The 144,179-nt window shown below is 29.8% G+C and overlaps 2 protein-coding genes across 5 annotated transcripts in view; both read left to right on the top strand.

Moving 5' to 3' along the window:
* LOC142323500 (NADP-dependent malic enzyme-like) overlaps positions 1–9,442 on the top strand; it is a 267,327-nt gene extending 257,885 nt beyond the window's left edge. For 2 of the 3 annotated variants that reach the window (XM_075363280.1, XM_075363361.1), the window contains one exon: positions 8,991–9,442. In XM_075363280.1, coding sequence (XP_075219395.1) covers positions 8,991–9,121 — 131 coding nt within the window. In that variant the 3' untranslated portion in view covers positions 9,122–9,442. Of the gene's footprint in view, positions 1–880; positions 1,006–8,990 lie in introns of all 3 variants that reach the window. The other variant, XM_075363446.1, reaches the window with a different exon arrangement.
* Positions 9,443–25,329: 15,887 nt separating this feature from the next.
* Positions 25,330–136,782, top strand: Nt5c (5' nucleotidase C). 2 transcript variants are annotated; one of them, XM_075363048.1, is made up of 10 exons: positions 25,330–25,536; positions 43,994–44,169; positions 44,921–45,148; positions 68,735–68,782; positions 102,344–102,478; positions 105,291–105,448; positions 113,819–114,005; positions 126,446–126,586; positions 130,180–130,331; positions 133,728–136,782. In XM_075363048.1, exons 1-10 carry the CDS (start codon positions 25,365–25,367, stop codon positions 133,930–133,932), a joined length of 1,602 nt encoding a protein of 533 aa, XP_075219163.1. In that variant the 5' UTR covers positions 25,330–25,364; the 3' UTR covers positions 133,933–136,782. The 2 variants fall into 2 exon arrangements, with proteins under 2 accessions (XP_075219163.1, XP_075219255.1); XM_075363140.1 differs by lacking the exon at positions 68,735–68,782.
* The last annotated feature ends 7,397 nt before the right edge of the window (positions 136,783–144,179 follow it).

The raw sequence follows: 144,179 nt of genomic DNA, 5'->3' as shown, positions 1-144,179 counted from the left end.
ACACCAATAGCCTTTGACTGGGGGCAGCTGCATTATATCACCAAAAAGGAGCACATTAACACCACTGAATAACTTATTGTTATTAATTAGACACACAAAAATTATGAAATAATTATTTAAAAAAAAAATGAAGCCAACATCAAAATGCGCTAAAAAGTAAGAAATAATTTCATCTAAATATTTAATGAATTCCTTAGACACTTTTTTGATTCAGCACCAAAATACATCATATTTATTTGGTAATTGAATGGAACGGTAGATGGCATATATAAAAAACCATAATAATCGCAAACAGAAAAGCAGTTGAGGCACATAAATATGAATTCCATTAATGTAATATCAGTTATATGAAGTATATGTATGTAGTATTATAGAACAAATTTATATTATATCTAGAAATTAGTTTTGTAGAAGCAGGACAGATTTAAAAAAGTATCTAAGGAATTAAGTATTTGGAAAAAATTTTTTCTTACTTTTTAACAATTTTGATTTTGGTTACTTTTTTAAATAATTATTTACTTTATTCTTTCAGCGTAGCAGGTTTGGTGTTATACGCATAGAAGTACTAGTTATTCTTAATATTTTTCTATATACATTTTCTGGTTATCTTTTGGAATCTATACAGTATTCTTGGTTTCAAAATGAAATTTAAGATTTTTTAAATCTAATATTGGGGACTATTTGGTCATATTTAGTGTACCAGATATTGAAACTACATGAGTTATTGCTAAATATTTATAAATACATTAATTTCATTGCTTTTGTTAATTATGCGTAGGCGATTTAATTGATTTTTCATAATATAAAAAATGGGTTACTGCATTGCTATCATTATTATACATTGACATTATAATTTTGTGTGTGTAATATACTTTTTCAGGATCATTAGCATCAGTATATCCTGAACCAGAAGATAAAGAAGCTTTTATCAGAGCTCAACTTTATGACTTTAATTATCAACAAACAATATCCCGCATGTACTCATGGCCAAAATTATAAAAGAAGGTGTAGTTTGCTGTTTGGGTCTTATAAATGCATGATATACATACTTTTTGTTTTGTGTGTTTTATACTGAAAATAAAGTTTTGTTTTGTAAATAAATTTTTAAGAGTAATTTTCTAGTATGTATGCAAAATGTTTTGAGTAAAATTATAGTACAAAATAAAATCTAGAAAAAAAATCTATTTTAAAGTGGTTTTATCACCTATTTTTTTTAAGTTTCTTCAGTGTAACTTTGATTGATATTTGGTAATTGATTTATAATCATTGTATTTTTATGTATTTAAGTATGATTCATATTAAGTAACATGTTGAGCTTATTACACAAATTTTCATTCATATAGATGTTAGTTAATATGGCTTCTGCCTCTTTGAATTACTTTATTTTTTACATTTGTAGTTACCCCTATTTTTATGTATTTAAGTATGATTCATATTAAGTAACATGTTGAGCTTATTACACAAATTTTCATTCATATAGATGTTAGTTAATATGGCTTCTGCCTCTTTGAATTACTTTATTTTTTACATTTGTAGTTACCCCCCACCACCCAGAGACAAACACACAATTAAGCATAAACTCAGTTCTGGTGGTTGCCTTTGCCTCAAACTACCTCAGAAGGACGCAAGACTCCTTGTTGGATGTCATCTCTTCCTTGGATCTTCTAGCTTTTTTTATGTCAATAAAAGCTGTTTTCATAAAATTCTCCACGTGTGTCCTACACTATTATTTTTATAATTCTGTGAATATTTTTATTTTCTGTACTTAACTTTTAACACATGTTTTTTACATTTTCCATAGAACTTAAGGGGAAAGATAAAAAAATTTTTTTTTTTTAATTTGGTACCATTGCATTGTGGCATCTTTCCTGTGTAATTTCATATAATTATTTTCTTTGTTCATTAGAAATATAATATAATTAGTGTTGAAAATTTGAATCTGGTAACCATGTTTTGAGCTAATAGCTAAATAACACATTACATAAATATATTATTTTGTTATGTATACCAGAACATAGCTCTTTTCTGCTTCATAAGTCTCTATATATACTAGAACGCAGGCAGCTTTTTATAATTTAGACTGTTAGAACACAGCTGGTTTTGTTATTGATTATTATGAACGTCTGTTTTTATTTTTATTTAGTTGCTAGTCTGTTTAAATATTTTGTCATCAATAATGCCTACACAAAAAACATCGTATAAATGTAAAAGAACCTTTCACGGCAGTAAATTTACGAGGAAACAAAGATTACCTACAAATCCTGAATCTGTCCTGGCAGTTCAGATATAACTTTACTGTGAAAACCAAGCCAGTTCCTCTAAAACAGCCAAACAGTTAGTCAAAAAATGTTTTATTTGATAAATAACAATTTTAATTCTTCAGAAGTAGGTAATTTAATATTATATAAGTATTTTAAGTGATAAAAACCTTGTTGACTGTAAATTTTGAGGTGGTGAAGATCCAGCCAGATTATGGGGCAGGACAGTTTTAAAAGTCAGTAAAACTTAGATTTCTGCAAATTCAATTTTAATACAAAAGTATACTTTTCTCAAAAATTATTAAATATAGAAACTTGATTTTTTGTGAGTGTTGTTCCTTACTGTATTGTTGACTTCTGGAACTAGAATTATTCTTGTCCATTTTGTTTGTGGCTGAAATGTGACAAAAAAACAGAATTGAACTCCCTCTGTGCATCTTCCAAACTATCATTGGTTTTGTAAAACATTTTTTATGGAAAAAGCATGCTGTTGACCGTTCCATTGCTCCATGACAACTGAGTGGCAAGTTTGCATTTGCATAAAGTAGTGCTGTCACTTTGAATTCAAAAGTTCCTTTTTTTGTGTTACCTCTTGTATTTTCTCTTTGTTGTATGCTTGCATTCAGAGTTCAAAAGAGAGCTTCTTCTTGAAGCTCTACCACTTGGATCATTGATTTGCCCCTAGAAGGCCAATTTATATCTCTGAATGCAGCCATAAATTGTTAGCTGGGCTACCATTTATGGCTGAGCTTTTGCAGAACTTTTCAAACATCATTTAAATAGTCGTTCTTAACACATATTCTAAAGATTCCCCCTATCAACAGTTCTCATAATTAACTTATCTGTATTCAAAAAAACAATGAATTTGTTGTTATCACTTCTCTGATGAAACTTGTAAAACCTTTGATTTTCCCCATTAATACTACTGCTTTGTCAGTGTAATAAGAGATGCAGTTTTCCCTGGAAATATTTTGTTCAACAAAGTAATTATTAACACACATTTGCCCGTAGTAGTAGTTTAAGTTCTTGGCAAAATAAAAATTGTTTAATAATACCTAAATTATATTCGAACCTAATAGTACTTATTAATTGTCATTTACCACTTGTGTCAGTACTTTCATCCAACTGTAAACTCAGTATCCCCCACTAATTTACTGCTCATATTAATTTCATTGTCATGAAACATTTCTTTTATTCTGCAGCTAATGGTATTATTGGATAAAGGAATATTGGATATTTCTTCTTCCAAAGTGTTACCAAGCATTATTTCACAATGCTTTTTGTGGGTAGTATTTCCTTAACTATATTATGAGATTTTTTCTGTTGGGCTTTCAACTCAGCATTGCATATGAAGTATGCAACGTTTTATCAGAGATGGAATTGTGCACCAGAAATGGAAATCTCCATGCCATGTAAAACCATTCTGCAAGTATTCATCACTGTATGTACGAAGCGCAGCTCACTTTACAGAATCCTAAAGAACTGAATCATTTCCTTTCACATTACTCGAACTAGCACTGCCATGATTATTATCAAAGGTCCAGAACATGATTCAGCTCATCTTTTTTGAATGAGAAATCTATCCATGATAAAACTGATATAAAAATACTTTCATAAAATAGTTGTACTACTACCTGCTTGTGTCACATATAAACTGAAACTGGCCAATACGTTTTGATGACTAATTTTAAACGACTGTTTTGGAAATACAGAGTGTTTAGACTTAAACACTCAGTATTTCCAAGTTTTTTTCAACAGAAAATTCCCCCTCAGTCTTGAAAAATCCCTATTCTGAGGGATAAATCTCTCAATGTGACAACACTGAAAATTTAGTTATTCAAAGTATGAAGAGTATCACTTAAAATTTATTGGCAAGAAGACAAAAATTAAACTCAGCATTGTTGCAAGGGTTGACAGGTACAGTCTGTCTCAAAATAAATGTTACTATATTAAAGGTTTCATGTTGAGTATAAATTATGTTGAATAGAGACTTTCTTAATGGCATAAAATTTATTTTTAAATCCTAAAAATTTGTGACTCATCCAATGGGATCTGAGTGACACACCAATCTGTTGCAACATACCAGTTAGGAATCACTGCAGTAAAGAGTGTACAGTTTTCTATTAAAAACATTGTGATGAGGGGAAGAGCATGTTGTTGTGCACTTGTCCGTCTAATGAGAAAGTTGGCTTGTGAGATTTTGTCTGAATGGCATGAAGTTTGTTCTGGGTACTAGTCTGCACCACTAATTTATTTTGTTATATTAAGTTATATTTTGTTATATTTGTTGTTTAAGTTATACGGATGTAGGAGATCAACACCTCCAGTTGAGTATTAATACTTTTTCTGAATTACCTCTGTTAAGATAGTTCAGTAAAATTTGTGTCATTAAACTCTGAAACTTTTACTTTTCTAAAATTTTACAATAAAAAAATTGAAATATCTACATTGAAAATAAAGACAAACTATGATTTCATTAAAATGTTTGTAAAAATTATCACAATTTAAAAATAGTTTATTATTGCCTGAGAAACACAAGCAAACCCCTTTGATTATGTACCTTCACAAAAAATAAAGTGATCGCTTAGGTAAGTTTTTGACTGAAAACCTAATACGACTTACCAAAAAAATAATTGATCTTCATTGTAACCATTATTAATAAAAAATTTACTTAAATGACTAAAATGAAAAAAACAACAAAAAATATGGATGGTAAGTAAAAGTAAGATTATGGATGGGGAATTGGTTGGAATCTTATGATAATGAATGAGTAAGCATTGATTTTATTCTTGGTGGTTTCCTGATCACATTCTTTTCCAATGCAACTGAAGATGCAACTTTTCCAAAACTGAACTGTTTTCATGCAATGAAAACTGTTCAAAAATGTATGTATAAAATTGTTTTGTAACAGCAGTTGATAATAACAAAACTTACCTCATTTTATTTGTAAATACAATTGTAAAAGTAGTTCATCGTCAATTCACAGATGCTTATCTTGTAATTGAATTAGTTTAAAAAGTGCATTTATAAATTTGTAATCTATGTAGTAATGTGCATACATTCATGCGCGCGCATATACATTTTGACAAAAATCTATTTAATGGACATTTTATTCAGTTTATTTCTGGAAGAAGCGTATTTTATTTAATTAATATTCCAGTAGTATACAATTTGATATAGTCATCTGCTATGCTTGCTGTAAATATACTGCCTCTTATTAAAATAACAAAACATTTACATAATAAATGAATTAGGTATTTTACCTCAATTCATTTATAGCATTGCATGAATACTTTTATCAATTATTTTTATTGTAGTATTGTACATATATTTTTCTTTGTTTTTGTGTTATATTTTGCATGATTCTTTTATATATATATTTTTTTTTTTTCAATAAAATAAATATTTTATTAATTTTTTTATAAATACTTTTTTTCTTAACATAATAATTTGACAGAGATCCGTATTTCATCACAATCTTTCTGAAGATTTAAATTAAAAACAGTTTAAATATTAAACATTTTTTTAAATATTGATATAAAAAATTGTATGACTGTGATCAAGATTGTAAACATTTCCCAATATTTTAAATATTTTTAGTTAAGCAAAGATCAGTGGACGTATAAAAGATAGAGAAAAGCGTAAAGCAAAGATTAATCTTTACTAATAATAATTATATATTCTGCCTTCAGGATGTAATTTGTTGAACTGTATTTATGTATTTGAAATCTGAGATTATTATCCTAAATAAGTGTAGAGAATAACTGTTAATAATGGGCAATATTTTGCAATATCCATCTAATCATTTGGCATTTAACCAAATGAAATACCTTATTTTCTTAACTTCATTAATAAAAGTCATGCAAGTCCGATAAAAAAATTGTCAGATTTTTTTGTTAACAGAGATACCACTGATTGGTATGGAATGGAGTTGGTTGAATTGGAGGAAATAGGATTTTTGTATAAAAAAATGTTACCTTAAATGCGACTAACAGTTTTAAGAAGAAAGGAATTCATCAATGAATACTTTACTTCATATATTATTACATTGTTTGGTGTGTGTATTACTATCTGCCCTACTATGAAAAGTAAAAGTAATTCTTCAAGTTAAGAATGAAATGGTGCAGTATAGCCCAGTAAATCGCTGTTGTGGTAGAATGCCTACTGTTAAATCTCTTTAAAAAGAAATAATATATATATATATTTCTATTATATTAATGTCTATTAATATAATATTATTATATAATATATAATATAATATTATGTTTAATAATATATATATATATATATATATATATATATATATATATGTTAGAGCACTTAATTCACTTAATTTGTAACTCTTTCATTTTTTATAGTAGTACCATCAAATTGTTATTACTAGTACTACATAGCTTATAAATGATTTGCTAATAAATTTTCATCATACACTGCAGTAAAAAAAACATAGACCATTATCTTTGCATACATACATTTTATATATATATATACATACACAAACGGACCAAAACGCAGTAATATGGTAAGTTAAACTTAGCGTATTAATTTCTAATAATTGATCTTCACGGTATTCCGCATCTTCAGTTGGGATAATATAATACATTCCAGTGCTGGACATCAAAATTTAAATATAAATTAATAATACAATTCAAAATTACAAAATCAAAAGCAATTTTGAATAAAAATGACAAGTATTATAATAATATGTTTTGATGTAGTTATAGTATTTAATTTCAACTGCAGATATATACCACAAAACTCAATTAATGGAAATTAATAATGGTCAGTTTTAACTGATCAAATTACTGTGTTTTGGTGGTATATATTTCATATAATATTACATTTTATTAACACAGTGGTCATTATGTTATCCATCATTATTATAACACACATACACATTCTTACTTCTTCATAATGCTATTGGATTCCCATAGGAGCTTTAGAATCCTGCTGAATCTTTGTAAACCCAGTAAAATCTGACAAAAACACAGTTACATTAGAAAAATTAAAAGTAAAATTAGATTTGGTTAAGCACATTATGTCCATTAAGATGAATAATACCTGTGCGAAAGACTACATAGAGTATACTACCAAAGATATTCTGACTTCTGATGAATACTATATTCATATACAATAATCTCAGTATTTGTTATGGTGTACTGTGATGGCTAATTAGTTATACCAGTAATTTATTATGTAAAATACTTAATGAAAAAATGTAAGTAAAATAAAATGCACTGAGAAAAATAAAACAACTGAAGGCTTATTTATTGTACCGGTATAAAGTTAATGAATTATTATTATTATTATTATTATGCTTTTACGGCCAACATGGGACCACTTAAATCAATTTTAGTTGGATCTTTTCTGAGAAAAGCGTGTTATTTTACTCTTACAAGCTGAAGTATTTCTTCATCCGTTCAGATCTTGCTTTCTTTTCTTCATCCGTAAACACCCTCTTCGTTGTATTTTGTCGTTTGTCTGTCTTTTGTTTAAATCTAATGTTTTTGTCTTTTAGCTTTGTAATTTTTCCAGTTTTATTCTGTAGGTCAGTCAGGAAAATTCCAAATTCTTTCATATCTTCTCTAATTTCTTTGATCCATCCTACTTCTAGCTTTTGGAACCAGAGCTTTTCAATTATATTTCTTGACAGTCTTGTTTCCTTGTGTCCTTATGAGATGACCAAAGAAAGAGATTCTTTTTTTCCGCATAGTATCAGTAACAGGCTCTATTTCTCGATACACCACCTCATTTGGCACAATCCACCATCGGCCTTCTTTTTGGTGTTTTTTATTGATACACGTTCCGACAATTCTCCTCTCTATTTTCAGAATTTTTTCAATTCGGTTTTTCTGAGTGATTTTGAAAAGGGTCTCGCTTCCGTAGGTGACTTCTGGCTGTACTACAGTTTTATAATGTTTAAGTTTTGTTTTAGTCGAAAGGCATTTTTTGTTATATGTTGACCGAGTTAATTTTTGGGATTTAATCATTTTATTTGTCCTGTTTTGCCATGTCACTTTTTCATTTAAATTATAATTATTATTTCCCCTAGATATTTAGATTGTTTTACTATTTTAATTTTATGATTGTTTACCGTAATGTGCTCTATTACCAGAGGATCTATGGCCATCAGTTCAGTTTTTTTGAAAGAGATATGAAGCCCTATCTTTTGTGCTAGGTTTTGAAGGCTCATGATTTGTGTTTTGGCTTCTTGAATATTATTTGCTAAAAGAGCGAGGTTATCTGCAAATCCTAGGCAATTTAGTGTGATGGAGTTTTTCTTAGTACCCATTTTTATATTTTTGGGATTTATTTCATACCATTTTCTCATGACAAATTCGAGGGCGCAGTTAAAAAGGAGTGGTGAGAGGCCGTCTCCTTGCCTCAACCCAGTTTTTATGAGAGAGTTCACCTCTGAATTTCACTCTGGACTGGGTATTGGTTAAAGTTAATTTTATCATGTTTATGAGTTTAGGGTGAAGGCCCAGGTTTCTCAGAATATTCAGCATGGATGGTCGGTGTATACAATCATTGGCCCTTTTATAGTCGATGAAGGTGATTATTAGTTGTTTTTTCCGTCTTTTATATAAGTCCAAAGTTAATGAATATAATATTAAATATTATTAATTGTTATTGTTATTGTTATGCCGATTAATGATACTTTTATTATCATTATATATATGATTATTTTTATTATAATATTTGTATTAATTATTTTTGTTCATTCAACAGGCACAGCATCTATTTATCCTAAACCAGTCAGCATAGAGAAATTTATTAATGCATCTGTGTATGATTATCATTACACAGATCCAGTTTTGCCAAAGACATATAGTTGGCCAAAATCAGCAGTAAAAAATTAATATCAACATTGTACAAATAAAAGGTTATTTATAATTTGAAATATGGTTGATGTCTTAATTATATATATGGCTTAATATTACAAAACTGAAAGAAATTTGTAAAATATGTAACAATGTGATAACTGAGAATATCAAAAATATGTAATACAAATACATCATCATCATCATAACATCACTACATAGTAGTAATGTTCATTCATATCTATTCAGTGTTTTTTTTCTTATTTGAATTAGGGTTTGAGGTTAGAGAAAAATAGTAAAGTCCATTTATTTATTCTTTTTTATAAACATGATGTTGAAAATAAATAATTTTATCCTGTGCGTATTTTTCTGATTATTAGGACCTTATTCCTTGTGTATAAATACAAATGTTATATTAATATAACATTAATATAATAGAAATACATTTTTATATTTCTATTACAAGAATCATATATGACCTTCAAAGCAAAAATAATTTTTCAAAAATCATACAAAGCGACAATTAATGATTAAAATTTTTCATGAAATCTCATTAATAAAAGTAAATGCGAGTCTGATAAATAGTCAATTATTTTTTTGGTTAAAAGAGATAATCACTAATTAAAAAGTTGGTTGGATTGGGGGAAATAGGATTTTTGCAAAAAAATCTACAAGACTAATTATTAAATCTAATAAATTGTAGAATACTAATTTCCAGTAATTGAAAATGCAGCCTATATTAGTAGATCTGAAATGTGAGAACCTTTATCATTTTGAATTTATTTTTTATAATTTTTCACATAATTATTTTAATAAAAAATATTGAAAATCTGAATATAACATTGCAATGTAGCTGTGTGATATGTATTATCTACAATTTTATACATATAGTCATAGCAATTAAATCCTAAATCTGTTACAGATTTCCCCCATTACAGTTGTATTTTAGAAATTAATTAGGAAACTAGTTTAGTGAAATTTACCAATTTTTCTGGATTAAGCCTAAATTTATTTTATTCCCTTTACTTCATTGTCAATATTGTTTTTTATCTGTAAAAAAGTAATAGGAATGTTGCATTTATATTTATAAGCAGAGACCATAAAAATGGGATCGAATAAAATGGAAATGGTCAAGCGAATGAAAGCTCCTTTAAGATAAATTGTTTTCTGTTTTATAATAAAAGATGTCTTTATAATTTACTGAGAAAGAAAACTATGAATAAAAGCTTCTAAGATGAATTTTCTATAAATAATTTTATGATCTGCTTCAGGTTAAAATGTGTACATAATTATGCTTGATTCCAAGGCTCTGAGATCTGTAAACAGTTTGTAAAATTCAAACTTTATTTTTGTTTATTACGTTGAGGTAATATTTTGTTTTATAGTTAGGACATCTATGTTTTTTTTTTTTTTAAAGTGGTGTAATGTTTTTACTTTCCATTTTTCTAAAAAGACTAAATATTACATTGTTATGAGCTAGTGAAAATCTGCAAAATGTTATTAGATGTAATGTTATAAACTCCATATTTACTTCTTATAATAATTAGATGTTTAAAGATTACAATTTTAGTTTAATACATCCACAGCCAACATTTATATTTTGTAAAAATATTGTATTTACGTTTAGAAAATTAGCAGTTTTAAATTAATCTTTTATAAAAGGTTAAATTACATTTTTTCATTTAATGAAATACATTATTTTTGTTTGATTTCCTTTATTAGCCTGTTATATTCTATTATTCTTGATTTCTAGCCAAATGTTATTGATATTGTTCTATTTCTGAAAATTAAAATTAAAGGCATTTAATGATGCAATACATTTTGTAGAGAATTACTCAATTTGACAAATGAAATAGGAAATTTTGAATTAGATAAATATTTTAATTCTAAAATACTAATTTATGTAATAATAGGTAAATTACAAATTATTCACATACTTTGAATAAAATGACGTGCTCATGTTGGTACTGCTGAATGGAATGTAAAATAGTTGAAAACTGTAAAAGAATAATAATTTGGGATTTCTCTAAAGTAATGATTGTAATCACTGGAAAGGTCTTATTAAATTTGATGTGTTAGTAGAGTCTGTTGAAGTATTTTACTATTAGATATAAGGGAAACACTGAGAGAATTATTGCAACAGTGCTTTCTTCAAAGTAAGGTGAATGGTTACTTTGAATTGTATGAGAGATATCTCAAGTAAAGACTGCTGGAAATTTCTCTCCTTAAGGTTGGTGAACCTGTGTTGTTTGTGGTCACGCTAGTAATGTATTTTGCATTACTTTAGTTATTATTTTATAAAATGAATAGGAAAATCTATGTTACTGCCGACTGTGAAATACGTGGTCATTCATTTTTTAAACCATCAACATGTTAAGCTGGCTGAAATTCATAGGCATTTGGTTGCTGTGTAAGGTGATAATGTAATGAATGAGACAAGCGTCTGAAAGTGTTGTGAAAAGTTTAGAAATAACAGAATTAATATGCATGATGAACATTCAGGGAGGCCCTCAATCACCAAGGACTTGTTGAAACGCGTCGAATCAGAAAAGATCATCACTCAGCAATTTCCAACCTTGCCCTTCTTTTTCCTGTTGTTTCATGAGATGTTATCAGTCGCATTGTTCATGATTGTTTAGGCTTCAGAAAGATTTGTACATGTTGGGTGCTGTACATCTTAACAGAACATCACAAAAAATCCGAATGGAATCTGCTTTGGAATTTTTGATGCGCTACACAGAAAAAGATAATGAGTTGCTTAATTCAGTTATTACTGGCAATGAAATGTGGATTTCGTATTACATGCCAGAGAGAAAACGGCAGTAAAGTGTCATCCTCAATTACCAACAACCAGACCAAGAAAGGTCAAGCCACAGCCATTTGGATGCAAACTGATGGCCACAGTCATTTGGATGTAAACTGATGGTCACAGTCTTTTGGGATTAGTTTGGCATATTGCAGATTGATTTCATGCCATGTGGAACAACTATAAATGCAAAAGTCTACTGTGAAACTACGTAAGTTATGGCGTGCCATTCAAAATCGACGACGTAGGCAGCTGACCTACAGCAACATCCAGCTGCACGATAATGCACATCCACATGTTGCAGGTATGACGTGATTTACTGATAATATTTGGATGGGAAATTTACGATCATTCACCATATAGTCTGGACTTAGCTCCTTCTGATTACCATTTGTTTGGGAAATTGAAAGAATTTTTGAGTGTTAAGCAGTTTGTGGGTGACGATGAACTTAAAAATGGTGTTATTCAGTAGCTAAATGGACTGGCGACAGAAGGAATATGAGGGTACATTGAAGCTGGGTATTGCTACAATAAATGTCTTGATTCATGTGGTGATTATATAGAGAAATAGTACAAGGTATGTAGTTAAAGAAATAAAAAAATATTTATAAAGTGTTTTACAATAAAACAGTCCTTACTTTAGAGATAACCTCTCGTAATTATACTGGCGATGACTGCAATTTATTTAAAAGTGGAAACTGTTCAAAAATAATTAAACTTATTATTTAAATGTTATCTATCTTTTTCACAGTACTCAAATATTTTACAACAGATTAATAATTTGTATCCAATCTATTAACACTCTCCTGTTTGTTAGGAAATTCAATTTTAATCCTAATTAGAGTGAGAACTGGGATCATCTTTCAGAATCTTTTTAGCATCAACAGTTATTAGCATATGGACAATTACTTTAATAAAAATTGAAAATGCAAAGAAAGTATCTGTTGAATGATAAAAATTTGTAATTTTTGAATAATTTATTTTTAGGTGATCAATGAGGCTACTACATTGACAGTGTTGGTGATAGTTTGTTAAGGGTAGGGGAAATGGGAAACCATTGTTTTTTGGATATATCAAAAAAATGTTGGGGGAGTTAAGTTTAAAATTCCTGTAATTAGTTTTTTGTTGGTTGCAATACAACAAAAATTGACTAAATGTCATAGTTTTATATTATATAGACTAGTACTATACTAATAGTATTGTAGTAGTAGTAGTAGTAGTAGTATACGACTATTATAGCATAAGTTAAATTATAGTATTATACTATATAGATAAAGATGCTACAATTTTCTGGTGATATAGTTATTCTAGTTGAAAATAAAAATGATTTAGAAGAAACAGTGAATGCCATGGATGAAATCCTATGCAAGAACTACTGCATGAAAACAAACAGGAACAAAATGAAAGTAATGAAATGTAGCAGAAATAATGTAGATGGACCACTAAATATAAAAATGGGAAGAGAAAATATTATGGAGGTGGAAGAAATTTGTTATTTGGGAAGTAGAATTACTAAAGATGGATGAAGCAGGAGTGATATAAAGTGCCAAGTACCACAGGTGAAATGAGATTTTAGTCAGAAATATAATTTGCTTACATCAAAAATTAATTTAAACATCAGGAAAACATTTTTGAAAGTATATGTTTGGGAGTGTAGCTTTATGTGGAAGTGAAACTTGGATGATAGGAGTACCTGAGAAAAAAAGATTAAAAGCTTTTGAAATGTGGAGCTATAAGAGAATGTTAAAAATTAGATGGGTGGATAAAGTGACAAATGAAGAGATGTTGTGGCAAATTGATGAAGAAAAGAAGCATTTGTAAAAATGTAGTTAAAAAAGAGACAGACTTATAGGCCACATCTTAAGGCATCCTGGAATAGTCACTTTGATGTTGAGGAACAGGTGAAGGTAAAAATTGTGCAGGCAAGCAACATTTGGAATATGCAAAACAAATTGTTAGGGATATAGTATGTTGGAGGTATACAGACATGAAACAACTGGCACTAGATAGGGAATCTTGGAGATTCAGTCAAATGACTGAAGACAAAAAAAAAAAGTTTATATTACAGTTACACAGTTGTTATATACTTATAAAAATTACAGCTACACAGCATTAAGATAGCCAGTTTCTAAGTTTTAATTTTCATTAAGTAAATTAAAAGAGTATTAATATTTCGACGCACGCGCGTAAGCACACTTATAGCAAACAAACAAGACACACGCACATTTTATACCAAGCGATTTCTATTAACAGAAAAATACTTCTATGTTAGAAAATGAACTGAAATTAAATATTGTATGACTTATCGATAATTGTGTACTACTTTACTAAAAATATTGCACAATATTTACCAGTTATAAAATATTGTTATAGAAAAATTGCTCTAGTTAAAATTCCTCTTCTCAAAGGTTTCATTTAGTAAGGGAAACAGCAAAAACTAAAGTTATTGATATCTTATCCCTATACAAAACTAGCAACTGGTCAAATCTTCAGTCTAGTAAAACCTTTTTAAGCTTTTTAAACAGGTTAAAAAATAATAGGCAAAAATTATGTAATTTCTTTATTTTCAAGAATTTTAACATGACTGTGGGAAGCCACCTAAGTAAAATCATTTACAGAAAATGTACCCTTGCTCATTGCTAGTAGAATAGTTAAAGTTTGAGTACTGTCGTTGATGCACCGTCATAAATGATGGACTAAGGTGGATAGCATAAATCAATAAAATAATACACCTCTATTTTGTGAAAACAACCAATTATTAAAGCACAAATATAAACTATTTAGTAGAGGAAACTGTCTATAAAGTGGAAGAGGTTCTCAATTCAGCCTTAGAAAGTGAATTTTTTCCTGGTGGTACCATGTAAATATCATCAAAATCAGTTTATAATTTTTTTCTTAGAAATTAACTAATGCTTAATTGCATTAGAAGACCAATGGAAAAATAATGGACAAAAAATGAACGTTTTTGTTTCAATAGAACATACATTTCTCTTACAAGCCACTTTTTTGTAGTCCTGGTCATATTTCAGCTTCGAAAAAGATAGAAAAATAAAAAGAGTGACATAAAACCTTTAAAGAAAATTGAACAGACTCCAAAAAAAATTAAATTTTAAAAACAAATCGCACTGAAAAGAAAAAACTTTCCACTGTGCTTTCAGTAGAATTTTTAAAATGTATTGCATATCGGTGTCAAATTTTAAATAAGTTATGTGTACACAAGATACAGATTATAAAGTTACGAATGCAAAAGATATGTTTACAAAATCTGTTTGGGGCCAAATTTAAAAAATAAGTTTCAAAAACTGTACTGAGGAAGTACAGGAAAAATTACTTCTACTTTTCAGTGCAATTTATTTTATTTTTTTGGACTTTGTTAAAAAAAACAAGTTTTTATTTATTTGTGAATATGGACTGGACATTTTATAGCATATGAAAAATGTTGTGTCTGACTGATATTTAAACCTGAGATGGGACCTTCCGAATAAAAGGTTGATTATTATTATTATAATGAAGAACATTTTAATGCATTATTTTATATATACGTTAGTATTTTTATATACTAACCAAGAATATGAAATATATTTTTTAATTCTGGGAAATGGTAAAATATTCTTTAACCCATGTAATCAATACAAAATAGAAAAAAAAGATAAAACATTTTTAGCACATTTAATCCTTTTAAATTACAAGTAGTGCAAGAACAGAGATCTCGCTGTCAAATTTTTATTTTTGGTAGCATTTGAAAAAAATAATTGTTTTCAAGAACCCAGGACACTTAAGATGAATTAAAAGAAAACATTGAAGACAGCATCTTTTAACATCAGTGCAACAATTATAAGGTAGGTTACACTGAACATATGAAGAAATGTTTGGATCAACACTAAAGGTAAACATTTATTGTAAGTAGAAAAAAAATTAAAAATATGAACTGCTTAGTTCCCTGTTATCATATAATTAAATTACTATTTCAGTAAATAAATGGTTTGTTTTTTCATGTGGGTTGAGTGACTTTATAAACGTGGAATAATGTAAAATATTGATCTTTTAATTGTGTTTAATTAAAAATGATATAAACAAAGGTAAAGCTTTTTTTAACAATATTTAAATAGTAATTGAGCACCAATCACAATATTTCAAAATTAAATTTATTGATATTTCAGATAACAGTATTTAAAGTTTTGCAACATTATAATGCTTTCTTAAATACATTCAATCTAAACAGTTTTTTCATGTAAGAAAAATTGCAACAGTATTTTTTTCCTTCCTTCAAGTCTCTCCTGATAAGGAAAAATGAGAAGAAATTTTTAAGATTATTTGGTGATCATAAACAAGGAAAGACTTATAAACACGAATGGTCTAAGAAGTAAAAATACCTAAACCCGAAGAGCAAATTTAACAAGTAAGTTGTAATAAAGCAAGCAGAAATAGATTTGATTAAAAAAATTAAAATAAAAATAGCACCAAAAAGAAAACCACCGAATTAGTACTATTATATAAAATGTAGTAGGATTTAAACAAGAATGTGTTAGGCAAACGAGGAGAGACTGTAAAGAGAGAAACAAGACATCAGTTTAATTAAAAACCTTTTTTTAAAAAAAAAACCACAAGCTAAAGAAAATTTGTTAATTGTAAAATCAGAATGATTCAAGTAAGTAAAAACAAAGAGGAAATTGAAAAAGTGAAGTACTAAAAGCAAACAGAAAAAAATTTATTTAAAAAAAGGGATCAAAAAGAAACCAACTAATATTACAGTAATATAAAATCAGGTATTCATAAATTAAAGTTTAAGTAAAAAAACAAAAATAGTAGGACAGCAGAGGGGTGTAATTAAGCGTAGTCAGGAGGTGAGTACTCCCCTGATAATTTTCTTGAATTTTTGTATAGAAATTTTTTATATCAAGATATTTTATTTTTAAATACTATATAAAAAATATTTTTATAACTTAAATATATTTTTTTGTTAAATTTACATAATCAATTTTTTTCTTATTTTTATATTACATAATGTTGCTAGTAATTGAACCACGAAAACAGAACATCCTTTCCCTATGTGTGAGATTATCCAAATTGATTGGGATTGATTAAGAATATAAATGTTGAAAACATTAATTCTTATTAAATTTTAACTAGTGCAGAAGAAAGTATTCTAAAATCATTGGGTACCTTGTGCAACCTCCACTGCCTTTCTGAAAAGAAAAAAGTTATACTAGATTCAAACACATACCCAATCCAGGAAGTTTAGTAAATTTCAAGAAAAAAATGTTATCTGCTGAGAAAATCTCTTGGGAAAATATATAGCTAAACTGTTAATTGGATAATTCTCACCTTTGAAATCTGAAGGAGGGTAAAACCTTTAATGGAGAGAGAGTATATATACCAGTCACTAAAATAGCCTGAGTTGAAGAGGTTTTGAAAATCAAAAGATAATTCAGAGGCTCTTGCCAAACAATAAGTTACTTTATCACTGTAGTGCTCCTTCAGTGTAACGGAATTCAATTACCCTATGACTAAAGCTGATGGTACTTCACTTGGTCCAGGTGAATTTCTGCATGCTTAATTAAGAATTTATTTTGCACACAATAAAATACGATCTTCATTGTTTACAATAACATTTTTTCTGTGTTACATAGCAATAGTTTTGGCCCTTCCAAAGAGTAAAATATGAAAAAGTAAGCAAACATCTAACAGTAAGTAAAAGTCCTCTTTTACCTATTGAGCATAAAAGTAAGCTTGGTGGCATACACACTAACAACCTCCTTGTGTATAAGTTTTCTGCTCTCAATATGTGACACACTGTATGATGTATTTCTCAGTAATTTGTTAACTTGACACGAGTATATAAATGCAGAGTGATACACCTGTGAATGACGTATAAAAATTTATATAAAAACAGAATAAATAGGTAGCAGGAATTCTATGTAGACCACTTAAGATGGAATATGGAGTTGAATATGTAATTTTACTATGTATCAGTTGCACAATGAAAGTGTAGCAAAGAACTACCAATAAATACAGAAGTATTTGCTTTATGCCAGGTACTAAGGTAGATGCTCGCAATTACAGGCTGACAATAAATTGCAATTGCTGTACTTTTTCCTTGGGTTATAGACCAAACAGGAGAGCAATGTGTTCTCCTGGTCACTGCAGTCCACCAAATTCTGCAGTGACCAGAAGTGAACTCCTGGTCACTGCAGAATTCCAAAGAATGAAGTTAGGTAGTTACAAATGGTGCATTAAAAATTTGGTCTTAACTTCGGTAATAATTTTTTCCCAACTCATCTTTTTCTACAATAACATAAAAATCACAAAAAAACAGCAAATGAGAATAAATGTTTTAGAACCTACAAAATGAAAACTAAAGTTTAAAAAAATCATAAATATCTTATATTTATCTTAGTATGTGCAAAAAAATTGTAATATGTATTAAAATCAAACACTTATGAGTTACTTACACAAACTGATGCTAAAACAATCTTTACAAAATAGATTTCACTAAATCTCCATAAATTCATTTTAAAGTAAAAACAAAACAAAAAAAAAACAGGGTACTAGCAATAAGGTAGAAGCTATAAATGTACATGCAGTTAGAATTTTATAACACATAATGTAAGTAGGTTATGTAAATTTTAATTTTTGTAAAAAAAATTTAAAATAGATTCATATTAAGACATTTCAAAACTTACGATAATCTCAAAGAAAAATAGCCATTACATTTATTACATAAACAAACTTTGAAGAAAAAAAAGAAGTAGAACGAGTAAGCATTCATTACATAGCACAATAAATGGATAATACAGTTATGTGTTATTCAACAATTTTCGTTTGGAATATCTAATAGTTAAATTGAAACTAACAAAACTATTAATAAAATAAACCAAATTATAAAGTTTAAAGACTAACATTTTAATTACTAACAGGTAGACATTAAAATCTTAAATTTGCTTTATTAATAGGTAAATATTAAATTGCTTTAAAAGATATATGAGGTGTATGAGAAAAGTAATGAGATAGGTAACACTGCCAGTGATCTGGTAACAATGTGTGTACCGGTCTGTTCATCCCTTACACATGTTCAGTACGAGTTTCAACTCCATTCAGCCACTTTATTTTTGACAGCGTCATCAGTGAAGTTGTGTTTTTGTTGTGCATTATGAAAATGGAGCATCAGAATTTAGAGCAACGTTGTGCAATCAAGTTTTATGTTAAACTTGAGGAATTCACGAGTGTGACCTTTGAAAAGTTGAACCAGGCCTATGGGGAAGATTGCTTATCAAGAGCACAAGTTTTCTGCTGGTATAAATCATTTTTGGAAGGCTGAGAACACGTTGTAGATCAACCTAACTCAGGTAGACCTTCAATTTCAAAATCTGACAAAAATGTTGAGCGTGTGAGGGTTCTTGTGAAATCAGACCGTCGTTTAACAATAAGGATGATGGTGAACAGTTAGATTTAAGCACTTTCACCGTACATTAAATTTTGAAAGATGATTTGGACATGCAAAAGGTTTGTGCGAAATTGGTGCCAAAAAACTTCACAACAGAACAAAAGGACAATCGAAGAAATGTGTGCGTTGATCCTCTTGCGAGGATTGACAATGACCAAGAATTCTTCAATCATATGATCACAGATGATGAATCCTGAATATTTGAGTAGGATCCTGATACAAAGTGAAGAATGGCACATTCCGTCATCTCCTCGACCGAAAAAATGTCGAATGAGCAAATCAAAGATCAAAACCATGCTGATTTGCTTTTTTGACAGTAGGGTTATCGTGCATAAAGAATTTGTTCCTCCAGGACAAACTGTCAAGCAAGTGTTTTACAAAGGTGTCCTTGAAAGGCTCAGGAAAAGAGTGATTCGCGTGAGACATTGCAGACAAGTGGATGTTTCCTCATGACAATGCCCTACGGCCATTTTCATCAGGGAATTTTTGACCTCAAAACGCATTCCTACGGTTCCTCAACCTTCCTATTCACCTGATTTGAGCCCTTGTGACTTTTTCTCCTTTTCCCGAAATTGAAACATGTCTTAAAAGGATGTCATTTTGGAACTCTGGAGAACATTCAAAAGACTGTGACCGACCAGTTAAAAGCCCTACCAGTTGAAGCCTTCCAGCGCTGCTACCAGGAGTAGGAACAACGACTCCGCCAGTGTATAGCTGCCTAAGGGAATTACTTTGAAGGGATAATAATTGTTGTTTGAGAAAAATAAAAACTTTAGTAAGTAAAAAATCAGTCTCATTACTTTTCTCACACACATCGTATAATGAGAATTACAAACACCCAAATATATTCCCCTAACTTACCACAGTAGAGAGACTGACAAACCCAAAAACTTATATGAAAATAGTTTCAAATGACTACTGACTCAGTATGCATTTTGTGAAGAAAAGAAAATGACAGGAACAAAATATTCAATAAGTTTTGTACAAAACATTTTTCTGAATTTTGAGAATGAGCAAAATCTTAGATGGAATATTATCAACACAAATAGTTACAAAAATATAATTTACTGGGTATTGCTAACCACATTTTGGATGGTCTTTACAAGAAACAATCTTCATCAAAGGATTACAGAGGGAAGGGAAATATAGAAGAAAGAAGGATTTGAACATTTATAAATATTTGGAAAAGAAGACGCTATATGGTAATGTAGATAGCTCAGGGCCAAGAAAAATGAAGGATTTTTAGTTGAAACCTGTCTAAAATATCAAATTTGCAAATAAAGTAAAAAGTTAAGACATTAATATAAAACCTATCTCTTCATCTATGATAATCAACAGAACAATAATGTATGATTTCTAACTTCAAATTGGAAAATCTAATTACAATGCTGCCACCACAGTCCATCAATATTGTCACAAGATTAGAATACAAAACCTTTCCATATAAATTCTCAGATGAGATAATTCATGAATCATAATATGAATTTTGAGAATTCATATAGTAAGTATAATTCACCTCCAGTTATACTAAAATACAATATACTGCGATTAGCATTATAATAAACAGTTTACTATTCATGTAAATTACATTTTTTCAGATAAACTGAAACAAATTTAAAAATTGGTACTGTAAAAATTATTAACAAAAAATATGTTTTTATTAAAAGCAGAACTAAAAAAGGAAAGATATTTTTACCTGCAAAAAATTAATTCAATTAAATTCAATTTCACAGTTTGAACACAAGGATGAATCTAAATTGCATAGAACTGGTTTAAAAAAATTGTTTAACCAGGACCGTTAAGAACAAGATAAGATATTTCTAAAACCAGACAGGAAGAAATAAATCACATTTAGAGACTGTGATACTAATCATTACTGTCACTACTCTTTCGATAATTAAAGTAAAATATAGCTATAGTATCATTAACAAATTTTGTTAATGTTAAACTGCTTTTTTCTCTCAAATTTATTTAGGTTTGAATGCAACTATTCTGCTGATAATTTTTTTTCTCTTCTGTTATCCAGGTTAAAATAAATATCAGTTTATGTTATGGAAAAGGAATAATTTCCCTGAATAAATGGAACTTGTAACAAATCACTTAATTTCAATAATTTTTTGGTATTTTATGTTCGTTTCATAATAAATTCTATTACTTTCTCGGTTATAGTGATGCACTACTGCTACAATGGAAAAGTTAATAGATCGGTCAAAAGAAAAATCTTAAAAAAATGGAGGGTTTAAGTTTTGTGCCTTAGAGACTTTAAAAAAAATTTTGAACAAAAAAATATATATTTCAATAAATTTCAGTTTTTTGTATAATTAAATTTTGTAATTTTAAATTATAATTTAAATTTTATAATTTTTTATATATTTCAATAAGCTTTTGCACATAATTTAAAAAAAAAAATTATTCCAATACTTCCATGTCCAAAATGTTTGTGCATATGTACGTATATGTATATATCATACATATATATGTTGACTTATTTGGTCGTATAACCAAACGTATAAAAGAAAATCAGCCTACAGGGTTTAGAACTCTAGACCCTGTAGGCTGATTTTCTTCAAATTTATTAAAATACATACTGTCTTGATGGGAAAGAAAGTACATTTTTGCAAAAATTGGAAAAAGGGGTTAGGGTGTTTAGGCCAAAATAAAATTTCAAATCTTTACTGTGTCACTTCAGCAAAAACGTTTCTTACAAAATTGAAGTTTTTTTTATGAAGATCAAGAATTACCAAAAATTTTTATTTAATTTCACCCCTTCCCCAAAAAGTGACTTATGTTTTCTTTTTTAGCTTCATCTTGCTTCATAAAAGGAGTTAATGAGAGTTTGAAGGCCTACAAAGTAGGCCTTCAAATCACTAAAATGTTTTTGCCCAAACCACTTCAATGGTTTGTACTAATGAAAAATATTTTTTTAATTTTTAAAACTTGATTTTAAATTTAAATCCATCTTGCAATTTACCCTTTGCATTTAAAATATAGAAATCTTAATTTTTTGATAGCCCTTGTTGTTTAATATTTCTTAAAAAAAAAAATTAGCCAACATTTTTATCCCCTTTTTTAGAAAAGTACAGTTTTGTTTATTTAGCATTATGCTAAATCTGTATTTCTTAATTTAAAAAAAAATCCTTTTTTAAATGTATTATGACCACTTAAGGATTATTTTCTTAAAAATTAATTTTACCAAATGCTACCCCTCAAGTATGGGAGCTACCAAAATGGCAAAAAAGATTTTTTTCATTCCAAATCTTTTGCCCAAAATTTTTTAAACAATAGTCACTAAAGAAATTTAATACCCCTGTTTAGTTTCATGTCCTTATTAAAGAGGACATGAAAGGAGGAGAATTAAGGAGGATGTCATGTCCTTCTTACCATTTTCTGATAAATAAACTCTTTTCTTACTTGTGTAACTGTGCAAATTTGTTATTCTAGTTGAGTTCAATAGCTGTTTTATATTATATATTTTTTCTTTCTAATATTATTTATTATTAATCTAACAAAATCTATAAAGGAGGTAACTTAAAATGTGAAACTAAATATAAATACTTAATTATAATACTCTTTAAACATTAATATTGTACATGTACACCATTTTAAAATTAACAATGTGAGTAATTTACTAATGATATAACACAATTAGATACAACACCTCTCTTGATGGAGAGCTACCAAATTTTTAAAGAATCAAAATAACATTTTTAATTTTGATTTTATTTAAAATCAATTTTGAAAATGTTTTTCAAAAATTAATTTTTTTCAAACTTGGCCGCCATAGCCAGGAAAATTAATTCATTACTGGTTTTTTGGCTGTTTTTCATGAAATACATTACTATACGTTTTAAATATATCAGCTATTTTGTATGGGTTCATTGTTGATAACAACAATGACAATGTTGATAATAACAATTTATTACTGGAAGCAACTTTAACACTACGGATTAAGAATTGAACAATTCAACTACATGAGGTTTATGTGTAAATTATGATTTCAGATTTTATAATCTTGTTAAAACGAGTGTTTTATAATTACTGAAAAATAAATTTGTAATTCTATTACAATTTCTATGATACAGTTATGTTCGTAACTATTCAATTCTATAAAAAGTCAGGTTAATCTACATTTAAAAAAATTCTTTTAAAATAATCCACTACTGCTGTGAATAATTAAAAACAATGTAACCACCACATCAGGAAATTCATTAATAACGTTATGCTGCTCATAAGTCATGTACTGGCTCATCATTTTCTTACAAGAATTAATGTACATTGGTTGCAGTAGGGTAAAATTTTATATCACATTTTTATTTACCAATATTAATTCATCTTTGAATAATTTTCATTTTATCTATACCTCTTTTTACCCAATTTATTAAAATGAACAAACAAAATTTTTAATTTTTTAAAATAAAATTCCTGATTGAAACAGTTTTTGAGTAGGTGTGACCTAGGAACAGGAGAATAGGAAACTTGGATAAATTAAATGCAACAATTCTACATATGAAATCATTTACTTACTTATTTAATTTCTATGAAATGGCAATGTTTCTGTTTTTAGATTATTTACAAAAAATGTTAAACTTTGGGCAGAGAAATAGTATTTTCTTCAGCATTAGGAATATTATTGACATGATTGGCAAAGGTAAAGCTCCTTCAGAAGCTCATAAAACTATTTTATACCTGTTTGAAATTAGTTACAATACATACAATAAATGATTTTTTTTCAACTGCTAATTTAGAATTCTGTAATCCTGTTAAGTAATTTTCCTGTGATTGTATTATCTCCAAGGAGTTGTAATAGTGAATGAAGTGATAGTTTTAACATCATTTATAAATCTGAAGGTACTCTGTTTTAATTATTCTAATCTTCAATTCTTTATGGATTTGAGTTTCAAAAGAAGAAATTTTAACTTTATTTAGAAGTTAGTAAACCAATTCTTATAATTATAATTGAGGAAAGGAAATTTTATTTAGAAAGTAATAGTTGTTATTAAACTAAAGGTAACAAAAGATTAAGAGGCTAAATAATTACCAATAATTATTTTTTATTTGTATAGTTGCCGTGAAAAATAAGCAACTTGTCAGGAACACAGGGCAAAACTTGAATTTTTTTTGGCAATCAAAAGTTAATAAGGTTGAATAATAAGGCCATTACGTTTTTTTGCTAATATTTGAAATAGGCTTTTGCTTTTAATTTGTGGACTCGTTTTTCAAGCACGAGTTCTAGTTTTTTTTTAAATTTTTCTCCGTTTAAGCCGTTCATCGAAATGCAGCGAGAGGTCGAACATTCCTAATTCTAAGGTATTACAAAGACAATATTAAAATTATTTGTAAGTACATGTAAGAGTACGAAGCCTTTACTTTCAGATTTATATTTGTTATCTGGACATTATAATGTCACATCTTGTTTATATTTAATTCAGAATAGAGATACACGCGATTGGCTGATTTACTATGACAATAATGACTCGACAGCTTTAAAAGTCTAGACATATGCTAGTTGTATTATACAGTAAACGATTGAATTGACAAAAAGTGAAGTATGCAGTTATGAAACCAAATAACTCACTTAAACTTCGTTATTTACAAAAATTATCAATAGTACGCCAAACTTCGTTAATGCGGCTTCATAATTATATTTAATTTAAACAGGTATACCAATAGAAAAATTAAAAAAAGATGTAATAAAAAGAGGATGAGACAATAAATATAGAATTTATATATTATCAATAGCGTAGCAATGTTATGCTATTTAATTTATTCTCATTCTGTAAATTGATGTAGAAATAATACTATAATTTAATTTATTTTTTAGTATGTCGTAAAAATTCATTTAAAATGTACGGATACTTTTGAAATATTAAAATAAGAAATTAAAAAAAAATATTTAGAACGTAGTTAGTGATTTTGTTAGTGACTTTTATTGTGTAAAAAGTTTTGTATTTGCAAAGAGTTCAAGTTTATGTCATTCAGTTTTTTTTGTCACGTGACTCAAGTGGCAACACTGTTATTTAGTGTGTTAGAAAATGAATACGAAGTTCTTGTCAAGGTTATGTGGTAAAACCAATTTCTGTAATTTTTTACTAAATACACAATATAACAGTAAATTAAAATGTTTAGAACGTTTATTAAAAACTGCGCCTACAGTAAAAGAGAGCCCTCACGAAGCATACGTAAGGACAAAGAAAAAATGCGAATGTAAGTCTTAATTTCGTTATTGTGTTAGATTTTATTACATAATAAATTTTTGTTTACAGTATATTATTGAGCTTACATCAATGCGACTGTTATTTTTACCAATTCTCTTGTATTTTATGTTCTTGAACTGTTTTGATTAATCTTTTGAGTTTCTCATTTAATTTACATTTGTCTAACTATTTATGATAACACTTCAGTATTTCTCGTTTATATATTTTTTTTTTTGTATGCTGTGTGTAAAAAAGTACGGATGTGGATATAAGTATTTAATTTTTTTATTATGTGTCGCTGGCAATCTATAATATTACCTATATTACTAAATTATAAGGTTGGCAGATTTTAATTTATAATCTGCGTTTGATAATTACAGGGATTTAAAAATTTGTAATTCGAAGTTAATTTATATTATTATTCTTTCTTTAAGGCAGTCTTCTAAAGTACATGTTTAACTGGAAACTGACAACCATTTGTTGAACAATTGCAGACAATTTTGTTGAACATATTTTGATGCTATTTTGAAATTAACTTATGGAATACAAAATTTGACATAAATCAAAATTATTGAAAATTGTGTATATTACACATGAATATTGGCTTATATACATACAGTAGCATACACATTAATTCAAACACTGGTAATTTTTTGTTTATTTCTTTGTTATGGCTACACCGCTTGACCTCATGCATTCTTTAAGTTGTCTGTGTAATATGGGATTATTGTTCTTTAGTTATTTAGGAATTTCCATGTTGTAAGTAGTGTTTTAGGAAAGTTTATTCCATTTTTTATTACAAAATCATATTTTTTCTTCTGTCTCTTGAATATATAATAATGCACATAACTGTAAGAAAGCAATTGAAAATTGTTTCCCTTTCTGAGCATACCAGTATGACACAACAGAAGTAACTTGTGAATGTGGTGCTGGACAAGGGACAGTGAATGCTATTTTAAACAGTTAAAAGAAACTGGTTCCTTTTCACCTCAAAAGGAAAGGAAAACGTGGTCATAAAAGAAAAACTACTGCACAGGATTGGTTATTAGTGAAAAAAAACAAACTTTGTACAAAAATTATCTGCTATGGACTTAAATTGAGAATTAGCTGCCAGTGGAACAAATTTACATGTGACAACTCGTAGACACACTTTTTGTAGTGGGGCAGAAAGCTTGTCGAGCTGCTAAAAAGCAGCTTTTAATAACAGCAATCTGTAAAAAAAAAAAAGAAGGCTCTTGTGGGTCAAAGCACATGCTAACTGGACCAAAGAAGACTGGAGAAATGTTATGCCTTCTGACAAATCAGATTTTTTATGTTTAGGAGCAAAGGGTTCCATACATTAGAAAAGTATCAGATGAAAATACATCACCGGTTATTATTTAAGAATCAATTAAACATTCCCAGAAAAAAAAATTTAATAGTTGTTAACACATTTGAAAGTCCTTGTTCATTACTTCCAGCAGTTGGTGTTGAAAGGTTATGGATATATCAAGACTCTTGAAAGAAAGGCTTGTGACACAACTTCAAAAAAAAATTCCCACAAGATAACAGGAGTGTTTCAACAAGATTTGGTGCCATACAATACTGCCTAAAAAGTGAAAAAACTTTTCAAAGAACAAAACATTAAGGTACTCCCATGACCAAGCAGATCCTCAGACTTAAATACAATCAAAAATTTGGGCAATCGTCAAAAACCAACTCTCAAAAATGAATTATACTACAAAAATTGACCTCATTACAGCAATAATTTAAGTATGGTTTTACGATGAAGAAATTAGAGAATGTATACTTATTGAATTGATTTAAATCATGTGTGTGAAGTGATAAGAATAAAGTAAGACATATTAATTACTAGTTATTCACAAATTGTACAAGTATGTTTTTTTTCTAAGTAGTTTTTATTAAATATAACATCTGTGTTCAGATTGTGCATTCTATGTATTTGTATATGCTTATGTACATATGCATGTACAGGAGTAATTTTCTGTTATTATTATTATTGTTTCTTAATTATAAATTTGAATACAAAAGCTGTGAAATCTGTTGTGGCATTATATTAATAAATTTAAAAAAATATGGTTATACCAGCTTTTTCCTTGCCATCTAAGATGGTTTTTCAAATTTTATGCTAGAATACATCTACCTCTAATGTATAATATTGATATTTTCAAGGTTGAAAAGTTTCTAACGTTAGATGTTTTAATTTTTGTGTACTAACATTTTGTTGAATCTTTCAAAAATTTTTGATGCTTGCATTGTGGGAAAGTTATCCTTTTGCTGAAGTTTTCTCTAATCACATTAAGAGCACTATGTTTGACTCTGACCTGTGTTTTTTTTTTATTGTACTTAACTTCAATTGCCTTAAATAACATTTCTACATGGAGGACTAGGTCCAGTTTACATATTTATGCTAACCAGATCTAAAAGTCTTACAGGCTTTGACAACCATAAAATTTTAGTGGTTTATTTGCACTTAACTAAATAAAAAAAATGTTGAATTACTTGGCCAAAAATATTAGAAAAATAATATGAATTTAAGTCTTTCTCTGTGGTTATTATGGATGGAGTGATGTATGATGTATGTTTAGGTGCAAATGCTACAACCAATCAAATCATGATCCCACCCTAGGTGTGGGAAAATGAAGAGTGTTTTAGTGTGAGTGAGTAATTTTATGATTTTGCATAACTTTCATTTCATTGAGATGAATATTCATGCTAGTTGTATTCAATCCTTTGATACGAGGGATTGGGTGTAGTGATGAATATTATCAGTTTAATAATATTGGTTTCTCTTGTACAAATATTATAAAAGTTGTATGTCTATACAGCTTCATTGAATTATTATTCTTTAAATATTATTAAAGAGATTATTAATTTTATTATTTTTACTGAGCAAAATGCGTTACTAATCAGCCATTACCTGAATGCAATTTTAAGAGTACTATACTGTTAAGGTATAATAAAGTGTTATTCATTATTTTTCCTTTTTTATTAATTTGCTGTTAGGTGTAAATATGTATATACTGCCGGTGGAAAAGTTGCTGTGATCTAAAAATTTTCTAGACTGGTTTAATTACATTTATGTATGTTATGATTACATCATCTGTTTTATTAGACGTTACTGATTAAATTATTATTCTTATAGTCTTAGATTGATGCTATATGCCCCCTTAAGATTGATTATTCTAAACTAAGTAAAATTTATGCCTATTAAATTACATATATACATTTTTTGCTGCACTCCATTTAAACTTATTTCATTTGAAAATGAGATATAATACTCCAATTCTTTAATAAAGTGGACAGTTACACAATTGCTGAATATTAGTTTTTATTAACATCAAATACTTAGACAATTATTAATTCAACAATCTTACATGAAATATTAGGATAGAGTAAAAGTCCCTTTATTACTCGTTTAGATTACTGGTGTGTTGTATAAATAAAAGTTAACAATAATTAAACTATTCTATCTAGTTAACTCCTGTATACTGGTTACAAATTTTAATTTCGACCCTACAGTGTAAAATATTCAGTTTTTATTATTGGATTATTTGGTGAATAATCAAAAATGAAAGAGAAACAATCATACACAAAAAAAAAAGATAACATGAAGAAATATATCCCAAAAAAACAACAAGAAGATGAATATGAAGAGGAAGAAAATGTTAAAACCAAAGAAAGAATAAAATGATTGAGTGAAGATGATAAATATAAATAGGAAGAAAAGGTTAAGACCAAGGAAAGAATAAAGAGATTAAGAGAGGATGATAAATATAAAGAGAGAAAATTGAAAACTACAGAACATGTACATAAATTAAGATCAGAAAAATTATATTAAACCAAAGAGCCATTAAATGATTGGCAATGAAAAAAACAAATAAACAAAATGATAATCAACTCTGACTTAGGGAGAATATTGTCTGACAATATCAGAGGAGTAATGAACTAAAAGATAAGAATTTTTTGCAATGTATTACAGATCAGCCATGTATGCCTCAGTGTATATGTTGGTCTTGTGAGGGTTTTTTTTTTCAGTCGCTCTGTAGTTAACTTTAATGTAGTTAAAATTAAACAGAAATTTCAGAATAATTAAATAAAATTAAACAGAAATTAAACTAGAAAATCCAAAAAATATGATTCTAAATTATAATTTTCAATTAATATTAAATAATCAAAAGAACAATCATTAAAGTTTCACCAAATCTATTACATACGCAAATTTGTAATAATCCTATTAAATTACATACACACATTTTTAAAAGTACATAAAATTTTATTTCACTAATAACTTATTATTTTCATATTTTTTTTATTGTTATTGTTGGATAATTATTTATTGTAAATTTTTTTTTATAATCATGTATTAATAATTAATAAATCAATATATTTAAATTAAAAAGAAAAGTTAAAAAAATAATTAAACAAAATTAAAGTAAAGTAAAATTAAAAAAAAGTAAATTAATTAAAAAAAAGGAGATGAAGTCTGATTTGAACCAATGTGCCTTCCCCACTCCTAAGATGCAAATATTTCATTAATTAAAATTTCATGTGACTATAATTGGAACCAATGAAGATAAGTAACACTTATGATATATTGTTAAAAAGCTTCCAATAAGGGTTATTACTGCAGTTAAGAAAGAGTCCAAAATCCAAATTGTTTTAGATTTATGGCTTTTTTGAACATTTTTGGTTGTCGATTACAATCAAAAGGGGAGGTGCGCAACTAGATGTTACAACGGTCCTATATCAAAAATTTCAACATACTACAGCTAATTGTTTTTTAATTATGCGAGATACATACATACATGCATACAGATGTCATGCCAAAACTAGTCAAAATGGATTCAGGGATGGTCAAAATGGATATTTCCATTGAAATCTGAAAACCGAAATTTTTTGCAATCACAATACTTCCTTGTATGAATACAAGGAAGTAAAAAATGGAATAATTGATAGGCAATTTATTAAAAAAAATATTATATTTCTACAATTTTGATCCAGTAAGCTACAACACTAACATTTTTGGAAGCAAAACAACTTTGGCTACTACATTTTGCAGAATGAAAATATAGGTTGTGTTTACTGGACCTAATAAAAAAAATGTGTTATTGAGAAGCTGTTAGAGGGTTCTTAGTCTAAGGATCACCATTTTATATATTGACTGTAGATTTCTTCTTCTGTTAAAAAAAAAAAAAAAAGGTAATTTACAAAATGTGTTGAGAGTTTGAATACAGGTTAAATACAGAAATGTGTTGAGAGTTAAAGGTTAAATACAGAAGGTTTATCCAATTATCAAAGATAATGGCAAAAACTTAAAACCGAGTTTAGTCATAATGTATGACTTGTAGAATTTTATGTTGTGTGTTAATGAAACTTTGAACTTGAATTCTAAAGTCACCTTGCTGGCAAGTAAACAGTTGATCCTGAATTTGATTCTTGGCAGTTGCCCAAAAGAACTGACCCAATGAAATGTAGAAGTAGCCAAAGTTGTTTTGCTTCCAAAAATGTTAGTGTTGTAGCTTACTGGATCAAAATTGTAGAAATATAATATTTTAAGTATTAAATTAAATATTAGATTACTCTTTTTGAGTGTATTTGTATAAAATTAATTTTGAACTGCAATTGTTGTGCTATATTTTTGTGAAAACTGTATTTTAAATTATATTTTGAAAAAATTATTAATTTCAAAAGGCTAACAGTCAATTTTGTTTATAATATATAAAATAAACTGAATTTATATGTGACAAATAATAATAGTAGTAGAGATGCAAATTGTCTGGATATGAAGCCATACTGCGTCTTGAGCACAGTTTTTCTTTTCATGGTGATTAATTAAAAAAACAAGCTATAAAGAAGGATTGTTTAGTTATTTTGTATTTATAAAGCTTTTAGTTTATTTTTATTTGTATTTGTCTTAATTATGTTTCATTTATTCTTGACTTATTTTTATATTTCTTTCATCAGACAACTCTAAAACAGACTTCAAATATTTTATTTTAAAATTATAAAGCGACTAAATTTTTTTTAATATTGGGTCATTGTACCATAGAAATATGCTTGTAACTGTGTTTGTGAACTATGTTTGCAAGACCTTGTTTTTATCTTACTTTCTTCTTATAACAGAAGAATAAATATACGTAATTTATTAATCATGAAGACTTTTTGATTTTGAGTTCAGTTAATTAAATTAACAAAAGATAATGGTTAAGAAATTAGGAAAGTTTTATCAGTTTCTTGAGTTTTCGTTAATTTGATTATAAGGATAACACCAGGAATTATTTTATGTTGTAAAAATTCAATCCTATGATATGATGAGAGCAAAAATATGAAAAAAATATTGTCATATTGTCTAAGACAGTGTAATTTTTTGTAGATGATAAATTTACCACATTAACTAAAAGTTCATGAATTGAAAAATGGAATAAAAGTTGTGTGTTGTATGAAAAATGGTAAGGCCTTACCATTTTCCACATACCAATGTACAGAAAAATGTGATTTTTTAAGTGAAAGTGTTAGTACCATTACACCACTGAAATCAATATTTTGTTTATAAAACTTTCTACTTCAGTTATGTGGAAAAATTTACACAAAGAGGCCGTCAGAGGCACTTCATCAAAATCAGGCCCTTTGGTAGTTAGGCATGAACATTAAACAAAACATTGGCTGAATTATAAATCTCTTCTTTTTCTTTTTAAATTCATTTAAAGTAAAGATTGATGGATTAAAAAACGTTTAGTACAATTGCAAACAAATTATTTTCAATTCTTAAAAAAAATACAATTAAAGAAATTGATGTTATATAAAGTTATTTGTGAAAAGAAAATGAAAAATAATACCTGGTTATTTCAGTTCAATGGTTTTAGTTTGAAAATCTTTGGGTATAGGTTATTTGTAAAATTTGTTTTATTTGTTGTGGGTTGAAAGTATAGTTTTTATCATATTTTTAAATTTTGTGCAACTTTAGTTGACATTGAAATGACAAAGTCATTTCGGCATATGATTTGATTTTAACTCATGATAAAAATTTGCTAATTTTCGGTAATGTTAGAGAATTAAAAAAAATCTTAGTCTTCTTTTAGCATGCACCCTTATTCCTGTGTTAAAGATTTTTGGTATCATTGAAGAAATACATAACTTTCTGGTTGTTGCAATGATTTTTGTCTTCTTTAGAGCACTTCCACTAGCTCTTTTACTCATTGTTTTGACTACTCTTTCATTTCTGATTTGTATTGATGAGTCCATGTTACATAGACAGTTAGGAATTTGCACAGATCTGTATAGATTATATTTAAACAATGCTTAGAAGTGCCCTTGTTACTATGTTTTTATTGTTTATGAGCAAAGACACCCATTTTGCTCTTAACTTTCTCTCATGTAAATATGTTAATGTAAGATGTTATGTACACATTCACTTAGGTACAGAAAGTCAAAATCTTGAAATATCTTCCTTTACATCTTGGATTTTTTTTTAATGATTTCTGATGTGATTTCATTGACTGATCTCATTGGATGTCTAGTTTGTGGTTCTTGTTTTGAGCCAAAAACATTATTGAGCTCTTTGATATGTTGAGTTGTTAATCTTTCAAAAGCAAACATTTTATCTTATCAATGCTTCTTTTTACATAAAAAAATATCAAATGTGTTTACTTTTTTGTTGTTGATTTTGAAAGAGTTAAGTAAAACAGTATTTGGAATTTTGCAACTGCAGGAAAGTTTAACTACATATTCAGTTAAATGAATACAGTCTTACAGTTTCATGTAATCATCAATTACTTTCAATACTAGGAAATTATTAAATAACCCTCATAAATATAACTTAAATTATGTTTTAATATGTGTATATATATATATATATATATAAAGTTATCTTAGCTAGAATGTACTATAGATGAAAACATGTAGCCTGAAGGAGATAATATTGAAATATCACTCAAAGTTTTTTTACATATATTTATATCAGATATAATAAATTTTATTCTTGTTTTAGTTTTACTTACAGTTAATAATATAGTAATTGCTACTGTATTTTTGAAGTGTTATCTTGTATTAGACCAACTTAAGTTATTATGCTGTTCAATGAATTTAAGAATCTACTTATTATTATACTGCTTAGATAGTGGTTAATTTTTTATGTCTGTTGAATTATAACTTCAATACTTTAATAATCTAAATGAGTTTGCTTTATTGCCTTAATAGAAGAATCATTGTAAATAGATGTGCAATTTACTATATTGCTGTACTTGTTCTTTCATCTGCCAGACATGTCTGTGCAGTTGTATAATGGTCTGAAGGAGTTTATATAACAGAGTAGAGTTTATAGTTAATTATTACTACTCTCTAATGATCCATATTTATTAATACTATTCTAATAATCATTGGATTATTTGTTTGTTAATGGATGCAATTTCTTGTAAACGTGCCAGAAATTCCAGAATTTCAAATTGTCATAATTTAATTTTTGAAAAAATATCTATGTATGGTTATTTTTATGTGTGTGCGTGTGCACGCGCGAGTGAACTCAACCCATGTTAGAATGCATTGATTATAGTTTTATCATTTCATTTTAAGATATTATTTAATAGCAGTTTGATGTTCATTAAAAAATGGTTAATCCTATTTCAAAGAAATGTGCAGGATTCTATTGTCACTGAGATTTAAACTTGTTTGATGATTCCTAGGGAAAAATGATTTTGCACAATTTTTTCACTTACTGTTTGTCAAAATATTATTTTGATTAAAGTTTACAATGAAAAACATCATACCAACAATTATATATTACATTTTCTTTTACCTAATAGTATAGTAAACATAGTTAAAAAAAGGTTTGATGAAAAATAATTAACAGCCATTGATGTTATTTGAAATGCTTATTTATACTCACCTGTAGAGTCTGGAAAGTACTAGTGAATAAAGTGATTTGTAGATTTTTAAGGATACAAATTGGGGTACTATTATTCTCCACTCCATGTTATATTTTAGCAATACTTAATTATAAATGTGTATGAATGTTATTTAACATTTTAATATATTTAAAAAATATATTACAACTTATTTTCTCCCCAAAAAGTTGCTTATTAAATTAATAAACTCAACATGACAAAGTTATTATCAAAATAAAAAATAAACTATTTTAAAGAAAGACTGGTGTGTTTTGTGTAGTTTGCTAACTCTGGTCAATTTTGGAGATGCAGTAAAAATAGAAAAAAACAAATTGAAATGAAACAGTTTCTCTAAAACTTTTGTCATATTTTTTGGTTAGTTCTTTTCTTAGACTGTAGTTAAAGAAATTAGTTGGGGATAAGTTAGTCATGAAACACTAGCATTAAGCAACTCTATGAAGGAAGCTGTAAAAATGAATAAAACTTAAAAAATCTCTATACTATAATTTTTCGTTGTAAAGAGAAACAAGATTGCAGTGAATTTCATCATCTTTGCAGATGGGTCTTGTAATTTTTTTTTTTGGGGGGAAAAAATTGGAAGTTTTTGAAATATTTTCAATAAAAAGTTTATCCTTTTCTCAGATCACCTATTCACTAGGACTCTTCAGAATCTTTATAAGTGAGAAGGCTAAATATAACATGCAAAAATTCTTTTATTTTCTTAATTATTTAGATATTTACACAGTGACTGCTTTTACTGTTGTGCAGCTTTCCATCTGTCAACTTCTGTTATAGGTTCGTTTCTTGTACATTTGGTAAAACAAGAAACCTGTTAGTAGCAAGATCAGATATCACTATTAACACTTTTAAATAAAATACCTTACTTTGTAAGTCGATAAAAAAATAAGATGTATTTGTATTGTTGTAAACAACAATTGTTGTTTACAACAATCCCTTCATTTTCATCTAGTAAAAAAAAATTGAAATTATAGATATAAGGTTTTTTTTTAAAAAGGCAATATTTTTTAATCAAGGCTACCACTGGACTAACTATGATAATGTACTGAAAATCTACATGAAAGTTTTTGCTTATTATAATTAGAAATGGACTGATTATAAGCCATTTCCTTTTACCTTATGCCACTAAACACTAGAGTCTTTCTGGTTTCTCTATCCATCCTCTCTATGTAAACTTCCATTTTGTCCTCAGTACTTCCCTCAATTGCATGCGTATTAATTTAGCTTCCACACCCATTTTCAGTAGAACACTTTTATTTGCATGACATGACCACATTGACCTAATGTCCTCATTCTGCTTTTTGTTTCCTTCAACAGAGATCTTTGTTTTAGCTGAGTCCACATTAAGGCATTTTTTAAAGTCTTTCCAAGTTTTTCTTCTATAAGATATTTCATCTTGGTTCCCATGAAATGGCCCTTGTATTTATTCAGTAAAAGGATACTTGAGTCCTTGATAGTAATGTCTACACAAAAACAGAATTAAAGCCCTCGTCTTAATCTATTTGACTTTTTTTTTTCCTTTTAACTTCAATACTCTAATGATAATGATGGCTTTGCTTTCTAAACGCTACTGTTAACTTCATTTTTCATCTGTTAAATAACAGATATGGGAATATCATTTTTCCCATCATAAATAATTATCCAATTCAAATATTCAAACCATCCCACTTTATGTTTAGCATTTCAGTCTGATCAGTTTGTGTTCTTAAAATACATTATTTTTTGAACCTACTCCAGAAGGCATTACCCCATTCCATCGCTGGATTCTGCAACTCTCCTCAAATGCCACCTGAGCCAAATCATCAGCATAATTCAGCCCTGCATATGTGGTCCTCATTTTCCAATTCTCAGTTTTGCTTCTTTTTGTTCTTAGGTTGCACTGCATAATATCATCCATTATATGATATTACTAATCCTGTTTATTCTTCTATTTGTATTGAGTTTGAGATGTTTTCTCACCTATCCTGATTTTTCCTTCAGATTATGATTTACTCTTAGTCTTTCTAATAATTTTCTTAGTTGATCCTATTTTCTCTTCTCTGTTGCTCTTACCCTTTCCTTTATTTATTTGTCATCAGACATAGCAAATGCAACATAGCCATATCCCAGAAGGTGATGTATAATTCTCTTCATCTGTATTTATATTATTTTGTTGCTTGCCTCAGTATTTATATACGATCCACTATTTGCTTGTGTCTTGAATATAATTGTTCATCGTTTGTGTGATCTTCAATTACACTTCTCAAATTTCTCTCTATGATTGTATTATAGAATTTCATAACTATTAATGACAAACATACTACTCTTTTCTCTCAGTGATGGAGCAGCTTTTTTTAGTGAGAACATGATAAATTCTCTCCCAATCCTTTGATATTTTTTCATAACTGAAATTTTTCTGAAAGATTTTCACATCCTACTATAAACAAATTCCCCTCAAAATTTTTAATAAATTTCAGATAAATCTCATCATCTCCAGGTGTCATCCTCACTTTCATATTCCTGATTAGCTCGTTTACATCTTCCATGTTCACCTCACGGTAACTGATTGTCAGTGAACCTAGCTCTTAATTGATACTCCTCTACTTTAAAGATTCCAACATGGTAATCCCTTTTGGGCGAAGTCTGTGTCTTTCTCATTCATTATTGCCCATTCTTATCTGAACAAATTTTTACTCATTTTCCAGATTTACCCTTGGTTCTTGATCGTGTGCCAAAACTTCTTTGACTTGCCTCTATACTTCTTCTATTTTATATCTAAGGTTCTCATAAGAATTGCATTTTTTTTTCTTATACTACATGCTCATCAAAGAAATACAATTTTTTTTGGTTATTTATTTGTTATAATTTTTCAATCTGTATCTTATACGCTTCTTCCATGCTTTCTTTTTGAGCTTCAAACATAGCTTAACCTCTTCAATCCATCAATTTGTTCTTTTTGTTTCAGATTTTCAAGCTTAATTCTTCTGTCGGCTATCTCTGCTGAACAATCAGGCTCTTTCAGGGTTGCCTGTTGTTCATTTCTCTTATTACTATCAATATCAGATACTCGTTTACTTATCTTTTGATTCACTCTGCTCATTTTTCCTCTTTGGAAACATGTTAACCTTTATTTTAACATAGTTTTTTTCTGGCATCACTTGAGATTCACTGAATTTCATATTCATTATCAACAACCTGTGCTTTGTAGACAGCTCAGCACTTGTGAAACCTGGTATGTACATGATGAACTATCATGGAGTTTAAATTACATTAGTTACTGTATTTGTCACTTCTCCCTGGAGCTTCAAATGTAATTTTATGGATGTCTTACATGAACAAAATAACAGTTTCCTTTGTAAGAGATTATTGTATATATAAAAATGTATCATTCTTTAAAATCTTCATAGTTTTCTTGTAGTGTAGATATTTCCTTATACTATCTTGTCTCACTACAGATTTGCATCTTACACAAGCATTTAATCCCCCACATCACAATGTGACTGACATACTCTTCTGCTTCCTTAGCCCCATTTTTGTAATTAGTCATAACATCTCTCCCTCTCACTTTCTTCAGTGTTCTCTATTGGGGCCTAAATTTTTATAAGTGATAATGTCTTCCAGCTCTAAATCCTAAAATTCTTTCCAGTTTACTGCTTTGTTACTTACCAGAAAAAATTAAGCGATTCATTTGCCCTACCCCCATCACCCCACCACTGAATGAATACAGCAGTGCATAGCCTCAGTATAATTTCTTCTTTGTCTTTGTAATCCTCAGCAAATCAACCTAAATTTTTTCATCTATTAAGTGTTTTACCATTCTTTCCTTACTGGAGATATATTTCTTAATGTCATTATGTCTTTATTTTGGCCAGCTGTGGTTTTATTTATTATCTTATCCGGCTGCCATCTTGGAATTTCTCTGAATAGTTTTATTTCATTACATGGACTGTTTGTCCTTACAATAGCATATCTAAGCGAAGGGGTTGATGTGATTATAAAATATAGTCCTTTTGCACTTTAAAAAGGTGCATTGAGAATATAACCACTTTTTTCCCTTCAACCTGTATTAGATTTTCTTAATGGGATTTTGTTCTCAAGTGGAATAAACAAAAATCTGTTTATTTATTTTCAATTTAATTAATTTTTTGTCAAAAGTTTTTTTTTTTACAATTATATTGCTTTAAAATTCATAAAGTAAAGTTAAGTGGATAATTAATAAATCACTGAATTGGCTTACGTAGAAGTAATTTAAGAAAGCTGATTTTTATCTATCTTTTTTATGTAGGCTTCTTTTTGTATTAGTCTTTAGCTGAGGACAGCTTTCTACCATTGAATAATGGACAAATCTAATTATATTTGAAAAGATGTGTGTGGAAAACTATTTGATGCACCTTTAATCTTGTGATATCAAATTGAAGAGCAAATATTTCTGTTTAATTTAATTAAAACACTTTTAAACAAATATTTTCATTCAAATTCTTCAAAAGTAAATTTTTCACTTATTCTAAGTTTATTTTTTCAAATTAAATTTTTACAGTAATGTAAGCACATGTAAAGACTTAAAATATAATTATATTAAAAAAAAAAGATTTAGTTAATATTAAATATATTTATTGTGTAAATTATTTTTCCACCTGAACATAACTGTAAATTACTAGATCCTGTGTTAGAAAAATGTGGTTTTTAGCTATTACGCACACTGAATTATTACAGATCTAATTAATTTGATAATATTTAGCAAAGCTGAGTAACAAGTAAAAAACATCACAGTTAAATTCCACAAAAATGTGAGGATGAGCATCAGCACCTTTTGGATTCTCAAAGAAGATACTACTAGTAAATGTGTATAATGCTTCCATGGAATCCAATGATAATTAAAACAAAATAGAAATCTTTTTCATTGGTTCTAAATATAGTACATTGAGTACACAGAAACGATGTTACCTAACCAAAATTAACCTAATGCTCACTTCGCTTGCTAAACTTGTCTAATTAATATTAATTATACAAACTACATACAATTTATATGTCATTTATAATAGTTTATTATTTAAAAGAAATTAGGCGGGATGATGCTATTTTAGACCTCATAACAATGGTAGATCGCATACTAAAGTAGCACCATTTAAAAATAAATGTTAGACTTATTTAATATAATGTTTAGAAAAAGAAATGTTTAAAAGGCATTAAAATACAATTTTAATGTGTCACAATTATCTTTTTTTTAATTTGTTAAAATTACAAATTCTTAATTTTAGTTTTATCATATAACTGAAATTGCTTTTGCTATTTCATCTGGCCGATTTTTTCAGAGGAATAAAATTAAGGAAGTGATTTTTATTTATGTATTAGATAGAATATTTTATAGATGCAGACTGTGGATCTATCCTTACAAAGTTCATTAATGTCTGCCCAATAAAAATTGTAACATCTTGAAGTTTGAGTACTGGTCGCTGTAGGGGGGGGGGGTATGTAAAAATAAAGTGTTCTGTAATATTAGTTCTATAATGTGGACTGCTAACTTCTTATATCACGTAAACTTTTGTGTTATTCCACATAATGTGCAAGGTATTGCTTGATCAGGATTTCCATATTCTTGTTATAGTGGACTAATCCAGAAGTGTTTTATTATAAAATTACTAACTTCTATAATTAATCACAAGTAATAAGCTAATTAGTACAGTAAAAATGGACAATTAATAAGAAATTAATTATGGAGCCATTGCCTTTTTTGTAAGAATGTGTAGATTTACTCATTAAGATTCTTTAGTCTTATTCATATGCATCTATAGTGTTGCAGAGGGTAAAGAGGATAAAATGTTTATTTTGGCAAATGTTAGAAAATGATCTGATTTTACTGAAAAGTGTTATTTGACCTTTAATGTTTATGAAATTCCCTGATATTTGGCTTGTTTGTATGTTTTACTCTTTATGATAAAAAATAACAATAGTTACGACATTAGGTTTTTAATTTTTTTTGTGTTCCCCTTGCAAAACATGTTTCATATGTTTTTTGCAATTGATTTTATATAACTAAGGATCTAAGAAAAACAATTCAATTAAATTTTCAGAGAGATTGTTTTTGTACAGTTTGGATTTTTTTCTTTATTATACTTGAAAATTGTGCGTTATGGGCGATAAATGAAAAAATCAATATTTCTGAAAGATTTTTTTTCTGAGTGACTCGTGTAGCAAGTAATTAAACAAATATCTGTCATTAGATTTTTAATTAAAATTATGTTGTTGCACTTTTTATTTTTTTATTTTATATTGTATAAGAAAGAAATAAGTTTTAAAGGAAGGAAATTTTTTTAATAAGTTAAAATTTTTAATGTTTAAAAAAGTATTTAAAATTACTAAAACATTGTTTAGGAATGCTAATTTTTTTACATGTGGCTGTTGTAATTTAGGCAGTTAGAATACCTACACTGTAAGCTTACAGGAATGTATGAAATGCATTATTTAATATATCTGAAAGACCAGCTTAACTGTCTCACTTGGAGAAGGGTAAAAAAATCCAAAACTTGATAATTATAATTTCAGATATTTTTTATCCTAAAGGGTGAATAAAATCCAAGAGAATTTCATGAGTTTTAAAGAAGGATCTGGCAACTTTTTTTGTTAAAGTTTTTGAGATAAATGTGAAAAAACCAATCTGCTCTTTTTTACTCCCTCCCAACATTATCCTATTGAAATAAAACTGGAATGTTAATGCAATTGCCCTTACTGTTTCGTTGTTTTACCCTCTTTTTTGGTTTGCTTTTGCTAAAAAATGCCTTTCAGTATTTTAAATGGCTCATTATTATTTAGCATTCATTTGGAATTTAAAAAGTAAACTTATAAAGTAAATTTAACTTATAAAAAAGCATCAATAAAGTTTTAAAGTAATATTTTTTTTACATCTGAAGTGTGATCTTAATTAATCGATAATAGAGTTGATTGGGGCATGAAGTGATAGCATTAGTTTAAGTGGGATTAAAGAAAATTATTTGTATAATATGCTTTGTACTTGTTTATGGTGCTTTTTTATTAATTATCACTTGAGGATTAATCTTAAGTGTTTTAACATTATTAGTTTATTGCATCATTTATGGTTCATTTATTAATCAAATTTATATAACAATTGCAATTAATTTTATCTTGACCTTTTAATGGCAAGTGGCTGTGAATTTATTTTATGATATGCTGAATTTAACTACTTGTTTTATGACATAAACTGAGATTGCTTATTTCGCTTCTTTTTTAAAGAGATTTATGGTTAGTTATCTTCTACTTGGAAAAAAATACAAAATTTCATTGTTATGTAATCATTAAACATCTACTGCTGTAAGAACTCTAAAAACATGGTTATTACATTTTGTTGTAAATATAATTATCTTTTTCAATGCTATTCAGAGTTAATTATTACTTTCAGAATGTCATTAATGAAGTCGTGCAAATAGAATTTAGTTTGTTTTCTTCTTTTTTTGCTGTTTTACGGCTTTATCATTTATGATCATTGTATGTTAAAAATTGACAGTGACCTTATTGTAATAGATTTATGTTACAAATAACATAGATATACAAATGTGTGTTAATTATTATTTCTTTACATTCATTACTAGCAACTGAAATCTGATATTACTACCTAATTTTACGTGGGAGATGGCTATGCACTACTTAATAAATTATTTACTTGAAAAAATCTTAAAATGAAATACACTTTTTATTAACTTTTATTATGTGCAAAAGGGATCATTAGAAAATTGTTAGGTGGGAGAATCCCATCTAAATAGTTTACATTAAAGGATGGGATATATTTCAATTATGAATTGTAATTAACTTCCCATTTAATTATTTTTAGTGATACCACTGATATGTTATGAACAAAAAATGTATGGCTTTGGAATTTCTGGAACAAAGTTCTATTTGTTAATTTTTTTCTAAAGATAGAACAATTTTTGAACGGTACTCTTTGTTCTTTGTTGGATATTTCGATACATGTGGGCAAACAGAGTATGCTTTTCCTGTGATATGCTGATTACATTTTTAATTTTGATCCGGTTGCTCGATTTACAAGCAGTACTATTACTATACTAATACTATTAACAGTAGTAAGGAGATTTTTTTTTTAAGTAGGCCCGTTATATGTGTAGCACTAGGCTTTAATTGCTCAGTAGTAACATTCTTCTCTTGCTTAAATGTGTTAGTATCCAATTTTATTAGTATATTCTTTAGTACTAGATTGTGCTTTTTTTTTTTATTCTTACGTATATGACCAGACTTATTTTTTTTTCTGAAGAAAGATTTAAATCTGGCCAGCGAGTGATAATTTGAAAGTTTCTTTGTAAATAAAGAGCATTGCCCTTGGTCAGTAATAACTTTACCTTTGTAGAATTGTTATAAAATTTTTAATTCAGTGCTCTGTCTTTATACATAATTGATGATTACATTTTGCTATGCAGGTGAGCTATCTTAATCTGTCTACAAAAAGAAAGTAGATATTCTTTAAAAATAAGTTTGTTTTCCGAGAAAGTTATAAAATGCAAGATTATATAATTAATGAATGAAAGATTTTATAATATTAAAATATGAATTGTTATAAAGAGATTCTGTTAGCATTAGTCTGAATAAATTTTTTATTATTATTTAGATTGGAGGCCCCAAAGCAGAATACTGCACATTCATGATCAGTTATTTTCAAAAGTAGTATTCTTTTGTAGTTAGTTATTTTAATAGTAAAATAATGAGATTATTGAATTTGTATATTAATTTTCTTTTATTATGATTGGTTTTTGTATATTATGTGTAGTGTGATGAAGTACAGTAATTTAATTTATGAAGGTGATGAAATACAGTTTAACTCTAAAAAAAATGACATTAAGAACATGGGAGGAGTGTCTTCCCTGAAGATTTTTCAATAGCTTTTATTCAAGCTTCTTCATCAGTATTGTTGTAGGTGACAATATTTTTTGTTATCTGAATGTCATGATACTCTTTTTATACACAGTCATTTTTTTATATTTGGTTGTGTTGCATTTGTTCATTTATTATATTATTTTTGGTACATTGGCAAGTTAAGTTATTTAGGTTATGATCAATTTGAATGTAGTTAAAGTATTTCCTAGCTAAGTGACTAAGAGTTTGGTAAGTAATATGAAGAAATATGTATATTTGTCTAAATAATTATAAAAAATAAAGAAGATAAAATTATTACTAAGTAAACTCTGTTGTAAATTGCTGTGTAGGTCATACTCCTAATGCAAGCAATGCTAAGTAGAATAGGTTCATCATTGTGTAGTTATATAACTGTTTGTAAAACCAGTTTTGCTAAACCTAACAGGGGCTTTATCTACCAAGATCACCATTGGTGTTGTCTAGCGGATACTACATTTTAATTATATATTTACATTTTTATTAACTGGATAGTAGTATTTTAATCTATGACTATTGCGTTACATATATCAGCAACAAAGAAATATTTTGTTAAAAGGTTTTGATTGCAGAAAATGTTTTACATTTGAAGTATTAATGGATCATGTAATTTTCAGCTTATTATGATATATAAAATTCTATTTTGTATTTACCATATTTTTTGTTGTTTTCCAGCCAAGAAATTACCTCGTGATGTAAATGAAAGAGGAGTTTTTGCTTGTAATGAATTGGATCTTGAGGAGGTCAATGTCTACGGATTTGATTATGATTACACTCTGGCTCTTTATAAACCATCCATGGATTTTTTATTGTACAATCTAGGTCGTGATAATCTTATTCATAAATACAAGGTACATTTTTTAACAAGTAAATTTTTTTTTTCTATTCATGTATGAGAGTGATGAAAAACCTTAAAAAAAACACATACAGTTAAAACTTAAACTTAGTTTGTTAAACTTTAAAAAACATGGCATTAAGAACATGGGAGTGTTTTCTCAGAAGACTCTTCAGTAGCTTTTAATCAATCTTCTTTATCAATATTGTTGCAGGTGAAGTATTTATGTTATCTGAATTTCATCATGTTAATTCTTTCATATACAGTCATTTTTTATATTTGATTCTGTTGAATTTGTTCATTTATTATATTATTTTTACCTAGCTTAGTATAATTTTAAGTTGCATTTTGTTTAAATGTCTTAGTTTACAATTTTCTGGTACTGTGCCAAATATTTGCACATTCCAGATAATTTCTTTATATATGTGTTCTGTTAATGTGATTTCATTTGGAAAGGTTGATTATGTTATAATGATTGTCTAATTTGTGATTGAATTGAAATCTTTTAGCTGTAAACATAGTATTTTGTATTTCAGTGTGCTCACTGAGAGTGCACTAATACAGAAAATCACTAAGTGATTATGTGCTAATCATTTACTGTTTATTCCATGATCATAATGTGTTTAGACTTTGCTCTTAATCTAAAGTGATTTTATGTGCACACAATTTAATTGTATAATAAATTCTTCTAATGAATAAATTTAATGTAATGTAACCTCTTTCATTGATGTTTCATTTTTTATTTTATATTACTCATTTGTTAACAGTATCCTCGTGGTATAGCAGAATTGGAGTATAAGCCTGGTTTTGCAGTTCGAGGATTACATTATGATATAGAAAAAGGTCTTTTAATGAAAATAGATTCATTTTTACAAATACAGTTAGGTACTGTGTATAGAGGTTTAACTCCGGTATCTGATGAAGAAGTACTAACTTTATACAAAAATAAAATTATTCCATTAGCTTTGGTTGAGACTCATGGAAAGAACTCACAGGTAATCTGATTTACTTTTATTATTGTGTTTAACCTTTTCATTTTTTAGTACTAAATTATTTATAAAATATAATTATATAATATACCCAGCAAAGGAAATGTAGCTGTTACATAAAATTATATTCTAAAATAAAAAGGAGTTGTTTAAATTGTAAGATTTGTGGTATACATAAAAGTGTTATTTTACATGTATAAGAACTGTTTGAATATGGTTAAGCTTTGGATTATAATATTTAGTGCAATTAAAGTGCAGTAGTGATAGTTTTGTACACACTTATCTCATCTAATCTCATTGCATAAATTGAAATTGAATGAAAGTTCTAACGCTTTAAAATTAAAATCAGCACATATTTTGATTAATTGTATCGAATATTTTTTTAAAGATTGTTTTATATTTGAGAATACATTTTAAGGCAACCTTCAATGTTGACTTTCAATCCAATATTAATTTTCTGTGTTCTGGTGTTTGACTTTTCTCTTATGTAATAACATTTGACAAAATTTGTTTTCTTCCTGCCCTCAAATTTGTACAATCTTTCATTTAACCCTCCTTCTTTTCATATAATGTAATCATTTGATTTTCATTGTTTACTTCTAATCACAGTACCTCATTCATTTTCCTTTATTAAATTTGGTTTCACCAACTCTCTGCCACACCAGCATTTTTGTTATCTTAAGTCAGTTTTTCCTCTTATCTGTCATGATATCTACTTATTACAATTTTATTTAGAATGATTTGGCTTTTTTATGTGTGCTTTTATTGTTTCTTTTTACCCTTTTTAACATGTATTACATTTTTAAAATTTTCCCATTTTTCAAATTGTTCATAATTTTTAGGTACTTTTTGTTAATTGGTATTTTCAACTCAAGTTATTAAATTAAGTAATTAAATAAAAAAATTATTTCTGAAAAGAAAAAATTCTGAATTTATTTCTGCCACATTTTGCTATTGTTTACTTTCTGTGTAAAATCCCAAAAGTATCACCACCCATTAGTTGCTGTCTTTCATTTTGATGAATTAGCTTGCTTTTTATTTTTGGATGAATTTAAGATCCTTAGTAAGGTACTGTATCTTTTCCTGGTCTGTAGAATAGCACATGGTCTGTATAAGCAAGACCAAGGACCTTACCTTATTGACTATGAGTAGGCCATCTAATTATTCTTATTTTTTGGTCTAAACATGTCCTCTAAATTTGCGTAGTTTTTTTATTTGATGTTATTTAGAAATAAGCGATTTGTAGCGCAACTTTTTTTTTTATAGAATTTGGATATAAGAATGCTACTCACAGGTAACACACATTACATGTTTTTTTATGAAGATTTTACTTTATTAAGGAAGGAGCCTGTACGTGACAAAACTTAGCACGTGAAGGGAAGTGTCTGTTGCTGGTTATGGTACTCTTCCGCAATCATAACTTTGTATACTTCCAGTCAAGTAGTTATGCACTGGTCCATTTACAGTAGTCCTAGAGTAATCTCAAGTTCAACAATAGGCATTCTAAAAGCTCTGTAGATACCCAAACACATCAATTAACCTCTGCAAATTTAGAGGCCTCTTTCATAATGTTTTCTTACTCCATAATAAAACAGCAAATTAATTCTCAGCTTCATCACAACTTCTGTAGCATTTGACACAAAAGTGTTTTAATCTTCAGTTTTTATCTAGGAGTCATTAATAGTTTTGAAAATCATTAGTTACTGAATTTTTTATAATTCATGAAATTCATGGCATATCAGTTTTCATGCCAAGATCAGAGCCACTAAACTTTTCAGTAATAATACTGAAGCACCTGTTGCTGTTTGTGCCATTTCTTTAGTTGCCCAAAGAGTAAATAGATGAATGTTCCAGGAGTTACCCGTCCAGGGTAACCTTAAATGTTCATCCTCGCCAAATGCTAAAGTCAAAAATCATTGCCATCAATCCTGAGTTTTTCCACTCCCTTCGTAATTATCTTTCTATTAAAACACTTAAAGAAATTGATGGTAACTGTCTTTCTTAATTTGAATAAAATCTGTAAGATTTAACAGAATAGAGATTTTTTATTATGTATTGTTATCCTTATATTGATCATATGTATAAATTTAATGTCTTTATTGAAAAATATTATCTGTAGTATTACATTTGCTTTAATGGATTTTTAGATGCAGTTTTAGTATGTTTTAACCGGTTATAAGTGCTTTTTGGGTGTTGGAGTAATGTAATGGTTAAGAGATTGCCTTTTTATGAAGAAGGCAACAGATGGCGTTGATGAAGTCCCAGTTAAACGGTGATATTAGTGATGTATTGGCTGTGACTTCCATCTTCTACGTGTGGGTTCTAATTAACAATACAACTTGACATGAAAACATTTGGGTGTAATGATTGTTACACACTATACTATCTCTTCACAATCTAGGAGCATAACTTCTGGTTGCTCATGATAGATTATTATATAGATAGATAGATAGATATAGATAGATAGATTATATAGATTTACTCACTCGCACATTTAATGTTTAAAATTTTTTCCTGTTTACTTAGTTTTCTTTATGAAATTATCTCAAAGATTGTTCTCTTAGATGATTCCTGTGACTTTTTTATAAAATATAGAAATTTTCATTTAAATTATGTGGACTGAAATATTATTACCATACATCCATTCATGTATTGTCATTGACGCAGTAAAATGATTGGTTTTTATTCATTTGTACTCTAAGAATTAAGAGCAGTAAGGACTGACCAGTGAGTTTCCAGCATGAAGAAAATTTTAATGTGTTGGAAGGATTTGCTAATTTGTTATTGTTAGATTATTTGTGGGATTTTTTAAGGAATCACCGGTTCTATTCAGTATTTTTAGCCTTCAGTATACTGCAGTAAATCCCTGAAATCTGAGTTCAATATGCTTCAAGACTTATCAAGGATTATAGAAAACTTCATCTAACTGTGCATAAAACATACAGGATGTATTGTCAAATCCCAGTAAGTTAAAGTTGAAAGGAAAAAAACTTTCTTTTAATAAAAAATTATTGTTAATAAGGTTTACAATACTGTACAGAAATACAAAATTCTTCTAAAGGTCTACTTCCTAATGAAATGAGTTGCACATACATTGTAAGGGAAGCATATCAATATATTTTAGAACATCATTTCTCAACCTGGAGGTTGAGATGATATGAAAGGGGAGTCGCAAAATTAGCCTACAACTTTATATGTAAACAATAATGAATTCATTTTATGTGGAAAAAAATAATTTATTACAAATATTTTACTTATATTTATAAGTACACATATAAAGAAAATAAGTTAGACGGGGTTATGTTTATTACTCATTTAAAAGTTTCTCTATATGTGGATCATAATTTTCTCTTGAAATTGTTTTCAAGAGAAAAAAGTTGATTCCTATATTTAATTTTTAGTGCAGCCATAGATAAAAACCCTTTTTTTGCAGAGGTAAGACATTGTGAAAGGTATTCATATTTTCAATGCTTCTGTGACTAAATTTCCATATTCGCTTCGATGAACAAGCCAAAATGTATGTAAATCTTCAGATGTGAATTGTAATTATAATGTTTAATCAGCAGACATTTTAATGAGCTGGTTGTGAATCCCAGTTGATAATTTAGCAGCTGCAACAACATTTTCACTAAATGGATTCAGTACTACCCACTTCTTTGAGAAATCAAATTTTATTTTCCAGGAAATACTCTGCCAACTGAATTTCTAGTTCACACAAATACATCTTCTTCCTATTGAAAGAGTGGTGAATAATAGTTCTTTATATACAAATTTTACTCATTATAATCAGAAATGAGTGGAAACATATCAGAGTTTTTGTTTTAAAGACGAATAATTCGGATATCAAGCTTCTTAGTGTAAGCATGAATTTTGTCATCATTAATAAAATGATTTTATGATGTCCTTTGTAAATTCACATTCAAATCATTTAAACATGAAAATACATCAGCTGTGTAAGCCAACAGCAACATATACTCATTATTCTGTAAAAACATTGAGAATGGCGTTTGTGTGTCCTAATAAATATTATTTATTTATCTTGTAATTACAATAATTGGATTAACACTTTTCCTTACAATAAACATCTGACTTCTGTATGGAAAAGAAGAGATTCTTTCTTATTGCCAATTCGATTGCATAGTGTAGCCAACAGCCTATTCTGTAATGGTCGACTTTTAATAAAATTAACTAATAATCATTTTTATAGCTTTACAAAGAATGTGTATGAAATTTTCCAACATATTTTTTATGGTAAGAGCATGTCTGTGAAAAAAGCAGAGTGTGTCCATTCTGCCCTTGGTATAAGATAATCTTTTAATTTTTTCAGAAATTCACTGTTCTTTCTTGTTATATCATTTTTGCACCATCACTACATACGGAAATACATTTTTTCTAATCTATGTTGTAGTTTTTGGTAGCTTCATAAAAAATGTCAACAAGATATTGTCCTGTTACATGACCAGGAATTGATCTGCATAACAACTTATTTTCTTTGCTTGATCTTTCTCTATCACATTCATGTCTGATAAAACATAAAACAGAAATGATTGCCACATCTGTTGATTAACCAAATTGAATACAAAAAAATTCTTTTGAACTCATTTGCTGAATTATCTGATCGCGAGCATTGGCAACCATGTCATCTATTCATCTTGATACTATGTCATTAGAAGGTGGAATTTTTTTCAATATTTTTGCATCTTCTATGCCTATTAAAATGGTGACAATTGCAGCAGGCAATTTGGGGTTTTCTCTATGGGATTTGGACATCTTACTCTAAATGCTATGAGATAAGATGTACTTCAAGTGTACTTTTATCAGTGTGGCTTGATTTACAAATAGAAGCTCATTGATTTCTTAAAGTATGTAATTTTTTTTTTTTAAATTCCAAGGGTTTGCTTTTATGATTCAGGTGTTTAGTTTCCAGGTGTCAAATTGATTTTGATGGTTTCATGCTTTCATCAGAGAGGATTTGAAACCAAACAACACATTGTGGCTTTCTATCCGATTAGGTAAAATCATAATTTAAATAACTGTCATTGCACAATCTTGCCTTTTTACCAATTGATTCACTGGCTGTAGATGGTTTACTTAGTTTTTTCACAAATTTATCTATTTTGCATAAGAATCTTAATTGGGAAAAAAAACAGTTACACCATTTGATGGCAAATTAAGAAACCAAAATTTCAATTATTATTATTTTCAATGAAACATGCTTTAAAAAACTTAAAAGTTAACAAATGCACGCTTCACATTTAAAATTAAACTACCGTTCTACAATCCCTTACACCTTTTTTCTATTGCTGAGAGCATGGCGTGTTTAAACGTATCATGTGCATGTTTGAACATGATGCTCTCACAGCGAACATTATGCAAGCAAGACCAAATTACATGGAGCACATAAACATTAAGTTGGAACCTGTAAATTACTCAGTTTGTACACTTCATATATGCATGTTCATACCTGTTACTATCAATGTAACTAAATAGTTTTAACTTGGTTTTATTGGGTTGTGGTTGGGGGTCATGAAGTATTCATTATATATATATTTTTTTACTTTTTGAGGATCATGGAGCTAAAAAGGTTGAGAATCACTATTCTAGAGAAAAGCAGACAATGAGTTGACTAAATATACACTGTTTCTTCTTTGAAAAGTTCTGTTTCTGTTCAGAGAAACTAAGGAAACAAGGAAAACAGGCAGAGTAAATTGAGTACTTAAGAAGTTATGAGGGATTTCCTTGCTAGTTTAACTATAATTTGCCAATCCTGTTGGAATGTATATGATATTATTATGTTATGGCTCAAAAGACTTGAGTTAGTTATTCTTTTTTTTTTTTATTTAATGATGTGAAAGGAAACTGAAAAGAAAATTTGAATCGACTAGGTTTATGGTTATCAAGGTTGGTCCAAGCCATTTTATGATTAAATAAATACCTGTGGTAAAGTCTGATAAAGAACCACAAAAAAGAAAAAAATTACAATCATGATATTTTTGTTGTGGTTTTTAGTGGTATAGTTATAAAATCCACTTGACTTCTTATAATTCATCCATAAACTTATACATATTTTTGGAAAAAACATTTGTAAACAGGTTTAAAATGCACTTAAAATGAATTTCTGTACATTTCCTAAACAAAAATAACTAATTTATTAAGTATAAACAAATTACTTTATTCAAAAATAAGTTTTATGTAAGTAAAGACTGTTAGATTATTGTAAATAAATAAAGATATAAAAGTTTATTTTTACTATATTAATTAAAATAAAATGAAATTAGAGAAAAAACATACCATTATAAAGTTGATAAATTATGATGCTAATGATTGGTGCATGTTTTGGTGGATTCACATCATCAGAAATGTAATTTTAAAATTCGTATTGAATATTAAAAATATAAAAGAGAATATTGTTTCTCTTTGGTTACATTTAATCCTACGTATAATCACTTTTATTTTCAATTATATTATGTATTCTGTTACTTTATATCCATTATTTTTAGTCAAATATTTTAAAGTATTATTAAAACATTTACTTATTTGGTTAGTAATTACTTGATTGTAAGTTAGTATGATGTATTGTTTAAGTTCTGTATCATTTTAAAGGCTATTATTAAAAGTTATACAGTGCATTGCTTTATGCTGTGATTTTATTTTAATTTTAACCTTATAAATTCTATTAATTTCCTTACTAGTATTAATCATTTGCTTGAGGTATATGTTTCATTGTTTTAATTTTCTGGGTTGTCTTTTGTTTCTTCATTAAATGCTCTCAATATTATAAAGTAATGTAAACAGTATTAATTGAAAATGAGCTTGTGCTCATTTAGATTTAAACAGAAATAACATTTTACGAGAACTGATTTTTTTGAAAGACAGTTTTAATTCTGATTACTACTGTCATCTATAGTGATAGATTATTTTATTAAAGAATAACATTCTGTTTAATTTATCTGACTAAAGAGAAACACTAATCTCTTTTATACTTCGTGTTGAAATTACACCCCTGATAATTATGAAGCCATTGAAAATATATTGACATAATATTAGTGTATTAAAAAAAGGTATGTTTTTATATCATTTTATTTTAACATTTACACTTTAAATTTGGTAAAACAATCTGGTAAGAAACACTATGATTTAAAAAATTGGAACATTACAGATGAAAATACAAATTAGCTTTCAGCATAAGATGAAAGTATGTTCATAGTGTTGTTAAGTTTGTTGTAATACTTAATTTGCTTCAAAAGCACCAGTTGTCAAATCTGCTTATCATCATTACCTTCTTATTGACTGTCTTATTTAAAAATTCCATCAAACAATGGTGCACTTGTTTATTATTATCATGGATGCAGTGTTTATTTCCATAACTGTGCATAAATAAACTTAAAAAAAAAAATCATGTAAAATATATCCCAAAAAATGAATAACCTTTTTGAGTTATCAAGAGTTGAGACTAAATTGAAAATTAATCAATTTTAACATATGAAACTATGTTTGTCTTCAATATTTTATTTTATATTTTTCAGCTGTAATAAATTATAAAAATTGGGGTTGTATTATTAATCTATTTTTATTGAATGTTTTGCTAAATTTATACATATTTAAAAACTTTTTAGGTAAGACCAAAGTATGATCAATTGATAGTATTCATTTGCTAAATCTCTAGAATTATTGAAAGTTATTGATCATAAGTGATCAGTATTAAGATTGTTATAGTATTAAATTATAATTAGTAAAGTCTCAGGTCGACCATTCCTGTGATATGTGGTTAATTTAAACCCAACCACTAAAGAATACCGTTAAGCCACTATCTGGTATTTAAATCCGTATAAAATTAACTGCCTTTACTATTGCATAGTTAGCAATTACTTTCCCATGCAGCTGAAGACAGTTTGAAGTCAAGCTGGACCAGTTATTTTAATACTAATGGTTCCTCATTTCAGCTGGCTATTGTTCTGATATTGGGGTCTCTTAGTAACATCAATTCAGAGCTATAACAAGCTGTAGGTGCATAAACAGAAGATACAACACTGCTTACAAACGCAAAATTAGTAAAGATGGGCAAGATATTCATTTATTTAAAAACTAGAAACTTCTTTATTTAAGATTTTCAACTGATGAAACCATAATTTTTTGTAATATTTTAAATTAGTATATTTTTTATATTTTATTATATCTACTTTGTTTTGATTTATTTATGTTTAAAAAAAAAGTTATTATTAATATTTTATTTGTATGATGGCTCTCTTTAATTTGTATATCTTTTTAATGTTATGAATATTTTTTCTTGTTTTGACTCAGGAATTTGCATTACTGTATGAAAGAAAGTTAAAGTAGATGTTCTCAGAATTCAAGTAACTCAAACTTATCAAAAGTAATTTTTATTAATGGGTGTATACTTCACATACGAAGAGTCGTGAGACTACTTGAAACCATTGAAGTTGTCTTGTGTTTTTCAAGATAAAATGAATTTTAAAAAAAAACTGTTAAAGAGGAGATTTAAATATAATATAATTCCAGTTTCAGTTAATGAAGAAGTCTGGGGACCTTGGTTAAGCTGGTGGACAGTAGAATTTAAACTTTTGATGTCATTTTGTTTTTTCTGGTCCCGTTCGAACAGAATTCTTTAAATCATAATAGATAGAATATCTTAGAATTTGAATGTTAGAGATATAGGATTGAAAGATAGATAGTTCTGAACCTATAACACTTATAAGTTTGAGTTTGTTTTTTTTACCTGCCTTTGGTAGAAGGTAGAACACATTAGAAAAGGGGACAGTTTGTGTAATGTTTTATTTTTTTAAATTTGTTTAAGAAAGATAGAGGCTTACTGTTGGAAGCAAGAGGTTTCAGACTCTTTAAAACTATTATTTTTTTTTACTTATTCTTAAAAATAGAAAGCATTTTGAAAAAAAAAAACTATTTTTATTAATCGGAGAATACCACAAAGTTACTGAACCACCCAGGAGTAAAGGGAATATACATACTATTAATATACTATATATATACATACTATTTTGAACTCAGAACCCCAGAAGTAGAGCAATTTTAAATAAATAATAGAATATTGCACCATTTAAATTTTATTGATTTAATAATTTTTAATGCCTTATATGATTAAAATAAAAAGAAATGAATTGATAGAAGCTTATTATCTTAGTCTGTTCTAATAAGTGATATTCTTCTGTATTTGTACTTTGTGTACTTGAATTCTGTGAACATGCTTTTATATTACCATAAATATTCAGTATAATGCATGCATATTTTATTTTCATTTTTATTATTTTTTTATTTTTTGTTTTTCTTCTTTTATAATGGCGAATGGTGGCCTGATTATCGCTGTACACATAATGTTCTTGAATATAATGTAAACGCACACAAATATTTACTATCTTTTTCTTATCTTTTGTATTTCTCACTTTCATCTCTGTTGCACTGTTATGCATCTACAGAAACAGGTAACTATCAGTTTAAAAAATTATTATTTTTATGTTATTAGTATTTTGATATGGTTGTTGCTCAATTAGCATGTTAGAAATTTGTTCTATGTTTATTTGAATTTTATGTACTTTTTACTGAGTGAAACTAACCCGAGTGGAATTTACCAAACATGTTGTTTTTCTTAATTTGATTGTATTTTTTTTTATATAAAAATTAGAAATTTGAACTAGAATGCAGTATTATAATTATGATGTTGAAAAACTCTCAGGGATTGTTGAAAATCAAATTTTTGTTAATAATCAAATTTCATTAATAATCTATAATTGTTTAAAACAAAACTTGTTCATGTCTTCTAATTCATAAATACAATTAGTAATAAAATAACCCACTGTATACTAAATAATATGTAAAAATGGTATATTTATCTGACTGGGTGAAATAAATTTTAGGTTTGTGTAAAACATATCTGAAAAAATTCATTGTGATAACCAGAAGTATTTCTTTAAAAGATACCACTGTTACTAAAATCAGCAAAACCATGGACAATTTTATGGGTTTTAAATTCTCATTTTACAACATATGTTACAGAGCTTAAATATCTCATACACAAAAAATGGGCCTAGAAACCATATTTTCCTAGTTTATTGTTTATCTGTATCTGTAAAACAACTTGTCCTGACTGATTGATTCAATGCCCAGCAAAAACTACTGAAGATAAATTGAAAATTTGTATACTTGTTCTTCTACAGTGTAAGTGCACATTAAGGAAGGTCTTTTTGAAATTCTGAGTTTAAAGGGTTAAAATTGATTTTGAATTTTTTTGAAACCTGTCTATTTTTTAATTTCTTGGTAACAAATGGAGATATTTGAGTGTGTGATTTTCATGTAAATATCTAAAAACCAAATTCTAGATTTTTTGAAATGGGTGAAGAAAGGTAAAAAAAAATTGAAGAATGATTACGAATTTTCCCCATTTCTGACTATACTAAACAAGATAATCACTAGATTGGGGCTTTCAAATACTCATCAGATAAATATTTAAAAGCTGTTTTCGGGGTTTTTTAAATTCAAATTTTTTAAAGGGTGTGCAATGTTTTTATAGTGTGACTACTCAACCAACACAGCCTCTGTTACTATATATCTGACATAATTGGCTGCACTTACCTCTAATTACTTGACTAAAAAACATAATTAAAAGTAATTAAACAATTTAAAAAAAAAGAAAGTACAGTCATGTTGTGGTATTTGTCGGGTAATGCTAAGAACCACGCAAAATAGATTTTTACCCGTACAAAATACGGTTAACCAATAATGAATAGATAAGAGAATAATGGAGGCCAACTGTTTTGAAACCCACATTCTTAAATTACTCAAAAGTTTTGGGTCCTGTACTGACCAAACTGTTGTGAAGAAATTACAATACACTGATATTTTTTATAAAATTGAACAGGCTTCAATTTTTATTTATCATTATTATTCTCACAAGTATGAGTTTAATGAATACATCGGAGTCGAAGGAGCAGACCCCTCTGGTTTGACAGGAAGGTCAAACAAAGCAAGCCAATGACCGGCTAAATATCCCCTGACCATGATGGGAAACACAAATAACCATATAGAGTGGGCGAAATCTTGATGGATATGTTAGTACAGATGTGTATATATTTTTTTTAAAGTGAAAAAAATTTCTTAACGATGCTTAAATGAGTTCTTATTAAAGTAATGTAATGAACAATAAACATCCTTTAATTTTTTTATGTGTAACGTACTATAAAATCTGAAACAGATTGCCGCTTTTCATTATACAGATTTTAAATAATATGGACATATTACCTCTTCATAATATTAATGTGTTAAACTTATGCTATAATTATAAAAGAATGATTTATCTCCTGATATTATAGCGACAGTTATTTGTAACTGCTTTTTTGGTTAGAGGTGAAGAGTGTCTATGATCTACCTGCCTTCATCATACCAGTTCCATTCGGATAATGTGTAGATCAATATATTTTTTATGATACAAAAATATATTAAAATAAATAATTACTGTTGTAATAATATTAATAACATGGTGTTAAGAATTATAAAATTACTGTTGAATATTCTTACAACCACTTAACTCATCACCCTAATTAAATATCAAAAATTTAATTAATATTCAAAAAAAAAGAAAAAGTTCAAATGAACCTCTTTATCACCATAAGTGTGAAGAGGTCACCTTCCTTCCATCAACCTATTGTAAAATCTTGATACCATTTCTGTCTCATTCATATGGTAGTGGGTTTGAATCCCTGTCAGGCTCTATAGATTAGCTCTAATTCCATACTACATTGAAATACAAAAGCTGTCTTGGTACTAAAGTGAATTATGCAATTTAAAACTATAAATAAAATATTTTGTTTGGAATAAAAATTTTTTTTATATTCTCTACAATAAAATAACAGCATAAGACACTGAAGCTGTAATCATAACTTTATTTGAGACGTGAGCAAACTTATTATTTTATTTGCTCACTCATGATTAATGTGACCGCACACTTAAGATAGCCTATTTATCTACTTGTAATTTCAATAGAATGAAAATGTAATTAGTTGTATTCTGATTGATGAATGTTTATTCAGTTCATTGAAATTCATATGTAGATTGTAACAGGATTGCACTCTTATCTACTTCTATGTCTTTCTTCGGGAATACTGCACTTCATATGTATTTATTAGCCAGGTAAGGGTTAAGCTTTACCTAAGTTGCCTGTATGTTTTTTTGCTGTATCTATTTAATGTAACAATTTTTTGAATGACTGCTTCTTGTTCACTTTATTACAGTTATTTATTTCTTTATTCAATTGAAATTTCTTAACATTTTATAATTTAATTATGTAGTAATAATGCATATAATAACTTCTTTTGTGAACAATTTAAAAAAAAAATATTTTTTAACTTTCTAATTGTATTTCCTTATTTAAAAAATAATGCAAGTTTCACTCAGAAGCGTACTGCATGTTAAAATTTCTCATTAGAAAAATATTGTAGAATGCATTTAAATGAGATATGCTGCTTGATATGTGAATCATCACACTGCAATAAAAATCATAGTTATTATTATTATTTTATTAATTGCATTTTATCATTCTAATTTCTTTTCTTTGTTAGGTTCTTTAAATTCACAACCACCACAGTGGGTGTTGAATGGAACATTTAAATTTTTTCCGTTGTTTCATGAGATATTTGACATTCTTGTTTTTCTTTCTCCTCTCGTGAGGTTTTTCAAATTCTTTCATTTTTTTCTGTTTCTCGATGGGGCTGTCATAAAGTTACTAATAAGCACTGATTGTTATAAAAGTAGAAAATATTCCGGTTTATTTATTGCTAACCAGTATTGGCTGGCAGTTTAAGACACTAAGTATTATTATCACCTTTATGTTAATAATTTTGAAGTTGATTTAATAGTTTAATGAAGGAACCAAATCATTAATTTTTATTTTATGTTACATTTTATTAAGATATTCATGTATAATAATTGTATGAATAATTTTTAAAATTTAAACTTATCAGTATTGAGACAAGGTTTTTCGTCATTAGAACTACTTTTTGCAGAATTATAAAGAAATGATTATGTAACATATAAATTGTATTAATTGTACACTGAATTAAACAATTAAATCAAGTTTTTAAGTTTCATTTAAAAAATTATTTGTAAGCTTGAGAAATCAAACTTTGTGTGACAAAGATATAAATTAAAGTTTTAGTATTCTTGGATTTGTTTCCTTATTTTGAACATATTTCTTCTTCCATGGTGACATTGATTTGCTTGGCATTTCTCTTGCCACCACCCCATTTGGTCGCCTTAAAACATAAGACCGAATGTCTGAACCACAAATGGCTACTGAGCCGAAACAGTTTAGCTACCATTGTCCTAAATAGCTGCTAGAGCATACCTAACAGTGTGAGTGGACTAAGCGCGGTGTCATACACCACCGGCTTACATGCCCCAACCTTTCACTTGTCATATATTTACTAAAATGGGTAGGCACACTTCATCAACTACTAAAAGTATATATAACATCCATAAATTAAAATTTACTTCGTCTAGACAGCAATTCGCTGCCACGCCTAGGTTGCTGAATGCCAGCAAGAACCTGTGAATGCTATATTAAAGCGCTTAGAGCCTTAATTGGCTGGTGGTCAGTCATATATCTCTAGGTTAGCTTGCCACAGCAGTGCAGTAGGAGTCTTTCCCTTAAGTAAACTACAGATGTCGATTGAAGTTGCAAAGCAACTGCATCAAGGAACTCCCACACGGTCTGACAGTGCATGTAGACAGTGACTCTTTGGGGCTTCCTTCCTCCTCAGCTGCCTGACCACCTTGGTTTCCTGAAGGAAATCCTCAACAGACATATCCAATATAGGATTTTGCCCGTGCACGGCCCTGAGGATTTCGGGCTCCTCTACCCTTGTCATATCATATATCAATATCTGTGGCCACTGCTCGGTCAGCAACTGAGCTTTCAGCCCGTTCCTTGTCAGAACATCGGCATCCAGTAGCTACTTTGTCTGCCGCTCACTTATGACTTTTAAGATGACACCGTGGTCCCTTGTTTTAGTGACCTGGGAGACTTGAATTCTTTTTCTCCATGGGTCCAGGACCTTCTTCAGGGTTAGCTCTGTCGCTAATGACGAAGTCCTCGGATCAGGTTTTAGTGGAACCACCTTAATGGTAGCTCGCTTAATTTTAGTTGCCAGCACCTGAACGCAGCGGTGAACTAATCCGCTTAGGCGCAGACATGGCAGTTACTGTGGTGAAGGAGACAGGTTTTTAACCTTCTTCACCCGTTTAATAAACTTGTGGAGCTCACCCAGACCCTCACTCATCACTAGCTTGAAACCCCTGACTCCCTCCACAACCTGGTCTACCTTGCTGGACAGTTGTAAAATGACAGAGTCCAAGGCAAGGTTGGCACCTTGGAGTCACATTTTAACGCCAGATCTGAGACAACAATGCACATTGACTCAAGTAGGAGTCGACAAGCTGCCGAATCTCCAAGGACCACTCTTGATTCCTTTTTGTGGAAATTTTGGTTCAACCGCATCTCCTCTATCCGCCCTAAACCCTCGGACCCGAACTTCATTTGCTTCTCAGCAGGCTTACCTTACACCACCATCCTCCAATTCCCTTGACTTTGTTGAGAACCGCCCTTCAGGCTTACCCATCCTTGCCATTCACTCCTTGTGCAGTTCCAGTCGCAGCCTTCCCCATACAACTTGTGACAGAGATTTTGGTCAGATTTTTTGTGCAATGCGCTTCACAAGGGCACAGCACCTTCCCTGCGGAAACCTCTGAGACCTCCTTTGCGGAGAACTGGGGCTGGAAGGGGTCAATCACCACAAAGTCCTTGGCAAAACCAACCAAGTCCTTCAAGCAATCTCCCCTGGATTGCTCCATTGCAGCTTAAGCAAGTAACACTATGGCTGGGATTCCAGGCATTATGTCCACAGCTTGAAAGAAACTAACACCTAACTCAAGGCAAGGTGAGCGTTTAACAATTTCTTTTGTGAGCAAGGCCACTTGTTCTCACGTAACCTCACTCGAAACGTCGAAAGCTAAAAGCTCCTAAGTCAGACCACTGGCGAGGTCGAAGCAAAATCGCTTCCCAAACCTGCCAGATGATCCAGAAAGTTTATTGGCCTCATTAAGTACGAATTGGCGACACTGACACACAAAGAAAATGTCCTTATTTAGCTGACGGTGGCCCTCCTGCAACACACTACACTACTGTTCTGTGAAACACTTTGCAGCAACGCAGGTTGACTAACTGCCACCGATCATTGTACAGCCCCAATGACCTGTATCTAGAACATTGTCCTTGCAGAAAAAATGGCTATCGGTTAGGCAAATTGCAAGTTTACAGTACGGGACCAGAGGCTGAAAAGTGATATGAATTTTCTGAGTCAGCCAAACAGTTGTGTAACTAAAATAAGGCAAAAAATCTTGAATTAATCAAAATATTTTAATTAAGGCAATAGAAAATCCACAGGTAGTACAAGAGAAAAAAAAATTATTTGCAATTTTATGGTTCTGCATTTTATAGTCAATTGAGTTATCTTTTTAATCAACTTTAATGAAAGAATGAAGTTTTGAATTCAATCTGTTTTTAAATTCAGTTGTATATACATTCAAGCCTTTACACTAGATGGACTGACTTGATTCATTTTTTTAATTTTGTAGAGTAAATCTCTCTGGTAATTTAATAATTAAAAAAAAAAAAAATTAAATTAAAAGTTGCATTGACTAGCTAAATCGATATGAAAATATTTTTTGAACTTCTGATATTATTGGTTTATTGTAACATAATGATATACTTATGATGTTCGTAGTACTTGCTTGAAAAATTCAAGAAATTTAGTTGGTAAATTTTGGGTAAAAAATAATATATTTTCTAGTATTTGAAAGAGCCTTAGCTCTTTCTTAGTAGTGTTTGTGTAGTTTTATTTGTTTTTTTTTTTAAATGCACAGAAAAATAATACATATCCCTGCTTTTCAGGGAACCTTAGATTGAGCTTGTTTAGAATCAATCTCTTTAACTCTACATTCCTTTTCCTATTTTAACATGATGTACGTTTTTCTTGTGTTTCTTACGAGTAATTTTTTTTCATATGATTAGCATTGTTTATAGATACTGACATTTTAAATTAAAATAAAAACAAAAAAACTTTAAAAAATGAAACAATCTTAAAAAGTTGCTCTTAAAACTAAACAATAATACAGTTTCAGTTTTTTTAGGGTGTCAATTTTTTTTTTAATTTGTGCCAAATTATGGATTAGTAATGTCCAATGACTTCTTTTCATGAAGTGTTTTTAAGCTATGACCATTTCTAATCTGTTTTGCCACCATATTCATGAGTTACCAACGTGACTTGTTTTTAAAGAATTTAAAAAAAATAAAAAATCTTCCAAAGCAGTTCGCAGACCTTAGACCAATTAAAGACAAAGATTTCTACTGCAATACACACAGTTATGGTAGGTTTAAAAATACCAAAACAGATTTGGAAAAAACCAATCTTAAAACTAGCATTGATGTATTTTTTTTATTAATTGAGATTAATTAGTGTGTTTTTTCATCCAAAAATCATCATCAGCATTGAAACAAAGGTTATACAAAAACAAACACAACAAAAACCTAAACTCAGATAAAGAAAAACCGGTATCACAATAATTAATAATAGTTGTTTTCCAAAAAAAAAGCTGAACATTTTAGTTACAAAACACGTTTGATAAAATAATGTTTTCTGAGATATAAAAGGTTAAACATATATATCATCACCATTTTGAAAAAATTCATGAATGTGTTTGCACTATAATTTTTTTATTTATGAGAGAAAGTTTGTTTAAACATAGAAATATTAAAAGTAACAAGTAAGGATTGTCAAACTACAGAATTATATGCAATTTAAAAATCAATAAAGACTGCTACATACTTACTTGCTGTAGTATAGCTTGTACTTCACGGATAATACAAGGTCTGTAAATAAAGTAGACTAGTCTTTGTTTTGGCAGCCAAAGTGGCAACACTGTGAAGTTACTAGTAAACATATGGTTATAGGAACAGTTGATTTATACTAGGTATTAATATTTTTATTCTATTGTTTCCACAAACATGTAAACAAACTTTTCGTGAAATGAGTTTTTGTTGTGCGTCACAAAAATGAGTCATACTAATTATGAGCAATATTGTGAAATCAAATTTTGTGTTGCACTCTGTAAGAGTGCTACTGAAACTTTTTCAAAATTGAAAATGGCACATGGAGATGACTCTCTGTTGTGAGCCTGTTAAAAACCTAAGTTTTTAGGTGGTTTAAAGCATTTTCAGATGGCTTTGAATCAGTTGTGGACAAGCCATGCTGTGGAAGACTGTTAACGTCAAAAAGTGACGACAATGTTGAGCGAATCAGTGACTTGATACAGTATGACTGGCGACTATGAGAATGATTGTAGAACAATTGAATTTGATCCATACCACAGTCCATCAAATTTCAACAAACAAATTGGACATGAAAAAAGTTTGTACAAAATTTGTTCCAAAAAACCTCACTGTTGAACAGAAAAACAACAGTGTGGAAGTGTGCCGCGATCTTCTAGGGCAAATTGAAACTGATCCTGATTTTCTAAAAAATGTTATTACTGGTATGAATCTTGGATATTTGAGTACGACCCAGAAACAAAACTCTAAGGAATGGCACACTCCAAACTCACCATATCCCAAAAAAGCAAAAATTAGCAAATAAAAACCATGCTAATTTGTTTCTTTGATAGTAATGGCATTGTCCATAAGGAGTTCTTGCCTACAGGACAGTGTGTAAATCAATATGTTTACCAAGAAATTCTTGAAAGAATTTCAAAAAAAGTTGCCCATTAGAGACCAGCCATCAAAGACAACTAGATGCTGCATCATGACAATGCACCTTGTCACACTGCACTCTCAATTAATGAGTTTTTGACAAAGAAAAACATTCCTGTAGTTCTCAACTACCTTATTCATCTGACTTGAGTCCTTGCAACTTTTTCCTGTTTCCGACATTAAAAAACACCTCAAAGGACACCATTTTGGAACAATAGAAAACATTTTTAAAAAATGTAACCAACCATCTGAAGAATATTCCAGTTTCTGAGTTCCAACACTGCTATGAAGAGTGGGAAAACCATTTGAAGCGTTGTGTGGCTTCCCAAGGGAACTATTTCGAAGGTGATAGAATCCATATGTAATTGTATTTAAATAAAAAGTTTTTCTGAACCAGTCTCACTGTTTTATTTACAGACCTCGTGAAGTTTAACAGAAATAATTTGTTCTGAATAAGATTAGGACTTTTTAAATCCACTTTATGTTCTCTTAATTTTTTTCAATTTTGGGTTTAATTCGGTTTGGTAGTGCTTTAGATAATATTTTGTATGCAAAAAGTAACAAGTATATTCCATGGTAGTTGTTTACATCTTTTTTGGGGAAAGGATAAATCAAAGCTGATCTTTTTTTTGGTTTCCCATATCTTCTGGAATAATTTTTTAAATTTTGGATTATTTCTTCTGGAGTATATTTTAAAAGATTGTACAATCTTTTCCAGATTCTTCATGTTTTTAATGATTTATTTAATTTCATTTTGTTTTAGTGGTAGGGAATCTAAAACTTCTTTTGGATGATTTGTTTTAATCCTTTTGTTTGGAGGCCTGCAATTTAATAATTTCTCATAGTACTTTGCCATAAGTTCAGAGGTCTTTTTTTTATTGTGGATTAATTTTCCATTTTCATTTTTAAAACATACACTTTGAACTTTGTAACTTTTTTGGATTTTTAATGTTTGGTAGAACTCTTAATTATTGTTTCTATTGAACTTGTTTAGATTTTGTTTAGTTGCTGCTTCTTGAAATCTCTTTTTGTTTTCCTTAAACCTAGGAATTTTTTTCTTGTTTGAAGTTCTCAAAATCGTTGGGATTTTTGGTAGAATTCCATTTTTCCTAATTTCACATCTTTCAAGAAGAGTTTCTTTTGGAGCCTTTGTTTCATTGATGTTTCTTTTTTGGGGCTATTGGGCTACTGGATTGTTTTTCTGCTACTGTTTTTGATTATTTGAGATATTTTTGTTCTGATAAGGGATTTAAACATTTTAATTTGTTGTTGGTGTTTTTCTTGAATTTTTTTAAATTTAGTTTTAATTCTTTTTTTTTGTGAGTTGCTTCTTTTCTGTTTGGGGTAAATTTTACTTTACTAAATAAATTTTACTTTATTAAATAACAATCTGAATTTATTTTCAGTCAATTTTTGATATTTATGAGAGATGGTAGCATAATCTATTTAAAATTCTTCAAGTTTTAAAATTGGGTCTGCATATCCATATCTCTTTTTGGTTTGTAGGACATTTCTTAAAATGTGTGGACATCAATTTTAGGTTACAATGTTCAAAGAGTTTAATCCTCCTCCATTTTTTAATTGCTTGTTTTGTAGGCTGGATATTCTCTGAAAATTTATGTAATAAATTTTTTTCAAATTAGATGTGATGCTTATGTAAAATATTCTATCAGATTATCTGAAAGTATCAATCAGCATTCCTAAATTGGAACATTACCGTATTTGTAATAGTAAAAAATAAGTTGACTAACTTGAGTAAAGGGGATAAAAAATTTAGAGAAGAAACGTAAGTAAAGAGTTTGAAAAAATATGTAAGGTAGGCTGCGCATTCTGAAGGTTGAGAAAAACTGCAATATATTAAAATTTAATCTGATCTAATATAAAAAAAGAAATACATTCAATACTAAAAATATTATTAATTATTCTTAAAGAATACATGAAAAAATGGTTTTAGTAAAAGCGGAAATTAGTCTGCAAATTGGTTAAAGTAATATGTGGTATCTTTTTTATTATTTTCAAGTAGTTATTTTTACAGTAACAGGATTTTAGGAGTTTAACAGGATTTTATTGAATTGAAACAAATTATATGCTTAAACACACAATCAATTTTCAACCAAGCATCTACTTTGTACAAATAAAACTAGTTCTTGGCAAGTGTCTGGGCAGAGAGATTTCACTAAATTAATAAAGAAAATTTCTAAAATTGTTAATAATAATAATGTTTTTAGACACTCAAAACAGATGGAGGTAGGTACATAAAACTTTCATGTACCTACCTATCTTGCACTGATTTATACAGACTTCAAGGTTAAAAAATATACTTCAAAAGAAATCTATAAACAAATTATTGATGTTAAGATAATACTGGCCATCCACTATCAAACATTTATACATTTGAGGATATATTTGACTGCTTTCATCACTCATATTATAAATAAAAACAGATATTATAAACTACTATAACTATTATAAAAACATTCTATAAAAACAGGTTTATTATTTAATGTTATTTATAATCTAGCCAGTCAACATCAAATATATTTTTTAAATAAATCTAGTTTCTGTAGATTAAGTACTTCACTATGGTTTATTTATTTATTTTTTTGGTTTGAGGTGAATTTTCTTCATTTTGTTTGAATAAATTTTCTTATAATGTAATTTTACAGGGCCAGTTGGCCAACTTCAGTATTGTGGGTAGTAATAGTTCTTAATATCACAAGTTAGGTTCTTCAACGTCATCTATTCCAGCACTGCTCTTCATTGATATTATATACTTTTTGTGAACAGCGTGAAATTCCATCTACTAACTATTGACTATATTTTTCTTAACTGAGCTTTCATCGTCTGTTTGATCTATTTCTCTTACTTTGACTCCAAGCTCGGAGATTGGTCACTCCTTTCCCAGTAGGAGTACTATCTAACTTTCCACAACACTTAGATAATCAGTAGACCACCTTGACCACAGCTGTTGACACATTTGTTGTAAACATCATCATCTAATAAGCCATCAGTAAGCCAGTTGGTGGACAGATTTGATAGATTGAACTCAAGAAAACTGACTACAGGACTGTCAATAAGGAAATGGCTGGCAGTTAAATATGAAGGATGTTTTGGATTTTCAGACAGAGTGCAAATAGGTCTAGAATTTATAATGCTTTTATTTGGGTCAGCAACATGTTAAACTCCTCAAATGTTAGGTTCACATTACCAAAGATGTCTTTAAATGGTGTTTCATAGTTTTGACATCTGCTTCCCACAACTCTCTGAAATGAGGGAATGATATGATGTTTATAGGTGTAATATTTATAATTTTGACCAAGTAGAAAATTTTATAAGAACTTTGTCTGGTAGATTGAGTTAATTATCTTATTGAAGGACATTCTTCTGGAACATTTTGAACTTAAAATCACCGAAATTGTGGCCATGATTTTGAATCTTTTAAAAGCCATATTGGTTTCTTCTAAAGCCATACCTCCAGATGCTCTGACTCAAGTACCTTACAGGTGTACCATGAGATTTGAGATCAGTTGAATTATCTTCAGTAGGAACATAGTCCATACTGCATTTTCCATCTTTTTTTGAATTTATGATTCTCAATTTGCAATAAAAACCTTCCATTTGTTTGGTGGAAGTGGTTTTCATGCATGACAAATATTAGAATTGATTTATAAAAAGAACACTGTCAATATTTATGTTAAGGATTTTGGGAACTGTCATTTGTACAGGTTTAATGAGAAATACCATTTCAGATCAAGTCTTGATAAAATACCAGTTTTGATTGATGCCATTCAAGATTCTGAAGAAAGTAGTTGAACTAAAACTTGTCCTGATTTATTGACTGAATGTAGATATACGCATTGTCCATAGGCCTTCTTTGAGGTGTCACAAAACCAATGCATTTGAAAGTTAATGGGCTTCTTAATATTTTTTTTTTCAAATTTCCTTAAAAAAAAAGGAAGTAATATCAGTTTTTCCCATGTTGCTATCAGTGATGTAGATGTCCTATCATACCATTCATGTCATGTCTTCCCTATAATTGCTGCAGAAATATTCTATACGAGATAACTTTTGGGCTTATAAGCCCTAACAGTTCAAACATTGATGGCACTTGTCATTTTTTAACAGAATTCAATCTATTTAAATCATTTCAAGCTATTTGAAATGCATCAGGTATGGGTGATCACACAAAATTTTTAATGCCATAAGAAAAAGAGTTTTTCTTATGTAATTATAAAGAAATAGGTTTTTAACAAGATTAGGTGTTCTGAGCAGTTTGATGAGTACTTTCTAAGTTCAAAACTAACAGATTTCAATACTGTTATTCAATCAACTTGGATATTGAGTATTGTATATGTCACTGGCGCCTGATAATAAATTGTCTACATAAAAATCTCACTTCAAGATTTCAGGTGCCAGTGGAAACCTTTCATATTTATATTAAGCCAATTTTTGTAGACATCTACAAATGTCCTATTTATAGTTATTTAATGGGGCATCTGCATAACTGTAAATAGGACCAGTGTGGTTCCATATGTTGCGGTTGTAAGTTCATAATGTATCAAATCGGTCGGGTTTTCTCCATAAAGTTTTAGTATTTACATTCTTCTGGATATACTTAAATTTGATGATAAATCTTTGCTATATCTTCTGTAAAAACTACTGGGTGTGTCCTGAATCCAACCATTTCGAGTAAAGGTTTTGCTGAACTGTGTCATATGCTGAAGTATCTGAAATAATTTTTGCAAATCAATTGAAAAATTACTCCAAGCTGGTAGTACTACTACTTCCTCTTATTACAGCACAGCCTGGAAGAAAATACTGTATTATATAATTGTAAAACCCTTGTATTATATAATTGCAAGTTTACTTGTTCCATTTGACCAAGTGTCTTGTATAACGAATTCTGATTATTCCTGATAAAATCTTGATTTCTTTGAAATCATCTTTCAAGTTTTATAAATGTGTGGCAGGTTGATCAAATGAATCTCCTTACTTAAAATATTTGGCTTTGATAGAAGCCTGACTAGAAATCATTCAGGTTCATCTCTAAATGTAGTCTTCAAAAAATGTTTTTCATAATCTTCTTCCTTTGTCACTGGAATCTCTTGTAATTCTCAACATTTAGTTAATTCTTACTGAAAATGATTTTAACAATTTCACTTTATGTTTCATCTTCTAATTTTAATTTTGTCTTATATAAGTATACATTCATATTTCCTAAAAAATCTGGTAATACTTTGTATCAAACCCTTTGTACTAAACGGAGTATTTTCATTGCATCCATCAATAAAAGTTTGAGCTTATGTTAGTTGTGTTTTACATAGACCCCGCTGTTTAATCAGATCTTGCAGCCTTGTCTTAAGACTCATTATTGTACGACTAAATAATTTTAACAACATTAACATTAAGGACTGTGAATAAAGAAGAATACAAGAGTGCTCTTATGACACGTAAGAGTGCATATGAACATAAGAATGTTCATATAGTGTAGTTAGTTGTAGGCTAGTTAACTATGTTGACAAGGTAAGATATTATCATTGATATCGTGTGTTAAAAAATTTTCAATTTGTTTTTTGTTCTGTTGTAAATTTATATGTGATGATATAATTTAGTGGAATCTTAATTACTTATTCCCATTATTTATATTTATTTTTAAAATTATTAATAATTTTTAAATCATTATTTTTTGTAAAATATTTGTTTCAATTTTTTTTTACTCAGTATTAACATTAATAATTTAATTCTGTCTACTGCTCATGTAGGGTCAGCTTCCAATTCGCCCTAGAGTTTCAAGAATTTTTTTAAATGTAGTAAGTAATTTCAATCAGTTCTTTTCATTAAGTTGTGCTTAAGATGAAAGTAGCCATAGTTATAATTTAATTTTGTGAATTAGACTTCACTTTAAATGTTGAGTCACATTTTTTACTAATTAAATCATTATATGTTATTTAGTAATATATTAATTTAATCATAATATAAAAATGTTTAATATTGAATTTACTTTCTTTAAATAATTTATTTCAATTTTAAATAACAGTAAGTAATATTAACATTTTAATAAATTTTATTATCTAATTAATTTGGTATTGGTTATGTTAGTTTACAAAAATGCTGAATAGTAGTCTCTTTTGTCTTTGTTTTTTTTAATTATGTTTACTTGTGTGAAGATGCATACATGATTACACAAGCACATATGCACCCCAACTCCACACCACATTGTTGTTAGAAAAGATGCCAGAAATTAATGAGTACATCATATTTTCAAAATGAATTACTTAACAATAGTGTGGCTAATTAAAGAAATTCTAGAGTTTGAGCTGTTACAATTTTGTAACCAAGAAATCTGTTCTTTATATTGTAACCTGAGTTTTTGTTGTATTGTTGATAACTTTGTTAAATAGCAAGAAACATATTTAAAGATTAGTACAGTCTTTGTATGTTTTTTCTTTATGCAATTTCTGAATTCAATAATTTTGGCAAAACAATCCACTGAGTTGGTCTAGTGGTGAACTCATCATTGCAAATCAGCTGATTTCAAAGTCTGTAGTTCTAAGGTTCAAATTTGAACTTTTATACAAATTTGAATACTAGATTGTAGGTAAGAACACAGATGTGTTCTTTAGTGGTTGGGTTTCAATTAACCATACATCTCAGGAACGGTCGAACTGAGACTGTACAAGACTACACTTCATCTACATTCATACATATCATTCTCATTGATCCTCTGAAGTAATACTTTACAGTGGTTCCAGAAAAAAGAAAAAAGAAAAAGATCTGTAAAACAAATAGTTAAATTATGTAAAATTTAAACTTTATCTTAACCATCATAAAATTTCAGGTTGTTTCTGAGATTATTTTGGCAACAGAGGCCCTTAAAAAAAGACATCTCAGCCTACAACCTACAGAGAAAGAAATAGGAGAATACCAGGGAGGTTTCAGACTGGAGGAGCTGTCCAGATCAGGTCATGAGTCTCAAGCTAACAATGGATTAAAACAGAAAAAGAAGTAGAGACATGATGATAATATTTGCACATTTCAAGAAATCATACGATTTCATCCGCAGAGAATCCCTACTAAAAATTCTAAGACACCTTAGACTACATCCAAAATTAATAAACTTGATAAAACTGATCCTCACAAACAATAAGGCAGAAGTAAAATTCAGAGGTGAACTCTCAGAACCATTTAAGATCAAAAGACGACTGTGCCAATGCAATGGACTCTCATCACTACTATTCAACTGTGCTCTGGAAATGGTAATGAGGAAATGGCTCAAAAAATGCCCTCCAAAAATAAAAATAGGCCATAAAATCAAAACTGACTGCCTTTATTTTGCTGATAACTTGAGACTGCTAGCAATCGATGTCAACGAAGCTAAAACACAGATATTAGAACTTCAAAACATTGTAAATAAAACTGGCCTCAAAATATCATTTGAAAAGACAGTAATTATGCCCCAAAAACCAATACAATTAAAAAAAGTAAACATAAACGGTAATAAAGTCAAAAGAGTAATCCAATTTAAATACCTCTAGAAATAATAACAAACAACCTGAATGAAAAAACCTCAATCCAAATATGAACAACAAACTAACTAAAGCACAAATATTAACCTAGTATACCAAAAGTAAAAAAAATCTATCCATAAACATAAAAATAAGATAAAACACAGTTATAAAACTGGAAGCCATATATGCAGCAGAAACACTCTTCCACCTGCATGAACAATTAAAGACTGGCAGACTCCAGAAAATCAAACAAAGAATTGGAAGAACCGGCATAAAAAAAGAAACATGAGAGACTGGCAGTGGTGGATCTTGCTCATAAAGTGATGTACTAAGAGTTAGAGCCCTCACTGATACCATGCATAAGAGGAGACTAGGATTCTTTGGACATATTTTGAGGGTGTAAGATTCGAGTCTTTTGAAATAGCTGGTATAGTACAATCTCTACTCGAAATACACAAAGGCAAGATGCAGATGGATCAAAGAAATAAGAGAAGATCTGAAGGAAATTAGACTTCAGAATCCAAAGAGAAGTTAAGATTAATGAAAAAAATCAAGGACAAAATCACTTGCTTCACTCACAAGAAAGAAACTTGCAACATACACTTTCAACACTAGAAAGGGCACGGAGATCGGAACGCATGAAAAAGTACTGGGAGAACTGCAAGGCCCAAAGAACAGTCCCTTCAAAGAGATTTGGATAATGGACTGATTAAAGTGATGTTATGCATCATAAAAGATGGTGAAAAAAAAAAAAAATTTTATTGTAGAAATTCAAGTATGTGGTTGTACGTAAAATTAAATTATTTATTAAAATTGTACAGCTCTATTAAATTTTCATTTATGTTGTGAGTGTTTGTATATTAATCAAATACACTACACACAGCAAAAGGTGGAGCCTACGTATCACTAAAATATAAAACCTAAAACTACACAAACAATCAGTGGTCTTACTGTAATATTGAACTGTCTTGAAAAATAAATAATTTTGTTTTTAGAGACCACATAGTTTAATATAGTTAAATTTTTTTTAGTAGTTCCTATTAATCCTCTGTACTGTTTAATTATATTTAAATTTATGAATAAACTAAGTAATGTAGAAGAATATTGAGGTAAAGCATATCCTGTTAATTCTTTATCCTTTATTATCCTTTTTATTCTTAATTTTTCATGAAAGAAAGTACAGAGTGCAGGATCCTACAAAAGTACTTTCATGAAAAATTAAGGTAAGATATGTCTTATCTCAATATATATGTTGTTACTCCTATTTGTGCAACACAAACATAAAGAGTTTTAGTAAAAGTCCTATTTAACTAAAATGGTCAAGATACATAAAATTATTTTACTGTATTTCCAATAAAATCTTTTAAAAAATATGGTTAGTGGATATGTAAAAGCAGATCCTATTATTTTCACCGGGTAGTGATAGTAGCTTCTGCATGAGAAGGCTACTTGACAGAGTAGCAAGCAGTTGACAGAAAGTTTTTAAATTAATTTTTATTAATTTTATGCTTTGCTTTTAATTTATGAGTCCTGTCAAATTCATGAGTAGTAATTTTCTTGAATTTCTGTCGTAAAATTATTTACTACTGTTAAAAAATAATTTCAGTTTTGGTAGTTAATAGAAATTGCCATTCTTATGTAACACACATTGTTACATAATGTTACATAATTATTTTAACAAAATAATCACTGAAGCGACCTGAGGTTGTTAAGGTTAAAGATTAAAGTCCATGTTTTAACATAAGTTAATGACATATTTTGCAGTTTTAGAAGTTAAAGACCTTGAGAAAAAAGTATAAAAATTATATTCTTGCTGTTTAAACAAATTAAAAATTGTTTTAGTCTATTTTCTTTTTTTTCATTTTTTTTTTTTTTTTAGATTTGGCTATAAGATTGTTATAGCTCAAACTCTTGGTATCTTTTCTCATTAGTCAAACTAAAAGTGGGGTTTTTGTGAAAATATTAAATAGTTGAGAGATGTCTAAAACAGTATTCATGCTTCTTGCTTTGAGCCTGAATTTATAAACTATTTAGTGCTGCTTATGTTAAAATACAATTGGTATTCTAATAAGAATACTAAACATCTTTTTTGTATTGTAATTTGCAATTGTGTTTTATATAACCTTGTTTGTTCATTTAAATTATGGATTTTCCATTATGAAATTTTGGGTTTCTACTGTTTTGTGTTATATTTATACACTGAGAAAGCTGCTTACACACTTGTAAAAGATGTGATAGGATAGTTTTAAGAATGGGCTTGTAGTTACAAAATGGCAGTACTTCAGGCTATTATGATAGATCTTCAAAGTAAACCCCTTTCTTACTGAACACACCAACTCTGTGTTTCCACTTTTAGAAGCATTCCTGGAAATGTTCTTTTGAGTGTTAAGAACACCGCTCCATGTTTATCTGGATTCCTTCAATTGAGTCAAATTGAATTCCCTTTCAGCGCAAATTTCAGGAAACAGGTAGAAGTCGGCAGGAGCTAAATCAGTGGAATAGGGGGTGGTGGAAGCACAGGAATTCACAATATGGCCAAAAATTCCATGATTGACAACACACTACGAGCCCATTGCATTGTTGTGGTGGAGGATCCAGTTCTTCTGCACATTTTTACACAGGTGATGAATGACGCTTTTGTAGTGTTCCTGGTTGACTGTCTGCTCCCTAGGGCAAATTTTTGTTGCATGATTACTTATAGAATTGAAGAAAACCATCAATATTGTCTTCACATTTGACTGACTTTGTCACACTATTTTTGGTTGTGGCAAACTTGGACCATTCCACTTCAATGATTATGCCTTTGTTTCTGGATCATACCCAGAAACCCATGATTTTCACCTGTAATTACACTATTTAACAAATCTGGGTCAATTTAGTCTGATTAATCAATTCATGGGACACTTAAATCGGTGTTGGTTTTGCCGGTTAACAATTTTGGAATGAATTTCACAGACACTCGACAACACCTGTTCAAATTTTCAGTTAAAATTAACTGAATCACATAGAAATTTAAATTCACTTGAGATAAGTGAAATATGAAACTGAATTCATAAGTCTCCAAAGCTGATTTCCCAGTTTTCAAACTCATTGTTCCACTTCATCAATGTTGTGAAATCAGTAATCTGCTGAGAACCAAAAACACATCTTCACTCATCAGGATGCAACTCTGTACTGAACATAGATGACGCAGTGATCTATTTAGGATGTTTCAAGGATAAAACAAGCTTCCTCTTCCACATCCACTTGCAAACCTAGCCCCCCCCTCCTATGGAGCAGTGGCAAGACCGGTCAAAAAACTTTTCAATCACAACTAGCACTTGACATTGAAGGTTGTAAAATAGAAGTCATAGTTGCTATGCAAAAAATTTCTTTTCACTTATTTTTCCAATTTTTGATCAAATTTGAGGGAATAATTTTCTGTAGTTATAATAATATGTAGAGAAAACAAATGAATATGTATTATGTGTACATGCACAAATGTATCTCACCTTAGCACAAAAAAATTGTAACTCCATCATGTGCCATCATTGTGATCTAGTGAATCACATATGACCACACATGATCTCATATGTTACCACATACGAAGTAATTTAAAAAGTAAAGTGAAATTAAAAAAAACACTATTTTCATTTGGACTTGGATAAATGAAATACGCTTATTTTTCATATAAATCCCATCCTTCTTACATGTAGTTCATCCATCTTAACAAGCTTTTAAATTCCTTACTGAAGACATTTTTCAGTGTGGTATCGTAGCCAGTTTTGTACTGTAACAACCTCTTCGTAGGAATGAAAAGTATTCTCTCGCAGCTGTCCTTTCAGTGGACTATAAAGATAAAATTCACGAAGTCAGGTGAGGATTATTCAGTGAGTGGTCAAGTTATTCAAAACCAAGATCTTGAAGTCAAAGGTTTATTTTGTTGGCTAGATGAAGTTGAGTAATTATCATGAAGTAAAATCATACCTTCTCATAGAGAATGCTACCTTTTTTTAAAGTTATCAATCCATTTGTTGATTTTGCTTCAATTCAAACTACTTTCTCCATTTTGCTGCTAAATTTTATAAATAATTTGCTGCTTTCATCCCTTCTGAATTAAGAAAATGTAACACTGTATTTGAATTTCTTCTTTGATGCAATCAGGCAGAGGAATAATTATTTTAAACACAACAAATTTTAAATTTCAAAATTCAAATTTACAATTTAAATTTCAAATTTTAAATTCAATTTTAGCCACAAACAGCTAACAATAAAACAGTACTTTTCCAATAACTGATGATATCATCACTGAAGAAAAGTCAGTGGTAAGATATACGAATGGTAAGGAAATAAAAATATGTCTTTAGTTTTGACTTTCCCTTGTATATACACATATCACCACAAAAATGAAATTATTAAAATTCATTAAAATTAATTTTTTCCACTTACTGCATTTGCTTTATATCTGTTGTTACTCTTTCATTGATATATTTGATTCATCAGATTAGAACTCCAGATAAGTATTCTTGGGAAGTATGATATTATATTATATGCTTAATACAAAAACTGTTGTGAAATTGGAAAAAAATTCTGTAGTAAGCTTTCTTTTTTGAATTTTAAATCATTGCTCTTTTTAATTTTCTTTATTCAATATTATAAATAGCTGATAATTGATGCTAACAAATATTGTCAGAGATTTGATGCTAATACTCATATTATAAATGAATAAACTTTCATCTTATTATTAAAGCAGACAACATGCATCTCAGTATTGAGAAAATGTCCTCTCCTATATTTATATATGACTATGAATCAAGTTCTTATGAATAAATTAAAAGAATAAATGCTCCAGTATGAACTATATCTGGATGAATTTATGCCTGTTTATCCCCCAGTTTATTTAGTTATTACTTGTGATGATGATCACCATACGTATTTTGTTAATTTTCTCTTTGTATGTATAAATATTTAAGTAAATTACACTTGCTACTTTTTTTCTTTGGTGTTCACTGCCTTTGCAGAGATCTATTTCAATTTAAATTTTTTTATGTATAATTAATTTAAAACATGCAGTAAAATATTGAAATTATAAAGAAATATGTTTACAATCTCTGTCACTGATATCAAATGAACTGTTCTGCTACTGTCACAGTCTGTTGGTAGATAAAGGAAGTCATCTTAATAATGAGAATCATGGTTTCAGCTGGTGAATATGATGTGGCATTACCGTATTGTGGATAACAATACCTACCATCAAGATCAGACTCCAAAAGGCCAATAAATTTATTTATTTCTTAATAAACATCCTTATTTGCAGTGTTGTTAAAAAAATTAATTCAACAGTTTTCTTTGGAGAAATGACATACCATTTCAAACATGAAGTTTTTATTATGTAAAGAAGATTCTTGTAAATGTGTAGCTTTACACTCCCTCTGTGCAGTAATTACGTAAGTTACTTTAAAAGAATCAAACTTCATCACTGATATAAACATTATTATTTACGTCTTCTTTTAATAAATTATTGAAATCGCAATATTTAATCAGTTTAGTTGTAAACTAAAGTTCTCGAATAACACTGGTGTAATATGGTTGTTAAAGTATCATAAAATTAATAATGGTAATTTCCCAGGCTGCTTCTAAGAGGTTCATTTTTTAATTCTGGGTTGCATGCTTTTTGGGTCAACTATTATCAAATGTATTTTTAAAAATATTTAAAAACAACAAATAGATTTACTATAATTACATTTATTAATTTTATTTAAATTCTATTTTATTAACTTAAATAAGATATTGCCTTTTACACATATATAGAAGAAGAAGGTCTGCCTGTATATTTGTTTGTTTTGTAAATATCTTGACACCAGTGCCACCTAGCAGGTATAGTTTTGCAAAACATTTTCTTTTCATGTAACTAATATATCTGCTGAATATGAGCCAAATTGGACCAAAAATACAATTTTTCAAAATATCTCTACCGCAGTGCCACTTAGCAGGTCCAAACTAATTCAGAAACCTTCACAGGCGTTCACATAACTCAACAAAGTTTCATCGCAATAGAATAAATGATATAGTAATGCATATGGGACAAACGTTCATTTATATATATATATATATATATATATATATATATATATATATATAGAGGATTATTGCATGAAAAGTGCAGTTCACACACACTCACATATAATATTAAGTAACTGTAAATATTTTAATTTAGTAGCTTGGTTGGTATTTAAGCATCTCATGGAACATTTTTATCATTGGGGAAAGATATTAGAAAGTAATGATGTAACTGAACAACTTATAAATTGTTTTATAGTACCTATGACAGTTATACTAAATTGAAGTAAATGCTTCAGTATGATGTATCTTCTGACTTAATTTATGCCTGTTTTTCCTCCTAGTTTATTTAGTTATTACTTGTGGTGGTCACCATAGCGGGCATACAAATTTTGTTAGTTTGTCCTTTTGCATGTTTTATTGTAATTCTGGTGGATAGATCAATGTGAATGGAGTTTTTACCAAATGATTTTTTTTTCTTGGAGAATGTTTTTGAATATTTTAGTTTTCAAATCGATTGTTTTGTAATATAATTATTCAAAAATATTTGTAGTCTATGTAGCCATTCCCATTGTACTAAAATGTAGCAATTCCTATCAGAAGTCATTTGATTTTTTTTATTCTCCATTTTTCATCATTGTTTTATTTACTTTTTCTGTAGCTTTTTAACAATTAATTTACAGAATGTTTAAAATATTTCTATTCTGTTCTTAGTCTATAACTTTTTTAATCCTAACTTTATTATTAATCTACTCAGAAGTAGTGAATTTATTCACCACAGAAGTTTATAAAGAACCTTATAAGGGGGGTAGGAATTTACAAATGGAAATTTATAGCGTATGAAAAATGTCATGCTTAACTGGAATTTGAAACTGGGATGTGCAGATAAAAGACTGAGACTCTACCACGGAGATCGGCAGATTTATACTTTTACAAGCATGAAATTATGACATATGTTATCAATGAAGTTTTTATTTTAAAGTTTGGGTTAAAAGTTAATGAATGCCATCCTGCCAATTTACTGTTAGATCTTAGCCTAACAAATGTACTTCTAGTTGTGTTGATGATGTTTAGTTGATTTATTCTTTTTGTTTTGCAGTGAATATATTATTATTATGTTATGAAATGAAGATTACATAAGGAAGATTAATATAGGTAGCACTTGCATATATAATATGCATGTTGGTGAATACCTTTTTACATTTAAAAAAAAAAAAAATTAATAATTGAGCTTAAAACTAAACACTTTCTGGAAAAAAGTGTTGAAAATAGTTTTATTTTCAATGCTTATTCATTTGCGTTTGGCTATGTTCTATAAGGAAATCTATTTATCCATTCTGGCCATTGTAGGTCTGCATATGCTAGTATACACTATCTCCTTCCTGTTCTTTTAACACAATATTTGCTTTTAGTTAGATTTAGTTTTCTATTCTTGACTTACTCTGAAGTTGTTCCATATATAGCTTTTAGTGTTGCATGTGTGTGTGTGCGCGCGTGCATGCAAATGCATTTGGAGTTTCAAAAATTTGACACATTGAATAGTTAGTTCATAGTAATAACAAAATAAAAGAAATTATAAAACATAACTTTTTAATTAATATTCACTCTGGTTACAGTTCTGTAATTTGGAAAATGAGAAAAATTGTTTAACCTCATTAAGTGCAATAACAACAAGTACATTATCTGAAAAATTTGCAGTTCAGAAATTCTGAACTGAACTTTTATATATCGGTTTTTGGGATCGCTACATATAACTTTAATGTTAAACATTTTAAATTCAGAATAGCCAATCCAGTAGGGTAATTGAATTAAAAAAAAGTTTTAATTTCTGGTATTTTTTAAGTAATAACAAACTTATGCCCAAATATAATTTTATGTTATTTATGTACATGTATCCCTTATTACATATATTTTATTAAAAAATGCCAAGTCTAGAATTTTTCCACATGTTAATAAGGGTGAGTCTAGGTACAGGCGTTTACTGGAATTTAGATTTTTACAAACCTGGTGATGATCCCCTTCTGGACCCAATTAGTTGGATTTTATGGGGGTATATGATAAACAGTTTCTTCACAATGTGGCTTCATTTTTTTAATTTAATGTATTATGATATCTTGAAAGAATATCAAAAGGGTTAAATGAGGGGAAGAAAAGTGTGTCACCAAACCCTTACACACATCAGAAAGAAATAAGCCTCTAAACTGGAAGGATGCTTTAAGATTTTATATATATATTTTTAATATTTTTTCATTCGATGTTTAGTAACTGTTTGATAGTGTATTCAAACAAAATCTTTTTTTTATCGTAGTTATACTTACCAAAGGTTGACTACACACTGATCCCAATTGACTTTTATAAGTATACTCTTCTCCTCTTATTTTCTTAAAATGATGAATAAAATGTCTTATAAGATTTACAGATAAGTTTTTTAATTGCTTAAGATATAAAAATGAAAAAGAAAGATGTTTCCAGTTAAATCTTGACAAAGTATAAATGGACAGATTGGCCATTTGTTACAAATTGCAATAGGTTTTTCTCTTCAGCTTTTTATATCTATTTTATTTTTCCTCTGAAAGTTAAGACTATTATTTTTTTTGTAAACTTAACTTCTATACATTTCTCAAATATATGTTGCAAAAAACTAAATTTTTATACTGTTCTTAAAAACAATGATTTAATTCGTTGGTCTAGTTAATACAATAGTTTAATTCGTTGGTCAGTGCAATATTTGGTTGCACTGAAATAAAATAAAAAAAGTTTTATTAATTTAATAAATGATAGTAATTTTGGTTGATATGGAATGTTTTCCTTGGGATCGTTATTATGTAATGTCAGTATGAAATAAAAATTGTTCACTTTTTTACGGTTAGTTGATTGTAATTCTTTATGTTATTGATTATAAAATTGGCCTAATCACTTTGTTGTATATAATATTTACTATACTTATTAGAAATATTCAGTGGTTTTCAAACATATTTATTACTTATTTCCAAATTTTATTTCTGTAAATATACTGATAGCATATAGCCAACACATGAATACATAGCTGTCTCCTTCTATTTTCTAGCGTTTTAAATTTTATGTCAACATGTTCATACATGTATCTCAATGTGTAATGAAGGTAACAAACTTCATCAGTAATGGAATTTCTGGGTCATACGTAGAATACTAGAGGACAAGTCTGCTTATGTAAAGAGTGATATGTGTCCTTTTAGTAGGATTTATTTTTATATGCCATCAGTAAACATTCTTTGAGTTTGGAAACATGGACATGGGGATTTAATGAAACATCATTTGGCTTTTTGGAACAAGAGAATACTACAGTGTCATCAGCATAAGAAGCTAGAAGTATTTTCAAAATCATCTTGAATGTTAGAAGTGAATATATTGTTTAGAAGGGGTGCTAGGATAGATTCTTGAGAAACATCTGCCAGGATAAGAAAGGCTTCAGGCTGGGCAGCACCTTGGGACACTGAGAAGGAATGATTGCAAAATTAGGTAATAAGCAGATTGTAAAAATTTGAACTTGTAAAAAAGGCCATTTATCCTCAATCCTATCAAAGGCCTAAATAATGTCTAGAAAAATTCTGGCAGGAGTAGTATTTCTTTTCAGAGTAGTGACAAGAAAATCAACATAATAATGTTGGTGATCAGTGGAATACTCAGAACAGAAGCCAAGTTGGTGGTTTGTGAGAATATCTTTGTTATGAATTTATGCAAAAAGTTTGAAGAAAAACTTATTAAAAAATTTTGAAGCCTAGAGGAGGAGGCTTACAGGTATGAAGAAGGGTTTTTTGGTTAGCTGGCATTTCTCCCACCACCACCACTACCCCATTCGGTCGCCCTAGAGCATAGACCAAATGTCCGTGCCAAGAAACGGCTACTGTGCCTCTGAAACGGTATTGCGACCTCGTTCCTAAATGCTCCTAATGAGCTATCTAACTGCGTGAGCGGATTAAGCAGGCTGCCGTGCAGCACCCGTTTAAGTGTCCCAACCGCTCACTTGTCAACATTAAAACTAGATCGGGGAGGCGCATCCCTTGTTACAAATTTAAAACTATCATAGTTAATATAATAAAAGACGGCAATTTAGGCCGTCACGCCTCGGTCGCTGTCAGCCAGTCGTTGTTTCAAGAAAGGATTCCTACAGCAGAGCTTTAGGAGTCATTATTACATTATACAACCCTTAAAGTTAACGATGACGGTTGAACATAGCAACCTCATCGAGGAACTTCCACACGGTCCGACAATGCGGCTCTCGCCACACTGACTCGCCGTTTGTGAGCGGCCAAGTTTCCCCCTGACCTCTAAGTTCCAGGGTGGCTCGATCTCTGGCCCCCACAAGAGCGGGGCAGTCGAACAACATATGCACGTTCGACTGGACCACCCCGCAGACACACAACTCATCAGCCACTAGGTGAAACCGAAACAGATATTGGTTCAGATTCACATGGTTGGTGAGCACCCGGGCACCCGACGCCCTTAAAAACGAACTCGATGCATTCCATCCCCCCAGATCCTGTATAAAACTGTACAAGGATCTTCCCTTAGCCGTGGTGTGCCATTCAAGCTGCCATATCTCCATCGCGAGGCTCCATAGCCTCTTCCGCAGACGGGAGATGGGCAACTGTACGAATTTTTGTTCCGGTGTATTGTGATCACCGTTCCGCTCCGGTTCGAATCCGCACCCCAAATGCCTCGGCCTCCCGACCTCTTCGCAACTTCCACATGACTGCTCGAACTTTCACCACTAAATCGATTGGGAGAGCCTTTCCCAATATGGTAGTATCCTCGTAGGAGGTTGTTTTAAATACACCATTGCATACTATCATGGCTCTGCGCTGGGCTCTCCTTAAATTTTGAAGCTGTGCTCTATTTCTTTCCAACCTATGCGCCCAAACTGGCGCCGCGTATGCGATCATACTTTCGAAAACGCCTCGGTACACCAAGTACATTTGGCGGCCCGACAGCCCGTAATCCTTCCGACCAATCCTCCTAAGCTTGTGCATGACAGAGACAGCGTCCGCCGCAACTTGCTTAATATGGTTACTAAAAAGCAACTTATCAAACAAAACACCTAGGTACTTATGAACCCTTACTCGGCTGATTACACAGCCTTTATATTTAATACGGGGGCTTCGACTGCATGATAATTTGTCTGCACCCTTCAGAAGCATGAACTTCGTCTTGTGCACAGAAATGTTTAAATTTTGAATGTCCATCCAGCCCTCGGCGGTTGACAAAGCCGCCTACGCCCTACTTTCTAGCTGCGGTCGTGAATTACCACGAACCAAAAGGAGACAGTCATCGGCGAAAGCCTGGGCCATGACTCCTTCTGGGAATGTCAACCCCAGAAATCCGTCAAACCACTAGGTTCCACAGCACGGGACCGAGAACGGAACCCTGCAGGCTTCCCCTGGTGACGGACTTTTCCACAACTAGGTGCGCATCCTTAAACAGAGCCGTACGGTTAGACAAGTAGTCTCTTACCACGGCCTGCAGGGCCTCGGTGACATTGCGGCGTTCCAAAGCATAGAGGACAGAATTCCAACACAAGGAAGGAAATGCTGCCTCTATATCAATAAAAATAGCCAAAACATATTTGCAGTTGGCGCTTTCCACCTCGGCAAGAGCATTTAAGATGCAATTTCGGTGCCAACCCCTTTCATGAAACCATATTGGCCTCGATTTAGAAAACAGCTTATATCGATGTTTCCCTCGAGCTGTTCCACAACCAGCCTTTCAAGCAACTTGCCGAGAACCGGCAAGAGGCTGATGGGTCGATAACTGCCGACCTCACCAGGATCCTTTCCAGGTTTCAGGAGTACCCTCACCAAAGCCACCTTCCAGCAATCCGGAAAGCAGTCCCAGCTTAGGCATACCGTGAAAAGTCTGCCAAGCGGCACTCTTATGACAGGCAATAGATTGTGAAAAATATCCGGGTCAAGTTGGTCAATCGTCGATTTCCGCTTCACCCTCCGAAGCATCTGGAGAGTATCCAGGAACGCCTGGTAAGTCGCCACAGATGTTACAGAGTGGTCACGACCACCTAACCCGCACCGTACACTGGACAACACGTGCAATGGCTTCGGCCTGTAACACGTCTTTGCGAGCTGCCAAGGATCGCGCTGCAACTCGCGCATGGAGGCTTTCCAAAACTTGAGTTTGCCTTCTTTGATGGCGTGAACATATTCGTTACGGGCACGCCGGTAGATCCGTAGATGCTCAGCGCGCACGTGGTTGACGATGGTCCCCGTTAGGGGGCAGCGCTGCTGACCAACGGGTTGGTCTAGGGGTGAACGCGTCTTCCCAAATCAGCCGATTTGGAAGTCGAGAGTTCCAGCGTTCAAGTCCTAGTAAAGCCAGTTAATTTTACACGGATTTGAATACTAGATCGTGGATACCGGTGTTCTTTGGTGGTTGGGTTTCAATTAACCACACATCTCAGGAATGGTCGAACTGAGAATGTACAAGACTACACTTCATTTACACTCATACATATCATCTTCATTCATCCTCTGAAGAATTATCTAAACGGTAGTTACCGGAGGCTAAACAGGAATAAGAAAGAAAAAGAAAAGAAAGGGGGCAGCGCTGGTACCTTATCCGCGCGGATATCACTCTTGCACGCAGCACACTTAGGTCAGAGGACCACCATTTCTTGCCGGGCCTCCGTCTGCGTTCCACAGATGACCCCCGGAAAATGGGATCATGACGGCTCCAGGCATGAAGAAGGGTTATTAAAGGTGGCTTTTCAGGCTTAAGAATCGTTTTTTATAACTGAGAAATTCCATTAAATTGGTATTTTGGTCTCATAAAGGATAGCATTAAATATGTAATGTTAGCAGAATAATGCTTTTTTTGGAAGCTTTTGTAGAATCTGTTGCAATGAGATGTATTCTCCAAACCTTTTTTTGGAATATGTAAAATATGGATCCGGACTTCTAAAGATAAAGTAAAGATAAAAATAACTTTGTAAAGGTAAGATGGTATTTAGCACATGAATAAATAATCAGTAATTAACTGATTATTAGTAATAATAAAAGCAATAGGGATTACATCTGGGAGACTAATAGGCGTAAGAATATCATGATGGGGGGCAGTAAACTTTAGAAAGGTGTAAGGCAAATTCAGAAGCTTTATATGAATCTGAAACCACCCACAAAGCTTCCACACAGTAAAAAGTGCAAGAAGTAGAATGATATTTAGGCAGGTTTTTTTTTTCATCCTAGGGACTTGTCATTAGTTCTTAAGGAGAATATTGATATGAGTTTTAAAATTTTTAATTTGATGTCTTTTGCACTTGGTTTTATTAGCAGTTTATCTCAATAATTGTCATGTCTTACATGCCTTCCTCCTTTCACAACTGAGCAGCCTGAAGAAATTTTAGAAGTTGCAACCAAGCAGAGCAGGTTGTTTGTTGAATAGACATGGTAAAATGTTCACCTGCAGCATCTATATCAGCAAGTGATTTTAAAGAAGGTTTAAAGTAATGCTATTATAAATGTTACTTGTGAAGGCATTTCAGTCAATTCAGTCTCATTTTTAGTTAAAGATGACTTTAGAGGAACATGAATGGATGCAGAAGAAAGAATGAGCAGTAATCAAGTTTGATGTGAGGATGATTCATCAATGAGTTCAATAGAAGTTAAAGTGTTGGCATAGGAAGAGAAATAAAAGCATCATTATTAAAATTCGCTGAATTAAATAAACTCATCCATAGGATTATTTAATTGAGAACCCAATTGAAATGATTAGCATTGAAATCTTCTTTTACAAATTTAGAATTAAAAGGGAGAAAAAACAGTGTTAAAAATTTGAGAAGGCAGAGAAAAAAATGAGAAGGGCAACAAGCTGATGCTAATGTAATTGAAAAAGAAAAACAGAGCTGTACAGTAATGGCATGTAATGTTGATCAAGAGGTAGTAGATGTTGATGTAAACAAGAAATGATTGTGATAGCTATGGCATCAAAGTATCCGAACAATAAATTATGAAGTTGTATAGGAAAAACCTATGTTGTGGAGTCAGATGGATTTTGCAGAGAAGAGGTAGTTAGGTAGGTAGATAGTTTAAAATGAATTCAAATTGGTCTTTATGAATGAAGACTGCACTTGTATTCCAGTGATGAAGACTACACTAGTATTACTGTGAAGAATCAATAAGAAATGAGGTAGAAATTGATTATGGCTAAAAGTGGCATTATTATTTATTTATTATTGTTTAGGAAATTTGAAATAACATGAGACAGTGCGTTAGTTGTAGGAGTAAGCAGGAGATATTTTTCTCTTCTTTAAAGCAAATGAATGATGAGTTGATGAAGTTTGAAATGAGGTTTTTACAAAATTATTACCATCATTAGTTAAGGTAGCCCTAACTTAAGATATAGAGTATTGTAAAGATATTAAGAGATAAGAGTATTGAGAGTACTGTAAATACTATCAATAGAGTATTGTTAATTCTATCAATATATTCATTATTATTATTGTCTGTGTATGATCAGGGAGCGTTCAGTATTGTTGCATTAATATTACTAAATGAACCTAAAGATTGCAAAGGTGGAAACGATCTGTTATTACATACTGGTGTTGTACAACCAATCTTGGGAGATTGTTGGCAGTAATTGATCTGTATGTATAGTATTTTCGCTATCTTTGAAGATTCTTATACCCTCTCCATCCACAATAGTTAGCTGCAAGGAAAAGGTTTAAAGTACATACAATTTTTTTGTTAATACAAACCAAATATAGATAGATAGTGGGGGTATAATAATGTTGAAACAACAAATTAGGTTATTGGTCTCATAAAGAGACCTCTTTATGGTCTCATAAAGAGTGGCATAAAGTGATTCAGAATTATTTTGACTTTTGGACTACTGCATTAAAAGGAAAAGGAGAACCTGTGCACAAACATTTTACAGGTTCTTAAAAGAATATTTCTGATTAGGGTAGAACTGTTTCTTCTACCCATTGTAGCATACGCTTAGAATTGTCTATTTAAGTTTCAGTTTTATTTAATTAAAGTTTAATTATAATATTAAAGATTTTTCATTAATATAATGTACTTACAGTAATGAAAACCCTTAATCGTTTATTGTAATAACATTATTGTATTGTAGTTATCGTAACACAAAAATTCAAACTCGGATTTTCTTTAAATTTCTTCAAATTAGAATAGACTTATGGAAATTTGCTTCATTCTATGAGTTGCAAAAGGAAATAGATTAATTAATTAATGGGACATAAGTAAAATTTTTGATGAAATAAATATAATAGTGTCCACTAATACTACACTTTTGAGTGTTATCAGTTTGGGTAACTGATTATTAGTAACAATGACTAATTATCCTTGCCAAAATAGTTAAGGAAAGTCTTTTTATCCCTGTAAAAATTTTTCATCCTATAAAAAAGTTCAGTGAAAATGTTGAAAAATTGAGAAAGAAATTAAGATTAAGAGAGCATTTAGCCAACACTGATTTGGGGTTGAGTTGGAAGTTTTAGTGACTTACTGTTCAAAGAAGCAGGACTGACCACATCAATAGAATCGATAATCAAATTATTGCGACAAAAAACATGGTGGCAGATAAAAAATTTAGATGGTAGAGCATTTTTTTAAAACTACTGCAAATATCTTTTCTGGCTATCTATAATTACACAATAAATATTGTTAGAATGTAAACAAATTATTGTTCGTAGTTTTTCTACCATTTCTTTTGTTATTTCATGTATTAAGAGTTTAATATTCTTGGTTTCATTCTCCTCAAATTATCAATCCGAAACACTTACTGGTAAAATTTTTATCTCAAAAAAGTTGAAGGAAAGACTATACTTCTTTAAATTCCTTTGTCAGCAATATAGTGCAGTTTCTTGAACATAAAATTATAATTAGGAAGCTTTTCCATCATCCTCTTCAAAATATTATGAACTGATGTTGCTTTAAAAAATTTACTTTACTAAATTTATTGAAAATTACCTAGTTTTGTATGTGTTCATATGTAGTACTTTGATCTCATTTAAGATGATGACTGATGTAGTACTGATTGTGAGTTTAGACATGAAGTAGACTAATGGTATTATGCAAATCCAATGGATAAATATTTTGAAACACACGTTATTAATTTTTTCTACACATTTTCAACATGAATTACAGCAAAATAAGTTTTTTCTTAGTTTCATAATAGTAGATATTTCTGCTTGACATGCTTATAGCAGGTTAAATCCAAATATTTTTATGTTTAATACTTGAAAATATGTAACATTGTTATATAACTTACACTGGCTGCATGTGTAGTGCTGTAATTACAGTCGACAAAATCTCATAAGAATAACATAATCTCTTGATAAAATGGCAGTTTAAACATTTTATTTGTCTTGCTTCTTAAAAAACTTTGCTCTTTAAATATATATTTAAGCAAATAATCCTGTTCAATATAAATTTACCTATTTTTAAATGGAATGCATTTTTTTATACAAAAGTTTGTTTGATTTTGGTTATTTTTTTAGATGGTATATTGTGGCAATGTTGGAATGCAATGCTGTCTGCAATGAAAGTATGCTTCTTGCATTTGGAGGTGACTCTTTCTTCTTTTATGTGTCTTATTTTACATATTGTATATAATATTTTTAAATGCATGACACTTGTGTTGTACTACCTTTCATTTATACCTTAATAATATGCTTTGTGAATCACTCTACATCTTTGCTTTGCTTTTATTGTTTTTATGTACTGTAGAAATTTGATTATTTCTTATTTTGAGCTGAAGGAATAACAAATTGTAAAGTAAAATTAAAGCGCAAAAAGTAATTTTGAAATTGACCTATTAGAGTAATCATTTTTCATTACAGTTAATAAATTTTTACTGAACTTTATTAAATTTTTGTATTATAAATCTTTTGTTTTTAAATAAGTTCACAAATTTTTCTCAATATTTTTTAATTACTAGATTAAATATTGGTTTTTTTTTAAACAGTAAGTTTATAGATGTTGACTTCTTTCTGTTTTGATATTACTGAAGTATGTAACATATCCTTTATAGTATATGTAAACTGCTTCTTTAATGGGAATTTCTTATCATTATTATTCTTCTTATAGTTACATATATCATGGTTTGTCAGCTTTGGTTATCTTAATGTTATAGAATTCATTACTCAAATTACATACCCAAAGATCATACCCAAAAAAATTATCATACCCAAAGATAGTTAGGTCAACATAAGAACTATCATATATTCTATTATCGTGATTAAATTTTAATTATTTTTGTTTTTTCCATATTCTCTATGAAATTCCCTATTACCAAATTTGTTTCACGTTTTCAACACCATAACCATAAATAGTTATTTACTGACATTGTTTAGAAATATTCATACCGATGCCCTTAATTTTTGAATACCATATAATATAATGTTCATTTGTAATGTTTTTATACAAACATTGCTCTATCTAAAGGAAGAGCTTAGTTCTCTTATTGAAAAACTGCAAATGCACATGCTTTGATTGGGTTTTTACTGGGTTCCGTTTAACCCCTTTTGATCTAATCACCTATAAAGTTTTTATTTTGTGACATCTAAATGTTTGTCATGTTTCTAATTAAGCAATTTTTTTATCATTCTAGATATCAAGGGATTTTATAAGTTTATAAACTAGTAAGTTTAATTTTTCAGTCTTCTTTAGAAACTGGGAAATTTTATATTTTTTCATTAATCAATTTTTAATTAGATGATTATTTTATAGCTGTTAGAAAATGTTCAAAAAACTAATCACACAACTAGAAATAACTATCAAAATGACGACCCAAACTAAGTCATAGAATAAATAAAACTCTTATTTGTACTCTGAAAAACACTGTAAACAATATCATATTAAACTTTACGTAACAAAATTAAAGGCATTTTAATCTAATACATTGTGTGTTATACATAAGCAACATTGGACTGTAGCCCTTTAGTTCTGACATAGGACAACTTTAGTTATAAAAAGGTTTGACAAGCACTAATTGACAGTCAGTTAATGAATGCCTCGCCTATTACATCTGAATTATAATGTTTTAAGATAATATTTTGCTCACTGATGTAATTCCATTCATATTACCTATAACAAGCTCATTTTTACATATATTAACATATTTTTTGAGGTAGTAGATTACAAAATGATGAATTATTGGGTGACAATTTACTGATTTTGTATTGTATATTTTGTGCTTTTTATTGTTTGAAGAGATGAATTATTCGTAGAATGCTTATGAACTAGTAAGTGAGAAAAATAAGGTTGGGTAAGATAAAATTCATAATTATCTATCAAAAGTATTTCATTCATTCACCTTGTAAGCAGTATAATTCCTTTTCAGTGTTTCTTTATGGATAAGAAAATAGTTATTGCTAATTCACTTAACATTCAGTGTCTGGGTTAATAGCAATAAATAGATCACAATACATTACCAATAAAATAAAAAATACTTATAAAACTGGTACTGTTTGGGATGGTAATCAGCTGTCTTCATTTTCATTTTGCGAATTTATCATGTTTAGAAGTTTCTAATACATTGTAATTAAAGTTATTATTGTAAGGCTGCTAGTGTTTATTACTGTTAACATTTAATATATTTGTACGGTTAATTATTGTGTTTAATTTATCAAACGGTAATAAATGTTTCTATTTGTTAATAATTTAGTTAGAGTCTATTGGTAATATATGGATTATTCTGATTTAATTTTTGTAGTTGAATCTCGTGTTTAGGAATTTAACAATACAGTTAAATGTAACTGTGTTAGGTTAAATGTGATTTTATATTTATTCTAAAGATTGCTTGTAAAAATATTAGTATTATTTGTAATATTTTAAATAATTACTGATATTATAATGCTGATACTCGTGAATTAACAGAGAATTACTCTGTTAACTTTTCCAAATTTTATGCAGTGGCTGGTGGATTCAAATGCGCAGCCTTAACATCCTTGGCCAAATACCTTGCTGACTTAGCTGTTAATGTTATTTTGGTGTATTCTGTTTATCAATATAACATTTAACTGACAGTTCAGATACTACAGGTATTAAAGTTTTGTACTGCATAAAACAGCATTGCAGGATTTCATTTAATTGCTTTACTTTCATGATTTTACTGTTACTGATTGACATCACTTACAATGATATCAAATAATTAAGCTATGTTTAATTTAATCTATTATGCATTACTGTTGTAGCAGAATTTAATCTACTTCTTTGTCCGTATTTTTGAGTGAATATTTTCTAAAATGAAAGTTTGGGATTTGCTATCCACTGAGGAGGAAGTGGCCATTGTATTACTCTAGCAACCTCTAACTCCAGAATTTTGTCTACATTTTCATAGTGGAAATAGATGAAACCATGTTTACAAATCAGAAAAATAACATTGCTAGTATTATTCTACAGCTGTAAATGTTCATTATAATTTACAGATAGATGAAATAGTTCCTCTTACAAATTACTCCCATCAGATCTCTTGGCACAATAACTATGTTCTCAAAATATCAATAAACAGGAAGAATTATTATTTATTCAATTGATGACAAGTGTACTGTACCACTGCACTCGCATCATTAGAGTTCCAACATTTCAAATTCAATATTAACTATAACTCTGGGAGCAGTCCACGTATGCAAAAATTGAAAGGTTGCAAGTAAGTACAAAACATAGCAAAACAAACAGCACTAAGGTACAGCAAGCTACAATGTGGATTTGTATTATTACTGTCTATATACGAAGTCTCAATGATAGGACCATGTTATTGACTTTCATAGAAATCCCTAGTGTTATGAAAAAATTGTCTACTGTCAAAACACTGTCAGTCATAGTTTGTAAGTTGTATAATATGTACATATACCCACAGGTTATCCCACAAAGAAACAAACTTTCTGGTCTTGTTCTACTATTGAAAATAATGAAGAAAGTTCATTTAAACATAGATCTGGAAACGCTTTCTTTTCAAGTTGACTAGCGAAAGATTTTTCCCAGATTTCAGCTCTTCTATTAAAACGAATCCCAACTGTAATATTTGGAACCTAAATTAAGGAGTATAAGGTAACTTATACTCCTGGGAAATAGGATAAAACAGGTCCCAGAACTGTAGTTTTTGCAGTTTTTAAGATATTCAATGTAAAATACAAAATTTGGTATCAAAAAACAAGTTTCTTTTTAGGTCTGCAGTGCTAATAGCTTAGTTAAATGACCAATAAATGTGGAAGATTTAGTAAAAAAAACTTTTAGGGAATTTAATTCTGAGAAATTTATGTAAATACAGCCAATTAAAAGTAAATAAAAATTGTTTAAAAACTTTTTTTTTATTGAAGTAAGACAGACAGATAGACAGAAAATTCTATTATTCTTTCTGTACCTAATAAACATTATTCTTAATACAGCAAAACAAAAAAATATAGAATTTTTTTGAGTAGGACCAGGACAGTCATGAATGTTTCTAAATTTTAACTATGATTGTTAAACTTTGACTTTAATGCATTAATTTTAACTCCTGATGGTGGCTTCCAAGTAAGCTGAAAGATCTAGAGAACGTATCAACATGCTGATAAGGTGGATTATATTAATTGTAATTTATTTAAATAAGAATTGCATTTTATTTTCTCAATGGCTTCTGGAGATTATTTATTTATACTACATGCAAGCCAAGCATATACTCATATTTTACTATCAATTAGGCATTCGTGTTAAAATGTTTAATTTGTAAGTTTAGTCAGATCCCCACGATTCAGATCTATTTCCTTACAGAGAGTAAAAAACTCTTTAGCTCTTTTTGTAGTATATTTAAGTTAAATTATTTTATATTAAAAACTAAATTATTTTTGTAATTTTTCTTAGGTATTTTAAAGTTTTCAAAAATGAAAGGTTTTTTTATTAATAAAATATCTAGTTCTATAATAATAATAATAATAATAAAAGTACCTGTCTGATGTTTATTATAGGGTTTGAATTATTAATTTTTAGTTCATGTAGAAATTTTTCATTCATTAAATCTTGAATCAGATGTAAAGGTTTCCATATCCACAATACTTTTGTTCAAATAAATTGTACTATTCACAAACTCCTAACTGTAAAATACTGTTTTAGGCTAAATATAAGAGTTGCTTATGGAAAGGATTTATATATACCAATTGTATTATAAAATATTAGTAATTTTATAATGTATTGTATTTTATCTGTTGTAATATAATTATGTTTAGTTTTGGAACATTTAGAATAGCTTATATGATCTTGTACAGTAATGATGATTTTCACCAATTCGTAAATGATGAGAATTAAGATATTATTTTATTTAAAGGCTGCTCAAAGATATGATAAAGTTACATGTAATTTTAGCATAATCTAATAAATGAAAACATTATAGATCCAAATTGGAAATTGAGCCTTGGACCCGCTGTTAAAAAGTTGTATAGAGATTCAAATTGTAGAAAAGTTATGTTTAATCCATCTGTAATTCTTTCCATTGGTTATTGTTACCTTTTTTTTTTTGCAAATTTAATTTTATTTATGTGATATGTATCTATCTGGTTTTCAAGTTCAGCTATTTTTTATTTGCTTATAAAGTTAATGCTTTTTGTATATCATGCAATTCTGTATTATATAGTAATACATGTTATAACTTGTAATGAGTTAGGGGTTTGTGTGAATTACAGTAAAAACCCACAATGTAGTAATGTATTGTTGATTCAGATATAAAGTTTCATTGAAGTATGGTTCCCTAACAGAATATATTAAATTATGTTTACTTATTATTTAATGTTATTTCAAAACAATCATTTACAAATATCTTTTATATTTGTTTTAACATTCTGAAAATTTTGAAGTACAGTTCTTTATTTATGCAGTTGAAGTAAAAACTGTATTATTTTCTGTCTTAAAGAACTGAATCCTGATCATTATTGTTACAATACAAGTTTTACTTATAAATCTGACCTACAATTAATTAGATTTTGGTTTTGTTGCAGTTTAGTCATCTAGGGTACAGACTTTCATCGAATTATATGGTGAATACTGCTGTAATAGTTGCAGTTTTTGAAAAATTGAAATTCTTTTGTATCAGTGCATTTATTGTTAGTTCTGTCTTGCATATAGTAACACAGCTGTTTTTATGTTTATGCTTATTTTATTAGTCAAATAAAAATTTTTGCATAGTGTAAATGAATGTAGAAACATTTAAAAGTTGATATCATTAATAAAATAAAAGAAAAAATCTAGTTAGTTTAATTTGAGAATTTATTATACCTGAAACTGGTACATTATTAATTTGGAAAAAAGAAAGAATATATTCATTTTCAAACTTTGTGTAAGTTTTGGCTCTGATAAAAAGAAGATATAACTTCAATATAGTAACAAGATTACCATTTGTTTACGAAGAGAATTCATCTACATGTGTTAAAATGACTGTAGAATTTATGAGACTGCCTACATTTAATTTAATTTAATGAGACTATTTTAATTTTATGAGACTGTCTAGATTTATGAGATCTACCTACAGATTAAAATAAGAGAATAATTGTTAAAGAAAGCAGCAGCAAATAAGTGTGAGATCTACTGCAATATTAACATCTTGTGTTTCAGAAATACTAGTATTGTTTTCAGATGAATAGAGTGCAAATAAATTAGTTTGCTAGAATGAAAAGTTTACTAGATGAAGACCAGTTCAGTTTCAGAATAAGTTAGCATTGATAATAATAAAAGATGAAAAAAGGAAATCCTGATTCGGAAGGGAGTAAGGCTAGGGTGCATTTGTCTTCTCTATTTGTCAGCTAGTATATAAGAGTAAGAATGAAGAGGTACTGAAGTATAAATTATGTAAGAGCAGATTAACTATTGAGAGAGAGAAAAAATAAAAATGTTAAAGACTGGCCAGTGATGTTATTCCTCTGGTAAAAGCAAAAATGGAATTTTTAATGGCCGGTACATACGGTTATTAGAAAAATTCAGTTTGGAAGTAAATAAAAATAAAATTAATGAAATGAAATTAATGAAATGTGGTAGAAAGAAGGATAGGGAATTAAATATTAACATAAGAAAAGAATGTGTACCAGTGGTTTGAGAACGTTGTTATTTAAGTAGTAAAGTTACAAAGGTTGGATAAGTTAGTAGAGATCAAAAGCAGCAGACTGTCGTGAGCAAGGACAGCTTTCATCTAGAAAAGAAATTTGCAAATGTCAAATATATCTAATAATTATGAAGATATTCTGAAAAACTGTTTGTCTAGATTAGTGTCTTATTGCATTGAAACATGGACAATAGGAAAAGCAGAGGAAAGATGTCTTTGAAATAATTTTACTGGAAGATATTAAAAATTATTTGAGTTGATGAAGGTCAAAAAAAAGAGATTGTAAGACAATTGGGAGAGGAGAGAAGTTTGTAGCAGAATCTGAGACAAATTGAGTTTTCAGGTGGGATTAAGACATCTAGGTTTAGTTAATTAAGTTTTGTTTATATAAATCAGATATCACAGAAAAAAAAGAATTTTATAATAGTATGAGACCAAACAAGTAATTGAGATTAAATAAAATATCTTATTTTTTCATGTTGAATTTATATTATCATCAGGATGTAGAATCCTAGTATAAAGAATATAATTAATCTCCTTTTTACTTCCTTGTACTAAGTAAAGGAAGTATTGTGATTGTGAAAAATTTCAGATTTCAATGGAAATATCCATTTTGACCATCCCTGAATCCATTTTGACTAGTTTTGGTGTGATGTCTGTACGCACATATGTATGTATCTCACATAACTCAAAAACGATTATCCGTAAAATGTTGAAGTTTTGGATTTAGGACTGTTGTAACATGCAGTCGCGCATCTTCCCTTTTGATTGCAATGAACTGGACCAAAAGTGTCCAAAAAAGCCCAAAATCCAAAAAATTAGGATTTTGAACTTTTTCTTAACTGCAGTAATCAGCTCTCATTGAGAACTTTTCAATGATAAAATTTTAATTAATGAATTATTTGGGTTATTCAAGGGGAAGGTACATTGGTTTAAATTCGACTTCATTTCCTTTTTTTTCATTTAAATATATTGATTTATTAATAATCAATTATTAACCTGATTGTAAAGAAATGTTTTTGTAATTTAATAGTTGTACAAGGAAGTCATGTGGGGTGCTCACATCAGATTTTTTGTATTGTTCTGAATGGTTTCTTTTTTCAAAAGAAAAAAATTAACAGTAAGAATGATTTACTGCATCTGGGATTGATTGACACAACAGAAGAAAATTAAACTCATTTCATTATTGTATGAACAAATTTTTGGACTGATCTGAAATTTATTCCAAAATTTTAATTATTTAGAGATCTAGTATGAAGAGAATTACAGATGAAACACTGAATAGTCTGCTAATTTTGATGAACCTTTACTGCATTATAAATTACTTTGACAAAGTCATTAGCTGTCATGTGTGCCCAAAATAAATCTATTGCAGAGACGTTCAAAGATAGGAGGAACCACATTATTACCGTGACCTATAACAAAGTGGAGAAATGAACTGAAATTATTGCAAATTTTATATATGTGATGTAAAGTGCTTCAATAATATTCTATATTTTCATATTATGGTTTAAAAAATTATTTGTTTTCTCAATTTAAAGTACGTAAGAAATCTCTACTACTTCCAGTAAGTTCTGCCCAAAGATATTTTATTATGTAAAGAAAGAGAAGTAATAGTCTTATTTCTGCTACAAATGACTGACCATTAGGTTAGAATATTATGGATTTTTTTAGTGTATTATGGCCATTGTGTTTTTTTAGATCAGGGTATTGTTGAGGAATTTAAAAGTAATTCCTGTAGGTATTATTAAATATTGTGTTAAATTAGTAATTATCATTTCCAAACTGATTAAAAACTACCTTCTTAAGGTATTTGACTTATTTTACTTGATTGACATGAATTCTGGTGATTTAAAAGTTGTTGGTTCCAATGAGCATGAAACAAAATTGTACAAGAAGAAAAGAAAATTGTGTTATATTTTTACAATAATAGGCGATTCGGTGGTAGGAGAAGGGGAAAATTTTAAGGGATCACAATAAAATGATACATACAATTTGTGAAGTTAGAGATTGCATATATAATATTGATGGAATTGTAGGGCTTCATTTAAACGTGTTAAAAATAGGTAACCAAAAGCATACAGATTTTTTAAAAACAAAATTAATTAGCAATGTACTTATAATTTTAAAGCTATACTTTTTATAAACTTGTGTATATGTTAGGTACAATAACCAAAATCGTTGACTGTGAGGCACAAATTACCCCAAGATAATGATAGTGGTGTTCCATTCTTACACTTTACGGTGTTTAGAATATGATAATTGTGTGAATTTTCTTCACAAATGTTGGATGCATTTTACAATCAGTTTTAGAAATATTCTGGGTTGTCTACAATATGATTATTTATTATTTATCCACCTAATAAATCTCTCAGCAGTGTTATATAGTGGGTTTTATTGTATATTAGACTAGTATTAATTAATTAAATGCATTTCATAGAAGATAATAAGATGCATAACTTATATTTTTAATTTTGCAGGCTTCCGAACTGGATTTGGTAAGAAATTGTTTGTAAAATATGTTTTCATGGTTAAATTTTATATTTTTACTTAATATGAATTAGGTTATTTCATAATTCACTATGAAATGTTTGGACACTTTTTTCTCTTCTATTTTCATTACTTATTCGTGAAATTATATTTATTGATTGTTAGTTTTATGAATTTAGTGCAGTAACTATGAATAAAATAAAATATATTCAATTTTCCTCCATTCTAATGTGTGTAATACAGTTTTTCTGATAGTAAATATAGGTTAAAATAAAAAAAAAATTGTTATAGTCAGGTAAACTTAATTTTTTCAGACAATAGATTTTTATTAAACCTACTTACAGTTCTCATAAAATCTGTTCTATGCTGTTAAAAATAATGAAGTTTTAATACATTTGAAGATGGATGAAGAAATTTTTGTATATATAATTTTAGTATAAATTGCATTGGAATAATGAATTAATCATGGTATTACAATTTACTGTATTTTGCTACTAATACTTACTCTGTGTGCATAATTGTTTTTGTATTATTAATGACTAACAATTTAATATCGGTACTTTTTTATATTTATGTTGGGGAATTAACAACTTTAGATCAAAATAATGTTTTCTTCCTTTATAGTATTTGTTTCAATGTAAAAAAGAAGGCATTTTACAATTTGAACCTATGTATTTAATACACTGATTTTGATAATGCTTTTTCCAATTGCAGTGAAAGTTCCTTTGTGCAGGTCTTGTACTTCCTTTTTCTCCCATGAACTTAAACCAAGGATGAGGATAATTGTTGAATGTTCTTACAATAGAGAACTTGCACAAAAAGATTTAATAAATCAAATTTTATTTATTAATATTTAATAATAAAGAAAATTTGACTCATAAATATAAGGCTAGCTAAATAGGTTGTAGTCTAACATTGCCTGGAAGCTGGTCGTAAAATAAGTTAATTGAAAATCCATATTTTAAAAATTACCCTTGATAAATTAAATAACTGGGAAACTTACTTTATAAACAGTGATAAGACTTCATGGTTGAATAATGACGGCAACCAATATTTAATTGTTATACAATTTTTAATTTATTAAAAATTTTATTGTGTAAGTTGGCTAATCTTTATTGTCATGATCTTTTTCTCAACTACCTACAGGGAAAATAGGCAGATTTTCAAAGGTAGATAATGGTGAAGTAAGTTAAGTTTTTCCATTTATTTTTTTGTAAATTAGCTGATGTTCCTGTGAGTGAATTTCAATGGAAGATTTGAAAGTGAAACATATTTCTGAAAAATTTGTTCCTCATTGTTGATAGAAGATTGAAAAAAATTGTTTTTCCTAGTTTGAGGAAACAAGATGAAATGATTTATTTTTATTAAGGTTGTGATTGGAAGTAAAATTTGATGCTATAGTTACAAGTAGAAACAAAACAAACATAAAGCGAAATTCATAGAAGGCCAGGAAAATTTGATTCATGTTGATTTGTATTTTTGATGTTAATGGAATTGTGTACAAAATAAAATATTCCTCCTGGAAAAACTGTGAATCAACAGTTGTATTTGGAGATGTTGAAAAGGTTATGTGGTAGTGTGCAAATAAAACTGTTAAACTTAGAAGTAGTGGTGATTGGATTCTTCACTACATCCTTACTAATATCCAAGTATGCATATGTTTTGGCAAAAAAAAAGACAGTTCATGTTCCCTTCAATGTGCAATATGATTTTTTATGTTACTTTGTATGATAGGGAAATATTCTGCTTAATCAAGAAAGCAAAAAGAAAACACACTAGAAATGATGAGCAATAACATTGATGATTTCCAAACATTTTTGTTGCAGTAAGAATAATGTATTGAGTTAACAATAGATTGCACTATGGCAAGCTGAATAAAAACTAATCATTTTTATTTTGAGTATTTATAGTTTTCACATAATGTTATTAAAAGTAATAAAACAGTGTTTTAAAACATATTTATTTCATATGACATTGTTTATACATGAACTATTTATTATAATGGCAAAGAATGGAATATTTCTTCTTATAAGTTCTTATTGACAACTCTCATAATAATAGCTCGTTATAAAGAAATAATTATTGTTATTATGATTGGATATTAAATAAATACAAAATAACAATTACAAATTAAGTTGTAATATTCAAAATTAAAATTGTTTTCAAAACTCATATATCAATAGCAGTATATTAGCTTTCGTTCCTACATAAACTTTTTTTTTTGTTTTTTATCTTCTACTAATCTCCATAAAAGTATAATATAAAAAATTGTTTTTTACAATATAATTCTTCCATAATCTAAGTATCTCCCTCTATGAATCATGAGACCTTGCCATTGGAACTTGAGTGCTCAGTGATACAGAGTAGCTGGACTGCAGGTGCAACCATATCGGAGAGGTATCTGTTAAAAGTCAGAATAAGGAATGATTCCTGAAAGAGGGCAGCAGCTCTTTCAGTAGTTTTTAAGAGCGTAGGCAAGGATGACTTAAATGTCCATATCAACATCACTCAATCCTCTGAGTACTGCGCAGATGAAAGCAATGGGAAACTACAGGTGCTTTTTTTAAAAAAAATGTAGCTCTGCATTTTCATATAGCAATGATGGAGGCGCCTTCCTTGGTAAAATATTCAAGAGGTAAAACCAGTCCCCCGTTTGGATCTCCGGGTGGGGACTGCTAAGGAAGGGGTCACCAGAAAATTAAAAAATAACATTCTTCAAGTCAGAGCGTGGAATGTTAGAAGTCAAAAAAAGGTTGGTAGGTTAGAAAATTTAGGATAGGATAAATGTAGTAGGAATTAACAAGGTTTGGTGGGAAGAGGAAAACTACTTTTGGTCAGGTGATTTTCCTAATTAACTTAGCTTCAAATAATGGGCAGGCAGGAGTAGGTTTCATAATGAACAAGAAGATAGGGAGGAGAGTAGAGTATTTCAAAATGCATAGCAATAGAATCGTTGTAAAAGGATAAAATCGAAACCTAAATCGACAACGATTGTTAACATCTATATGTCTACCATGATGATGATGATGATGATGATGATGAGGTAGAGTGTGTGTACAAAGAAATTGACGAAGTAATTTAAAAGGAGATGAAAATTTATTAATAGTTGGAGATTGGAATGCAAACATTGGAAAAGAAAGGAAGGAAATATAGTGGGTGAATACGGGCTAGGGAAAAGGAATAAAAGAGGTGACCGACTTGAAAAGTATTGCACAAAATATAATTTAGTAATTGCCAACACCCAGTTTAAGAATCATAATAGAAGAATATACAACAGAAAAAGCCAGGCCGATACTGCAAGCTATCAGATAGATCAGATTAATAGTAGAAGGAAGATGAAGAAAAAACAAACCAACATACTTGGCATTTATAGACCTAGAAAAGGCATTCGATAACGTAGACTGGAATAAAATGTTCAGCATTTTAAAAAAATTAGGGTTCAAATACAGAGATAGAAGAACAATTGCTAACATTTACAGGAACCAAACAGTAACAGTAACAATTGAAGAACATAAGAAAGAAGCTGTAATAAGAAAGGGAGTCCGACAAGGATGTTTCCTATCCCCGTTACTTTTAAATCTTTACATAGAACTAGCAGTTAATGCTACTTCCAAAAATCCTTTGGAAGTATATATTTGGAGCGTCACCTTATATGGAAGTGAAACTTGAACGATCAGAGTACCTGAGAAGAAAAGATTACAAAGAACAGTTCAGATCCGGAGAAACAGTACAAGGTGAAAAGATAAAGATGCTATAATTTGCTGATGATATAGTAATACTAGCTGAGAGTAAAAAGGATTTAAAAGAAACAATGAACAGGGCATAGATGAAGTCCTATGCAAGAGGACTAATAAACAAGAACAAAACGAAAGTAATGAAATGTAGCAGAAATAATGAAGATTCACCACTGAATGTGAAAACAGGAAGAGAAAAGATTATGGAGGTAGAAGAATTTTTTGTTATTTGGGAAGTAGAATTACTAAAGATGGACGAGCAGGAGCGATATAAAATGCCGAATAGCACAGGTGAAATGAGCTATGAAACTATTTTATATAAATTGCTGTATATAAAACTTGAACGATCGGAGTACCTGTTAGAAGCTTTTGAGATTAGAAGTTTTTGAAATGTGGTGCTGTAGGAGAATGTTAAAAATCAGATGGGTGGGTAAAGTGACAAATTAAGAAAGAAGCATTTGGTAGTTAAAAGAAGAAACAGACTTTTAAGCCACATATTAAGGCATCCTGGAAGTTGCTTTAATATTAGAGGGTCAGGTAGAAGGAAAAAATTGGATGTAGGGGGTACCGAAAGGAAATGACTAGCACTAGGTAGGGAATCTTGGGGAGCTGCATCGAACCAGTCAAATGACATAGATCTAAATATACAGGTGGTCCATAAGTAACAGACCATACTTTATAACATGCCGTAACTTCTAGCAGTGTGGGCATGAAAAGAAGACAGATAATTTATTTGATTTGGATTTCAGTTGTGACGATACCAACACTTGAGCAGCCTATTCAGTACTGTGCCAGTTGCATCAAAGTGTGTGTTTAAACATGCATACTCTGGTCCGCATATGGCGATGAACTTCCTGTTCCTGCATGTTGTCGGTTACAAGCATAAAAAAAAGTTGCACTTTTATGTTAATGGGGATTCAAACTGTGGTCTACTACTTATGGGCCACTCTGTAATTTAAATGTGTATGTTTCACACACTTTCTAAATTGAATTTATCACATGTTTTGTGTATAAAAATCATATAACAGTTAATATCTATAAAAATCATATAACATTTAATATCTATAAAAGTCACATTCTGTTGGTATTATTTTGTGATTTATCATGGAATTCACATACTGCCAGTGCAGTACATTTAGTCATTTGCATCTATGGCTCTTTGCCATAGATTGATTTCTCCTTTTCCTGCTGTGATGTGAATATTAAATGCTTTTTAAGCATTCTCTGATGTATTTCTATTTCTGCTCAATTTTCAAAAAAGTATTGTCAGTAGTAGTGACTGAATTGCATTTTAGTTCATTCATTACTTTGTATGATTAAAATATTTGAATGTATTTGTTTTATTTTCTATTGTAAATTTAAGAACAGTTTTTTCTTGGTATATTTTCTATAAAAATCATTAATAAAATTTTAAAATGATTTTTATAGTCTGAAACATTTCGGGATTCTTTTACTTGTAAACAATAGTCTTGTCTCAATTGAATGATATAACTGTTACCTCAGTAGCAATCATCCATCTGGTTGTTCACCTTATGGAAAAAATATATTTTATATACTGTAGTCATAGTTGATAGTAGTCACATATAATGTGAAACTAACTAGCCTAAAAATATAAAGTACAAATAAATATACAAAAATGTAAGTAGCCCTCGAATTACAATTTCAGCTTATTATTTTGCTCCCAGTTTAAATTAAACTGAGGTGTAATTGTAAAAATGATTCATGGAAAGAAAATATGCAGTTTCTGGACATATTTAAAGATGAGTATGAATGGATGGAGATACATTCATGTAAAACTGTCAGAGCCAAATCCAATTATAGAAGCAATGCTTCTACATCTAATGTAACACAAGAAGAATCAGGTGAAGAGATTTGCAAAGAAATTCTAGTGGTAAGAACAAATATGATTTTACAAACTCTCCAGTAATATTTCCTATTGACAGCTGGAGATTTTCATAGATATAGATATGAGAGATTATTAATGAATTCCTAACAAAGGCACCAGACAATACACAAGGTAAATTAAAAAAAAAATAGCTGCAATATATTATCCTGTTTACGTTTTTAATAATTTACAGCCAACAATTACAACTTTACATTAATTCAACTTTTGGATTTGTCTGTTTGTTAATGTGTGATAAATTCCAAATTCTGACTTCCCATTTTGGTTATTTTTCTGATTTTTATTGTTATCTAAAATTGTTGAAGTGTAAAAATCTTTACTTAAAATTTGTTTAATTTAGATTAAACAAAAAAAATCTAATCTTAAAATTAGATTAATTTTAAACTGAGTTTTTATGAGTTTTTCCCTGCTTATGTTTTTAAACAAAATATATAAGGATTTCTTTAATCACGTAATATTTAAGAAAGCAGTGTACTAATTTAACAAGAAAATTAGTTCAATTTCTTTGTTGAAAGTTAATAGATCTATTTATTTTAGATTTACTTTAATTTTATACTAGTGTTAATATGTTTTTTCTCCCAGTATTTATGTTGTTTCAGTAACTTGATTTTTTAAATTTGTTTTCAGTATTTTACATCCAAAATGGTTCAGCTAGCAGATTTATTTTCTGTACCTGAAATGAGTTTATTGTGTAATGTTGCTGAATATTTTGAACAACATCACATTGATTATCATCCTGAAATTTTATTCAGGGATGTCAAGGTAAAAATTATTTTAAGTCGAATATTTTATCATATCATTCATTTGAAGTACTAATTTTTAAAGCTATAGTATGTGGTAATTGTAGGATTGATATTAAAAGAAGGTTCTGGGTTCAAATCCCAGAAAATTTGTATTTTTCACTTATCATAGAATTCATTTCCCATGATCATCTTTTTAATTGTAACTGTGGTAATACCTGTGCTTAATTGAATAACAATAAAAAAGTTTATAAATACAGTTTATAAAGTTTATAATACAGAGCGTTTTCCGTATTTATATATATATATATATATATATATATATATATATATATATATATATATATATATATATATAAAAATATTTTCATTTTTACTTCCTTGTACGAAGTAAAGGAATTATTGTGATTTCAATAGAAATAGCTATTTTGACCATCCCTGAATCCATTTTGATCCGTTTTGACTAGTTTTGACATGACATATGTTTGTATATGTGTATGTCTCTCACATAACTCAAAAACGATTAGCTATAGGATGTTGAAATTTTTGATTTAGGACTTGTAACATCTATTAGTTGTGCACCTCTCCTTTTGATTGCAATCGACTGAACCAAAAGTGTCCTGAAAAGCCCAAAATTGAACTATTTCTTAACTGCAGTAATAAGCCCTCATTAATAGCTTTTCAACAATATATCATAAGTGGTACTGATTTTCATTGGTTCCAGAGTTATAGCCAAATAAAATTTTAATTTAAAAAAAAAATAAAACAAACAAAAAATCTTAGACCTTAGGGGAAAGCACACATCGGTTCAAATCAAACTTATTTTAATTTTAATTTTTAATTTTTTTTTTAAATTTAAATATATTGATTTATTAATAATTTTAACCTCATTGTAAATTTTTTTTACGATGAATAATAGTTCAATAATAATAAAAAATAAATAAAACATGAAAAAATAGAAATTTTTATGAAAAAAAATTTTATGACTTTTCTTTCATTTGAAAAAAATGAAAGAGGTTTAAATTTGTCCACTATTCATTTGTAAAATTGACTTGTTTTTTACAAACAAATGTGTTTATTTTCTTGTTACTAGGGAGTTATCTTAGTATTAGTCTAGTCTTTACATTATGTTGTAATATGATGTGTGAATCTGTTTGCTTCATTTTTGCTTTAATTTAATGTTACAACATTTTCAAAATTTGTTTTGGTTTTTTGGTTTGCATAGTTTTATGTTCTCATGGTATAAACTGTTTGGCATTCTATTCTTTGTGTTTCTTGAGCAAGATGTTAATATGATTGGCATTATTTATTGGGAAGTCAAACTTAATTATTCTGCCTAAACTGTAGAATTCATCATTATCTACATAATTCGTTCAGAGTTTTTATTTTTTTTTACTTTTTCATTACTTAATTTATATTTTTTCCTTCATAGTCCATACTCCATTTGCAGATTGTTAATTACTGATTGATTAATCATTTCTTTTTCAAGACTACGTGCCTGAAAATATAATCCTTTACAATTTTTGTGTTTGATCATTATGTTGTTGGAACAGCGAAAAATCTTACCTTAATAATTTCTTTTCCCACTTATTTAAAGTAACAGCTTTTTGCTGTTTTAATTTAGTTGCATCTTGATCCAGCTGTAGCCAAACATTCTCTATCTCAAACTATGTATTTCTTTCTTTGGAATTTCAACAATTTTAACACAGTTTTAACAAGGTAAATAATATAAATGAATCAAACATTGCTTTCACTTTACAGCAGCCTGGTGTACATTTAGGCTAGTGAAATAAAAATCATGTCAGGACCATCTTTGATGTCAGCAAAATATTTTAGTGCCAGCATCTCATACCCATACAACAGTATAGGATCCATTCATTGAATCAAAGTGCCTCCATATAGGATACCAAACATCAGTTTTAACCAAGATGGTCTGATGCATAACATTAGCAGCAATAAATTTCTTAAACATAATTAATAAACTTTCATTTAATCCATAAGCAAAAATTCAAGCAAATTTAAAGTAAAACCAAATGAGTTATCAGAAAATTCATAATAATAGTTTGATTAAAAACAAAAATTTATACAACAAAAATAAAAACTTTATAATCAGGTAAAGCACATAAAGCCACTGAAATAAAGAAAAGTACTGAGTAAGCAACGAAAAAATGTCAAGAGCATAATTGTAAATTCTATATGGGAAAGGCAAACAGAAAATTTAAAACCTGCATTGAGAAACATTTACTGCCATATAAATACAATAAACAAAATTTTAATTATTATTATAATTAAGATGTATTTTCAAGTCAAGAAAGCATGTTACATTTAAAAATCATTTATATATGAGTATTATGTCTGGGTTAGGGAAATAATAGATTCTAATTATTCAGAATTCATAATTTATATTTTAAAATATCATTAAATATTGTATTAAAATAATACTTTTATTATCTACCATTAATTTGTGGTAGGAACAGATATTTATTTTATTCCAGTGGCCGAGATAGTAAACATCTATCTACAATTTTGATAACTTTTGAATTTATTATAAAAAATAATCATTATGCAAAAATGGTGATTTACTAAGAAAGAAAAAATGATGAAGTGAAAAAAATTATAAATTAATTTCAATAAAATAATGTAATAACAATATATTGGTTGTAATTCATTATGTTGGCTCATTCACCTTATAGTATAGTCATTTACTTTTTATTTTTGTTGGATTTTTCATACTTCATATTTTTTTTATCTTCTATTTTATCTCCTGTTCCTCTCGCACATATTTTCTTTGTATAATTAATGATCATTTGCTTATTTTTTTTTTTTTTTTGTAGAATTCAGTTGGTGCTAGTCATCCAGTTATGCATAGAGAACTACAGAAAGATATACCTCATTATTTGTCAAAAAATGCAGAAATAAGAGTATTTTTTGAAAGATTAGTTAATGCAAAGAAAAAACTATTTCTTGTCACTAATAGTCCATATAATTTTGTGTAAGTATTTCCATTTTGATTTCACAAAATTCGTGTACTATTCTGTGATAGACTTGCAAGGGAAAGTGAGGAGTTAAAAGATTTCCAAGTGCCTTCATTTTTAAGCTCAATAATCTATGCATGTCGGCATGCCAATTCCATCATAATGCAGGTGTTATAGAGCCCTACAAATTATCCTTGCACTCTTATAACCAAAAAATGTACATCACTAATTTCAGAGAAAGCACTCTGATTATTGCTACTTGTGCCTCCAATGCTTTACATGCAATTGTAAGAAAGATTGTGACAGATTGTGTTAAGCAATAAAATGCTAATAATGTTCCCCTTTCTGTGAGAAGCAATGCATTACAAACATATTTTCTCCGGTTAGTAGGTAAAAAAATACTGATAACAGTGGTAATTAACAAGAAGCTTTCAAAGATTAGAAAATTTTTAAAAAAGTTTTAAATTTTTAGTTTTACTTCATTGCTAATTGTCTTAAAAAAATGTTGCCGAAGAATTATTTTATATCTTTCATTAGGACAATGCAATCTTTTAATATTGATATAAGATGTTGGCATAGTCAAAGCTATTATTTGCTTTTAATACAATGTGCCAGTTGAACAGTTAAGTATGTGATATAAAGCAAAACTGCAATTGTAGTTTGTTTCACCTCTATTTTATCAATGGCATTAATGTGAGTTTATATTTGAGGTGTGATCAAAAAGTATCCAACCGTATTTAGGTAGATTTCATAAGAGAGTTACCTAAGACCCTCAGACCCCAAAACCGCCTTGGTCATGCCATTAAAGGATGACTGACGCCGACCTGTCAGTGCGGGGCTCTGGGGGCCACCACTGCAATGCTGTAATGGGGACCCAACTGCCGCTGAGGAGAAGCCTGGTCTGATTTCAATGAATGAGCCAATGAACTCCCCAACTTCACTGGAGACAGCTTCTGGACCCAACGGCTCTTCTCAGAGCTAACGCAAAAAATGGCCCTTTTCAGGGCCACCACAAGGTTATGAATTACGAGCTGTCAAAGTCATTTGCTGACTTCTCAGGACTATCATAAGGTTATTAATTACCAGCCGTTGAAGCCAATCGACAACAGCAACAGTCCTTCTCAGGGCTACTACAAGGTTATTAAGTAGCATGTGCCGTTGAAGCCATATATATATATATATATATTTCACTTTCTTATGGACTCTATAACTGCTATACTGCAATAATTTTGCTCTTTTTTTTTTTTTTTTTTTTTTTGTCTTCAGTCATTTGACTGGTTTGATGCAGCTCTCCAAGATTCCCTATCTAGTGCTAGTCGTTTCATTTCAGTATACCCTCTACATCCTACATCCCCAACAATTTGTTTTACATACTCCAAACGTGGCCTGCCTACACAATTTTTCCCTTCTATCTGTCCTTCCAGTATTAAAGCGACTATTCCAGGATGCCTTAGTATGTGGCCTATAAGTCTGTCTCTTCTTTTAACTATATTTTTCCAAATGCTTCTTTCTTCATCTATTTGCCGCAATACCTCTTCATTTGTCACTTTATCCACCCATCTGATTTTTAACATTCTCCTATAGCACCACATTTCAAAAGCTTCTAATCTTTTCTTCTCAGATACTCCGATTGTCCAAGTTTCACTTCCATATAAAGCGACACTCCAAACATACACTTTCAAAAATCTTTTCCTGAGATTTAAATTAATTTTTGATGTAAACAAATTATATTTCTTACTGAAGGCTCGTTTAGCTTGTGCTATTCGGCATTTTATATCGCTCCTGCTTCATCCATCTTTAGTAATTTTACTTCCCAAATAACAAAATTCTTCTACCTCCATAATCTTTTCTCCTCCTATTTTCACATTCAGTGGTCCATCTTTGTTATTTCTACTACATTTCATTACTTTTGTTTTGTTCTTGTTTATTTTCATGCGATAGTTCTTGCGTAGGACTTCATCTATGCCGTTCATTGTTTCTTCTAAATCCTTTTTACTCTCGGCTAGAATTACTATATCATCAGCAAATCGTAGCATCTTTATCTTTTCACCTTGTACTGTTACTCCGAATCTAAATTGTTCTTTAACATCATTAACTGCTAGTTCCATGTAAAGATTAAAAAGTAACGGAGATAGGGAACATCCTTGTCGGACTCCCTTTCTTATTAGGGCTTCTTTCTTATGTTCTTCAATTGTTATTGTTGCTGTTTGGTTCCTGTACATGTTAGCAATTGTTCTTCTATCTCTGTATTTGAACCCTAATTTTTTTAAAATTCTGAACATTTTATTCCAATCTACGTTATCGAAAGCCTTTTCTAGGTCTATAAACGCCAAGTATGTTGGTTTGTTTTTCTTTAATCTTCCTTCTACTATTGATCTGAGGCCTAAAATTGCTTCCCTTGTCCCTATACTTTTCCTGAAACCAAATTGGTCTTCTCCTAACACTTCTTCCACTCTCCTCTCAATTCTTCTGTATAAAATTCTAGTTAAGATTTTTGATGCATGACTAGTTAAACTAATTGTTCTATATTCTTCACATTTATCTGCCCCTGCTTTCTTTGGTATCATAACTATAACACTTTTTTTGAAGTCTGACGGAAATTCCCCTTTTTCATAAATATTACACACCAGTTTGTATAATCTATCAATCGCTTCCTCACCTGCACTGCGCAGTAATTCTACAGGTATTCCGTCTGTTCCAGGAGCCTTTCTACCATTTAAATCTTTTAATGCTCTCTTAAATTCAGATCTCAGTATTGTTTCCCCCATTTCATCCTCCTCAACTTCCTCTTCTTCCCCTATAACACCATTTTCTAATTCATTTCCTCCGTATAACTCTTCAATATATTCCACCCATCTATCGACTTTACCTTTCATATTATATATTGGTGTACCATCTTTGTTTAACACATTATTAGATTTTAATTTATGTACCCCAAAATTTTCCTTAACTTTCCTGTATGCTCCGTCTATTTTACCAATGTTCATTTCTCTTTCCACTTCTGAACACTTTTCTTTAATCCACTCTTCTTTCGCCAGTTTGCACTTCCTATTTATAGCATTTCTTAATTGCCGATAGTTCCTTTTACTTTCTACATCATTAGCATTCTTATATTTTCTACGTTCATCCATCAGCTGCAATATATCGTCTGAAACCCAAGGTTTTCTACCGGTTCTCTTTATTCCGCCTAAGTTTGCTTCTGCTGATTTAAGAATTTCCTTTTTAACATTCTCCCATTCTTCTTCTACATTTTCTACCTTATCTTTTTTACTCAGACCTCTTGCGATGTCCTCCTCAAAAATCTTCTTTACCTCCTCTTCCTCAAGCTTCTCTAAATTCCACCGATTCATCTGACAACTTTTCTTCAGGTTTTTAAACCCCAATCTACATTTCATTATCACCAAATTATGGTCGCTATCAATGTCTGCTCCAGGGTAAGTTTTGCAGTCAACGAGTTGATTTCTAAATCTTTGCTTAACCATGATATAATCTATCTGATACCTTGCTGTATCGCCTGGCTTTTACCAAGTGTATATTCTTCTATTATGATTTTTAAATTGGGTGTTGGCAATTACTAAATTATACTTTGTGCAAAACTCTATAAGTCGGTCCCCTCTTTCATTCCTTTTGCCCAGCCCGTATTCACCCACTATATTTCCTTCCTTGCCTTTTCCAATGCTTGCATTCCAATCTCCAACTATTATTAAATTTTCATCTCCTTTTACGTGTTTAATTGCTTCATCAATCTCTTCGTATACACACTCTACCTCATCATCATCATGGGCGCTTGTAGGCATATAAACGTTAACAATCGTTGTCGGTTTAGGTTTTGATTTTATCCTTATTACAATGATTCTATCGCTATGCGTTTTGAAATACTCCACTCTCCTCCCTATCTTCTTGTTCATCACAAAACCTACTCCTGCCTGCCCATTATTTGACGCTGAGTTAATTACTCTAAAATCACCTGACCAAAAGTCGCCTTCCTCTTCCCACCGAACCTCACTAATTCCTACTATATCCACATTCACCCTATCCATTTCCCTTTTTAAATTTTCTAGCCTACCAACCTTTTTTAAGCTTCTAACATTCCACGCTCCGACTCGTAGAATTTTATTTTTTAATTTTCTGGTGACCCCTTCCTTAGTAGTCCCCACCCGGAGATCCGAACGGGGGACTATTTTACCTCCGGAATATTTTACCAAGGAAGGCGCCTCCATTATTGCTATGTGAAAATGCAGAGAGCCACATTTTCTTGGAAAAAAAGCAGCTGTAGTTTTCCATTGCTTTCAGCTGCGCAGTACTCAGAGGACTGAGTGATGTTGATACGGCCGTTTAAGTCATTGTGACTCACGCCCCTAACAACTACTGAAAGAGCTGCTGCCCTCTTTCAGGAATCATTCCTTAGTCTGGCTCTCAACAGATACCTCTCCGATATGGTTGCACCTTCGGTCCAGCTACTCTGTATCCCTGAGCACTCAAGCCCCCTCACCAACGGCAAGGTCTCATGATTCATAGAGGAGGTAATTTTGCTCTAATTACTTTTAAATTGCTGCTTAAAAATAACTCGTCTGTCCCAAAATTTCGGTCGAGTTTGTAACGGCCAACATTGGTCCATGGAAATGGGGGGCTTTTTCGAAAAAAAAGTATCGTTATAACTTTCTTATTAAGTAAAATATTGAATTCGTTTGAAGTTCCCACTATTATTTGGATAAGGGCCTAAAGCTTATCTAAGCAAAGTTTTTTGATATCACTAACCATTGGCCCAAGAAGTGGAAAAAATGGGGTTTGAAGACAAAAAAATTATACCTTCCTTAATAGGCACAGTATCAGATCAGTTTAAAGTGATCATTAGTCCTCTAAACATTACATAAAACTTTTGTCTGAAACAAGTTTTGACATGACCAACCCTTACGGCAAGAGATGACCAATTGTAAGAAGATGTGAAACTTTTTTCACATTCAACTATTGCCATATTGAGTAAATTTGAAGTTTTTCTTAACTTTAAGGTGGAAATCTTTTTTATTCCCTACTTAGCACCGGTGAAATCTACCTGTGCCTTTCGGCAAGTCAAAAGGGATTTTTATTAACTATTTGTAGCATGAAAGGAGGACTGTTGGGGAATGTGACCTTGATTCATATTGATTGTGTATAATTTACTATTTTTCCTGCCATTGCAGAAAAATACTGCTTAGCATCCATGAAAGTAAAATATTTAAATAGTCCTTGTCAAGTTTTCATTGCCATTCAAAATGACAAGAGCAGGTTGAGCAGAGAATCTGCATTAAATTTTGTTAGAAACTAGATGACACGCAAGTAGAGACAGTAAGGAAGAATCAGACAGCTTTTGGTGATCAAGGTATGGGTGTTTAAGATGGGTGTTTAAATTTAAGATTGGGCATCGCCATTTTCAGAATGGCCAAATGTCTGTCTAAAGTGACAAGCGCTCTGGTAGACCTTCCATCTGCATCTATGGGGTTGGTGTAGTAGTGAACACGTCTTTGCAAAACAGCTGATTTTGAAGTCGAGTTTTTCCAATATTCAAATCCTAGTAATGGCCATTACTTTTATATGGATTTGAATACTAGATCGTGGATACTGGTGTTTTTTGGTGATTGGGTTTCAATTAACCACACATTTCAGTAATGTCGACCTGAGACTGTACAAGACTATACTTCACTTACACTCATACATATCATCCTCATTCATCCCCATTCATCCTCTGAAGTAATACCTGACAATGATTCCCAGAGGCTAAACAGGAAAAATAAATACCTTCGATCTGCAAAAAACAAAAAAAATAAAGTGAGTTCAACAGATAGAATGATCAACAAATAACAATTGGAAAACTTAAAGATGAATTTTGACTCTGTGCAATCTATTTTAACAGAAGATCTCAGGAAGTGGCATGTAGCAAAAACATTTGTCTCAAATTTCTCACTCGTGAACAAGTCATGCTGCAATATGCTAATAGTGATGCTGATGTTATGAAAAAAATAACCGAAGATAAAACATGGGTGTATGACTATGACCTTGAGACAAAGGCACAGACATCTTACTGGAAAACTCAAAGGTTTCCATGGCAAAAGAAAACCAGGCAATCGTGAAGGTCATGCTGATAGACCTAGAATATGCTCCTCAAAGACAAACTGTTAATAAAGAGGTACTGTTTGATGCAAGAGAATCACAGCTTTGGGAAAATGGTGCTTAGAAAATTCATCATGACAACATTGCAGCCCATGCATCACAACTTATCCAGAGATTCTTGGCAAAACAGGATTGAATAACTTCAGCAGGCTCCTTGCCAGACTCCCTCAATTTTTTACTCTTTTCCTAAAAAGCTATCTTTGCTTTTAAAATTTCACTTAAGGAAAGAAATTTGAAGATAGAGAAGGGATCAAAAGAAATGTGACAAAAGAGAGCTTATGATGCTAACTAAAAATGACTTTAATGCATCTAAAATTGAAACATTGCTGGGATAAATGTGTTACATTTTAAGGAGAAAAGTAATTGAACTAAACAGGTTAAGAATTTTTGTTTTCATGAGCCAAGATTATACACCTTTTGACTACACCTTGTATGTTGCTACAGTTATTTCATCAGCAGTGACAATTGATATTAGTATGTGAGTAGATAAAAGTACTCAAATGTGACAAACTACTAAAAATTAAGGTGATAATATGTAATAATCTTTTTGTATTGCTGATAGTATATAATTTGAGGTATTTTGTTTCTATCACAGCACAGAACATAGAAAAGATTAACTTCAAAACTTAATGCATTAATGGTTCTTCATTCAGCTGAAGAAATAGTTTTAAGCAAAGATACAAAGTACATAGTCTCTTTATTCCTCATTATTTATAGACTTAAAATAAAATGTTCAAATTGCATTTTACATTTACTGCCAGCAGAAAAAGATGTCAGAAACACATGAAATAAACACTTCTAGTCATCAAGTTGTCTAAAGTAGCAAAGATTGAAAAGTTCAAGGAATTACCTGAAAGGCAGACAAACGTCTTTAGAGAGAATAGTGCATATATTAAAGTTAGGAATAATTTCCCTTCTAGAAGAAAAGACACTGGAGCGCACAAAAGAAAAGTCAGAGCTTCAGATAGGCTACTTACCACAGTTACCACAGTAAAACCATGAGGAAATGCGGTCACTACATTCCTTTGCAATAAAGGAGAAATTCTTGAATTAGTAAAAGATTTTAAATATTTGGGTAATGATCTGACAGATGCAAGGAAAACTCATTTTTGGTAGAGAGGTAGGAAGAAGAGCAGAGAATACAAGAAATGTTTTCTGTATAAGAAAACTAGTGTAAATTGAGGGATGTGCCTAGTGAAAAATGTTATGAATGATGTGCTTCATGCCGATTATTCCCATATGGTTCAGAAGTATGGGTTACCGGAAAGAAGTTAAGGAGGGAAAAGTACAGGAGGGAAGTTAAATACCAACTGTAGGAAAGAGATTTATTTTTTATAAGTATCATAAGCAAAACAAACAGGTATGTAACAAATGTAAAAGTAAGGATTCTTATAAATATAGAATCTGTGTTGGAGAGACTACATAGAGCAAGACTAAGTTTAAGATCGAATGAGGATCAATAAAAACACTAAAAATTATCACCTACTCTATTTAACTCTATTTAATGGTGGCTTAAAAGCCTGTAGGCACAGGAAATTAAATTACTTATGATTGCACTTGTGAAGCTTTGCAAAAGAGTTAAAAATACCTAATCTTGCGAGGTGATGTTTTAAAGCAGTACTGAAACACGAAATCCTACAAGTACACATCCTACAAAATGCAACATAGATAAAATTGAAGGAAATAATCTTAGCATTAATTTGTGATATTGTTTGAAGATTTATGCAGTAAACTTCTACATTTTATTAAAAGTTCAGCCCCACCATTGAGGTAACTCTATGAGAAAACATATAACTAGAGCCTGACATCAATAATACTCATAACACATGCTCTTTATCTACTTATAGTTGTTTAAAATTAGATTCCTCTAAAGAAGAGGAATTAACCTTCACAACTATGTTTTATGTCTACGTAGATAAAAACATTTATTGTTATTATATTCTAAATCGGTGATACATGTAACAGTTTATAAACATGAATACATGGTGATAACGTAAGATCATTTTATGTCAACAGAGCCGCCTATAAACCTTAAAATGAGATAAGAGTAATACAAACCTTTGTTGTTTTTGTAGCATGTATTAGTTAGAAATTGCATGTAAACATGATTATAAATATTCTTTGTTATGCAAGTGAAATATAAGGCGGGTTATTGGTGGAATAGTTTACTTCTGTTTTTAACAGATATGTTAATAAAATTTTATGAAACAAATTCATTTTATATTTTTTTTTTATTGCAGTAACAAAGGTATGCAGTGGATTGTTGGTCCTGATTGGGAAATATTCTTTGATGTTATTATTGTTCAAGCTCGTAAACCGATGTTCTTTACTGATGAATCACGACCTATTAGACTTTATGACAAAAGAAGTGAAACTCAGTTATGGGATAGAGTTACCAGACTGGAGAAAGGAAACATTTATTTTGAGGTAAGACTGAAGCAACACATAATTATTTCTTTAACTTTGTAGTTGAAAACCATCTCTCTAAGGAAGATTAATGTAAGTGAATTTGTTAGTCTTATTTCAAGGCTGCTGCTGTAGTATTATTACCTGAACTTGTTATTGATGGTGAATAAGACAGATAATCAGTTCTTCTCCTTGTAATTACTTCATACAAAATCAAATTATAAATTTAAAAATTATGAAATTATTCAGAAGAAAACTTCTCTGTGAACTATTATTCTGTAACAAACCATTCTAAAATATAATTTTTTTAATTAAATCTTTTGAGGAATCATTTAAATAACATGAAAGCCTGTTTGTATTCTTAGAAAAAATATGTTTATACATTTTTTATTATGCAAATAACTTAATTCATTAAAATAATTGTAGAAAGTGAGGTGAAAAATAAAATAAAATAATTGAAAAATATGAGGTGCAGTTCAAAAGTAATGGCCAATGAGTTATCAACAGCGATTGGCAACACAGATTGGTTTACGCATACACAGTAGCTTTAAATTGTCTGTTGGGCATGTAACTACTACATTATGCCATCAATTCATTGTTGTTTGCCTTTGTGAGACACTATTAAAATGAATGCAATAAAAACAAATCCTGCCAGTTGTGAAGTTTGACCAGCAATTCGATTTTTAAATGCAAGAGGACCATAATGCGGCTGAAATTCACCATCAATTGTAAGAAACATATGGGCCTCTCGCAATGAATGGAGGAAAAGTGCAGCCATGTTGTTCAGATGGTCATGATGAACAAAGAAGTTTCAGGCCTAGTTTCTGGACTGATATCTCATTGAACATGTGAATGCAAAAGTGAGAGAAACCATTGCTTTACGAAAAGCAGTCTTTCTTTAAAATTCTCAAAAGTTTCAAAGATAACTTTGTTGAGAGTCAAGACTGAAATTGTAAGATTTTATTAATGTTAGTTTTATGCTTTATTTCTCCTTTTTAATTTTTATTTTTAACCTAGTTTTAATTATATAATTAATGTTAGTTTTAAGTTTTACTTAATTTTGTTATTTTAGTTTTTAACCTAGTTTTAAGTTTTATATTAGACCATTTATAGTTTTTAGTTATCCAAGAATGGGCCCTTTACACCCATCTTGGACTTTGTAAAATTCTTTTAATCTTGATTTTATATTAGCTTTTACCTGTGATATTAGTTGTAAGTTTTATTCTCCATTTAGAATAGTTTTAAATCCTTTTATTTTTTATAAATATAAAAGATTCCGGGCGATGATAACGCGCAAGCGTTTTTCGCCCTAAAAAAAAAAAAAAAAAAAAAAAAAAAAAAAGACTGAAATTCTAGGCTATCATAAACTATGTGCATGGTTGGTGCCAAATATGTTGACAAGTGGTCACAAAGTTCACAGAATGACATCTGCATGTGTTTTTCTTGACCGTTTTAACCACAAGGGAGACATTTTTTCCATATTGTCACTGGTAATGAATAGTCAATACTGAGATGAGACAACAATCCATGCAGTGGTGTCATTCCAGTTCACTTAAACTGTAAAAATTCAAACAAACCAGTCTCGAAGGAAAATCTTGGCAACTGTATTCTGGGACCAAAAAGTTGTGCTTTTTACTGATTTTATAGAATATGGAACATATATTACATCACAAGTCTGTTGTGAAACACGTTCTAAACTGCATCATGCCATTGAAAACTGACTGACAGGGAATGCTGATATCAGGAATTGTTCTTCACAATAATACACATCCACATACAGCTGCATGCACAACAGAAACAACTCAAAAGTTCAAACGAGAGATTTTCTATCATCCCCCTTACAGTCCTGATCTCGTGCCCAGTGATTACCTTTTCTTCCTATTATTATTATAGTTTTCATCCATTTTAACCATATTTTTCTAATATTTTAATATCCAAGAAAAAGGCTCTTGGTTTTATTTTAACCCGGGCAATGATAATTCAAAAATGTTTTTTGCCCCCCAAAAAAAAACTTATTTCTTACTCATCAAAAACTGGCTTGCATCCCCAATGATTTGAGGGAAGTGAGGAGTTGAAAATTTCGTTGCAGAAGTAGCTAAAATCCTAGGCAGTAGAATTTTATACAGTGGGTTTGAAAAAGCATGTTTCACGATACCAGAAGTGTTTGAAACAAAATTGTGATTATGTAGAAAAATAAAATAAAGTATTAAGTATTTGAAACCATTTTTCATTTTTTCAACTTTTCTCATTTTGTTACTGATCAGCCCTTACTTTTGAACCACACCTTGTATATCAAATGCAGCCCTTACCTTATCTTATGAAATTTCAAATCATTTCCACATTATTTCACTGATGATAAGACTAAAAACAATTGATACTTCTGTCCCCAGAAATCTTATTAAAATAATTATTTTCAGTAGTACAGAGTTTAACTTAACGTAAGTGTGATCTCTCTGAAATTAGAATCACATTTAGCAATAAAGTTGAAAATGTTTATGTAGATTTTTAGGTTTGTTACTTGTATAAACTTAAAGTTTATTCTGATGTACGTATGCATAATCATTGTTTACTTCTAAAAAGTATATCAGCAGTCTTGTGCATAATCAGAACTGTTGCTTTGAATACCCTAAATATTACTTTCTAATAGTGTTTTATAAAATGCTTGGTTTTGATAAATTTAATGTGTTTTCTAAATTTTAATTTCAATGTACTATTCCATACTCTCCATTGTGATTGATAACCTTTTCCCCAATTTCTATTCAGATGTGATTTAAAAATTAAAAATATTAAATTTAAAAATTTAATATATATATTCTGATTGACTTTTAAGATTATTTATATAATTTTAACTAAATGAAACTTTTAAATCATTAAACAGCATCAATATTCTACTACCAAGGGTGTTTTACAGTAATTTATTTTACATCAGATGTAAAAATGACAGATCTAAAGTTTCAGGGCTCTTACAATCTTACAATGATGCGCTTGCACACATACACACACACATTTTGACAAAGATTAATTACTTACTGTAAAATACCCTTGTTGGTAGAAATATTTATAACATTCAGTGATATATAGGTTTCATTTAGTTAAAATTATCCATACAAGTTTCAGTAAGAAAAAAAATTATATGAAATGTAAAATTCATTTTTAAATAATCAGAATATTTCATTTTAATTGCTCCAGACTTCTCTCGTAAAACAAAAAAAAATGACCTAAACAAAAGTTACTCAGATTGGAGGGTGGATCCCTCATGGTGTGACCTTGGATTTGACCTTGACCATTATTTCAAGGTTAACACAATTTTTTTCAAATAGAATGACCTATTTTTGCCCCATTAATTAAAATAGCAGAAAATTTTACATCAAAATATATAGTCTTACATATGATGTTTGACTTTTTTGAAGTTCATATGGCTAACCATCAGAAATAGTGTTATATGATGTGAGATAAATGTCCTGGAATGTAAATATTCAAGGAATATTGTATGATGTTCAAACATGTGTAACTCATATAACACTATCACCTGTAATAATCAATGACAGGTTTAATTTTATATAACCTTTTTTGAATATTGCCATCATTATATGAAAAATTGAGGCATTGTAACAATAAATAAAACTGTTATCTGCTCACAATTTACTAAATATAGGTATACTGAAAAGTGGTGACTGTTTCCAATAATCACTGAGCCTATTCATTTTAATATTCTCCATATGAAAAATAGTGCCCAAAAATTAGTTACACCTGCAGAGAAAACACGGATTTAACATAGTGATGGGTTTCTTGCCCAATTTTGTCCAAAAAATTTGTCTCAGAAAAATAAATTTAAACAATTGATTGGTTCTGCTGTCTTGTAGTAGACCACCTTGCAAACGGGACTACTTAAATCTTCTGTATCACTTGATTCACTAACTTATTATTTGGGGCTGGTGCTCGTCCTGAGTAGTATTGCATTCATATGTGGAATGTGATAGGTATCGATTTCTAATTCTGAAGAAGCCAAATAATTACCCAAATTATTATCACTTCACTAAATCACACAGGATTTGTGATATTTCTTCATCTGAAACTCAGTCAGATGGATAGAGAGTGCTTGAGGGATCAGGATGCAGATCCATTACAACAATATTTTACATAATATAATTCACTAAATATTAAAAAGTATTTACAAAAACACTATACAGGAAATGGTTAATCATATAAAACTAGATCAGGCAGATTGTAAGCAAAAAATATTCCAGAATGACATGGACAAAATGGAGTCTGGTTTAGAAACCAGACTCCATTGGATAATAAACATACTGAATGTCACTAGTAAAATGAAACATATAAGAGTAGTGTTGCTCCCTCTAGATAGGCGATAAAAAAAACATCTGTCTGATGTATCAGGACCAATACACTGGCCGCTAACGTAGACAGACAGATGTTTTGGAGACATCATGTTGGCATGCAATGGGGTTAAATCAGTGGTTTTCAAACTTTGTCAATTTCAGGAGTCAACTTTGTTCACCCTTATGAATATAAAATTATTTCGTGGAACCCAGGATCATAAACAACTCACACTCCAGGTACTACATATAAAGAAAAAAGAATTTAATATTCTTTTATTTTGTTATAATAAAAGTTAAAAAAGTTTTAGAAAATAAAGTTAATATGTACAAATAGAATTTTCAGTTTTAATGACTGGGATGAGCTTGCTTTGTTTTGCACAAAACTTTAAAGTCAGGTAAACACATTTCATGTTCAGCATCAAATTTATTTCTCTCCTGACATACGTTGAAAACAACTTTTCGCACAAATATGTTGCAATGAAGGGCATTAAGGCTTTTATATTTATAACTTTTGCAGAAATTTGAGGGTGTTCCATGTAAATTTTTAACCAAAAATCAAGAAGATCTCGTTCATATTTGCATTTTAACATAAAATCTGTTGTTAGTCAGTTGATAGTATTAGTTGTTCCTGTTTTGTCAGTAATAAATTCTGATTATTACTGAAATTTTGAAAGGGTTTTTAATCCAGTAATGGGATTCTTGTAGAGGAAAGTAATTGCTGATGGTGGTTTTTAATTGTAAAATGTGCTCCTGAATTGAACTTTTCAAAACGTTGCATATTATTTGTTACATAAGATTCCCACAAATCTAATTTTAAAATTAAAGCATTAATTTTATAGTTCAGTTTAATAATATTAGCTTTAATGCCTTGAAGAGATTTATTTATTAAATTCATTTAAAGTTGTAAATACTCATATCTGCCAATAGCTGTAACCATATTTTATCATTTAAATTTTGAGCATTTTTATGTTTATCATTTAAACAAATTCTAATCCCATCTTTTAATTTGAAAAATCAATTTAAGATTTTACCACAAAATAACAATTGCACTTACACATGTAACAACAAGTTTTTATATTTACTAGATAGTTCTTTCCATAATAAACTAAATAATCTTGAATTTAATTCTTTTTTTATAAAATTAATTATCTGTACCACTTCATCAAAAATGTTCTTTAATGTTTTTGGTATTATTTTTGCTGCTAACTGATTATGATGAAGACAACAATTAAAATGTTTAATATGTGGAGCTGTTGCAATAATTCGTGATGCAGCTCCTTTTTCTCGGCCTAGTAAGGATTTTGCACCATCAGTGTAAATATGGAACATAAATCCCAGCAAGTTTAAAAATTCCTTTTCCAGTATTTTTTCCTATAACTGGTTTATAAGAAAACATATCTTCTTGCAGTGTAAATCGATGCGAAGAAGATTTTAAATGACATAAAAGTTCATGCTCACAATATTGTCCCATTTTGTTTATTCGCCTTGCCACTGTAATATCAGAAAGTGGTATATGGTGTAATAAAGTTATTTCCTGCAAGAAATTACATCTAAAACACAAGGTTTTATTAATTTTTCAGTGATAGTACATGCTTTCACTCTCCCTAGCAATTTGATATGAATTCTCAAGAGAAAAGAAGCCTCAAGAGATGCTTTGTTATCAGAAAACATTTTTTTGCTTATTATATCTTCATGTTTATGTTGAAAGTATTCAATAGTTTTATTATATAGATATTGAAGATCCAAATGTCTTTCAACTCAATTCATTTGGTTCATCTTTATTCCTGCCCAAGTACATGCAAATACTAAGTAGTTTCCATCATGTTTCCACTTTTTTGTACTGCCTTCTTATAATTTACATTTCTTCTTATCAGGTAAATGTTGTTTGGTTTCAGAAGATAAATTAGAAGCACTTTTATCATTTATTGTTTGCACAGCTTCTTCCGTGTGACCGGAGGTGTGGCTTCTCTCCTGAGGTGGTGGTCCTGATTGTGACTTGGTAATGCCACACGAGACACCATGATGGGACCACCAGGTGGGGGTGCAAGGTTTGTCCCCAGCTCCTGCGCGGACTGAAATGAGGTTGCATTCCCCTTGTTAGGTGACCTAAACTGATCAACTTATTTGGGTATAGGTCTGAATTTCTATGTTGCGTAAAACACAATTTTGATTGGTATGAGTAGCACTAATTTAACTTTTAAACTCGTTTGTTTTCTGAGGCATTCAGTCACAGACAGTGTTGTCAGATCTGTACTAGGCGTGGGGTTTGCACTTCTGTGGTTCTGGTTAGTTTGAGGGAATCATGTTAGGTTGGATGTGAAGATCTCTGTTTGAAGCCTATGTGAAGGCGAAATTTGATATGTATATACTGATGCAGATGTCTGTCTGCCGAGGCAGTTACATTGGTGGCATTCCAACCAAGGCCTGGTTGATGACTGTGAGATGTAATCAGTTAGAGAGTCTAAAGACGACAACCTTCAGTAAAGCCCCTCAGGGCTTGTAACAGAGGAGGTGGTGTGGCGACCAGTAACATCACAAGGTGGGTGTCTTACCCCTACAGGGTTGGAATGTAGCTGTGGCTGTATTGTCATTTCTTTTTAATTGTCCGGTTTTCAGCCAGAAATCTATCTGTAATGGATTTATTAAAACTATATAAATTTTATGATTAAAGCACTAGAATTACAAAAAGACTTACCCCAAACACTTTAAAACAAGTATATGTTGCCAGAAAAAATAAGTAACACAGACTTGCGAACAAAACAGCCAAATTATAAAAATGCAATTTACACACGCTAACCTTTTTAACTGCTGCTACTGAATAAATAGTGAATGTATGCTTGATACTGATCAAGATCACTGTATCCACCAGACTCAATACTTTGAGAGATGGAAAAATTATCACAGATTCATAAAATATGATAGATTGTAGTACAGTACAGTAAAAATACAATCTGAAAACAAGCATATTTATAATGAAAAAACTGTAAACATGTACGTGTGTGCGTAGCAAGAGAGGCACTGTTACTGCCAAACTCTATAGCGAGTCAGGCACTATTACTGCTGAACACATATGTGTGTGTAGCAGTTAAAACGTTTATTATGGTAAGCAGCTTGAAATGTCGACTATTCGCAGCTGGTACAAATACTCGCATTCTTATGTAACCAGTTGTCAAATGAAAATGAACATCGATAATAGTTGACACTCAAGCAGTGTTCCATTCCCCTGCAGCCCCACTCGCACTACTAGTGACCCATCAGTGTAGCAGCCAGTGCAAAGCCATGTACGCCGCAGGCGTGTTCGATTTATTCAGAATGCTTTATTTTTTATTTTCATCATTTTGATGGATATTTTTTGTATGTTTGTGGAACACCAGGGTTCTATGGAACATAGTTTGAATAAAACTGGGTTAAATCATCATTTCCCAGATCAGTTGTGGTGGTCTATATTTCTGGCCACTAAGATCACCTGATGTAACACCTTTCGATTTTTGAGTCTGAGGATGGTTATAGTAAGAAAATGACATTTATACATATTTGTTCACAAATAGCAAAATTATGGCAAAAATTCTTGAAGTAAGTCATTGTGTTCACAAAATTGTGAGGTCACAAAATTCAAAATACTGTAATTTGTATATAATAACATAACGTTAAATAGAATGCACTGATTCAATTGTTCAAATGATTGTTATGTTATGTTTCTATGATTCTATAATATTTCTATTGTTTATATGTTATATTAGTTACGTAAAAAGAAATATTTTTGCAAAAAATGGTCCTGCTAGGCAGTGCTGGGGTCGAGATATTTTTAAAAATGTTATTTTGTGGTCCAACTTGGCTCATATTTAGAATATGTGTTACTTGCATGGAAAAAAAGAAATCTGCAAAAACTACACCTTATAGGTGGCGCCAGTGTCAAGATATTTACGAAACAAACCAACAAATATACAAACAGACTTTCTTATTATAAATATATATATATATATAAAAGGCAATGTTCATGCGTGTCTGCTATAGACAAATAATTACTAAACAAATTTATGCACAAGAAAAAGAGAAAAATGGAAAGGGGGAAAAAGGGAGAAAAGAGATAGAGAAATGGGGGAGAAAGGTTGAAAAGGGATCAGTGAAAAGTTAAATTTTGTGAATTCCATAATGATCAATTTTTTAATGTTTTATCTAACTTTCATTTCTGTATATTTAATTATATATATATATATATATATACTCAAATCTAGCAATGGCAAAGCATTGCCGAGTCATCTAGTAATACATAAATTACTATCGTGCAAAAGAATATATAATTGTACAATAATAAATATTAATCATATGTTACAAAATAAATAGTAGTGCATACAGGTCATTGTAATACAAATGAATGCTAGACCAATTCAAACAACCCACTGGGTTGTTCTAGTGGTGAACACCTTCCCAATTCAGCTAATTTGGAAGTCGAGAGTTCCAGCGTAGAACTCTGTAATATGGATTTGGATATTAGATCATGGATACCGGTGATCTTTGGTGGTTGGGTTTCAGTTAACCACACATCTCAGGAATGGTCGAACTGTGAGAGTTTACAAGACTACACTTCATTTATACTCATTACATATCATCCTCAGAAGTATTATCTGAGTGGTATTTATCGGAGACTAAACAGAAAAAGAAAGAGAAGACAAATTCAAACAATAATACCATATTGTGTTGAGTTAGCATTCAGCAGTACGTAACATATTGTATGAACATACGTAATGTTCATTTACATAAAAATTGTTTTCTTGAAAAACTAACTTATTGTATGCCTTTACAGTCAGTTTATTTTAGGATTATTATTATAGGATATTTTTTAGTATTGTATTGTTTGTACATCCAATGGCCAGACTAGGCATATGGATATTTTGGCCATATGCCAATGTTTATTTTGTGTCCAACATCACCATGGATGCATAAATGTGGGATTTCTTCAAAGTGTTATTCCTGGGGCTCAACTAGAGTGAAGATGAATTCAATGGCCAGACTAAGAGTGATGCCATTGACGATCTATACCTAGGATCACTTGGATCTAGGATTTCATTTAAGTGTTGTTCCTGGGGCTTAACTTAGAGTGAAGAATTCAGTGGCCAGACTAGCGTGATGCCAAACCCACCGGGTTGGTCTAGTGGTGAATGCGTCTTCCCAAATCAGCTGATTTGGAAGCCGAGAGTTCCAGCGTTCAAGTCCTAGTAAAGCCAGTTATTTTTACACGGATTTGAATGCTAGATCGTGGATACCGGTGTTCTTTGGTGGTTGGGTTTCAATTAACCACACATCTCAGGATTGGTCGAACTGAGAATGTACAAGAGACCACACTTCATTTACACTCATACATATCATCCTCATTCATCCTCTGAAAAATTATCTAAAAACGGTAGTTACCGGAGGCTAAACAGGAAAAAGAAAGTACACAATCGCTACCACCGGGTTAGTCTAGTGGTGAACGCGTCTTCCCAAATCAGCTGATTTTAAAGATGAGAGTTCCTGCGTTCAAGTCCTAGTAAAGCCAGTTATTTTTACACGGATTTGAATACTAGATCGTGGATACCGGTGTTCTTTGGTGGTTGGGTTTCAATTAACCACACATCTCAGGATTGGTCGAACTGAGAATGTACAAGACCACACTTCATTTACACTCATACATATCATCCTCATTCATTCTCTGAAGTATTATCTAAAAACGGTAGTTACCGGAGGCTAAACAGGAAAAAAAGAAGACTGGCGTGATGCCAATGGATATTTTGGCCAAACATCACCATGGATGCATGATTTTAATTATAAAATAGACACATCTTATAATTAGTGAATCCTGGTTGGAGTATTATATATCTAGTATTTATGTAAATACTAGATATAAGATGTTGTAACCTCAACTCCAATATAAGATTGCAAGTTAATCAAATCCTTTTTTATGTTTTACTCTGGATCCAATTGAAGATTTAAGTGTAATTATAATTTGAAGAACACAAATTTAAATTTGTACTATCACAAATAAATCTTCAAATCCGCAGAGGAGAACCAAATATTCACGAAATTGTGAGTCAAATAGCATCTGCATCATTTCTACTATTCTAAATACTGTAATTCATATAATAACTTTAGATTAAATAATTCACTTGTTCAAATAATTGTTTAATGTTTACTTTTTACATATTAATTAAATTATATTTTTTAATGTTTTTTTCATTGTTGTGTCATATTTATTATAAATGAGATAAGATGAACATGTGTAATTATGAATGTGAGAAGAAACAATACAACAATCTTAATGAAATGCATCTATTAACATCTGCTGTACCTAGGCTAACTAAATATACAACTGTAAAAAAGAAGAAAACGAGACAGTACCAAAATATATTATAAATATAAATAAATAACATATGGGGCTGAACATTCTGGATTAAAAACCAGTTTTCATTTCCCCCCAAATAAAACTAAATAATTCTACATTATCTCAACTGTAATAGTTTTATTAATGTTATCTGTAATGAATTATAATAATTTAATAATATTGAAAATATAACAATAAAATAAAATTTTATCAAAATCATGAAATTATTACAATAAATAATATTGAAAAATAATTTGCATTAAAACAGATGTGGTAATTAACAAGTCACTGTTGTAAATGTAAATAAAAAGTATATAATAAATGCTAATAAAAACTAGAATCGCTGTAGCTATGAAAGCTTTTAATAAAAAAAATAGTATTAAGATTGAGTTAAAGTGAAAAAGAAAGACTAGAACATTTGAAATATGAGATTGCAGGGGTCTGGAAAAGATATAATGCAGAGAAAATTAAGTTAATTTAAAATTAAATTAAATTAATTAACTTAATTTTAGGACTGAATGAGAATAGAATAACCAGAGAGGTTAATTAATGGAAAGCTAATTGGTTGGAACATAAATTAAATCAGTGCTAGAATATGTAGAAATGAGAGGCTAGAATAGGTTAGTAGGTTAGAATATACAAAAAGAAAATGAGATTGATCTGAAAGAAATGGAAACTATCAAGAACTCTTGAAACATCAAGTTTAGCTAAAACAGAAGAGAATGTGGAGATAGACATGGCATAAAGGAACTGGTTGCAGATAAGCTTATGATACATTTAAGATTTGTTCAAAAAATAACTGGACTTTTAATTACACAGCTAATTTCAATAAGTGCTCAGTATCAGTGTGTAAAGCAAAACCTAATACATCATATCCCATTAAGACCTTGTAGTCTGTGCCTATTTAAGTAAGTTGTTTCTGTTATTTTGGTATTTTTAGAATTGGTGATTTATGCAAGCAACCTATTTACATGAAACTTTGTGTTTGTGTAAACTTGGAAAATTTTTTATTAATCCATATGAATTGCTAATGCATGTTTACAATGATGATTAAACTTACTAATGTTACAAGTGGTTTACACAATTTAAAAGTAAATAATGAGCAGTAAATAATGGTCCATGCTCATGAAAACTATTAGACATCTATCTATTGTAAAAGTCAAAGAACTTGTTCATATCGCAGTTCAACTGTGCAGCAAGTAGCAGATGACTGACTACATTTCATTTGGCTCATACCAAAATATTCTTGCTAAAATATTACAACAAATTTCACGCTCTATAAACACAGAGATGGGTAATAGTTTTGCTTGGTGTGTCAAAAGTAGTATTGGCATGAGGAAATAGTGACATTGTAGTCAAGAAAATAGTCACTGGACCAGCAGTCCATCTTCACCCTACAGGTCAGCTAGCTTTCTAAACTTTAACAGTTACAAAATAAATGAATATACCCTCCTGATCAAGAAGTTTAGCCCATTAACAAAACACTGTTGCTTCTAGTTTGTGGTTTCCTATGATACACTAGAATTTGCTGTGTTTCAACAGATAAACATAAGTTCCATGTATGCTTGTAATTATTGATGTGTTAGTGGTAGTTGAGCAGATTGCATGTAATACAAACTTCTAAAATAGTAGATTAAGGAATGATGTAGCAATCTCCATCCAGCTGTCAATTCCTGTGTTCATTTTTTACATTTTTAATTAATTTATCAACTTGTAGATCTCATTCATTCCTAGTTTAATGGGATTTTGTAATTCTTTGTGTTTAGGGAACTGTAGCTCAGCTTCAGGATATGACTGGTTGGCGAGGTAGTGAGGTATTGTACTTTGGTGATCATCCATATAGTGATCTTGCAGATGTTACATTGGAGCATGGCTGGAGAACTGCTGCTGTTATTAGTGAGCTAACCGTAAATATTCTCCAATTCATAGCACTTTATATTTGAAATGCAATTTTTTTAGTCATAAAAAAAGTATAGATTTGTCACTAAGATCTCTAATTATTGTGCTAAAAGTAATTATCTTGTCATTTACATGAGTATTTTGTATAAGTATGTCACTTTCTAGCACTGTAATTAAGCTAATGGTCCGAATGTTTTATTGCATTTATTAGTTAAGGTTATCACCACTTAATCAGTTATTTAACATTAAGTTAAGCTATGTTTACATGCTTGAAGAGGATTCTTATGTTTGTGCTTACACAGTAGTACCTTCCCATTACCACATCCTTAAAAGACATAAAGTTGATCATTTGATCTGTGGTAGAGTGGTATTGCCAAAAACCTGCTTGATGTGGTGATATCAAGTTTTCTTTTTCCAAAACCCAAACGAGTCTATTATTAATCATTTTTTAGAGTATTTTTCCCATAGCGCACGTCAAAGAAATAGGACGGTAGCTATTGGGGTCTGTTAAATTTTTATTTTTCTTCGGTACTGGAACAACATGAGCTTTTTTCCACTGCTGCGGGTACATTCCATCCCGCCATATTTGATTATACAGTTCTAATAATCTGCGTTTTGCAATGGTATTCAGCTGCCTGATCATATTATAATGGATTTCATCCGGACCAGCAGCTGTGTTGCCTGCTTTCTCCAATGCATTCACGAATTCTTTCATTTTAAATGGTACATTATATGAGTAATTATACTCAGTTCTCAAATTTAGTAGACCTTCAAGTTCTTCTTTTTTCGTCCAAAAATCTTCTTCGTAGTTAGCCGTTTTGCTGGCCTTCTCGAAGTGATTGGATAATAACTCTGCGATTTCGTTTGGAGTGTCCTTAATTTCATCTTCATCTTGAAGGCTAGTTATGGGAGCAAAGTTTTTACACCCACAAATTGCCTTCACTTTCCTCCAAACATCTGATGCAGTAGTGGTTCTGTCAATGGATGACATGTATTGCTGCCAGGATCGTTACTTTGAGTCTATCATGAGACGTTTTGCATACGCCCTGTATTTTTTAAAGGCAATAAGATTATCTGTGGTAGGACGTTTCTTAAAGGCGTTATACACTCTTTTCTTTCTTTTAATAGCTTCACTAATTTCATCGTTCCACCATGGAACTGGTTTCTTTGTAAGTTTCCCAGATGTTTTGGGAATATATCTCTATGCCGAGTCAAGTATCGCATTTGTTATAGCGTCAACATCGTCCTCGATAACTCCAGTTGTTTTGGTGAGTATCGTCTTAGCCATGAAGCTCGTCCAATCTGCCTTATCAAACAACCATCTTTTAGAGATGGGATATATTTTCCTTGTAACATCAGTTACAATTTGCACTGGGAAATGATCGCTTCCATGCAAATCGTCGAAAACATGGAATGTGTACCTCGGTGCTATCGATCGCTTACGAGAGTAAGATCTATACAGGACGTCTGTATAGCTTCCGGTCTCCGAATCGGAGACAACCGAAGCTGCCGATGACGACAGACATGGGTCGGCGCCGGTTTCAGGCGTCGATTGCGAGGCGACAACCTGGCCAACCCCGACACAGTGATCGCGCCAGTCACCGCCTGTGGAAGGGGGGGCACTTCCCCCCCCCCTGTGTGTGGTTTTTTGTGGCCTCTGTGGTTTAGAGGCCACCTCAGTTGCAGGAGGCTTGAGAGCCTCCATAACAGACTGCGAAACAGTCACTTTCTTCTCATCAACTAAAATCTTTCTAAGACGGACTTGGACTTCTGGTTTAGCATCCTTTTTCTTCTGAACAGGAGCAACTTTCTGTTTCGGAGATGTATCTTCAGGAGGCTGTACTAATATCTTTGGCTTAACAGGTTCTTTACTATTGAAAGGCTTCATTTTATTTTCAATGATTCTTTCAATCATGTTAGCCAAAGTAGGCGCAAGTTTGCTGATGAGCTGACTTGACAGCAACCGGAGCAGAAGCAGGAACAACAGCGGCAGCCTGAGCATAAGTTGTTGTTCTCTAGGCTTGCGGGCGTTAACAATCTTCTTCTTTGCTTCGAAATAGTTGACCTTTTACAGGGTTTTTACTTCCTGCACAGCCACCTCATCTTTGTAGACAGGACAGTTCCTGGATCTACAAGAATGCGTTCCCTTGCAATTGATGCGTGTGGGAGGCTCTTTACACGGCTCTCCCTCATGCACCTCATCGCCGCACACGCATATTTGTGGTCTCTCACATCTGACAGCGGTGTGGCCAAAGTGTTGTAAAACAAATGCTCGCACATCCAATTAGTGTATTCCCACTCTTACCTTCTCCGGCAAAGTAGGCCGGTTAAATGTGAGAACATGAGAGGCTGAAGGTAGGACTTCGCCATTCCTTCTCATGTTCAATCGGCCTTCCAGTGAAGGTTTTTCTAATTTCCTTAACAGGGCCTCCAGCACATTTATTTATTTCCCGAGCAATAAGGAAGCGACTCTCCTTTGAGAAATTACTGTCTTCCTTTGTGATTATTAAATATTTCGGCTTCAGAATGTTGCTCTTGAAAAAAGCTTTTTGCAAGCTTTTTCTAGCCTCAATTTCTATTCATCGAGATTCTGCACTCAAGGCGAAATGGCCAGTTCTAAACGAGGGTGTTTTCGTGAACCCTCTGCCACATTTGATTGTTCAACTTGCATGAACGTTTGATCCGTTCTGTAGTAAGGCTAGCCGCCGGGGTACACCCCCACTCCAGGGCTACCAACCCTGGAGGTCCGTTCTGATACTCCGGTGGAATCGGCATATGTCTTGGCAGAGAGCGGATGCGCAGTCTCTGCACTGACTCCAGGCCCTTACACACCGAGGTTTTCAGGGCTCCCATGCCCCGAAAAACCATGGGCACCTTAACTACATGCTTGCCATCACGGGGGGGCATGTGCACAACGAAAGGCCTCTGTTACACCTGCAAATAACTTCGACCTAAAATTCGGCCTGTAGATGTAATTTGCCCAAAAATGAAAATGTCCGAGAACAACACTCGGAACCCCGTTAGCCAGCTGCATGTATTGTATGTGAGTACAGCTGTTGCCGCCCTGGACGTGGGGATTATCTACCTCAGGGCATTATTATTATTATTTTTATTATTATTATTGATTTGTGTGTTTGTAATTTGAACAATGGTTAAAGAAGCTAAACGGAAAAAGAAAGAAAGATATTGAAATATAGTGTTTATAAATATTGTGAATTTCAATGAGTTAAGGAATTACTGAACTTCCAAGTATGGTAATTAAAAAAAGCATGAAATTGAAACGCTATATTTTTCAATATTTCTTACACTTATAAAAATTAAACTTACATATACATAGACAAAGAGATATAGACTTAAAGAGTTCTTATAGAACTTATAGAAAGTTATAAAGAGCAGACTGTAAAACTCTAAGATGATGGTTAGGGCTTATGACAAAAATCTAAAAGGTATGATAGGTAAGTTTCATATAGAGGATTCCTTGATTACAAAGTGATATACCGATCATGTTAAAAAAATTAAATGTGGTAACAAATAAAGTTACACTGTTTTTTTTATTTCTAGTATATTTAATTAACATATTGATTTATTGAAATTCTGTTAGCATGAAATAAAAACATTGAACAAAGAGAAGTTCAAGAAAAATGTTAATTGGCTACAGATGTTGACACAACTCATAGAAGATTGGCAAGATGTTGATGACCCTGAAGCTATTGCTGCTGTAGAAGAATGGATGAAAGAACGGGATCAACTTAGGTCAGTTAAATTCAGAGTAATCACTTACAGTTTTTAAAGTTTCAATTTATATAATCTGAAAAAAAGATTGTTGAATGAATCTCATATTTATTGTTCTGAGGTCGATTGTAATTATTTTATTTTTGTGTAAAGTAGATTAGGGAATGTTTCTGATTCTTTAGAGGTCCATTTGGAAAAACCACTGTTCTTAAAATAATAATCAACTTAATAAGAGAAATAACAAGTCCATTTGAGATAACTGAAGTCTAAGAAATGAATAACTGTCTTGGATCAAGAAATTCAGCAGAATTCAATATTTATATCAGTAAAATTAGTCAAGAAAAGTATTTATTTATAACATTGAGATTTTTTAATTATAATACCTAATCATTCTGAGTTATTTTTATTATTTAAAAACTTGGTATTGATTAGACTTCAGAGTTCTTCTTTAATAAATATGATAAATCAAAGAGATTCCAGCAATTTCTAAATTACATTGATATGAAAATTTTTAGTAATTCAGGTAAATTTAACAATTTACTATGTGACATCTTTTTTTTGGGAGGGGGGAATGATGTCACAATACAATGATGTCATTTATTTTCTTTTTTGTTGAGCAAAATAATACTTAAGTTACTTGAAACACACCAGGGATTTCCATTTTGTCTCCAGCTGCTGTTCTCAGTAATTGAGTTGCTTATCGTAGTTCTATGAATAATTAACTTTTTGACATTATTGAAAAAATGATATTTGGTTGTTAGCTTTTGCAGTAAATTGAACGAAACATCCCTCATTAGTAAAATCTCCTTTTACCGTTGTTGCTGTCCAACCAGAGTACATTATTGTTGTCCAATTACATCTACACAAAACTTTCTAGTTGTAATATTCCCTTTTTTTCATATTCTGCACTTAGTTTTCACAACAAGCATCAAAGTATTTTCCATCTTTTTAGTTTTGTCAATCATTGTGTAAGTTTCTCAGAAAAAGATTGTTATTGTGGACTTTACTACATAATACAAACATGTCACAAATTCATGCTCCTTTCAAATGTATCATTTCCAGAATTTAAATTCTTAAACTAATAGCTTTAAATTCAAGTGCTTTTATTTACTGTTATGTAAATAACCCAGCCTCTTCGTCCTGTCAACTTTACTAAAAGTGCATTTAACATCTTATTTTTTTTTTATTACCTCTTTCCTTCTTTGTCTTAGGTAAATAAATAACTGTTTCATCAATTGACAAAGTTCATATGAAATAATACATTCAGATGATGGCCAAAGTTAATCTAATTATTTAAAATGAAAACTTATCCTTTTCTATATCCCTTATATACATTTTGGCATTAAAAATTTATCATTTATTTTAAATTTATCAATTTATTTCTGTTTTATGAATTGGTTTTGTAGAAGTTTCAGTAATGTACAAGACACATTTGTAGTAGTATTCTTTAGTGTCATTCAGGTGTCACAGGCTGCAAATAAAATCTTCACCTTCCTTACTAGGTGATCTAATTTTATCATACCTTCTCTGGAATTATTCAATTTATAAGGTATTGCGGTGCTCATATCACATACATTTTACAATTGCAAATATGCTTATGTACCAGTACAAAAGCATCTGCTGCTGTATACTTGAGAAGGTTGCACTTGAAATAAGTGCACCCTCCAAGATTCAGTGACTAGTCATTCCTTTTTCAACTTTAACTCGGGCCAGTTTTGTCGGTAGGAAATAAATCTCTTAAAAATGGTATAATAAATTTGATTTTTCTGATTCTCTTGTTGCACTGCCTGTTGTGGCTCTCCAAATTGGTTTGACCTCATTTTATTCAACTGGAAAGCTGTTGTCCATGGTAATTTTATGTATTTGGTATTTATTTTACATGTTATATATTATTTGTACAATTAAATTTCTTTGCTGAACTTTGATTTTGGTTCTGCTTTAATATTACTAGTTACATAGCTATTTTTTATTAAATATGCCACAGTTAAATTTGAAATAGCTAACAGAATACTTATTTCTATTTGGTCAATTCATATTGCTTCTTAAAAAAAATCTCATGTGGAAAACAAGTTCCTTGTACACCTATTAAATTACATTTACAAATTTTTTTTTAAAGTGAAAAGTACATAAAATCTTATTTCATTGAAAACTTCTGATATTTTTTTTTTTTTTTATTGAATTATTCATTGTAAAACATTTTTTACAATGAGAGGTTAATATCCTAAGATCCCCTAAGATCCAAATATTTCATTAATTAAAATTTTATTTGGCTATAACTCCGGAACCAATGAAAATAAGTACCACTTATGAAATAACATTGAAAAGCTCTTGATGAGAACCTATTACTGCTGTTAAGAAAAAGTCCAAAATCCAAATTATTGTGGATTTTGGGCTTTTGCTGGACACTTTTGGTTTAGTCGATTGCAATCAAAAGGGGAGGTGCACAACTGAATGTTAACAACAGTCCTAAATCCAAAATTTCAACATCCTACGACTAATCTGTTTTAAATTATGCAAGATACATACATATGTATGTACAGACATCATGCTGAAACTAGTCAAAATGGATATTTCCGTTGAAATCTGGAAACTGAAATTTTTCATGATCACAATACTTCCTTTACTTAGTACCAGGAAGTAAAAAATATAAGCACCAAATGATTATCTAAATTAGTTTTACATTTCTTGGTTTTTATGTAAAATATGTAAAATATTAATTATTAACATGACTTTTAAAACATTTCATTATAATGTTTATGTATCCTTTTTTGAAGAGTCTATTGCTACTTTTATTTCTCTGAATTAGTACTGAGATTTAGTTTCATTAACTGTAAGATCAAGGTATAAATTTTTTCAGTTATTTTAATTTCTAAAAAATTGCAAAAACTTTTCATAATCTATTTTTTAATTCTAATTTACGTGTAAGTTTTTCTAACATGGCACCGTTGGTAAAACACAATTATATATAATATAAAATGCTTACCAATATATTATTCGTTTCCCTCAAGGACTTTCAGCTATCTTCCATCTTCAGGAGGAATTATAATTTACGATTGAAATATTTAAAAGTAGAAAACTCACATATTTAAATTATATACATAACAATTGATTGTCATTTTGTAAAAGTTGAGTAACTATGTCCGTATTGTGATACTATTATAATACAGACGTATTTATTTTGACTTAAGACTTAACTTTTACAAAGACATTCAATTGTTATGTACATAATTTAAATATGTGAGTTTTATACTTTTAAATATTTCAATCGTAAATTATCCCTCCTGAAGATGGCAGAATAGCTGAAAGTGCTTGAAGTAAACGAATAATATATTTGTAAGCAGTTCATATTATATATAATAATATAATTAAAATGCGTCTAATTTTATATTAATGTGCTGTTGTTATTTGTTGTTTTAGGCAAGATATTAAACGTATCTTCAACAAACAATTTGGCAGTGTATTCCGTACATATCATAATCCAACATACTTCTCTAGAAGATTATTTAGGTTTGCTGATATATATACATCTAGTGTTACCAATTTATTGCAGTATTCAGTACATCACACGTTTTATCCTCGTCGTGGGGTAATGCCTCATGAATATAGTGCTCTCTTTGTCTAATACTAACATAAGTATAATTTTTATTGTTATTGCTCATTAGCCATAATTTGATAGGTAATTATGATTACATAGAATTTAATCAGCGATGTATGTGTAATCTCACCACTTTTATCACAAACACGTGTAATCATTTATAATTTTTTTTGTTTTTCCAGCCCTTCCCTATCCTTTCATGATGTTTAGGTGTGTAATATCATTACTCCTAATTCTAACTTTTTAAAGAATCCTGAAATAATTTCTTTTACATTACTTTGAGACAGATGAATCATATATATAGTTTTCAAACATTTTGAACTTAAGAAATTTGAGTCGTGTATTGCAGGATCTGCCACATCATTGAGTGTAAACCATTTAGACAACTCTGTTTGACAATGGTTTTAAACTTTTAATAAATAATAATTTGTGAAATAATTAAAATTGAGGAAATAAAATATGAATGAAGATGTGGCAATAATAAGACTTTCTATTGAAGTGAGCTTTTGTTTAAATTTTAGCACTAATTGCATCATTTTGTGATTTTTTTTTTTATGTAGCCTTTCACAATGATAGCCCAATTTTATGTTATTTTTTTAATGTAGTCAGAAATGTATGAGATTTAATGAAAAACATTCCTGATATGGTAATACATTTTTTCTATTACAAAAGATGATCAAAGCTGAGGTTGAGGGTTTTTTTAAAGATTGATCGAGTTTTTGTGTATGCAATTAGATCTGTTAATGAGTTAAAATAGTGATTGATGACCGAGTAATAATGCATTGCTGGGAAATAAACCCAGGTCCTAGGTTCAGTTTGTTTTTCAAATAACTGCATTATGTTTTTTGGTCATCAATTATATGATAAATGTATTTTTTGGCTTCAGAATGAAATAAATGAGTGCTCAGTTATCTTTATAGAATGTTTATAACATCAGCATATATTTCTCATCATACAATTAATTATATTGCCAATCAATAACTAATTATATTGCAAACTCAAATCATATTTCTTTCATATATTCATTTAATATATACGTATACTATATTTTAAGATTCTAGTTTAGTCAATTATTTTAACAATTATAATATACTGTGTATCATTTATGCTAGTCTTAATTCATTGTGTTCAACAGGTTTTATAAATGAATTTTATTTGATGTAGTCTACACTGCTTCAGAATGTATATCTTTTATGTAGGTTTGCTTGATTTTCATTTTTATGATTATGACTAAAATTATGATTGTTTATACTTATTTGATGATGCATTCTAATTTACTCCAAGAAAAGAAAATACTTTATTTTGTTAATAGATAATATAATATGCTTTCTTTTACATATTAAAGTGTAATCTATTTTTTTCAATTTTATATTCATTAATGCTTTTTCTGTTGCTCTCTTTACAAATTTACATTTTTATTTATTTATTTTTGCATAAATTATTAATGTCTGTGAAAGATTTGCAGAGTCCAAATTAATTTGTATTGATGATATTCATAGTAAAATGTTATTTTAGAAAAGAGACAAAATGCTAATAAGTTTAATGATGTTTAATGCTGTATGTTACTATGAAGGTATGTGTTATTCACTTATAAAACTGCTTAGTCTTATAAATGAACTTATTTGCATATTAAAGCATAAAAATGAAAATCATATCTACAATATCTATCGGCTTTATTACTATTACTGTTATCGTTATTTTACTTATTATCTGCCAGTCAAGATTTTTGTTGTCATAATTTATTGTTTTTGTTGTGCCATAATTAAACATTTGTTTTTCATACAAATATCATAAAGTTATATGGAAAGAAATTGGTTAGATTTATTTTAAACCTTTATATAAGAATTGAATTTATTCAGATTTTAATATTATACTATTATTTCATATATTACTGAGGATTGTTATGTAAATTTGTCGCTGGTCTGATTGCTTCAGTCATTATAAAAATTCCATATTATAATTGACTAAATGTGATTGTCTATTATAGTTTTAAATGGTTAAGAAATCTTGAAAGATAGTTAATTTATTTAATTTTTTTTCTTTAATCATATCTTACTGGGAATTAAAACAAAATCACTGGTCTTCTAACAGAAAAGACTAATTAAGTCAATATTATTGATTCAGTTTTTTCCTTTGTGTGCCATGCCTCCTATTAGGTCCATCTTTTTCATTAGGTTCTATTAAAAAGGGCAAATTAATTTTTTTACTAGTTCACAAAATATATTTTTAGTTAATTTTCAACACAAATAATCTGCTTCCTCTGTGACAGACTAGTAGTGTCCCAGCCTTTCATCTGGAAGATGTGGAGTTCAAATCCCAGCCTGACATGACATTTTATTTACATTAAAAAATGTTATATTCTCATGCACAAAGTGTGAGCTTATGTGGTGAATTAATTATCTCCTAAAATCTAATGAGACTTTGGAATATAAAACATTAAAAAAACCTGAAAACACAACCACACACTTGCACATGGTGCTTACAGGATGTGAAAAAGCACTGGATTTATACTGTCCATGAATACTCATTCGTGCATGGTTGAGAGTATTCGTAAACTTCTTAGTTAATCATGTTGGCAATTTGTCAGCTAATTTTCTAGTATTTTAATTAAATAAAGTGATCTATTTCTTCAATTTTCTAGTCTTAATTAAATAAAAATAATCTATTTCTTTGTTTTATGAAAAAAAGACCTAAGTTATGAAGTTTACTTATGAAATATATTTGTTAAATTTATGTACAATTTATCCCCTACATCAATAATTGATTTAGAATATTTTATTTTACTTTTGTATCGGTTAGATTAATTTATATTTTGTTTTCATTTTATTTCATTTATCATCTGACGTGTTTATAATCTGAAAATTATAATTTTTTGCATAAATTCCTCTGTTTTAGAATAGATCTGACAAATAAAGTAACTGTACAATTTTTGTTTTAAACACATAATGAAACACGTTGCATATATTTAATGTTTTATTTAAAAGAATAATAATAAAATTAAAAATAGTTAAGTTACATCCATTTTATTAAAGGATATAAATAATCACCAAAAAGTATTAATTTAAAATGAGAATAATAGTATCAAAATATAAGTATAAAATAAAACATAATTGTCTAATCAATACTAACTGAAATACAAATAATTTGTAAAATAGATCTATTTATTATTAATCTTTCCACTTCCAAAAGTGATGAAAGTTCAAACAAATTTAAAATTCCATCAAAAAAGTAACTACAAACTAATAATAAAATATAAACATTTCTGATGCACTAATGTATAATACAGAGTCAACAGTAACATTCTGACTCCCACTAGTAGAGATAGAAAAGCTGCTGTACTACCACATGTATCTGCATGGTCAGCAGGTTATATGTAATCATAGACCACATGTCTGCAGGTGCTCAGCACTGAATGTGTTAATTTGATCAACGGTTAACAGTAAGATCAATTTTACTGAGGAAGTTTTAGCTAACTGGAAATGTCTAAATATTTTAAAATTTTCTGCAGACAATTAATGATATATCTACAACACAAATTTAACTTCATAAACATTATAATACAATTCACTTAATTGCTTAAATAAACCGAATGCAATAGGCACTTTAAATTCACAAATACATGAAGTATCACAAATCCAGCTACATGAAGTGCCACATTATTATCCAGTCAGTAATATCATAAGGCAGTAATAAAAAAATTATAGGCGATTCTAAAAATGAATACAATGAAAGAAATATTTACTGCTAAATATTATAAGATTTAGATTGTTCAGAGCAGTACACTTAAAATAGCTCAAAAATATACATACATGGTTAAATGAATTCTTTTAGATTAAGATATGGGTGGAAATAGAAGAGCATTAAATTTGACTGATAGTTAGTTAGGTAGTTAGTCAGACATTAAAGACAGAAGCAGCATCATAGCATGACATTAAGCAGCCTTGATTGATAAAATGAATATAGATATTAAAATATTACTTACTATCAGTGAATAAACTGTGAAATAATCATGTGGGTTATCTACCCTGAAAGAGGTCAGCATCATGCTTGTCTCCATTCTCTCATTCAACTCCACCTTACTTAATAATAATTATTTCTTTCTTAAAAATGCTTCCTTAGGCATTGTTCTTTTTTTTATTTTGTTTTTTTTTGCAATCTTCTTTTAACATTGTGTATACTGTTTCTACTACATCTTGTTGCACAAAAACTTTCAATTTAATTCGGTTAATGAGGCAAGTGTTAAAGATAAAAGAAGAAAAATTGAACTCTTAGTTCAAGTTGGCTACCTGTAGAAATAAATTGTTATTATGAGCCACATGATCATCAAAAACAAACATTCTTCCAACACACATAACATATTATCAGCACTGTGTTTACGATATATTTATTAGGTATTAATCAAATATTAGTCCTGTAGTGTTATTTTAAAAATATTTTCTTGGAACGTGGTAATTATGATCAATTAGCGTAAAACATATTTAATTATTATTCTATATAGATAAATAATGTGTGTGATGTATATGTTTAGAGAGATAAGATATATGCTGATCTAGTTTGTAGATGTTCATTGCAAAGCTTGTGACTATTAGTTTGAAACATGATCTTTTCTAAAAGTGTATTATACCTTGCTAACAAACAATATGTTTGATTATTTTTAGTTTGTGTTTCCCATGACTCTACAATAGCTTACATAGTTTTAGATCAAGTAATAATATCTTTTTATTTCAAATTGCAGATTTTCCCACACTTCTTTACAATATTAAAAAAAACCTGACTCATATGGAACTCATATACCCAAGAATATTATTTGTTTTAGATTTATTCTTATTCAAGTAGTTTAGTAAGTGTGAATCCTGTTTTACTGTATATCTAATTATACACTTATATGCCTGCCATTTGTGCCATAATTGTACTAATATGCTAGGCTTCAGTATTAAATTTAAGTATCTGCTAATATTAAGATTTATGAAATTGGCTTTTACAAGATCCATTTTGCATAGAACATAGGATTATCAGATTGTAAATTGGTGCTTTAAATTTTTCGTTCCCATTAGATTACTGCATAATAATACCATTATAGCCACGTATTGATTTTATTTTATATTAGGTTATCAGTATTATGTTTAAACATATTACAAATTTCATGTGCCATATGTATGTTGTCTTTTAATGTGCCATAAATGTAATTTAACAGAACTTAAAAGGAAATAATTATTTTTTAGTATTGAAGTTTTACTTGAAAAATTCTCCATTGTTTAGGAAAATGAAACAGACCTAAACAAGAAGGGTTACAACTGTATATAGTCAACCCAGTGTTGGTTTTTATTGTTGTTTTTTTGTTAATTATAACAATTAATAATTAGTAGCTTTACCTTTAATGTATATTAATTTATTTTCCGTTTTTATTCCTTGCAAGGCACTTAATTTAGAAGGATCACATAATTTATAATGATATATTTTTAGAAAGTAAAATGTAAAGGATGTTTTTAAATTTATTTATTGTAAATCTATATAAGTAGTGTTTTATTTATTAGTTAAAATTTGTTATATTATTTAATTTTTATTAGAAATTATTACCTCAACTAAAAATTTTAAGTAAAAAAAGATATTGAAATGAATGTTATTGATTATTCAAAGAGCAATAGTTTACAGTTTTTATAGATATGATTTATATTATTTATTTATTGATAAGTAATATATAAGCTTGCAATATTATATTGTATTAAAATATTTTATAAATGTAACACAAAGTAGTAAAAAGCTGTGTCATATTATTTAATATTTTAAACTACATAAAATCATTTTTTTTTGTTTTACTTCATGAAAATATTAAATAGAAAAAATGTTTTATTGTAAACCCCCTTTTAACGAACGAAAACCCATGTTAACTGGAAAAGGATAAAATTAAAAATTGAGTTAACCAGAAGACAGTACAAAAATACCAATATAAAAATACAAATTTTCTGTGATTTAATTGTTTATATTCTTAAACTGAGGAAGTTCCTTTAAAGTTAGTAAACATATGAATAAACTATTGCTTTTTGTGAAGACATGATGCAGTTTGGATGATTACAGAAATTTGATTCAAATACTGATCAAAAAATACTGTTTTTTACTTATTTGGTTGGTTGCTTTCATAACTTTTTATAGCAGTTGTTGGCATTGTTCTGTATAACAATTACATCAGTTTGTATTCTGTACTTGGAGATGTTTTAAATAGTAGCTAATCAATATCAGTTGGTTGATTCAGTTGCAATTAGTTTGTATATTTTCTTAAATATGCTAGTCCATCAAATGTGTTATAATAATATTTTATTTATAGTAGTGTTTATTAATTTATGTTACTTTATTGTTAGTTTCATATGTGGTGTGAATCTGTGATTATGATGAAAAATAAAGGAATATCATTATCTCAATTGTTGAATAAATAATAATAATAATAATTAATAATAAATAATTGTTAAATAATAATAAATAATCAATTAAATGAATAAATAATAAGTGCATTTAAAAAACATTACACCAAAATTAAAGTTAGAATTAACAATTTCAGAAGAAATGAATGTGAAAAATAAATTAGTTCTCTATTTGACAGAGTATTTCAATGAATCAGAATCTAATTTGAAGTGTAATTAGCTGAATGTGAACAGTCAAATGAAATAGTTTTTCTTAAGTTTGTTTAGCAAAGACAAAGGAACTTCTTTCAGGATCAACTTTGCCATTCAAAGTGGTTTTATTAGCTACTCCATATAATGTTTCACAATGTGGTATGTTAAAATGAATATTTTATGTAAAATATTTTTTATGGCAAAAAAAAAAAATAAGAATAAAATTCAGAAAAAAGTATAAATTTTTTTCAGATTAAATTTAACAACCCATCGGAATTAGGTAAGTTTTATATAGTTTCTTTATTCGATTATTTTAACTTTTATATTTTATCAACTTCTTCTGTGGTATTAGTTTTGAGTTTTACTTTGCCTTCTTGGCTTGTTTTAATAAATTTTTATTATATGATTAGTATTACATTTACACCTTATAAATTTTATTATTTTGGAGTTATTTTAACCTTTTATTAATAAAATTCCGGGCGATGATAACGCCCAGCCGTATTTCCCCACAAACAACAAAAAAAATTTAACATTTTTTGTGTATAACTTTGTATTTTATTAATTTTTATAGTCGAGTAATTTAAAAATTTTAAAATTTTTAATTTTAAAATTTTATTTACAGTGTGCATATAATCCTTTTTAGTATGAAACTTTGGATTATGCAAAATTCCTGCTTATCCAGATGAATAAGCCTACAGGCTACTTAGTTCTAGTTATATGGGGTTCTGCTGTAGTTCCCTTTGATGATACTTGTATAAATTCAGGCTTCTGTTCATCTTTACATTAAGATTTTTAGAAGCAGTACTGCATTATATTACTTTGTTGGTGATTGTAAAGTATTGTGGCATCTTAGGTATAAGAAGTGTAATAAATTCACATTATCTTGTAATAGGATGGTTTGATTTCATTTTTGTTATAAATTAGATATAATAAATTCAGTATGATAATAAAAGCTTTTTAATGTAATGTTTCCTAAACTTATTTGTTAATGTAAAATTAAATAGATTATAATCAGTTAATTATTAATTATGTTATGGTTTAAATAACACATGTTATGATGAAATCATAACATGATATGATGAAATCATGTTTTAAGATTGTGAATAAAATGTATAATAAACAGTAGAGTCTAAACAGTTCAGATGAGCAGAGTGAAACTTCAGTAAATAATAAGTTACTGTAAAAGAATACAGAATTTTATGTGCATATGCATATTAGAATATTTGTAACCAGGTAGTGCTGTGAAAAGTTACACAATTCTTTTTTACCTTTTGATTATTTCAGTAAAATTCAAATCATTTTATTTTATCTGTCATAGTTTAATGAAAAGACATTTCAGAAGGTATCCATTTTACATAAGGTAAAGTTTTAATATCAGCTGTAATATCTTAGTTATAAATGTAAACGTTTGTATCAGCTCAGTACACAAGATGATATGTAGTGGGACGGTAACATACAATGCATTAAGCAATTTAATCAATCATTTACGTAATTCTGTTCAATATACTTCAAATACTCAAAATATTATATGTATTATTAATATTCAATGTATTCACTGAAATCAAATTACAACAAACAAGACTACCAAATATATCTAATCAAAAATGTATTCTACAAATGAATAAATATTACATAAATTCAATATGGATTCGTCTACTTATTCAAACTACAACTAATCAACATATTTTATCCTGTGAGAACCAATCGATCGACCGACCGATCCCTTTCAAATTTGCAGGATACATTTGTGTTATCCCAGAGAAGGTTTTAAGTTATAGATCAAGACCCTAACCCCCTTATGGGTGAATTTGTGAATTAAATATATTCATTAAAGAAAAAAAAATGAATCGTTAAAAGAAAACAGGAGATAGGTTGTAGATTTTCCCTCGTCAAAGGTCTGTGTGCTTTAGTTACTATTCTGTCTTCTGTAATTTTGTTTCTTTTTCAGATTTCTATAAAGCCTGAATACCGTAATTGTTTATCAGTATTATTCTCACAACCATGAGGGTAACGAACAACGCAGGGGGCCCAGGCTAGATGGGAATGGCAAGTGAAGTAGGCTTGTGGCCCTGGTTTTAGCCCTATGACTCCTTGTGGCCCTGGGGATCCCCAGGACTCACCTGGACCCTGGGGTCCAGGGCAGAACCCCCTGACTAGACTTTTTAACTACTCTTGTGAACATTGTGTTGGTGATTTCACTGTTATAACGATCATTACAATGTCAGTGATTGGTGATGCAGATATATAATATCAGTTGTCAGTGACGCCTGATACATACTATGAAATGAATCGATTAGTGATAATTCCTCATAGAAATTTCTATGAAACATTCAATTTTTAATGAAACTTAAGTTATTTAAATGATAATCCTATTAATACAAAAATTTAATTAATTATCAGTTGTAATGTAAATACTACTGTGTAAATCAGATTTCATTCTGAAAGAAGTTTAAGCTATCCTGATTGTAATAATAAATATGCTTAATTACTGAACTAGCAGCAGCAGCAACCATCTCAGCTTACTATTACCCGACATGGACAGTTTGGAATTTCAAACTGTAAAATAATGAAATAATTAACAAATCAGAATAAATTATGTTTGATTTCATTGTTTCAGAGCATCATCACTTTGATAACAAAAATATTTACTAGTTACAATTAAAATTAAAATGTCAAAGATTAACTCTACTTGGACAACATAAGCACCTTGGGCCTTCAATTGGTCAAACCTAAATATCTAAAGAATTAAAATACATCTCTACTGTATACAAGTAACAACCACAGTCCTTTCTGTTGACCGAGTGCCTATGTTCTTTGCATAACCTTTTACAGTTGACATAGCTAGGTGTCTCACCCTTATGCAGACAGTTGTCAAGCTTGTGGCCCTCATCACCACAATGTGCACAGACTGATGCAAACTTACAGAACTTGGCCCTGTGGCTGAACAGACAACACTTAAAATATCTCTGCACATAAATGTATTCCTTGATGCAACAGTTGTGAAGTTGACATACAATCTACCCTCAGATACAAACTTCTGGAAGAGACCAGCACCTAATTCAAATGCATCGTGATACTTTTGGGCATTATCATCCAATTAGATGTTCTGCTCCCTGATGAGAAACAGAACCTCTTTGTCAGACAGGTGTCTGTCAATGTCGTACACAATGACCTGGGGCCTACGCTTCCTTTTAGGGTCCACCTTGACTTCTAGTTTCTTAACTGCAGGAGACTGTGGTGACTCCCTATCACTCGAACAACCACCAAATCTTTGCCTGGACTCTTCGATCTCTGATTTTAAGAGCCTTCCTTTTAGCACAAAGGACAATCTGAAGGTCCTCTTTTAGCTGGCTGCGTCTTAAAAGACCCCTCAGCCTTGTTCATAAAGACAACCTTGGGCTTTTTCTTTCCTTGGCTAGGTTCACGTTTGCCTCATACAACTTCAGCATAGCACCTTGATTGTACTGCGACTGGGACTGGTTTTTGGACAACTTTGACCTCTTTTGACTGGAGGCCAAACTCTGAAAACCCTCTGCCAAGGCAAAGAAGCATCTCACCATACTGACGAAGTCATGGAGAAACCTACTTCATGCATTCATGCTTTGGGGGTTTTCCACAAAAGTCAGAAGGTTGCCTAAGCTTTCCTGAACAGCTTGCACTATTGGG

Source organism: Lycorma delicatula, chromosome 1 (assembly GCF_047948215.1).
Source record: "Lycorma delicatula isolate Av1 chromosome 1, ASM4794821v1, whole genome shotgun sequence".
NCBI lineage: Eukaryota > Metazoa > Arthropoda > Insecta > Hemiptera > Fulgoridae > Lycorma > Lycorma delicatula.
This window is presented reverse-complemented; position numbering and strand designations above follow the sequence as displayed.

Bases quoted from the DNA above. Each gene is read 5' to 3' on its own strand.
- Nt5c (XM_075363048.1), top strand. From the start codon at position 25,365: ATGAATACGAAGTTCTTGTCAAGGTTATGTGGTAAAACCAATTTCTGT. The intron at 102,479-105,290 runs GTAAAAATTATT...TTTTTTTTGTAG, and splicing joins TTTTATTCAGGGATGTCAAG to AATTCAGTTGGTGCTAGTCA. The intron at 130,332-133,727 runs GTCAGTTAAATT...TTGTTGTTTTAG, and splicing joins AAAGAACGGGATCAACTTAG to GCAAGATATTAAACGTATCT.